Source organism: Musca vetustissima, unplaced genomic scaffold, assembly GCF_032173495.1.
Source record: "Musca vetustissima isolate MV318-11 ecotype Yass unplaced genomic scaffold, APGP_CSIRO_Mvet_v1 utg480, whole genome shotgun sequence".
Taxonomy (NCBI): Eukaryota; Metazoa; Arthropoda; class Insecta; order Diptera; family Muscidae; genus Musca; species Musca vetustissima.
Window position 1 is genome coordinate 1 of NW_026884122.1, and position 110,228 is coordinate 110,228.

At 34.6% G+C, this 110,228-nt stretch overlaps 2 protein-coding genes across 2 annotated transcripts; both read left to right on the forward strand.

Annotated features, from left to right (window-relative positions):
- The first annotated feature begins 3,241 nt into the window (after positions 1 to 3,241).
- LOC133331144 (uncharacterized) lies at positions 3,242 to 5,660 on the forward strand. The gene is made up of 3 exons (XM_061539539.1): positions 3,242 to 3,404; positions 4,471 to 5,328; positions 5,473 to 5,660. The coding sequence occupies exons 1-3, from the start codon at positions 3,242 to 3,244 to the stop codon at positions 5,658 to 5,660; spliced, it is 1,209 nt and encodes a 402-aa protein (XP_061395523.1).
- A 4,434-nt stretch (positions 5,661 to 10,094) lies between these two features.
- On the forward strand, positions 10,095 to 93,153 carry LOC133331145 (heterogeneous nuclear ribonucleoprotein K-like; the record flags this gene model as incomplete). The annotated part of the gene is made up of 6 exons (XM_061539540.1): positions 10,095 to 10,118; positions 75,296 to 75,396; positions 81,405 to 81,461; positions 83,037 to 83,080; positions 90,291 to 90,363; positions 93,041 to 93,153. Coding segments are annotated over exons 2-6 (383 nt in total), but the record flags the coding sequence as incomplete, so codon positions are not given.
- Positions 93,154 to 110,228: the final 17,075 nt, after the last annotated feature.

Genomic DNA, 110,228 nt, shown 5'->3' on the forward strand with positions numbered 1-110,228 from the left:
TCAAAACAGAATGTTTTAAAAATGCTAGTTCTTATACCCCACACAACCATGTTGTCAGGATATTATAGCTTTGTGTGGCCCCAAGAACTTTGGTAAATCATTATGCAGTTATGGACGACATTTTTGCCTGTAAATTCGGTTCTAAAGCAACTTATTGAGGAAGAATGTAACATGTGCGTGACGGATACAAATTTGTTCGATGGAGATAGAAGACAAACTTTGTTTTATTTGAATTTGTCATCTCAAGATCCACACATAACAGCATTATCAAAAAAAAAATTCTCATATTAGAGTCTGTATAGAAACATATGCTAATTTTGTCACGCACACGTTACATATTTTCTTACACTATTTAACTGCACTTACCACGGGATTCTCTTGGTACATGTATAGGTTTATATATATGTAATTCTTAGTAAGATATTACTTTATTTGAATTTAATATTTATTATTGATATTGTTTTAGCTAACAGCGTTCACACTTACGACAAATGACACTCATATTGTCCGGATTGCAAAGAATATTTCCTATATAATTTCATATCTCTCTTAACGAATTGATTTTTCACCTGTGTGGTTGACCTTTTTGTGGAATTCGTGATATATGTCAAATATATCATCATAAAGGAGGCTAATAGTACGTTTACAGTTAACCGGATATATATGTCAAATAAATCCTCACAAAATATGTCAACCCGGTAAAAAGTTCTAATGTATATGCCGTTTAAAAAGACATGTACATTCGAACTTTTTGCCACATTATAGGGACTTATTTGACAGATATGCAATGGAATTGATAATTTAAAGCCAAAAGTTTAATGAAATCCTGTACAATATAAACGTAGTATATCCCAGCAATATTTACCGATTTCCTTCAAACTTTGCACATCGTAAAATTTCTTCCAAACTTAAATCAAGATACCCCACAAAATGGTCAACATTTTGATGAAAATTAATTTTATAATATAATGAGAACCGACTATCCGATTTCAACTAAACTCTGCAGAACCTAATATTTTTTTCGAAACCTGTATAATGTTGGAAGATGGGACTCATTAGTCCACTCCTTCTAGTATCTTCCCTACAAAGGGTCAATATTTCGAAAACTTGTAAATCTCAAATGATGCGAACGCAATAGCCAATTTCATCCAAACTTTGCACAACGCAATATTTTTACCAATCCTATCGGTCCTCTTCTTCTGGTACCTCTCACACAAAGTGTCAACACATTGAATATTCATAAATCTAATATAAAGCGAATGGAATGCCCGATTTGGTCCAAGCTGTGCACATCGTAATATTTCTTTCAAATTTAAATCATGTTCGAATATGGGGAATATCGGTTCACTCCTTCATATGCTCATATCCATCAAGAACCTACACGGTTCCCCAATCTATTTTGGATAAAATTATTCACGCGGATTTGAACACGGTTGGTCTCAGTAGATTCAGCACGTAAAAAACTAAAATCACGCGCTGTTAAACCCAATAAATAGGTTTTTTTATAAAAATGTTCTTGAGAAATATATCAATCGATCTCAATAAATTATAAATTGTGTTGTGTTTTGGTTGTGCTTTTTATTTAAAGGCGAAATAATTAGTTTTCGCCTCGGCAAAAAAATGACGTTAAACTTAAGTTTTTTCTATGAATTCGCTTACTGGCCGACCTTATATAGGTCTTGGATGGCAATACTTCAAAATCAACATAACAGCCAATCAGGAGTAGGCATTCCTGTTTACCATTTTTACTCGGCCAAATTTCTCGGGTAAAAAGTTTACAAAGAGAACGCCATTTTGTTTTGTGCTCTCTTAAATTTGATACAATGTTTTACCAGTTTTGTGGGTTCAGGAACGATTTTCGAGTAAAATTAGTATATTCTTTTAGGTTCTGGAACGGAACTACTGTCTGCAGCCTGTTCTTCCATTTGTCCATAATATTTACGCCACTTTTCAAGAGGCCAGCCTTAATGAGATGTTGCAAAACTCAACTTAGCGTTAGCATGCCTTCTTGGCATATACATTATTTTCGATCAATCTCTGGCGTACAGTCACATCACTGATTTGTAGAGTTGAATATTTAAAATCAGCCCTCAACTTGTCTTTAACCACCCACATAGTTCCTGAAGCCCGGAAAATAGACAGGGTGGTCCCGCTAATGATGCCAGGCAAGGATGCCGCAGGCGTAAATCGTACAGGCCGATTTCACTCCTGTCACCGGTAGCGAAGACACTTGAGGCGCTACTCCTCCCATCGTTGAGAAGCAGATTTCCAGTTGCCCAACACCAACATGGATTCCGTAAGATGCATAGCACAACAACAGCATTACACCCCATTTCCACACATATTAGCAGAGGACTCAACCAGAACAGGCCGTGCAACCGAACAGTTATGGTGGCATTTGACCTATCGAAGGCCTTCGATACCGTTAACCATGTCAAGCTGTTCGAGGATATAGAGAGGAAAAATCTCCGACTGTGTTTGAAACGTTGGATAATCAACTATATGTGTGGACGCCAGTCGTATGTGGAATTCAGAAACAGGAAATCTAAATCCTGTAGAGTGAAACAGGGAGTTCCCCAAGGAGGGGTGATATCTCCGGAACTGTTTAACCTCTACCTTTCTGATATTCCACAACCACCGGACGGCATAGAGATCGTAATGTATGCGGATGATTGCACGATCATGGCGTCGGGTCCCTTTATTGATGATGTATGTGAGATGCTAAACGTCTACGCAGCCGATATTGTTAACTTCTTCCATCTGAGGAATATGAAAATATCCGCCACCAAATCAACAGCCACACTGTTCACCACATGGACGGCTGAAATGAAGCTCCCACTGAACATAATGGTCGATGGAGAATTGATTCCGACCACCAACTAACTAACCCAAGATATTGGGAGTAACGTTCGACAGTCTTTTCAAGTAGTCCGCGCATGCCACTGCTTTATGCGATAAGCTGAGAAGTAGGAACAAGGTTCTCAAGTCGCTAGGCGCTGACAAAGAAACCTTGTTGATCTCTTATAAAGCAATAGGCGGGTCAGTGATAAGCTATGCGGCGCCATTGTGGTTCGCGAATGATAGTGATACGCAGTGGAAGAATATCCACACCTGCCAGAACGCTGCCCTGAGAACTGCAACAGGGTGTTTCCTCATGACTCCAGTGGACCATCTTTATGAGGAGACGAAGATCTTTTGAATTCTATGTCAAATAAATAAAACCTGTCAACCCAATGAGATGATGGCTCAAATATTGGATCTATTTCATATTTTCCCCAAAGAAAATGAAGTTTATCATAAGATTTTACCACGCTTTAAACAACTGTATGCTGAAGTAGGAAAATCGATCGAAGGTCTAGATATGGATCATATGCATGCCGTGCTTAAGAAATGGCCGGTCAGTGGTAAGCTATGCGGCCGAATGTTATACGCAGTGGAAGAATATCCACACCTGCCAGAACGCTGCCCTGAGAACTGCAACAGGGTGTTTCCTCATGACTCCAGTGGACAATCTTTATGAGGAGACGAAGATCTTTTGAATTCTATGTCAAATAAATTCAAAATAAATTGAAATTAAAATTATGTTTTTAACGCGTCAGTGCTTTGTTATGGGTGAAACAAATATTTCATGGTATTCCCTACTGGATTTTATGAATAAATCATAACCTTTCATTCAGTTTTCGCGTTTTTAATTTTGTGTTGAAAAAATGTAAATAAAAAATGTATATTTATTGTATATTTGACAGAAGAAGCCACCACCTACATAGTTGATTTTTTGTTATTCAACGCAAGTTGTCCTACGTAATTGATATGTTCCCGTACTGCAAGAATCCACTACTTTTTACTTAGCTTTTTCATAGTGGGCAACTAACCCGACGCCTCAACCCATTTTTTATAGTTCTTATGGGTGAACTCGCGGCACATATTAGCTCACTATTTCATCGGATGATGAGAATAGCTCCCCAGGTGGCACCGCGGGGAGGTCAGTGTCCACAATTGAGATGAAAGCGGGACCAAGATAAGCCTGGACGTCGCCATGTTAAAGCCAATCAGAGCCGTTGCTTGGTGTCTATCATCCCCTACGCCACCCTACTACTTTTTACTACGATAACGAAATTTTCTTTATGTTATGGAAGAAAATAGTAAAATCTAGTAGATTCTTGCAGTACGAGAACAGACCAAATGCGAACAGGACAAAATACAATAAATTTGGAACAATTTAGATTTGGGTAACGAAGAAAGTTGGAAACCTAAAATTTGGAATGTTGGTCACATAAATATATTATTCATTTGTTTTGGATTCAGCATAGGAAGTAGCGGGCGCTTCTCTAGTATTATGTATTTTAAAATTTAATTATACCGTATTTTATATTTTGAAAAAAATAAAATAAAATCAGCGGGTCTTACTGGATGACCTTGCTAACATTTTATGTACTTCCCTAACTTGAATCGCTTTCTATATCGTTACAGATGGCAGCAACAAAAATATATCATTTTTCCTTAAAACCTGCCAACCCAATGAGATGATGGCTCAAATATTGGATCTATTTCATATTTTCCCCAAAGAAAATGAAGTTTATCATAAGATCTTGCCACGCTTTAAACAACTGTATGCTGAAGTTGGAAAATCGATTGAATTCAGTCCTAAAGCTTATAAATTTGACGGAAATGTAGATAAGGATTATGTTCTCCTCGAAGATTTGCACATTAAAAATTATAAAAATGCAAATCGCATCGAAGGTCTAGATATGGATCATATGCATGCCGTGCTTAAGAAAATGGCTGAATATCATGCCGTTTCAGCATGTTATGTGGAGAAATATGGTTCATATGGGGAAGATTTTAATGTGGCCGTTTTCTCTGAAAAGAATCGTGAACTTTTGACGAATTTCAATAAATCAACGGCATTTCTAACGCAATTGAAAAAGTGGCCAAATTGCAGGGGCTACTATGAGAAATTGGCAGACAGTGATGATTATTTGGTTAGTCGCTTGCTGGAGGATCAACGTGTCAATGCTGGAGAATTCAATGTTCTCAATCACGGCGATTGCTGGGCCAATAATATCATGTTCCAGTATGACGCGTTTGGAAAAATCAAAGATATACTTTTTGTGGATTTTGCTTTGGGCAAATACGGCTCACCGGCAAATGATTTATATTACTTTATATTGTCTTCATGTTCGGCTGATATCAAACTAGCGCAATTCGATTATTTCATTCGGTTTTATTATGGTCATTTAGTGGAAAATCTCAAGTTGTTGCAGTACGCCCGGCCGTTGCCCAAGCTAATAAACATTCATGGATCGTTGCTGAAAAATGGTTTAGCTGGTGAGTACAGAGAGAGGGGGGAGTGTACATATGTTGTTTAGATAAGATCATGGGGAAATCAAAGTATAAAATTTTATTATCAAATGACTCATTTAACGTTTTTATATAATTGTAATAAATTTCAATTTTTTTTTTTGTTTTCAGCTTATATGGTTGTATCCAAAGTCTTGCCAGCTGTAATCTTGGACAAATCAGAGGAATCCAATTTGGAAAACTATACCAATGAAAACTCAAAAATGGTTCAGTCTATGTTTAATAATCCCAAATATGTTAAACAAATGTTGAATATTTTACCATGGCTAGATAATCGTGGTCTGTTAGATTGGAAGTGATTATTTTTTTTGTGTAAATAAAAAAAATTATATAATATATTTTTGTGTATAAATAAAAATAATAAATTGTAAAAATATGTACATAATATATACATATACAAAATATGGTCTGTTCCAGAACCTGCAATAATGTACGATTTTTTACCATGATAAAAAATTTTCATTTATGATATCGGAAAAAATAGCACTGCAAGAATCTACTTGTTGTTGTTGTTGAGCAGACTTATCATCAGGTCCACCTTTCGTTTCCCCGATGATAGGTTTCTCCTTTACCTTCTTCGATGCCGCTGCATGTGAGACAGAGGGTTGCGTGGTCAGCAGCAGCGAGGGTTTCTTTGCAGCAGGTAGCTGTTCCTCTGTCGACCTCATCCTCCTCTCCACCTAGGGCTTTGTAGAGCAGTTATTTTCCTTCCGAACAACTACCGCTGTGGAAACCAAGTTTGCTACCGGTTCCACTGCAGCCTTACTGCCTGTATTTGCAGGAGCAGATGTTCCTTTACATCGATTGCCCGCTACCCTCACCTTTGTAGAGGTCTTGACAGGAGCAATCGATGTACGCGATGTAGGAATTCTATCGATTAAGAGCTCCCTATCGGCCTTGTGAGGTGTTTCTTAATCAATTTGAAGTCCTTATCGCTGATGGAACTAGGATCATGGTCGACATACTTCTGGCAGAAACAGACTGCCCTTCGTTATGACTTCCTGTCCATTGCTTCTTTGGACTTGGCACTTTTGGTTGTAGTAGTCATCAACGGGGTTTCCAAGCTTTCCTTGGATTGCCCACTCTTGACTTCTGTTCCCTCCGTTGCCAGTTGTCTTCGAAGCAGCGTTGGTCTATCGGCTGCCCCCGACGTTTGCATGACTGATTCCGTCATCGGGAGATTGGTATCGCTAGTAGCTTCGGTCGGCATCCTTTGTTGACTGGGGGGACTTGTAATGACCGTTGAATTAAAATCTTCCTCCTCGTCTGTCATGGGGGTGTCGTCCCACATGCCAAGTGGGATACTTTCCTGACTTAGACGGAAGCTGTCGTATTCCTCAATCAAGTTGCGGATAGATTCTGAGTGTTGTGTCAGTTCTTTGTTGATGTCAACACGGGTAGCGCTAAAGTTGTCCCCACCCGCATTTATTATTTTTGAGGAGCGTGTGCTCACACTATATCCGTGTCCGAATTCTTAGTAGAATGAGAGACTGAGGGTGCCAAGGCAGCCACACCAACTTCAGTCGTAGAAGTTTTTTTTTGTTTTTGGGGGTTTTCGAAAATTTACTAGGCTCCATAGTACTTGAGTAAGTGGAGGACAAGATGTCGACCATGGCATAGCCTCCTTACAATGGCAAGGACTCGGTAACTAAACCTAATGCTGGTTGAGGCGCCCAGGTATCAACCAGGCTCCGTTAGAATACTGTCGCACCCTGACTGCAAACCAGAAACACTGATGGGCACGATTCGCGTTACACCTCAGTGTTAGGGGATCATCCATTAGGGCAGGGGACCAGGAACCCATGTGTATTGGTTCATTTGGGCGCCAATGTTTCGCCTCGTCAGTCTAAGGATCATTGGCACTAGGTCATTTCCTTCCGAGACTCTCCCCTTAGACCCGCTGAATACTGTCCGCGGCTGCTTCTTTAATTCGCAGCTACCCTATAATATATGTATAGGGCATCTCTCTATCCGCAACCTGTGGACGCGTCCACCCAGATGCCTCCATAGCGAATACACTACTATAGATATAGTTATATGTATCCGCTACGGCGAAATATATAATATATACATATACATAATATGGTCAGTTTCAGAACCTGCAATAATGTACAATTTTTTACTATGATAACAATTTTTCCTTTATGATATCGGAAAAAATAGTACTGCATGAATCTACCTGCAGTACGGGAACAGACCAATAATGTGTCAAATAAATTATTTCCACAAACATGTAAGGTAAACACGTCAATGTAAACGTATAGTCTAAACGCGCTCATGTTATTGTACTATGCATGAATCCATGATAATATCATGTACACAAACCCGTTATCTGTTGTATGGAATTGTCGATGCATCAACCTTGCAAACCAGTCTTATGTGATTTGGCGGGATAAATTACAATTTGTGAATTCCAACAAAATTCCAATTGGGGATTCGTTATAAAGATTATTTAGTACAATTGGTGTATAGTAAATGCAACAATTTATGGGCAGTGACTATCTTTAATATTGGCGTCTGCACATGATTTGTGGCGACATCTGGCAGATAGGTAAATTTCGAAAAATGCATCAACCTTGCAAACCAGTCTTATGTGATTTGGCGGGATAAATTACAATTTGTGAATTCCAACAAAATTCCAATTGGGGATTCGTTATAAAGATTATTTAGTACAATTGGTGTATAGTAAATGCAACAATTTATGGGCAGTGACTATCTTTAATATTGGCGTCTGCACATGATTTGTGGCGACATCTGGCAGATAGGTAAATTTCGAAAAAATCTCAAACAAAATAATTCACTCTTAAACCTATTATTGGTCTAATAAAACGGGATGAAATTACTTGACGAAATTAACAAAAACTGTAGTTTAGTGTAATTTCTTATAATGTCACATTTATATATAAACATATTCAACAGGTTGTTCTGTTGATTTGACATGTTTTTTAAATCTTATTAAATATGGAAAATATTATTAAAAATTAACGGAATGGCAGGTATTTTCACAACATGGGCTTGCAAATATTATTATAATAATATTTCATCCCAAAACTTTGAAAGATTTTTCTCTAAAAAAAATCACAACAGAAAATTTGGGATTACAGTACTTTTCGTTCACAGTCCATTACTCTTAACACTAGAAAGACTGGAATTTTGTATATACCTATATTGCCTAAAATCGGTCAAAATGACCTCATTCTAAAAGAATTTTTATTGTGAAAAGAAATTTTTTTAAACTTATTTTTTAATATTTTTACATTACTTTCAATCATACAAAGCGTTGTTTATATTTGTTTTCGATGGGAGGGCTCTCGAGTTTCCCTTTTTGAAAAATAAGAGCGAGGACAAAATGTTCGAAAAAGAGTAAGTGTTTACTGTAAGAGTGAAATCGACTGGAAATATAAAATTATTTCTACCCGATTTGTGTGTTCGTTTGTGTTTCTAGAGTAGCAAACGGGTTTCGATGTTGTTCTACTGATCTGGTCATATAAGAAATTTACTTTATACAATAATAAAAGTAGTTTGACCGATTTTAGGCAATATAGGTAAAGCACATCTGAATACTGGGAATGAAAGAGGGGGAAAACAGCTACTATGATTAATAAACGTAGTTCTATGTGGTACAAAAAGTCACCAAATTTTAAAAAACTGTGTCATAATATACACAATTATTTTTGTACTTGAAATTGAAAAACGGTCAAAGTGACCGCCTTCGGCAATCTAGTGTTAAAGGCTAAAAACGGATGTAAGCGAAAACTGTATTATTTACTGACAATTTTTTTCCAAATTCATACAAATTATTTTTTCTATAGTCCACTTCGCCTATAGTCCATTTTCGTTTAAAGGCCACATTTTCTGTGCATGCAAAACTAACATTGCATAGAAAAAAATTCATATAGTCCACCCTGTTTTTTATATTACATATTTTAAACTGGCATGACATTTATAGTACGTTTACATTTAACCGGACTTCGTTAACCCAGTGGATTTCAATGTCAATTACTTTGCATATATGTCATCCCACCTCAATCGTAAACTTTCGGTTTAAATTGTGAATTGTGTTGGAAAACATTACCACATGTAGGAACAAAAAAGTACGAAAAGGTACCTAAAATTCTACTTCAAATGATAATAAATCATAATTATCGATAAATAATATATGTTATAATTTAAACCTAAATGTATTCACGAATAATAAAAAAAACTAATTTTTGTTTTGGTATGTTTATGTCAATTCGTACCTTTTGTGAACAAAAAGTACGCTTGTTACAAATTTAAAAATAGCGCAAACTCTAATTACTCTCTCAAGAGAGAGAAACTCTCAACACCGATCCCGATAAATATAAAACCACGCTTATCGGCCATTTTGTCTTCTCCTCCCATTCGTTAGCAGGTGGAACGTTTTTCAATTTTTTCAGTCGTCGTTTAACTTTTACTTGAAAACCGTTCCCGGACCCATAAACCCATCGTTCGCTCGCTCGCATAAACGCATAAATGTGTGAAGAATCCTTAATTTTTGCAAATAAGAATATAAACTGTGTTAAATTCAATTAAACAGAATAACATTTAACGAGAAAAGTATTACATTTTGTTATTTAAATAACAAATAAATGAACATTGTGTGTTAAAAAGTAACGAAAAGAATATTGACAGAAAATAAATTAAGGGAAGCAAGCCACCATCCAGCAGCATAGAAGCCAAATTCCTTTCGATTTTTTTGCTATATAGACGCGGAACTTTACAATAAAACAAGGTGAGTACAGCAGATGACATGGTGGATGACGGTGAAGAGGAGACATGGAGAATAACAAGCAATGAAAAGCCTCGAGTCATGCTAAATGACATGTTTCCTCCTATTACAACTATAGACCAAAACATCGATAATTAAATGTATGGCTGTTGAAAAATTGTATTGTTATAAAGCGGGAAGAGGAGGGCGTCAGAAATGTGCAAAAAATGAAATAGTTGTGGTTTTTGTGAAAAAAAAAGTTTTTTTTTATTTATTTGCAATTATATGTGTTAGTGTGTGTGTACATAATGCTAATTTCTTGACAGCATTTGAAGAGTTTTTTTATTGTTCTGTTGTTTCGCCCTTTTGATTGCTCTGCTATCCGTTCCCCCCGCTGCTGTTTAGTTAGTTTGCACAACGGTACTACAGGCAACCGTCTTGCGTTTATGTTTTGGATGGTTGAGTGATTTTTTGTTTTATTTTGTGGTTAATGTTTTGTGATTTTTTTTGGTTTCGTTTTATTTACACACATATAAAGGTGCGTCTTTATTTTAATATGTGTGCGCGAGTGTAAATTTGTTTGCGCCAATTATTATTGTTGTTTTTTTTTCTTTGGCACTTCTTTTACCATCAACATATTTTTGTTTTATCAAATTAGCTTCAAGTGGTTTTTTGTTGTTTTTGTTATAATACATTTTTTATATAGCATAATTTGTTTAGTATTTTTGCAAATATAAGAAAAATGTCATCATAGTGTGTTGTTTTTGTTGTTTTTCTTGTGTTTTGATGTGTACTGTTCTGTTGGTTTGTGTTGTTTGTTGCTGTTGTTTGCATTTGTACGCCTGCGCCAGCAGAATTAGGGACAAAACGATGATGACAGTGTTGCATTTTGCTGAAATCATCGTATGAACACAAGGAATAACAACACAACCACAAGAACAACGACTATGACTTTGGCATCTGTGCAACAACAAACAATGCAAAAAGATGGCCGCATTATTCTCTCCGTGTCATATTTTTTTACGCTTCTTATTTGAATGGTGCATTAACCTTTGTTAATGTGTGTTGTTGTTTGTTTCGTTTTTTTTTTCAAAATGGAAATTTGTTGTTGTTTCTTCAAAAAGAAAATTCCAATTGGATTCATGTTTATATTGTTTGTGTTTTAGAAGAATTCAATGATTTTGTTATACCACCTATAAATAAATAAACTGTATGCCTTATAAATACAAATGAAAAGAAGAAGAAGAGGGAAACAAATGCATGCAAACATGTTCATAACCAACAATACCGGTTAAAGAAGAAGAATATTTAGTTTAATATGCAATAAATGTTCTACTGTTTTAATTAGAATTGGAATTATTATCGGAGGCTGATTAATATTCTGACTAAATAATTTGGCTTAAATTAATTTTTTTTTAATTGACGTCACTGGTATATAGATGTACAAAATAGTAAATATTTAATAATGTGAGACCTCAAAAAACTATACCGAATTTTAACTTTCAGTCGGTCACATATGCTGGTTTATTCTGGTCTTTAGCGGTACCTCGTGAAATAGTAAGATGTATGATTGAGAGATAATTAGACCGATTTAGGTAGCGGTAGATGTTCGCAGGTCTCCCTTATTTACATTGACGATAATAGTAAAATCCCCACTATAGTCCAAACTGGGAATGAAATATACAATTCCGCTGTGAATTGTAATTATGCTTATTTTAGCCAGGTCAAATCTTAACAAAGCTTAGGATCTGCTTGAGCTCTATTCCGGAGAAGAATGCTAGATTATCAATTTCATCTTTGCCGAACTGTCTATGTCTTCTGCTTAGCGATGGGCACCTACAGTGTATATGTTCAATAGTTTCTAGCTCTTTCTCATCCTAACATAGACGGCACTAGCCCACTCCATTAATGTCCCATTTGGAAATGAGAGATCTAATCCTGCAGTGACCTGTTATGATCCCCACAGTTATTTTTATCTCCCAACTACGGCAAGAGAATTCTGGCCAGATGGTTTTTGAAACCCTGCATCCAGGTTCGGATGATGACTACCTCGCAGTAGCTCAAACGGATGTTGCCAATAAAGTAAGCAATGGGCGGTTGTAGAGATCCCTCAATTGGTACAATGGACAACTATGAATCTCCCTCCGGCAACCGTCGTATATCATGAAGAGCAACCTTGCAATCACGAACCGCCTTTGAATAAAAAGTGCGCGATTTAAAACCTTAAGGGTCGCCTGACTGTGGACATATATAACCACCGATCCTATATTATCGGCAGTAATTGTTTTGACTATGCCAGGATTTCTGCTTGAAAAACGCTGCAAAGATCGTCATGTTTATAGATTGCTAGTTCTTTGCAGTAAACGCCTGTACCAGTACTTTCCTCCAACTTCGACCCGTCTGTAAATATCGACAGACCGGTAAGAGGTAAGGACTAGTGGCTCCTTACAGGATTCCCTACTAGGAAACTCTACTCTGATGTCGTTAAAGTCCTTATGAGAAAGAGTATAATCACTGATGTGGGTACTCCACTCCAAAAATTCACAAACTGGCGTCGTTCTACGCATCTATTTCCCAGAGCCTCAAGGCAGATCTTGCCGCTTGGAATTTAACCAGAATGTTTAATGGTTGGAGATTCAAGAATGCATTCAACGTGACTTGTGGTGTGCTTTTTAGCGCTCCGGTTATCAGGATCTTCTTGTTGACCCATTGCCACCATACAAGGCAACCATATGAAAGAATGAAGAGTAGAACCGTGCGCGCTCGGTTATATCTGTTTGTTGACCCATTGCCACCATACAAGGCAACCATATGAAAGAATGAAGAGTAGAACCGTGCGTTCCTTAACATTCCTTTTCCACGTTAATTTGTGGACGAGGATTGCACCAAGGTATTTTGCTTCTAAGGAAAGGGCTAAGGTATCTCCAAACAATAATGACAATCGGATATTTGGGATCATGCGTTTCCTATAGCTATGTTCTCAATACGTATCGATAGCGCATTGTCCCGGGAATCCTATTAATTGTCCATCTGAGCCAATAAGTCAACTGACCATAACCTTGTGGCTAAAGCCAATAGAGGTGGCACAATTTCTTCGGCTACTCTACTCTTCAAATTCTAATTCCATTAACGCAAGTTAATGTATTTCAATCCAATTTGAATTCATTTTCCTCTACGATAATCTAGCCCAAAGGGCCAAGAGCAATTTAAAAAACAGCAATTTTTTACATTCCATTTTCTTTTGTTTCTTCCATCGATATTTTTAGGCAGGAACTTGCACCAAAAGCCAATCTGTTACAATAGCATATCGATTTGGGATTCTTATATAGGATTTTGCGAACTCTTTCAATTTCCCCATTTAAACGTCTCCAAGACTTCGTCTTAGGCTTCAACCAGACTGGGTTAGTTTTTACAGATCATTCACTACTTTTTCAACATCATAATCTTGAAAATATTTAATTGTACAGTGAGATTAAATTTTATTTTTTATTTTGCGAAATATCTACTTCTTTGAACTAATTTCTGCATTTTCGAACCATGTGATCGATAGCTGTCGATAATATCTTTCAAAAATACTAAACCTAAAAAAATACACAGAATTTGCTCTAATTTCCAAATTTAAATTTTTTTCTTTGGATGATAAATCGTTTGGTATTTTTTTTTCATCTTCTTCTAAATGTTCACACACCCCCGCACATTATTAAGCTGCTGTCATATGAAAATCATAAAAAATATATATATTTATTTATGTACAATGTATATAGGTGGCGGTGCGGCGGCACGTTTTTGTCACCACTATGGCTAATTTAAATTTATTGCTAAGCATTTCCAATTTTGGCTAATACAAATCACTTTAGTAGCAACGCTTTTTTGTGGTGTTTTTATTTTTATTGGAGATTTAATGACATGTTTTGTAGCGGATTTTTGTGTGTTTTCGGTCATTTAAATGAAGTTAACAAAAATACACACCAAATACGTAACTTTTCAGCCACATAGAAGAAATTGGGAATAAGAATCTACATAATAGGGGGAATTGAAATCATACTATGATACTTTTCCAGATTCCTTCCTCCAGAGAAAAACAGAAACTTTATCGAAAACCACGGAATACAAACTGAGATATGTTCAAAGCTAAAACCGCATCCACAATCCTTGGTCACATAGATCTCAGCAACTTAGTACAGAGAACAATTCAATAGGTACAAAAGTGAAATCAAGAAGGCTAAACGTGAATCTTGGTTTTGCTGTAGCGAGTCAATCGAAGGAGTAAACGAAGCGGAAAGATTTCGCAAAGTAATATCTCAAAATCGAAAAATCTATAGGTAGTATTAAGCAAAGCGATGAAACGTGAACAAACTCCGGCCGAGCGACTCTTTATCTTTTATCATCAACCCAGCGACTCTTTATCTTTTATCATCAACCCATAGAAAATCTATAGGTAGTATTAAGCAAAGCGATGAAACGTGAACAAACTCCGGCCGAGCGACTCTTTATCTTTTATCATCAACCCACTTCCCTGGTTGTATTGATCATAACAATGAAGTGATGGAGCCTTCAACAATGTGCGGATGGAAGCTATCATTTTGCTCTCGATAGTTCGATAGTTCAGGTATCCCATCCATCCTAATAGATTGGATTGACAGAATGCTGGAAAGCAGAATCATCAATTCATCATTTTGTACAGAGTTTCGTGAGGAAATCTGTCAACAGAGGTACACCTCAGGGAGGATGTAGTAATCTCCTCTACCAGAGATGGCCTGTAATAAACAGTGACGTAAATGACATACATTTCCGACGTATAATACATACGTCAGAAACGTCGGAAACCTACCCAAATCCATTAGGTTTTTGACAAAATAGCTATTTCCATTAATCTATTTGGAAATTACGCATGATTTACTCAAATTAATAAAAAAAATTTCAAAATTTTCTTCTCAAAAAAATTTAGAAATTTTTATCAGTAAGAAACAGTCAGATATATGTAAAAATAATATATATTCTTGAAAATAGCTGTATATGCTGATAATATTGAAATAAATGACTTTTACTACATTTATTACATTTTATACAGGTATACGATGTTTTCGACGTTTACAACTTTTTGACAGTCGAAAACCTAAAAATTCGTTACACGGGCCATCCCTGTCCTCTACTATGGCTTCTAGCGATAAAGCTGAAATTCGATAAAATAGTCTTGCTAGTCAGTGGGAAATTTCTGCCGACTATTTCTAAGATAATGCAGGGCGCATTATCGACTCTGCCCAACTGGGCACACGCCAATGGTCTTGGCGTTAAACCCCACGAAGACAGAAATGGTACTCTTCACTTGGAAACGAGAGAGATTCATAATTTATGATTGCCATCCTTGGGTGGATTAAATTAGCCCTTTCTTTAGAAGCAAAATACATTGGTACAGTCCTTGACTACTAACTAACGTGGAAAGGGAATGTTGAGGAACACACCATGAATTGTCTAATAGCACTCTACTCTTGTAAGAGATCTATAAGTAAGAGTTGGTGACTAAAACCATAGATCATGAACTGGCTGTATGTAACGGTTGTACTCCCCATCCTTACATATGATTGCCTTATATGGTGGCAATGGGTCAACAAGAAGATACTGCTGGCTAAAATGAGTACAGTACAGTGACGGGCTTCGATCCTGATAACCAGAGCGATAAGAATCACACCACAATCAGCCTTGAATATAATCTTGAATCTTTACTCTGAATGTCTCTAAGTGAACGGCTGTAAATGACAGTCGTACATTCTTCAACCTAACCTAGGTTGCATATTTGGGTTTGACACCGAAGTTCAAAAAATCGGTTTCAGTCGGAATATAACCAAAAATTGATCGACTCTGGAGTCCTGGTTATTACTTGGTTGTATTTAGGTCGGTTTTCATAGCCGATGGGGACAACAACACCTAGATGGTTTGAACAGCTGTTCAGTTGTTTGAACAACAGTTCAGAGGCCGAATATCTAAATACCGCAAGATCAAAATGGGAGTCCCACGTGGAGGGATTGCTATTTCATCTATATCTTGCGACGCTTCCTGCGTCACCTCACGATATTAAAATGGTATCTTACGCAGATGACAGTACCACGTAAGCAGGAAAATCAAAAACTACCCCGCCACCATTTCAGCATTCATGCAGGAAAGGAAATTAATTATCGGGCATGTTCTGGCATTTACTTCAACGGCAGAAGTGTATCGAACACACGTCGGGGTGTTCTGTAACACACTTTACACCCATGTATTCATTACACATACATTTTCATAGTGAGAGTCGGGTGTATTCATGTTTTTCTATATAAAAGAATATTATTTTTAAGACAGAGCTAGATATCATAGTCGATGACCGAGGATTCCGACAGTCCAACATCCCAAAATACTGGGAGTAGTTTTTGATAATCTGCTCAACTTCACCAAACACCCCGCCTATGTCAAAGGGAAATTCCTCTGCAAAAACAAAGTCCTGAAAGCTCTGACAGCTACCTCCCTGGGAAAGGATAAAGAGACGCTCATCATGACGTATAAAGCCATTAGTGGCTCTGTACTGAGCAATGCCACCCCCGTTTGGACTTCATTCCTAAGCGACACCCAATGGCGCAACCTTCAAACGATTCAAAACAGTGCTCTAAGGATTGCTACCAGATGTGTCAAGATGTCGATCGTGGATCATCTTCATGAGGAGACAAGGATACTGTCAGTATAGGAACATAATGTGTTGCTTGTCAGACAGTTCCTTATGGCCTGCCCGGAAGGACATCAGACACTTCCGTCCAGACATTCAAAACGCCATACCATCCGACCTCAACCGATCGTCAATAGCTGCAGGTCTGAAACAGCTGCACACTCGAGCAGTGAATCAAGCCGTCGACGGATATTGCCTAAACAAAGACCTTAACGAACATCCCCCAGCAATCAGTGACTCTGAAAGCGCCTCCCCAAATCCAATAGAACAACTCTAGCTCAACTTAGTTCTGGTTGAAGCACCTGCGATCAGTGCCCAAGCAGTCACATCACTCCTCATGACACAAATCACATATTTTCTTGCCCAGTCAGGCGAATAGATTTGCGCCCAGTGGATCTCTGGGTTAGACCAGTCGAAGTGGCCCAATTTTTGCAGCTTTCAAGTAGCCCAATTTTTGCAGCGTCCAAATTTCGCTTAGAACAAGTTATTAACTGTTACAACAACACCTGGAACTTAAAATTTAAAAAAAAAATTTTGGTGAATTTCAAACTTTATACTATATAACCCAAACATGACCTGCCACGAATTTTATCCATAAAGGATGAATGTGTGTGTGTCATCAATCGTTAAAAAATACTGAAAATCTCATAAATTTGTTTTTTTTTTGTTCATGGTGTCTAAATTTGTATTTTGTTTTCATGATTTTTCTTTATTATTTTTGTTGTTGCTGTTTTTTTGTTTATTATTATTTATGGTTGTAGTATGTCATTTTTTTCTTCTTTTTCTGATGGCATGTGCTGGGTACTGTTTCTCTGTAGCTGCAGCGTTTTGGGGTGTTGTGGGGTGATACCAAAATAAGCAAACACTTGCTTTGTTGTTGACATTGAACCAAATTCTTTTCTCCATAATTTTTTTTCTGCTGTGTGGCATGACTTGCCTAGTTTTATGTTTTTGGCTTTGTTTGTTTTGTTTTTTATCACTCCAATACTACATTATGGTGTTGGGTTACAATGCATCATGGATGCGGCAGCATCACCAACAACCAGCCTGGCTTATTGTTTTCTACTGTTGTGCTGTGTGAGATTAATGCAGCAAACAATGAGCCAACCATTGTTTGCCATGGCATCCTATGATACAGACAGCCTGCCTGTCCGACTGATGGAGATTTGTAGAATATATTTTCCAAGCTATAGCAGCTATATGTATATTGTTCATAGCCCAGAAGCACACACACACCAGTAGCAGTAGTTGGGCTGCTTGGTTGAGTAGTTTATTTTTTGTTCATGACTTTTAAAAGATTTGTTACATTAAGCCAGCCAAGTGTGTTTGTATTACCAAAACTACTACTACCAGCTACCAGAAAGCTAGCTACTGCTACCATTATCATTATTATTGTGCTCGTTTTGTTCTACATCATATACATCGTCATACCATTACGACGTGTTGTACTACCTTGTTTGGTCTTCAAAAATACATCATTAAAGCAAAAAAAACAAAAGATAAACAAAGCCAACAACAGCATTCCATATTTGGCAGATTTTTCCCACACTACATAACTACCTAACAACAACAACTCCACATAACATCGTTCGCGCGTCCGCCTATCTATCTGCTAGTCAGTCAGTCAGTTAAGCGGTCAACTCTCACATACCTACATATAGAAATACACTTACAATTGGAGTCTGTGTTCTGTCAGTCGGTCACATTGTTCCTTTTTGTTGTTGTTGTCGACGTTTTTTCAATTGCTAAGTAAAGCATGAGACATCGGCAACCTACCCACCTACCGATCGACCGACCGACGGCAAGCTATGAATGAATGAATTTCATTAAAAAGCAATTCGTTGCTGTTGTTGTTGGGTGTAAATCGAAAGCGAAATTATTACGTAAAATCGACGTAATGTAATCCGAAACACACACGTAAACTCGAAAAAAAATCAAAACAAAACAAAAGTGTGAGAATTATAGACTCTCAAGACCATGGTGTTGTTCATTTTGTTTTCATTAGAATTGAATAAATTATTTGTTTCGTTGTTGTTGAGTTACAAATTCTGGTTCAAGTTCTATGGCAGAAGCACAATTGAGGTTATTTGCACCTTGTTTCTTTGCTGTTGTTTTAATCTTCCACCAGCAAGTGGATTTTTATTTTCTTCCGTTAGCAGGTTACAGGAAATATGTACTACATTTTTGAGATTCCATAATTGAAGGATTGACATTCAACTCCCTTAGGTTAGGTTAGCTTATGGGATGTACGTTCACTCAGAGATATTTATCCATTGTGATCATACTTGGTACCTGAAAAGAGAGGAGAAGAGAGAATGGAAGAGAGGAAAGATTGTCAAAATCTTAACAAAGCTTAGGGTCCGCTTGAAGTCTATTCCGGAGAAGAATGCTAGATTATCAATTTCATATTTGCCCAAATGTGTGTGTCTTCCGCCACTCAGCGATATGTTCCATTGTTCAATATTGAGGATATGTTCAAACATAGACAGCATAATAAACCAGTTCGTTGATGTCCCATTTTGAGGTGAGAGATCTAATCTTGCAGTGACCTGTTATGATCCCCACTCTCTCTTGTTATGGGACAACAGCGAAGAAGTTCTATGGCTAGAAAATTCTGGCCAAACGGTTTTCGAAAATCCTGCATCCAGGTTCGAATGACCATCTGTTGCCGACTACCTCGCAATAGTTCAAACGGATTCTGCCAATTAGGTAGTCAATAGGCGGTTATACAAATATCTCAATCGGAAGATTGGACGACTGTGAACCGCCTAACCCACCATAATTAAACTATCTGTCGTATGTCAAGTAGAGCATCCTTGCACGAACCACATTTGATTTAATAGTACACGAATTAAGTGCCTTAAGGGCCGCCTGACTATCGACATATATAGTCACCGGTCCTATGTTACCGACACTAAGTGCTTGGCTATCTCAGTCGCTTTCGTGATTGCTAGATTTCTGCCTGAAAAAAGTTACAAAGATCATAAAGTTGATATGAGTTTCAGATGGCTAGTTCCTTGCAGTAAACACCATCCTTCATATTCGACCTGTCTGTAAATATCGCCAGAGGTAAGAAGCCACTTGTCCAGGATTCCCTACTAGGAAACCCTACTCTAATGTCGTTAAAGTCGTTATGAGAGGGAGTGTAGTCAATGATATGAACATATCTCTCTAGGAGGTCACAAACTGACGCTGTGTTTAGGATAGTAGCATGACCAAAGTTCAGCGACTTCCAAGCACCCGTTTCCCTCAGGGTACATCTTGCAGCCTGGAATTTAACCAAAATATCCATACAAGCCAACCATATGTAAGAATGGGGAGTACAACCCCAACTCTTACAACCTATAGAGTTCTTGTGGGAGCAGAGTGCTATTAGACCTTTCTTAGTGCGTTCCTCAACATTCCTTTTTCACGTTAGCTTGTGGCAAAGGACTTTACGGAAATTAGGGTATTTCGTTTCCTAGTGAATAGTACCATTTCTGTTTTCGTGGGGTTTACCGTAATACCATTGGCCCATTTCGACAGAGTTGAAAGGGTATCCTGCATGATATCAGAAACAGTCGGCAAAAATTTCCCACCTACTAGCAAACCTACACTATAAGCATAGGCTACAACATATATTTAAAGGAGGGTCGAACTTCATCTATATCTCATTTATCACCAGAAGTCATAGAAGAGCAGATAATACTCCTCCTTCTGGTGTGCCTCTGTTGACAGATTTCCTCACGGAACTCTCTCCCATGGACGAATTGATAATTAAGCTTTGTATCAAATCAATCCGTTAAGATGGAGGGGATACCTGAACAATCGAGAGTAGAATGGATAGCCTCCAGCTTCACATTGTTAAAGGCCCCTTCAATGTCGAGGAACGCAGCCAATGTGTAAGCGGAGGTCTCTATATTATTCTCGATACGTCTAACCACCTCATGTAAAGCAGTATCCACTGATTTGCCTTTGATGCAGTCATGATGGGATTTGCTAATTTTATTGGGGTTGATAGCATTCCTAATTTCAGAGTCTAGTAACTTTTCTTAAGTCTTACGTCGAAACGAAGAGAGGCTAATTGGCCTATAGTTCTTAGGTAGTTTATGACTCGGCTTCGGGATGAAGGTCACCGTTAGATTTTTTCCATAGACAAATCAGACAAGCTCTAAAAATACCCAACAGAATGACTAATACTCGTTCATCGGCATGTTGCAGCATGGCCGGTATTATGCCATCTGGGCCTGGGAATTTATAGAGTTGAAAGCTATTTATTGCCCATACCAGTTTTGGGTGGCTTATTTTTAGATATTACTCTGCGAAATCTGGCCGCTTCGTTGAATCCTTCGATGAACCCCCAAGACTCACGTTTAGCCTTCTTAATTTCACTCTTGTACCTATTGAATTGTTCTCCCAATACGTCTCAATTTGTACAAAGTTTCGTCTTCAACTTGTAAAATTATCAAGGTAGTTCCCCGTGAATTTCCGAATACATTTTTGGATTTCTTTTGATTTGATGGGGTTCTCTCTCAATGAACCGACCGCCGAAGTTAATTGCTCTCCAGTAATTATTTTTGTCGGCTTATACCATACCATTGAAAAAGTTATTAAAACCGAAGTGGGCTGTTGTCAGTAATGATTGTCAATACTGGAACAACCGAATCTCAAAATTCTCAATTAGAAAGAGTCTGATATGAACTACAATTTTTTTTTTTCGATCGAAAATTAGCAAAATTACGAACCTGAAAATGTGAAAATTATCTATTTTCGATCAAAAACCAAGCTGCAAAATAGGGAAGATATTCACTGATTGGATTTATCCTAAAGATCCTAAAAAACGTGTTAAAATTTGGAACGGATTGGATTCGGATTCTGTAAAAACACCGTTTTGAGAAAAACTCGTTTGAAGTTTAGGAATCAATTGGATGCTCACACAATAATATATTTTTCATTTGAAATTTTAAGGAGAAGCTGCCTTGGTGACACATCACATCTTCATCAAGATTGACGTCCTCTCGCACCACTTTTGATGATTCACTTTGATTTGGTGGAGTTGTCTGAATCTACGTTGTATTGACCACAGAGGAGGTATTCATGGCGTCATTCTCATCCGTCAAAGGGCCAATCATCCCAGAGGAGTGTCGATATATTCTTTCTTGTGTGACGGAAACAATCGATTTCTGTCTGTCTATCAAGGCTCGCGTTAATGTATATTTAATGGGATTGGAAGGATCAAAAGAAGAGTCGGTTGTTAAAGCTGTGCAAGTTTAGTTCAGGGTACCAAGTTAGTTAGTTAGTTTAGGGTACCAAGACAACAATCTGTCGATATTTTACATATACTTAAGGCAAAGTAGATGGTATATAATTAATTTTTACCTCAAATACAAGGGAAGCCTAGGCGTTAACTCTACAATGTCGTTTTGGAAAGATCGAACTTAATTCCGATTTTTTAGACTGCACCATCCTTAGCAGTTTTAAGACTACTGTTGTCTGTCTATGCATCTGCTTCTCCCCTGCTGTTATAGATGGAATGGCAGTGGTGATGATCGACAATATTTGATTGACACCTTGTTGCAGTTCTCAGGGATGTATCTGGACAGGTCTTAATATTCCTCCAATGTGTATCATTTACATTTCGATTATAAGAGGCCAGCAAGGTCATCTTCTCCTTATTGCAGTTCTCAGGAAGACATTCTGGCAGGTCTGAATATTCTTCCAATGTTCTTCACTTACATTTCGATTATAAGAGGCCAACAAGGTCTTTTTGACGGCACCCGAAGTTTGATTTTATTTCCGATATTTGGATTCCGACATTTGGATAAACTGTACCAAGTATTTAGAAACTCTTCTTCAAATTTTATGTTCTGAAGTGTTTTTTTCACGACTTGAACATTTGTGTTTACATTTCTAAATACAAATATTTTTTTCCAAATTTTTGCCATCATTTTCCCCCATTTAAAATTAACAATTTTTAAAAATTATTTCTAACAATTAAATATTCTCTTTATTTTTTTCTATTCTCATTACAGGTAAGCCGAATGAATGTATTATTTCTCAGAAAACATTTTGGGGTAAATATTTACACTACACATACATACATATATAGGGGAGAGGGGGGCACCATTGAACACTTTTTGCTTTCAAGCCTTATAAAATTTTTTATTTTATCATTTTTGGTTTCTTATAAATTTTAACTAATAGGTACATATGTAACCTTTAAAATGAATACACATATGACATACTATAAGCTTGATAAATATATTTTATTACTGTTTTAATGGACGAACTCAAAGTGTTCAAAACTGCCCCCCCAGGGGGCACCTTTGAACAGGGCTTGGCATTTTTGAACGACATGGTTTTTTGCAGTGTTTATGTTCACATATGTATGTATTTTATTCATACATATCAGAAATGCATTAATTCATTAAAAAATATATAAAAAATGTTCAAAATGTAAAAAATTTAGATCAAAAGTTATTAAAACATAAAATGACTTAAAAATACAAATTAATATGGTGAAAAATACAGTTAATTTCGAAATCTTATTAGCCCATTTGAAATTTTGAGAAATCGAAGCCAAAAGTTAAAAACTCCGTTTTTTTACTCGAGTTTAATGGGCATGTTCAAAGGTGCCCCACCCATGGCATTTTACGGAAATTTAAAATAACTTTTTTTTGTAATAAATATATATGAAAGAAATTGCATTAGTTATGTTTGAAATGATTGTTGGAATGCAAAACATTTGTTTGACGAAAGAAAACTATCACAGAATTCTTCCTGCGCCCTTACAACCAAATGAATAAAAGTTTACAATGACACTGAGAAAACATGGTCACCCATGCACAATTTTTCGACAACTGAAAAAGCAAGCCAAAGTGGTTTACGCATATAGAGAACAAGATTGTCATATACAAAAATGTGGTTGCGGGTCGGAAAAATATTAAACCAAGATTTTATGAGCGCTGTTCAAAGGTGCCCCACGTTCAAAGGTGCCCCCCTCTCCCCTATGTATCTATATATTATACATATACTATGTAAACAGTGCAAAGTTTGTCCAACATGCCGCTTCTTCTTTTCTTCTGCCCCGATCCAATCTTCTTTTTTTCTATTTATACAAATGAATGTAAATGAAATGCGCGAAGAACCAAAGCGAACCAAAGAAATAGCGCTCGAAACAAATTAACATAGAAATGTTTGTTTTTAAGCATTGCGGCGGGCCGCATCTAACTCTCTGCTGCGACACTGACATACAACGAGCGAGGAGGCATACATAGGTGACAATATAATGACATGGACCAACACCGAAATCACCACCAACGAGTCGTCGTGTTAGTGCTAAATGGTATCATAAAAACCAACAACAACAAGAAATCTGTATTTAAATACGCATAACAACAACAAGAATGCCGATGTCAGCCATGTCATAACCATTTAAACATAACTTTTATGGTCTGTCATTGGCAGCTTTAAAATTTTAACTTATAGCTTTTTGTTGTTGTTGTTGACTTGAATGAATTGTTTGTTGACCGGCTGAGTGACTGACTGTCAAACCAGTCCATTGCAATTAATCATTTGGGATTATATCTTCAAAAATATTGAAATTTTATTCATTTTTTTGTTATCATAGTTCGGATGTGCAATAATTTTTAAGTTTTTGTTAACCATTTGCGAATATTTGCAATATTTGTATGTTGACAGATTCGCATTACGGGGGGAACTCCCTTTTCGGTTCCAAAAAATCAAGATGAAGATATAGCCGATTTTATATAACTCATATAAATTTAACGATCTTTGCAGCGTTTTTCAGTCAGAAATCCTAGCAATCACGAAAGTGGCTGAGATAGTTATCACACCTTCTTCCGATAATATAGGACCGATGAAAATATATTTCGATAATCAGGTGGCCCCTAGGTCTTGTACTATTAACTCAAAATCGGTACGTGACTGCAAAGATGCTCTTCACGGAATACGAAGGATAGTTAAATTAAGTTCCAGGGTTTCAGGATATAGTAACATAGAAGGGAATGAGATAGCCGATGAGCTTGCTCGAGGGGTTCGCAGTCGTCCAATCTACTGATTGAGTGATTTGTACAACCTCCCTCTTATTGGCAAAATCCATATGAGCTATTGCAAGGTAATCGGTAACAGATAGTCAACAGAACCAGGAAACAGGATTTCAAAAACCATCTGGCCAGAATTCTCAGGTCGTAGAACTACTTCGCTGCTGTCGCTTAGTAAGAAGGAGATAATCAGAGAAATCATTGTGGGCATCATAACAGGTCACTGCTGGTTTAGATCTCTCACTTCCAAATGGGACATTAATGGAGTGGATTATTGCCGTCTATGTGAGGATGAGGAGGAGCTGGAAACTATTTATCATATACTCTGAAGGTGTCCATCGCTCAATGGCAGAAGACAAAGACAGTTTGTCAAATATGAAATTGATAATCTAGCATTCTTCTCCGAAAAAGACCCCAAGAAGATCCTTAGTTTTGTACGTCCTTTAATCTAACCTAACCTATAGCCAATTTATTGTGTCAGCTTTTACGATTGGGACGGGCACGATAACTCCAATCCAATCCAACTCCAATCGGTTCCAAAATTTATCACGTTATTCTGGACCTACATAGTTTTTGTATGAACTAGGATACATCCATTCGGCAAATATCTTCCCTATTTTCCAGCGTGATTTTTGTTCCAAAATAAGCGATTTTCCATTACACAGAATTTACACAGCTTTTGCTGAGAAAACTTCGGAAACAAAGAATAAGAAGCTAATGAAATTGAACAGAAAAAGATATTACGTGCTAAATTTGCACTTTCTTAACCACTTTAGGTTTCTAATGACGTTGTAGATTAAAGCAGGTTCCATAGATGCAAAGAAGCTTAGAGACGGTGGAAAGTGAGCACCAACTAGTCGTGATATTGCAATGACCAGTAATGACTCCTGTCATTACTCTAACTTCAGCTTTGCTCAAGTTCAACAATGAGTTTGTTCTCTTGGTTGACAGATTCGGCCAGATAGATCTTGGCACATTGCACCTAGGTTCGTTGTGCCACAGTTCATAGGCTCGATCGTCGATGAAAGCTCCAAAGTTCCGAAAAAGATGACAGATTGTCGGTTTGATTGAGCAATCGATTGCTAGATCTGTAGATTGAGATCCTCGTCTAGTTAATTCGTCTGCTTTTTCATTAACCATGATGTCACGGTGTCCTGATACACAACACAGCCGATAGCTTTAAGTGAGTTCTACCAAAACTGCTCTACCCTCGAGGAGGACTTCACATTTGATATAACAAGATTTGTTGGCTTTAAGAGCCGCCTCACTATCCACAAAGATAGTCACCGGTTCAACGATCTCTGCATCCAGACTTTTTATCAATTCCGCTGACTTCCAAATGGCGAAGATTTCAGCTTGAAAAACACTTCAGTTCAGCTTGTAGGTAAGCTCAAGGCCCAGCCATTCACAGTAGACGTCAACCCTTGCACCTTCTTCCATCTTGGATCCGTATAAAAAGCCGTCCAGAGGAGGGTTGCTACGGTTCCAGTCCGGTCTCTACTAGGGATAACGACATCTATATGGCCAAATCTCAGGGCTGGTGATAGTCGCTTAGTTTTACGCTTTGGTCCTACGTCATACCTAGTTCGTTCAGGATACATCCAGGTCCGTAGGTACAATTTCGCCATAGATTTTGTTCATGCAGCCTTAGGGCACTACGCGCTGCTTGACACTTAATGCTGAGACACAGAGGCCTTATGTTCAGCATTGCGTTCGGAGCTGATTGTGGGGAGCTTCTCGAGGCTCCAGTTTTTAGAATCGAGGCGGTTCTTTGTATGTTGTCTAGTTTGCTGGATGTCGACTTTTGGCGCAAGCAGTGCCACCAAAAAAGAGAACCATAGGAAAGGATGGGACTTACCACCGTGTTATACAACCAGTGTTTCCACGACAGAGGGGTCCACAATCCGAAACGACCGAGTATTTCTCGGCCAACGCCTGTCACCTCAGCCCAATAACAACCAGAGTATAGTCGATGGCTTTAGCCCCCAGCTTTTCCCAATGGATTTCTTGCATGCATAGAGTGCAATCTGCCCTCGCCCGTTCCTCGGCTTTCCTATTTCATCGTAATTGACAGTCCAGGAGTGTGCCAAGGTATTTTGCTTCGGGTGACAGATGAAGCTGCACTCCATCCAGTGTTGGTGGAGCAAAGACGCCGAGCTTACGTGTCCTAGTGAACATTACCAGTTCTGTCTTTGCTGGATTTACTTCAAGGCTGTCACGTCGCCGATAAGATTCTTTGCATAAGCTCCGAGATTGTTGACGGAAAATTTCCGGAAATCAATATCACCACGTCGCTCGCATAAGCTACGACTTGGATTTCTTTCCCGTCAGTTCCATCAGTATAATGTTGATTACCAATGGACATAGCAACAGTGACAGCACCCCGCCATGAAGAGTACCTCTTGTTATTGTTTTCCTGATTTTCTTATCCCTTACATTTGAATTTATAATTCTGCTATTTAGGATTTTCTTTATCCAACAAGTAAGGGTTTCATAACTTACCACCTAATGCTGTGCAGATTCCACAGACTTGCCTTTTATATATGCATGCTGCGAATTGCTAAGAGAGGTGGTGTCTACACGACTCCTAATCTCCAGGTCGATCAATCTTTCGAAAGTTTTGAGGACCAAGGATGATAAGGTTAAGGTCATGAGGTTAGTTTTCATGATCTTCCGGACAAGAAGAATTAAAACCAGTAAGGAAAGTCGTAAAGTCGGACTATATGATACCCTTCACCACTTTGGGTATATTCAACATATGTATCCTAACTGACGTCGCCTTTTTGAAGGAACATTGATATGAAATTGAACGAACTTAAATATGTGATCTTTATTTATATCTAAACCGACTAACATCCATCCCTACACATGTCATTCTGAAACCTATGCTAAATTTTGTAAATCGATTTAAAGCAAACTTCAGTAGGCTATACCAAAATTCGTGCAAATCGAAAGATATATAGGGACTTTAGTGCACCATTTACAAAAAAACGGGCGAAACTATATATGGGAGCTATATCTAAATCTGAACTGATTTTCACGAAACTTAGCGCACGTCATTCTAGATTTAAGTTAAGTATTAAGTATGCGAAATTTCGTGCAAATCGAATGATTTCTCGGACGTCGGTGCATCATTTACCTAAAATCGGGTGAAACTATATATGGGAGCTATATCTATATCTTAATCGATTTTCACGAAACATAGCACACATCATCCTAGACTTAATTCAGTGGGATATACCAAAATTCGTGCAAATAGAAAGATATATAGGGACTTTAGTGCACTTTTAACTAAAATCGGGCGAAACTATATATGGGAGCTATATCTAAATCTGAACCGATTTTCCCGAAACTTAGCATACGTCATTGTAGACTTAATTCAGTAGGATATACCAAAATTCGTGCAAATCGAAAGATATATAGGGACTTTAATGCATTTACCTAAAATCGGGCGAAACTATATATGGATGCTATATCTAAATCTGAACCGATTTTCACGAAACTTAGCACACGCCATTCTAGACTTAATTAAGTTCGCTATGTCAAATTTCGAGCAAATCGAAATGTGTATAGTACCTTTGGTGCACCATTTACCATAAATCGGACGAATATATATATGGGAGCTATATCTAATTCTGAACCGATTTTTCCCAAATTCAATAGAGTTCGTCCGTGGGTCAAATGAATGAGCTGTGCCAAATTTCATCCGATTCGGATTATAAATTCGACCTGTACTTTGTTTACAATTTAACATCAACAGACGGACAGACGGATGGATGGACGGACATGCATAAATCGACTGTGATTCTATGCATATTCTCAAAAGGAATCTATCTATCTTTTGCCTGTTACTAACATATGCACAAAGACATAATACCCAGTACCACAGTGTGGTGAAGGGTATAAAAATTAAAGATGATTTTTGGAAATGTCAGCGTTTCTAAGTCAATTTACACATGTCCGTCCATGTATTTTTGTTAAAAAGTACAGGCCGCATTTATGATCCGATTTGGATGAAATTTGGCACAGTTCACTTATTTGGCCCATGGACGAGCCCTATTGAAATTGGAGAAAATCGGTTCAGACTTAGATATAGCTCCCATATATATTTTTGTCCAAACTCCCAGTCCCAGGCCCAGTCCGACTTTACTACTTTTCTTAGTGGTTTTTATTTCGTTTCGTTTAGTCAGTTTTTATACCCTACTACCCTACAGGGTATTATAGCTTTGTGCAGCCCCAAGAGTTTGTAACGCCGCGAAATATTGGTCCTAGATCCACCTTCAAGTATACCGATTGTCATATCTCGACTAGCTGAGTCGATCTAGACATGTGTGTCCGTCCGTCTGTCCATTATAATTTGTAAACACGATACAGGCCACAGTTATGGACCAATCTTCACGAAATTTTGCATGTAGGGTGGGTTCGGCCCAATGAAGACCCCTATTGTTTTTGGTAAAGATCGGTTAATATTTAGGGGATGAAATGAACCAAATACTTAATTTTAGTCGGTTTTTCTGGTCGCTCTAGAGGCTGCAGTTATGGTCCGAACATCGTGAAATTTTACATGGAGAAGGGGATCGGGACAAAGAATAAACGTGCCTGTTTTGATAAAGATCGGTCAATATTTAGCGGGTCAAATGGACACTGACTTTTGCGTGAAAACTTACAACATTTTTATTCTGGGGCGTATATACCTGCTCCTGAAGGACATATACGCGAGAGTTGATAGTATATCCAAGAGGAGTTGTTAACCTTCATATTGATACCAATTATATGGCTGTATGTACTCTGATGTGGGAGTTATACGCAATAAGGTAAAGGTGACTATGTGCATTGTATTACTATTACTCTATTAGTGGACGGAAATGTCACGCTGATCGCTTTGAAATTGTACATGAAGTTCCGATCATGGTCAAGGACGATGCCTATAGTTTTCTGTGAAGTCGAGATTTCATTCAGGGGATGCAATGAACAGAAAACTTTAATTTTGTCAGGCAATTATTATATGCAGAACATCACATATTTTACAAGGTGAAGGGGATCTGACCAAATGATGATCGGTCAATATTCCTAAGGGTCAAATCAACCTAAACCTAAAGTGACCAATTTTTTATTATTGGCGTAAAAATTCACTTCAAGAAAAAAATGTTTGGAAAATAAAAGTAGAGTTGTTGATCGGTAAAAAGGATGCAAGTATCACGAAATATTGCCCAGGCTCAGAATATACACTGCGTATCATAACTATAGACGCACCCTTAATTCAATTGGTATGTTAGTTGACAAATAAAATGGACCCATTAAGTTATTGTTCACAATAAAACGATCAAAAACACATATTATTCAACAAAAATAATAAATTTATTCTTTATGGTTTCGCCGAATTCTGCCCTTTCAAAATTGCTGGTGTTGCATAACTATAGACGCACTTTTACAAAATTAGAAAAAAATATTTTTTAAAACTTAAATAAAATAAAATAACTTTTATAAATAATGGGTAGGGCCTCCCTTATTTTGAATAAGTTAAAAAAATTTATCCATCACACTGTTGATCAAAATTATTCGCAAGTCTTCATCGATTGACCGCCATTCATCGATAATCACTTCTTGGAAATAAAATAATGTTTGGTATTGGCTGTTTTCTGCATAGACACGACGAGTCAAGATTCCACACATGTTCTCGATCGGATTCTGGTCAGAAATTTTAATATTTTTCGATTTTAACCATACTTGAGTATGGCCACTTTTATGAACTGGTGCGTTGTCCTGCTAAAAAACGAGTCCTTGATTGTTGCTGCTTTCCCAAAATGGCAATAATTTGTCTTCCAAGACTTGAACGTACTCCATTGAATTCATCCGACAACATGGAAATGTCAAATACGCAGTGTAGAACCGCAGAAAGTTTGCTTTTCGTGGTAGTTGTGTAGGGTATCATATGGTCGGCCCGTCCGACTATACTGCTCCGCTCACTGGTTTTTTCTACCACTGCTTGCAGGCTGGGTCGGTGTTGTCGATTACACATTTTCTAATTAAACTGCTAAACATAAATAATTTAGATTGACATGTAAGATATAAACTTAAAATTTTTAATAATATAATATGTGTGTGTGTATTTTTTGTGGTTAAATTATTTTGAATAGCTTTGTGGATTATTTAATAATTTTTGTTGATTTTATTTTTTTTGTTCAACAATAAGATAAGGAAATTCCAAGAAAAAACTTTTGTTGAATATTGCACATGGAATCAGTTATGTTTTGATGTTCACGCCTTTCAGCTATGAAATTTAATTTTTTTTGAAACTCTTTTAAACATGCACACACATAAAACATAAAATAGATAAATTATTAAACTAATATTTCAGGGTTAACCACCAAAACTATTATTAATAAGCATATGGTTAATTTTAATAAACGACAAGAAACATAATTTTGCGCTTCAATGCAGAATCTTCATACGACGGACGACGTACCAGCGTCGATAACTTCGAAACTGGTTTAACAAAACAAACTGGATACAATTAGTATTTATTTCTTTGTATCTTGATGTTACCTGGCGGAGATGATTCAAACGCAGCAAAAACAACAACAATACAACTACATATTTCTCTTTAATCAAATAAAGAATGGGTATCAATCAAATGTTTGCTGATGCTGGTGGTTGGTTGTTCGTAGATGAAGGGTAAACTTAAAAAAATACAAAGAAGACAAAAAAGTAGCAAATAATCCGCAAAATTTGTTTTTTATTTTGTTACGTCATATAACGGTTATAAAAAAAAAAAAAAAAAACAAAACAAGATTTCGATATAAAAAAAAAAAAAAATTATTGCTCCCCAACTGCTGCCGACTGCCTTCATGGGATAATTTTTACTATAAATGCCATTTATTTTTTCCCATAACATCGAAAAAAGAGAACTTGATTTTTAGTTAGCTCTCCTCTACCCTGTCAAAATCTATTTGTTGTTATGGCATTTTATTTAACACTTTTTTCAACGTCCCAAAAAATATTAGCAATTCCCAAGATGTTTGAAAGTGTGTGCGTGCGGTGACATTAGGCCAAGCATGTCATTCGCTTGTCCATCATCATTTTTTTTTCATCGCTCTATTTAACAAGACGACGACATTGCGTCGTGTGTCTGGCGATAAAGGTGAACTATATTCCTCCTCCATCCTCCTACTATCATTTAAGATAACGACGTCTCTTTTGAATAGGTCGTTATCTTTTTTATGCGACATCACTTGACATTCTTCTGTCGTGTTGTTATGTTTAAAATCATAAAATTTTTTAACGATGCGAATACTCACCGTGCCGGTGTCAGTTTGCTAAATTTTCATAAATAAATATTTACGATTGCCTACCCAAAAATAGAGAGACTTTTAAATAGGAAATCCGCCGCTAAGCTTGCAAATAAAAATCAATCACAAACATATTGTTGATTCCTTCAAAATTAAATTTTGTAAATAGAAGTTCCGACGGAAATTTAGCCGCCGGAAAATTAAAAAAAAAATATCCATGTGATAGCTTGGAAATTTAATGCAAAATTCGGAAGGGAAAATATTTTTGGCCCCACCGTCGGAAAATTCATCCTCCATGAAGAAACATCAGACAGCGACAAGAGGTTGATTGACTTCGCGGCAGCAACAAAACTTGGTAGTTAGCAGCACCAGATTCAAGAATCTCAATATACACAAGGCCAACTGGATTTCTCCCGGTCAAACAACAAAAAATCAAATCGACCATGTTGTGATCCGAGGAGCGAATATCGATTCGGACCATTACCTTGTAACAGCCAAGGTTCGCACTAGTCTTAATGTAGCAGCAAAGGTGCGCCTAACACGACTCGACGTCAAAAAGCTGCAGACACAACAGATAGCAGAAGCCTGCTCCGCTCAACTTACCCTCCTGCTTGACGAAAGCACTCCCTGTCCCGCTATGAATATAGAAGCACAATGGCAAAGAATTGTCCACTCTCTACAAAAAAAAAAAACAAAAACAAGCAAAAGCAATACAAAGATACCAAAGCCCACCATCAAGAAGCTCATGGTGCGATCAGGAGTGTCGTAATGCATACTTACTTAGCTGGCCTAAAGAAGATTTCCACGCGCGTCGGTATTGTGCGCAAGTCCACCAATTTGGAAGACCACGTTCCAAGATGTTGTTTTCTACTTGGTCTTTCCATCTAATTCGTGGCCTTCCCCTTCTACGGGAACCATCAGTAGGTTCGTTTTTATATGCCTTTTGAGCATTTTCATCCGCACAACATGGCCTAGCCACCGTAGTCGATGCAGGTCAATACGACTGACTATGTCGATGTCCGCGTAGATCTGTAGTAGATCTGTTGGCCATCACAATCCTTCTACGAATTTCAAAACTGATGTCATTCGTTTTATTTATGGCGGTACCAAGGTATTTAAAGTCTTTAACTACCTCGAAGCTGTAGTTCTCAAGTTCCACAGTAGATCCGAGTCTACTGGACGTCTTCCGCTTGGTCTTCTCGCCATTTACTGCCAGTCCCACTTTGGCAGACTCCTTTTCAATTTGTCCAAAGGTGGCTGTTACCGCTCGCAATGTTCGACCCATTATATCGATGTCATCGGCGTAGGCGAGTAACATGTGTTGTTTGGTGTACAGGAGCGAATATCGATTCGGACCATTACCTTGTAACAGCCAAGGTTCGCACTAGTCTTAATGTAGCAGCAAAGGTGCGCCTAACACGACTCGACGTCAAAAAGCTGCAGACACAACAGATAGCAGAAGCCTGCTCCGCTCAACTTACCCTCCTGCTTGACGAAAGCACTCCCTGTCCCGCTATGAATATAGAAGCACAATGGCAAAGAATTGTCCACTCTCTACAAAAAAAAAAAACAAAAACAAGCAAAAGCAATACAAAGATACCAAAGCCCACCATCAAGAAGCTCATGGTGCGATCAGGAGTGTCGTAATGCATACTTACTTAGCTGGCCTAAAGAAGATTTCCACGCGCGTCGGTATTGTGCGCAAGTCCACCAATTTGGAAGACCACGTTCCAAGATGTTGTTTTCTACTTGGTCTTTCCATCTAATTCGTGGCCTTCCCCTTCTACGGGAACCATCAGTAGGTTCGTTTTTATATGCCTTTTGAGCATTTTCATCCGCACAACATGGCCTAGCCACCGTAGTCGATGCAGGTCAATACGACTGACTATGTCGATGTCCGCGTAGATCTGTAGTAGATCTGTTGGCCATCACAATCCTTCTACGAATTTCAAAACTGATGTCATTCGTTTTATTTATGGCGGTACCAAGGTATTTAAAGTCTTTAACTACCTCGAAGCTGTAGTTCTCAAGTTCCACAGTAGATCCGAGTCTACTGGACGTCTTCCGCTTGGTCTTCTCGCCATTTACTGCCAGTCCCACTTTGGCAGACTCCTTTTCAATTTGTCCAAAGGTGGCTGTTACCGCTCGCAATGTTCGACCCATTATATCGATGTCATCGGCGTAGGCGAGTAACATGTGTTGTTTGGTGTACAGAGTGCCATTTCTGTTCACCTTTGCGTCTCGTATGACCTTTTCCAGCAGGATGTTAAAAAGATCACACGACAAACTGTCACCTTGTCTGAATCCCCGTTCGGTATTGAAGGGCTCCGATAGGTCCTTTCCTACTTTAACTGCTGACCTTGTGCCACTTAAAGCATAGCCGTATTAATTTTGCAGGAATGCCGAACGCAGACATGGCTTTAAACACCTCTGAACGGATAGGGCTGTCGAATGCGGCTTTATAGTCGACAAATAGGTGGTATGTGTCGATGCGTTTTTCGTGGGTCTTTTCTAGGATCATTGACCATTGGCTTCAATCGTTCACACAGCACACTTTATAGCACTTTATATGCGATAGGAAGGAGACTTATCCCTCTATAGTTGGCACATATCGTCTTGTCTCCTTTTTTGTGCACGGGACACATGATGCTGAGGTTCCAATCATTGGGTATGCATTCATTTAGCCAAATTGTGCTAATCAGCTGGTGCATGCTCCTGACCAGCATCTGGCCACAAGTCTTGAATAGTTCGGCTGGTAACCCATCGGCTCCTGCTGCTTTGTTGTTCTTGAGCCGATTAATTGCTTTTATGACCTCATCTTGGCTAGGTGGTATACACTCTATACCATCATCTCTTATTGTTTCTGGGGTATCTTCTTCATCGCCACTATTTGATACTAGAAGCTTTTCGAAATGCTCCTTCCAGATCCTCAACACGCTGCCTGTATCTGTCACCAGGTTTCCTTCTTCATCTCTACAAGGATGTGCCTGCACCAAAGCCTTTGGTTTGGTGTTTTACTCGTTGGTAAAATTTCCGGACTTCATTCTGACTCCTGTACATCTCGATTTGTTCACGCTCACGTTTTTCTTGTTCTTTCTGAATTTTCCGACGGTGGGGCCAAAGATATTTTCCTTTCCGATTTTTGCATTAAAATCTCCTAGAAGAATTTTAATGTCATGGCCAGGGCAACGGTCATATGCTGTTTCTAGTCGCTCATAAAATATGTCTTTGGTCTGTTCATCTTTATCTTCGGTCGGAGCATGGGCGCAAATGAGACTGATGTAAAAGAACTTCGCTTTTATACGGATTATAGCAATTCGCTCATCTATTGGAGCGAATCTGGAGACAAGGTCTTTTATACTCCTGTTAAATCTAAATCCGCAGCCAAATTCATGTCTCGTTTCATGGCAGCTATAATACAGGCCGTAATCGTCTGATTTACTTACGCCTGTCGAGTATGTAGGATAACTTTATCTGACTCAAGATAAGCAGTTTAACTCGGAGAGGTCCTCTCGGAGCCATTCAATACCGAACGAGGATTCAAACAAGGTGACAGTCTCTCGTGTGACCCTCTTTACATCCAGCTGGAAAAGGTCATACGAAAGGTGAACAGACATCGACATAATGGGACGAAATTTGCGAGGGGTAACAGCCACCTATGAACGAATTGAGAAGGAGTCTGTCAAAGTGGGACTGGCATTAAATGGCGAGAAGCCCAAGATCTATTTCTGTGAGATGCAATGGATGTGCGGGTAATGGGTGTATTTTCGAGGTAATACCGGATTTAATAGAATACAGAAGTACTGCGATAGGAGGAGTTATGGTGCGGCATGCTATCCAATGTCTATGAGTAAACGTAGCCGGAATACCGGCTTGTACTAGAAGATTTCAATACCCATCCTGATTTTTTGCATTCCCTTCTAGGTAATGGTCAGAGGGGTACATCGCTGGCCGAGCAAATTGAAATAGCCTAATCGCAACACTTTTGGTCCAGGCCGTGATAGAGAGAAAGCTCAGACGTTGGTTCTGCATTGTTTGTCAGAATCGCATCCACCACAGATCTACATCTGAAATGCGTATTTTCCTGAGACTGGGAAGGTTTCAGAGAGTTTTCCAATCACTGTCTCAGACAGCTGCCCATTCCTTCAGTTACTTGGGTGGCTGATAGGAATTTGCGGAAAGTCGCCAATACTGTTGCGGGTCACTATATGCACCAGCGGGATTAAAACGCTAAGTAAGAACAAATTTCCATACCAAGACGATGGTACGACCGTACAACCTCTAATGAACCTTGGACGATAGAGGCTACGAGTCAAGCTTAATGGTTGAAGTTTTGCAATGAAAAGGAAAGCCAGTAAAAAAACCTACGCACCCACCAATATGCGACGCGTTTCAACTGGATGAACCTGGAGTGGAATACTTAATATCTCTCTCAATTTGTCGTTAGCCAACCACATGGTTCCTAAAGCCTGGAAAGTTGACACGGTGGTCTTTATACTGAAGCCTGACCAAGATGCCAGCAGAGGTTAATCGTACTTCTGTCACCTGTAGCAAAGACACTTGAGGCGCTACTCCTCACATTGGGCTGTTGAGAAACAGTTTCCTAGCAGCCCAACATCAACATGGATTCCGTAAAATGCACAATACTATAACTGTGTTCTGGCACACCGAAAACCCGAACAGTTATGATGGCTCTTAGAAACCGAAAATTCCCCAAGGAGGAGTGATATCTCCGAAACTGTCCAAGATATGCCTTTCTCTTATTCCATAAGCAGCGAATGGAATATATATTGTCTTGGCATCGGGTCCTATAATTGATAACATTTTGTAAAAGGATAAACGTCTTCATAGCTGATCTTGTAAATATCTTCCATCTGAGAAATATGAAAATATTCGTCACCAAATTCACAGCCACAATGTTCACCACTTGGGCTGCTGAAATGAAGCTTTCTCTGAACATAATATTTGATGAAGAACATATTCCGCCGATCACCGATTGAGTCAAGATATTAGGAGAGACTGCTACTTATGATAATATAAGACTTATGAACTACGTCCTGAAGGCGCTGACCTGCAGCACTTGAAGTGCTGACAATGTGAGACCTGTTTGATCTATTGTAAAACAATAGGTCGGTCAGTAGGAAAGCTGCGGCGCCAGACCTGCCAGAATCCCAACCTGAGAACTTTAATACGGTGTCTCCACATGACTCCAGTGGATCATCTTCAGGAAGAGACGTGTTTCGACATAACCAAATGTTGTCGTTGCAGCACTGATTGGGTCTTAAAGGCATCCGGCTCCCACACACGTCAGGAGAGGTTCTCATGATTTAGAGAGAGAGAGAGTTCCCTAGTTACAAGCATCAGCCTTTAGTTCAACAGGCTAGGTAAAAGTATAGATATTTTCCAATAGCATATTTTCCAACATATTTCTGGCAAACGAACCTTGCAGAGAGCATTACCAAATTTCAGATGAATTTTCGAATATTATTGACACACATACCTAGACATCGTAGACAAATGGAGGAAATTTCCCGGACATAACTAATTACTTTTTTTGGTATATTTCTTTGTGGCGTCTGTCGATTTCCAAAACACCTCTCTCCCTTCCTCTGCTGTCCGGTTTTTTACCTTGACAACAAACATTGACAAATATTGACACCATAATTAAATGACTGTCATGTTGTGCGGCGGTGGTGAAGGTTGTGGTGTGGTAAATCGACGACGACGATGAGGATGGTTTTGTTTAAAACTCCTTTTCCTCCAATCGGCCAATCGGCCAGCCAACCAACCGACTACCAGTCTGTCCATCCAGCCCTCTTTACTAAATTTACACAGGTACTTAGGCTACACATTTTATTTAATGGTCAGTCGGTGGTCGTTCGGTCAAAGGTGGTGTGGGAAAAAAGAACGAGGACGGAGGAGGAATATTATGTTGTTGGTGATAATCGAGTGCAGGTTTCCCCCTTTTTTACGAAGTGTGACATGTGCCATATTTCTTCTTCTTCCGGATTATTTCTGCTTTTATGTGAACATTTCCTTTTTTTGGTGTTGTTTTTTCTTCTTTTTCTGTTTGCTAAAGTGTCAAAGCATTAGTCCCGTGTTTTCTTTTTTCGTGGGGGAGAGATGATTCTAAAGTGTTTTTATTGGAAATTCAATTTTATTTGAGTATATTTTTTGTATTAAAATTAGGGTAGGGGGTTGGAGGGGAGGTTATGAAAGGTGTTTGGATGGGTAATGAAAAATGTGTCTAAGGATGGTGATGATTACAAAAAAAAAAGAATGATAATTATCATCATCCTCTTTGACGTGATCGAAACTACAATCATTACTATTATAATTATTTTTGTTGTTGTAGCCGGCCTACTGCTTTTACATAATGGGCTGAGGTGCGACAGACGTTGTCCGATTAAGACTCGGGTCGTTTCGGATTGTAGGCCCCTTTCTGTAGGGAAAATTTTTTGTTGTATTTGTGGCCAGCCAGGTGGATGGTGCACAGTATCCGAAATTTCCTTCAGAAAAAAGACAAAATTGTTGTTTTTGTAGCAACAGAAACACATGAAGGGGATTGTTGTGAGTTGTTTGGGGTTCGAGCTCCTCTGTATTCAAATTCTGGAAGGTTGCAACCAGCATTGGACTGCGTCCATAGAGAATGCGGAGACAGGCTCAGCTTGACAGTTGAAGAATAGATGCAACGTGTCGTGTGCTCCTAGTCCACATGCTAGGCATGTATTTAGGTATCGAGCCATAAATTCGTGTGCATTATAAATTGAAGCAATTTGCCCCATCCTGACTTTAGTTGTGCTAAATCTACCCATCTTCAATTGTCTGCAAACCAATTGTATTTTCCGCTGGGTCCAAAAGGGTTAATTGTGAAAACGAAATGAATGGATTTTATGCAATTTGAAAGATACATCTGAACAATATATAATATTTTAGATAAAAAATAAAGCCCTAGGGTAGGTAGTACATACTGGTATCTCGGAAAAGATCGAAAAAATTTTGTATTCAGAAATTCATTTCGAAAATTATGGGTATATATTCATTTGAGCTAGGTCTGAATAGCACCTCCATCTTTGTTTCCCGACTATAACGCCAGGTATGATCTTCGTCTCCTGAGAAGGTTGCCCACGGATGTCATGAGGATGCACGCTGTTGCAGTTCTCACTTACAATCACAAACCATACTGGCACCGCATAGGAAGGCATTCCATTGATAATACTTCAAGTGCTGCCGGGCAGTGTTACCGTTGGGAATTTAAAAAAAAACTTGCACAAAAAGCCGTTCCCTTGAAAAAAAAGTCGCACAGAAAGGTAAAATCGTCAATAAAACTGTTCCTAGAATATGTCAGATTGCCTTGGATCTCAAAAACGAAGTAGACGAATCAAAATAAGATTGAATTTACACATAAAAAGGAAAACAGGAAACGGGAAAGAAAAGTCGCCCAAAGCTTATAAAGTTGCAAACAGAGTTACAGAGCATCAAAAAGGTTGCAAATTGCGACTTTAGTCGCACAACGGTAACCCTGCTGCCGGGCAATGACTTCAGGGCCAAATTTCTCTCTCATCTTATCGCAAATAGAATAAACGACATAATGGGGCTGCCGAACGTTACATCCAATATCTTGAGGTAGTTGGTGTTGGAAATCTGTTCTCCATCGATTTTTATGTTCAGCGTAAGCTTCATTTCAAGCGACCAAGTGGTAAACAGAGTGGCTGTGAATTAGGTGGCTGGTATTTCCATATTTCTCAGAAGGAAGAAATTCACAAGATCAGCTATGTAGACGTTTATCCCCTGACAAATGTCCTCAACATTGGAACCGCCCGATGCCATAATCGTACAGTCATCTGCATACATTACGATCCCTATGCTGCCGTTCGGTGGTTTGAAACATCAAAAGGGTCGTGATTAAACAGTTCCCAAGAAATCACCACACATTGTAGAACACCCAGTTTCCAAGAGCCACCATGACTGTTTGGTTGCACGGTCTTATCTGGTGTTGGTCTAAAGAGAAAACTGCTTCTCAAGCAGGTGTAGTGCCTCAATGTTAATTGCTACTGGCTACTCTAAGTGAAAACGGCATGTACGATTGATTCACTTTTATAGGCATCTTTTTACAGGCTATAGTAGCGGAACACCTCTTGCCTATTTTTCAAGCTACTGAAAAAACTGTTTCTCAACGATGGGAGAAGTAGTGCCTCAAGGTTCTTTGGAACTGACGACAGAAGTAAAATCGGCCTGTACGCATCACCTCGGCATGCATCCTTGGCAGGCTTTAGTAGTGGGACTACCCTGCGTACTTTCAGCGCTACTGAAGTATTGCATCTCAACTATGGGAGAAGTAGCGCCTCAAGGTTATTTCCTACAGGCGATTCGAAGTGAAAACGGCGTGTACGATTGATTCAATTTAACAGACATCTTTGTCAGGCTTCAGTAGCGGAACACCTCTTGCCTATTTTTCAGGCTGAAAAAAATAATAATAAATACTGAAAAAATGTTTCTCAGCGTTGGGAGAAGTAGCGCCTCAAGGTTCTTTGCTATTGGTGACCGAAGTGAAATCGGCCTCTACGATTCATCTTTGCTGGCATCCTTGTCAGGTTTCTGTAGGGGAACCCTCCTGCCTATTTTTCAGGCTATTAAAAACTGTTTCTCATTGATAGGAGAAGAAGTACCTAAAGGTTATTTGCTACTGGCGACAGAAGTGACCACCTCTTGCTATTTTTCAGGCTACTGAATAAAATGTTTCTCAGCGTTGGGGAAGTAGCGCCTCAAGGTTCTTTGCTATTGGTGACAGAAGTGAAATCGTGAAACCTTGTCAGTGAAACCTTGTCAGGTTTCTGTAGCGGAACCCTCCTGCCTATTTTTCTGTCTACTAAAAACTGTTTCTCATTGATGGGAGAAGAAGTATCTAAAGGTTATTTACAACTGGCGACAGATGTGAAAGCGGCCTGTACTATTTCCCTTTCTTGCCATTCTGTCAGGCTTCAGTAGGGGAACCCTCCAGCCTACTTTTCTGTCTCACAGTGATATTTTTTTAAATCCACGCTTTGTGTTGGACCTTGAAAATATTCTTTTAAAAATTCACGCCTTGTGTTGGTCCTTAAAAACATTCTTTTAAAAATTCACGCCTTGTGTTGGTCCTTGAAAATATTCTTTTAAAAATCCACGCCTTGTTTTGGTCCTTAAAAAATATTCTTTTAAAAAGTGGGTCCTTAAAAATGGTCCTTAAAAAATATTCTTTTAAATTTTATTTTTTTTTTTTAAGATATCGCATGCAATATGCCTTAAATAAAATTTCTCTCATGCAATAATTTTTAAATAAAATTGTTCGCATGCGATTTTTTTTTGAAAATCCATTTTTTTTACTTTTTGTAACCACTGTACTTGTTTATTCACCTTTGCTCCAAATCACCCATCCACGATCCATTCTCTGCCTAATAACCCACGTCAAGGATATACCGATGATGATGATGACGATGACGACGATATTGTTGATCGTAATGCCTTTTGTCATTAAGAGTAGAAAGCAAGTGGGTAAACAAATATGACCAATGTTGTTGTTGTTGTTATCATTGCTGTTGTTGTTTTATTTACTGTGCAAGTATTTACAATAAAACCTATGGACGGACGGGCCATAATCATATTGCCATTCTGCTGTTCGTTGGTTGGTTTGGTCGGTAACCAACCTACCTCCATTAAGTCAACCCAGTGAAGCGAAAAACACTGACAACAACAATAACGGCAACGAAATTATCCTGCGATTTATAACTGTAGCGTTGAATGCGAAAGGTGCACATGTTAACTTTTATTCTTTATACAATTCGTTTTGGTTACTCGCCTGACTGAATGACTGACGGTCTGGCTGGCTGTGTGCTATGGTTCGCACCGCACAGGACTTGTTCGTTGAGCATGTGTGTAGGTTTCGTTTTGTTCTGTTCTGTTCCGAAGCGTTTCGTCCTTTGGCTTCCTTATATGGCTCGATGATGATAATTATGATGGTTGTTGTCGTTGTTATTGTGTCGTGTTGTGGTTTGTGGCGGCGGCCACAGCCGCTGCACACTCACAGGGGAAATATATATTCTTCCACCTATATGTAGTTGCTGTTGTTGTTTTTTTTTGTACCACTATTAGTAATTGTCATAGGATATAACTTCCATTTAATATTTTCCGCTAAATTATAGAGTGTTTGTCCCAAGGACTATGTTTTTTATTTTATTTATTTTTTGTTTCTCTATTGTGGTTACTGTTGTTGCTTTAGCTGTGGTCCCAGGTAATATTTACTCCTTCTCCACATTAAAATGCTGTTGCTGGGACAGCCTTCCTTCCGTTGCTGTTTCCGTTTTTTTTATTTTTTTCTGTTGTCGTTTCTTGTTTGTCCACAACTCCTGTCGAAGTTGATTTGAAACAGAGCAGAGAAGGGATTAGGGTGAGGAGAGCTGTGGCGGTGTTCGTCCTTTGCTTGCCTGCTTGCGTGTTGAACATTAAACACGTTTATTCACGACGACCATTCGTTTGTTTCGCCTTCATTCCTTCAATTTTAGTCATCCATCTGTTTTGGATTTCCTTTTACCCACTCCACACCACACTTGTTTCCCAACAATTGTTTGTGGCCTTTGGTCACTCGGTCTGCAGTTTTTTTTTTTGAGTCTAGAAGCTTTTTTTTGTGGTTATCAATTTTTGTTTTCTATAATTTTGTCTTTCTTGAATTTCCCGTGGAGTTTTATTATCATCCCGGCAATTGTTCCAACCAAGTGCGCTTCAATTTATGTTGTGTCCACACGACTTTCCTTTCGTGACATCATGACGTGATGAAGATACTTTTTTTGACCGTCTGTCTCTCTCTCTCTCTCTGTCTATTAGTACAAGTTTTACGTATTTTTAGCAGCTCAGATGCAAAAAATTATCAAATGGATGATGATGACAGGGAGATGACCTAAACTTAATGACTAAAAAAATAAAGACACATAAATGTTGCAATGACCAATTTTCAACATAAATTGTTGAAAATGTATCAACAACAAATTATTCCATGTGTGGTGCATACTTTTAGGCGCCCCACATTCAAACCTCATAAGAAAAATACGACGTTTTTAGGACTATTATAGATACAATCAATTTTTAAGGACCAGCTCAGGGCGTGGATTTTTAAAAGAATATTTTTAATGACCGGCTCAGGGCGTGGATTATTAAAATAATATTTTGCCGGTTGCGCAAAAACATGTGTATGCCATGGAAGCAATTGTAGGTGTGTGGATTAATTATCCATCGCTACAACAAAAATCTGCTTTGAAAAGGACTGTTCCTAGAATGAAGACAAATGTCGAACTTTGACAAATTTAAATTTAATTCGCATATACAAGTTTCGCATCAGCGCGGAATAAATACAAGTTATCAACGTACGACCTTTGTAAAGCCACATTTCCCAATATGCCTGATGAGCCGCTTAACCAACGGCGAAACGCGTCGCATAATGATAGGTACGTAGGTTCTTCTGGCCTTCCTTTTCATTGCAAAACTTAGATCATCAAGCTCGACTCGAAAGAGTATAAATAATCACTTTAAAATGCATACTTTTAGGCGCCCCACATTCAATCCTCATAAGAAAAATACGACGTTTTTAGGACTATTATAGATACAATTAATTTTTAAGGACCAGCTCAGGGCGTGGATTTTTAAAAGAATATTTTTAAGGACCAGCTCAGGGCGTGGATTTTTAAAAGAATATTTTTAATGACCGGCTCAGGGCGTGGATTATTAAAATAATATTTTTCAAGGACCATGTCAAGGCGTGGATTATTAAAATAATATTTTTCAAGGACCATCTCAAGGCGTGGATTATTAAAAAAATATTTTTCAAGGACCATGTCAAGGCGTGGTTTATTAAAATAATATTTTTCAAGGACCATGTCAAGGCGTGGATTATTAAAATAATATTTTTCAAGGACCATCTCAAGGCGTGGATTATTAAAAAAATATTTTTCAAGGACCATGTCAAGGCGTGGTTTATTAAAATAATATTTTTCAAGGACCATGTCAAGGCGTGGATTATTAAAATAATATTTTTCAAGGACCATCTCAAGGCGTGGATTATTAAAAAAATATTTTTCAAGGACCATGTCAAGGCGTGGTTTATTAAAATAATATTTTTCAAGGACAATGTCAAGGCGTGGATTATTTAAATAATATTTTTCAAGGACCATCTCAAGGCGTGGATTATTTAAATAATATTTTTCAAGGACCATCTCAAGGCGTGGATTATTTAAATAATATTTTTCAAGGACCATCTCAAGGCGTGGATTATTTAAATAATATTTTTCAAGGACCATCTCAAGGCGTGGATTATTTAAATAATATTTTTCAAGGACCATCTCAAGGCGTGGATTATTTAAATAATATTTTTCAAGGACCATCTCAAGGCGTGGATTATTTAAATAATATTTTTCAAGGACCATCTCAAGGCGTGGATTATTTAAATAATATTTTTCAAGGACCATCTCAAGGCGTGGATTATTTAAATAATATTTTTCAAGGACCATCTCAAGGCGTGGATTATTTAAATAATATTTTTCAAGGACCATCTCAAGGCGTGGATTATTTAAATAATATTTTTCAAGGACCATCTCAAGGCGTGGATTATTTAAATAATATTTTTCAAGGACCATCTCAAGGCGTGGATTATTTAAATAATATTTTTCAAGGACCATCTCAAGGCGTGGATTATTTAAATAATATTTTTCAAGGACCATCTCAAGGCGTGGATTATTTAAATAATATTTTTCAAGGACCATCTCAAGGCGTGGATTATTTAAATAATATTTTTCAAGGACCATCTCAAGGCGTGGATTATTTAAATAATATTTTTCAAGGACTAACTCAAGGCGTGGAGTATATTTTTATGGACTAACTCAAGGCGTGGAGTATATTTTTAAGGACCAGCTGAGGTCTTGGATTTTTAAAAGAATATTTTTAAGGACCAGCTCAGGGCGTGGATTTTTAAAAGAATATTTTTAAGGACCAGCTCAGGGCCTGGATTTTTAAAAGAATATTTTTAAGGACCAGCTCAGGGCGTGGATTTTTTAAAAGAATATGTTTCAAGGACCATCTCAAGGCGTGGATTATTAAAAGAATATTTTTCAAGGACCATCTCAAGGCGTGGATTATTAAAAGAATATTTTTCAAGGACCATCTCAAGGCGTGGATTATTAAAAGAATATTTTTCAAGGACCATCTCAAGGCGTGGATTATTAAAAGAATATTTTTCAAGGACCATCTCAAGGCGTGGATTATTAAAAGAATATTTTTCAAGGACCATCTCAAGGCGTGGATTATTAAAATAATATTTTTATGGACTAACTCAAGGCGTGGAGTATATTTTTAAGGAACAGCTGAGGGCTTGGATTTTTAAAAGAATATTTTTAATTACCAACTCAGGGCGTGGATTTTTAAAAGAATATTTTTAAGGGCCAGCTCAGGGCGTGGACTTTTAAAGGAATATTTTTAAGGACCAGCTCAGGACGTGGATTTTTAAAAGAATATTTTTAATATTCAAAGATCTCAAATTTTTATTTGTTTAAGCAGAACTAGTCGTAAATATTTAAAGACCACGGGTTTTTTAAAAATATGTTTAAGCCCCAACGGAGTCCCAAAAGATGTGAATTAAAAAAAATCGAGGCCCAAATTGATTTGAAAAAATTAAAGCCCGTAGAACCTGCATCACAAAAATAAAGGCCCCATGACTCTGATTTTATATGTATAAGATTCAAAGACCTCTGATATTGCGCCTGATAAACATAATTTTTAGGTCCCATAACCTCGTTTTTTCTTAGCCATATCTAAAAAGCTAGCATTTTTAAATAAAGTTTTTTTCAATGCACAAAGATCGGCATTATTTACAAGTGTGAAGAGGTGGAGTTTGTAAAGAATATTTTTCAAGGACTAGAAGAGTCCCGATTTTGTAAAGGCCGCAATTTTAATCCTTTAAACTGTTTTTCTTAAGGAATATCTTTTAAGGCTTTAAGAGCGTGAATAATATGACAGGCATTTTCAAGGTGCGAAAATTTTAAGAATATTATATATGGACGAAAAGAATGTGTATTGTTTTGAAGAGCCTTTATTTTTAAAACAAAAATACCAAGAGATAATTTGAGAAACATTTTCGAGGCTCATAAATGTGGACTTAATAAAAATAACTTTCCAAGGACCAAAAGACTAAGAATTAATCAAAGAATTCATCCCTAAGTTTTCATAAATTTGTTTCATAAATATGCCTAAAAATTCCTTAAAATTAATGACCAAAAATTAAAACAAATCACGTGTTGGCATTTAAACACAATCAAATACACACAGTGAACATTCATTTTTGGGAGGGCTAATTAACTTTCAACAAACCATTTACAGTTAGCTTGATGGCTACTTCCCTTCTCCTTAACCTAAAATACAAATCTCGAAAAGAAGAACAAGAGAAAACAACGAAACAAAAAATCAAAATGAAATTCCAAAATAGAGAAATGAAACGAAAAAAAAAAACAAAATTAGTATGTCATTATTTTTTTTTGTTGTTGGCAAGGTTCTGGCGATAGATGAAATACTCTGCTGGCTATGAAAAATGTCCCTTGTAAAGGTGGCGGAATGGGGGAGGCACAGTAATAGTAAAGGGACACTCCGACGACGAGGACGACAACTACTCTAAAGACTGAACACATTATATTAATGGTAAAATTATTTAATTGAGGTAATTTCTGTGATTTTTATACGTCTATTTGGTATGTGTGTGTGTGTGTGAAGGAATATTTCCCCTAGCCGAAAAAATTTCTGGTTGGGTGGCAAACAAAAACCTTATACCCTCCTCCAGAAATGTGTGTTACTTTGCTTTTTTACAAGTCATTGATGTAAAAGCACAAAAAATAAAAACATTTTAGGTAATTTATTTTTTTTATAATATTAAACCATTGTGGTGCCCTGTTATTGTTGTTCTTGTAATAGAAGTGACGACGAAACAGACCCAGGAACATTTGAATATTACAGTTTTTGATAAAACATAAAATGTCATGTTTTTTGGGGGGTTACATTAAATCTCCAAGGGAAATATTTAGCTCATTCGTTTTAATCACCTCTTACAACTATTTCCATTATTATTAATATCCCTGGGCCATATACACACATATGTATCTGCTAACAAGTCGAAAACTCCCATGAGGATTTATGAAATAAAATATTCCACAACTATTAACAAATTAGCACGAAAAAATTTCATAATTTTCTAAGGAATTATGAGTTCCATAGAAAAAATTCAATCAGATTTGTTTTTTTTATAGATAAAAATAAGGGAGTAAGTTTTCCGTTAACACATCTCTAGTTCCGATAGCTAGTCGTTTATTTATAAATACCACGATTTTTTAAAAATATTTGTAAGCCCCAAAGGACCTGAATCAAGGCCCAAAGACTACGGAGTTTTTAATAATATAAACCTTTAATTTTTTTAAATAATACTTTCCAAGTCCCATAACTCCGTATATATCCGCTTCTCCGAACCAAATGAAAATATATTCTAATTTTTTTTTTCTATAAAAAAATAATTTTCAAGAACCCGAAAAATTATACTTAGAAAAGTCCAATCGGTGGAGTAGCTGCAGGTGATCTTCTTCATATAGGAGAGCTGCAAGTATTCTTCCTGTGGAAAAACTGCAGTTATTTTCTTCCTATAGGAGAGCTGCAGTCGTTTTCTACCTGTGGAAGAACTGGAGGCATTATTCTTTCTGTAGAAGAGCTGCAGGCATTCTCCTTCCTATAAGAGAGCTGTAAGTATTTGTCTTCCTACGAAAGAGACGCAAGCATTTTTCTGCCTGTGGAAGAGCTGGATGCATTCTTCTTCCTATAGGAGAGCTGCAAGTTTTTTATTTCCTGTGGAAAATTTCATTGAATGTGAAACACCTTAAAGTATGCATCATACATGCAGGAGAGCTGTAAGTATTTGTCTTTTTGCGAAAGAAACGCAAGCATTTTTCTGCCTGTGGAAGAGCTGCAGGCATTCTCCTTCGTATAGGAGAGCTGCAAGTATTTTACTTCCTGTGGAAAATTTCATTGAGTGTGGAACAACTTAAATGTGAATCATACATGAAAATAGTTTTAATTTTCAGGCTTCAATTCCTATCCACAATGAAACATCTGCCATTGACGATCCATAAAAAATATTAAAAATAAATGTGGACGACGTCTTCCACGCTGAGACAGAACTTGGAAAATATTAAAAAAATCTATTTTTATTTTAAAAATATTTTTTTGAAAATCCACTTAATTTTTTTCATAATTCACACCTTAATTAGCACATCCATAATCATTGGGTCCTAAAAAATATTCTGAAAAAAATGTACGCCTTAAGTTGATCCTTGAAAAAATCAACGCCTTGCGTTCAACCTTGAAAAACCTTGCGTTCACGCCTTGTTTTGGTCTTTGAAAAAATTATCCTTATCAAATACATGATTTTTGGACCCTGACAAAATATTCTTTAAAACACCTCACGTGTGGTGTTGGCATTTAGGCGATTTTTGGTCCTTGAAAATAATATTTAAAAAATCGAGTCCTCTTTCAGTCATTAGAAAAAATGTTCTTTAAGAATGCTCCTAAAACAATAAAAGCCTTCTGTTGATCCTAAAAAAGTATTCATTAAAAAAGGTATACTTGTATTAATCTTTAAGAAAAATAGTCTTTAAAGAATCCACGTCTTGTGCTTATTATAAAAAATATATTTTTATACCCTACACAACTATGTTGTCAGGGTATTATAGCTTTGTGCAGCCCCAAGAGTTTGTAACGCCACGAAATATTGGTCCTAGACTCACCTTTCATATCTCGACTAGCTGAGTCGATCTAGACATGTGTGTCCGTGCGTCCATTATAATTTGTAAACACGATACAGGCCACAGTTATGGGCCAATCTTCACGAAGTTTTGCATGTAGGATGGGTTCTGGCCAATGAAGACCCCTATTGTTTTTGGTAAAGATCGGATACTATTTTGGGGATGAAAAGGACCAAATACTTAATTTTTGTCGGGTTTTCTGGTCGCTTCAGAGGCCCAAATTATGGCTCAAACTTCGCGAATTTCTACATGGTGAAGGGGATTGTGCCAAATAATAGCATGCCTGTTTTGATAAAAATCGGTCAATATTTAGCGGGTCAAATGGTCCCTTACTTTTGTGTGAAAAATTAAAAAAATGTTATTCTATAGTGTATATATTTACTCCTGAATGGCATAGAGCCGAGAAGTTCATAGTATACCAATTATATTGTCGTATGTACTCGGATGTGGGAGTTACAATTAAATATTTACAGGTGCTTACGTACTCAGATATTATTTAGTAACACATTACCACACTAGAGGCGGAAATACAGAGCGGATCGCTTTGAAATTTTCCATGAGGATCCATGTGTGGTCAAGGATAACGCCTATAATTTTCGGTGATGATCAGATAATAATATTGGGATGAGGTGGACCGAAAACTTATTTTTTTTTTGAGTTTTTTTCGAGTCAATATATAGGTCATAATTGAAAGCCGAACATCGTAACACAACCTAAGGTGAAGGGAATCTGGACAAGTAATCAGAAGGGATTTACCGAATATTAGTAATATTTGTTGACCTCTAGTCGGTCAAGAGCATTACCATGCTCATCAAAATATTTTCCATGCTCAGAATATATAACCACAGAAAGTTAGATTTTCGTGGAAGTTGTGTAGGTTATCATATGGTCGGCCCCGCCCGAATATACTGTCCCGCTCACTGGTTAAAAATTTATTCGTCCTATAAAAAATAATCTTTGATAAAAAATCACGCTATACTGGTCCTCGAAAAACTATTTTTAAAAATATCTTTGGGCCATGAAACATGTATCATGTTTGGGGTTGCCTAAAAGTATGCATCACACTTAGTTCTATTTTCAATGTGATTAAATTTTTTTTAATGTCCCATTTAAAGGACTTCTAGAGTCATAATATTTACAGATGAAGATTCTATGCAGGTCCAAAACACGTATAAGCGGAACATTTAAAAAATTTAAATATTTTTCGAAGAAGTTTTTTTTTAACAAATTTACGATCTTTGAGCCATGATATACGTTTCATGTAAAATATCCATGCCAAATAACTTTTCAAACATACTCGCTTTTATAATTTTTTGAAAAAAACTGAAAAATGCGGTCTTTTGAACCATGTTTTTTTGTTTTTGTTAAAAACCTTTTGTCCTTAAAAATTTTTGTTTTGCATCTTTGGCTGTCATCCAAACCTCGTATTTATGATATGGACATTGTGGGGCACATAAAAGTATACATTTACCTCAGGCGTGGTGGTGTTTGATTTTATACGATTTTTGCATCTTGATTTTTTATTCATTAGAAACATATTCTTTAAAAATCCAACCTAAAAAATCTACGTCTTCTGTTGATCCTTAGAAAGTATTCATTAAAAATTGTATACCTGTATTAGTCCTTAAATATATTTAAAAAAGAAAATCCATATTTTGTGCTTATTATTAAAAAAATTATTTTTTAAAATGTGTAGGTCCTTGAAAAAAATATTTTGTGTTTATTATTAAAAAATTGTATTTTTAAAATGTGAAGGTCTGGCCCTCGAAAAACTTTTTTTTACAAATCTTTGGGCCATGAAACATGTATCATGTTTTGGGTCGCCTAAAAGTATGCATCACACATAGCTCTATTTTCAATATGATCAGAGTTTTTAAAAATTCCCTATTTAGAAGACTTCGAGAGTCATAATATTTGCAAATGAAGATTCTATGTAGGGCCATCACAGTTGTAAAAGGGAAATTTAGAATATTAAAATATGTTTGGAAGAAGTTTTCTTTTTAAACTAATTTACGATCTTTGGGCAATAAAACGTGGATCATGTGCAAAATCCATGCTTTGTATTAGACCCTAAAAAACTTTCAAACATACTCGCTATAAACTTTAATCATTTTTTTTAATCAGCCCTTTGATCCTCTAACAATTTGTATGTGTGGTATGGACATTGAGTATGGGGCGCCTAAAAGTATACACCACACATGTAACAATTTTTAATTCGTGGGGTCCTTTGAAGTACAGTTTCTTCTACCCTATCATTTGAGAATAATTTCCGTTTTTTAAATAACTGTCAATAATCAAACGTCATTCAATTTTAAAGTAAAAACTAAAAAGAGAAAACTTAATAATACATTTTTTTCGATTTAATTCACATTTAATAACATTTAATGGATGGTATTGGCCAACCATCAAATGAATGGATATTTGCTTAACTAAAGTTTTTGTTTTTTTTTTGTTGTTCGTTTTCAATATTTGCTTTGTAAAATATACACAATTTGTTGACTTTCTCAGGCATTTGTTTAACTATTTAGATGGGTGTTTTTTTTCTAAAAAAAAATGTTCTAAACTAAGCGGTTACTGTTGTCGGTAGTTCGGTCGGTTTGGTCATCAGATACTTTACAATGTTTTTTAGACTATATCACATTTGGTTTTGTATATTATTTACCCACCCATTTATTGTTGTATCATCCTTAAGTTGCCACCAACAACCATCCTTGAGGTTTCCCCTCTGTACAGTACAATTATAAATATTAAATGAGAAGTAGAACAAAAAAAAAAAAAAAGCAGAAAATAGAAAACAAGGAGGTACTACAAAAGTATCCTTTAATAGTCCTTTGTGTCATAGTTAGAAGTAATAGCAGAGTGGTCGTTTCATTGTTGTTGTTGCCCTGTTATTCCCTCCTAATGGCTAGCAACTAGGCTAGGGTCCTCTCTTAGAAACAGCGAGGAGGGATCTAAGTACCTTGTATGTGTGTTCGTTGTTCCCTACATGGATGATAGATAGGTTTGGTAGGTAAGAAGAAGAGACATCTATAAATTATGTAAAATGCGAAAAGAATCAGCTGATATTGACACAACTAAGTTATAAGTGGGTACAGAAGCGAGGTTTGGGCGTTTGAGGAGACTATGGTAAGGACATGATTTTATTTTCTAGTCTCCCTCCTCCCCCTACTTTTCCACTTCTCCGCAACATTTACTGCTGTTGACTCTTCTCTCTGTTTTTTTTCTGTGTTGTTGTTGTTGTTATTCACTACTCGACTGCTGCTATTATCATCATTTTGTGTCTATTTATTATGTACATAAATGATCATATGTAAATGATTGTGTAGGGGAGGTGTGTGTATATATATGTTTCTCTTTTTGTGTGTTGTATTTCAATTTACTTATGAATATAAAAATTGGTTTTATTTTTCCATATATACATCGTTTGAAAGGCTAAATGTGGGCCCCGATATTTGGGGTCGCCTAAAAGTATGCATCACACATAGTTCTATTTTCCAATATGATTAGGGTTTTTAAAATGTACCATTTACAGGACTTGTAGTTATATAATATTAGCAATTACAAATTTTTTATCGCAGCTATAAGCGGGGATTTTTTCTTTTACATTTTATATTTCAAACCAAAATCGCCTAAAAGTATGCACCAAACATTGATCAATTTTCTATATGATGCCATATTTGACTTTTTTAAATTTCATGCACATTTTTTAAAACAGTTTTTTTTACATTTTAATACCCTTCACCACACTGTGGTACAGGGTATTATGTCTTTGTGCATATGTCTGTAACAGGCAAAAATAATCGAAATAGACCCATGATTCCTTTTGAGAATATGCATAGAATTACTTTCTGAGTCGATTTATGCATGTCCGTCCGTCCATGTATTTTTGTTAACAAAGTACAGGTCGCATTTATGATCCGAATTGGATGAAATTTGGCACAGCTCATTTGTTTGGCCCAAGGACGAACCCTATTTAAATTCGGAAAAATCGGTTCAGATTTAGATATAGCTCCCATATATATTTTCGTCCGATTTAAGGTAAATGGTGTACCAAAGTCCCTATATATCTTTCGATTTGCTCGAAATTTGGCATAGTGTACTGAATTAAGTATATAATGATGTGTGAAAAGTTTCGTGAAAAATCGGTTCAGATTTAGATATAGCTCCCATATATATTTTCGTCCGATTTAAGGTAAATGGTGTACCAAAGTCCCTATATATCTTTCGATTTGCTCGAAATTTGGCATAGTGTACTGAATTAAGTATATAATGATGTGTGAAAAGTTTCGTGAAAATCGGTTCAGATTTAGATAAAGCTCCCATATACATATATTTTCGTCCGATTTTAGTTAAATGGTGCACCAAAGTCTCTTGAAATCTTTTCATTTGCACGAATTTTGGCATAGCGTACTGAATTAAGTCTAGAATGATGTGTTCAAAGTTTCGTGAAAATCGGTTCAGATTTAGATATAGCTCCCATATTTTCGTCCGATTTTATGTAATTGGTGCACCAAAGTCCCTATATATCTTTCGATTTGCATGAATTTTGGTATAGGGTACTGAATTATTGTTGCTAAGCTTCGTGAAAAGATCCATAGCTAGGCCGATTGACACAACGTACTGAAGTATTATAAATTAATCTCTGGCAAGTTTCCCTGAAATTGTTTCAGATATAGATATATAACAAACACGCTACGTCTGTTAGGATACATATGTAAAATATACCCAAAGTGGTGAGGGGTATCATATAGTCGGCCCAGTCCGACTTTACTACTTTCCTTACTGTTTTTTTTTTTAAATATTTTTTAGAAGTCGTAGCAACGAAGAATTTTTTAAATATTTTTTTAACGATCCCAGCAAGGCGTGGATTTAAAATAAATTTTTTTATTTTTATTCATATTCCTAATAAAATTGTTGCTTGCAATTTTGATGACAATGATGATGATTGTGTTGCTGTATTTCAGGTCATTTTTTTTTGTCCCTGATGATGATGATGGTGGTGGCGATGGCAATGGCGAGGTGGACATTTTCACAACAAACAGCAACAAAATAGAATGAGAAAAATTCCATATAAATGCAACCACACGTGAACCAAGTATCTCTTATCTGGGGAATTGGTAGGTTGGTTAGTTTGGTTCGTTTGTTGGATGATTGTTTGTTCGGAATCTCGGTGCAATTGTCCTTCTGTCTGTTGTTGTCTGTCGTTCCAACTATAATTTATTTTCCACAAGGTCCTTTCACATTCTCTCTCTCCTGCTCCGATTCCTAATTATTGCAATTTCAATGTAATTAGCATAAAAGCATTCTATGTATACCGGTATGTGGGCCCCGATAACAGTAAAACAAATGACACAGAAACATATTTAGACAAATTACTTTGGCCGTGTCCGGTTGCGCCGCTGCTTCATCAACATCATCATCAGAGGAAGAAGGATGTTTTGTGGGAGAGTAGTAGTAGTAGGTGGTTGTGAGGTGAGGCGGAGAGTAATTAGATCATTTAAGTAGATCTATTCGATTTTTTCTAAAGGACTATCGATTTTTAAGTCTTCTTGGGTAATCCATGCAATCGATGATCATTCAAAACAGCCAAGACTTTTCTTGGTCCTTAAAAAAATATTTTGAAAAATCCACTCCTTTTTGGAGTTTGAAAAAAAGAGAAAAAAACTAAAAATGCAGGGGTTGTATAAGTGTTTAAAAAATATCTAAAAATCCACGCCTTGTAGTTTCTTGAAAAACCTACAAGCACCTTATCGGTGCTTTAAAAATATTTTTTAAAATTCCAGGCCTTGTATTGGTCCTTAAAACAATATTAAAAAATCTACTCCTTGTTGGCCCATGAAAAATATTTTTTTTTTTTAAATTCCAGGCCTTGTATAGGTCCTTATTTTTTTTTAACAAAATCCAAGCCTTTTTGAAGCTTGAACATAATTTTTAAAAATTACAGGTCTTGTATTGGTTTTTATAAAATATTTTAAGAAAATCCACGCCTTGTTCGTCAAGATACAAGTGACATTTGGGTATGAAAGGTTTTTTGAATAGAAGCAATAGCTTCTGGGAAGAGTATGCAAAAAAAAAAGGAAACTGATGAGGATCAATGGCGTGATCCGAAACTATAGTCTTCCCTGCCTTACCCCTCCGCAAACAATGCCATACATTCCCAACATAGAATAGCAATATGCTTTCGTTGCGTACCTGCTCGGGTGTTTCAGGGAGGATCATCCCAACCATCATATGGTGGATAGGACTCCCCCACCCAGGCGTGTCAGGAAGGATCTGCATGATCTAGAGAGAGAGGTCCAACGATACAAAAGGGAGCCTCTAGATCATGTTGCCTATCGAGCAGGTCTGAATGGTATTCATACAGATGCAGTAGCCGCATCGCTGAACGGTTACAAAGTGAATGCCGTCCTCGGAGCTCACCCCCCACCCATAGCAGCTGAAGAACGTCAGTTGCCCAGACAAACCTGATTAGTTTTGGCCCAGTTACGTTCTGGATGGTGCAGTCGGCTCAATTCGTATTGGGGACGGATTGATGACCAGGACTTGTATAGGTCCAAAAATTCGCGCCATGTTGGTCCTTGAAAAATACCAGGCCTTGTATAGGTCCTCCAAAAAAGTATTTAAAAAAAATCCACGCTCGATAATAATTATTTTATAGCCAGAAGACTGGCCATTAGAACCAATGCAACCCCCTTCGACTTTATTCCATCATATGTTCATATTCTCATCATAAAATGTCCATTTGCCGTTTATTGGTATGATTCCAGAGGGCGAACGACCCGACCTTTTTTCTGCCTACTACAAATCATTTTGTCGTAATTTAATTTATTTCAAATTAAAATAGTCGGCAATTTATATAAACGTTTTCCATTAATAATTGAAACTCAATTTTTTAATTGCAGTCAATGTCCCTCCTCCCCTCCAAATACGCTCTAATAGAAATATATAGAGGAAAAATGTGTATTGAAAACATATTGCATATTTCTCATAACCCAATTACAGTTATATGCTTGATTACAAATAGAAAAAAATATGTATGAAAATTAGCCTGTCGATAGGACGAATGTGTTCATTTACTATTATTAGAGAATTGTAGGGGATGTGATTATATAGGCATTGTATCCACGCCTTGTTTTGGTGTCCTTAAAAAAGTTATTTCAAAAATCCACGTCTGTATGGGTCCTTAAAAATTATTTAAAAAATCCTCGCCTTGTATTAGTGTCCTTAAAAAAGTTATTTCAAAAATCCACGTCTGTATGGGTCCTTAAAAATTATTTAAAAAATCCTCGCCTTGTATTAGTGTCCTTAAAAAAGTTATTTAATAAATCCACGCCTTGTATGGGTCCTTAAAAATTATTTAAAAAATACTCGCCATGTATTGTTGCTTAAAAAAATCTTTCAAAAATCCACGCCTTGTATTGGTGTCCTTAAAAAATTTATTTCAAAAATCTATGCCTTGTATTGGTGTCCTTAAAAAATTATTTAAAAAATCCACGCCTTGTATTGGTGTCCTTAAAAAAGTTATTTAAAAAATCCTCGCCTTGTATAGGTCCTTAAAAAAGTTATTAAAAAAACCCACGCCTTGTATTGGTGTCCTTAAAAAAGTTATTTAAAAAATCCACGCCTTGTATGGGTCCTTAAAAAAATTATTTAAAAAATCCACGCCTTGTATGGGTCCTTAAAAAATTATTTAAAAAATCCACGCCTTGTATGGGTCCTTAAAAAATTATTTAAAAAATCCACGCCTTGTATTGGTGTCCTTAAAAAATTTATTTAAAGAATCCACGCCTTGTATTGGTGTCTTTAAAAAATTTATTTAAAAAATCCACGCCTTGTATTGGTGTCCTTAAAAAAATTATTTAAAAAATCCTCGCCTTGTATGGGTCCCTAAAATGGGTCCTTAAAAAAGTTATTTCAAAAATCCACTCCTTGTATGGGTCCCTAAAATGGGTCCTAAAAAAATCATTTCAAAAATCCACGCCTTGTATGGGTCCCTAAAATGGGTCCTTAAAAAAGTTATTTAAAAAATCCACGCCTTGTATTGGTGTCCTTAAAAAAGTTATTTAAAAAATCCACGCCTTGTATTGGTGTCCTTAAAAAAGTTATTTAAAAAATCCACGCCTTGTATTGGTGTCCTTAAAAAAGTTATTTAAAAAATCCACGCCTTGTATTGGTGTCCTTAAAAAAGTTATTTAAAAAATCCACGCCTTGTATTGGTGTCCTTAAAAAATTTATTTAAAAAATCCTTGTATTGGTTTCCTTAAAAAATTTATTTAAAAAATCCACGCCTTGTATTGGTGTCCTTAAAAAATTTATTTAAACAATCCTAGCCTTGTATGGGTCCCTAAAATGGGTCCTTAAAAAAGTTATTTCAAAAATCCACTCCTTGTATGGGTCCCTAAAATGGGTCCTTAAAAAAGTCATTTCAAAAATCCACGCCTTGTATGGGTCCCTAAAATGGGTCCTTAAAAAAGTTATTTCAAAAATCCACGCCTTGTATGGGTCCCTAAAATGGGTCCTTAAAAAAGTTATTTAAAAAATCCACGCCTTGTATTGGTGTCCTTAAAAAAGTTATTTCAAAAATCCACGCCTTGTATGGGTCCCTAAAATGGGTCCTTAAAAAAGTTATTTAAAAAATCCACGCCTTGTATTGGTGTCCTTAAAAAAGTTATTTAAAAAATCCACGCCTTGTATTGGTGTCCTTAAAAAAGTTATTTAAAAAATCCACGCCTTGTATTGGTGTCCTTAAAAAGTTATTTAAAAAATCCACGCCTTGTATTGGTGTCCTTAAAAAAGTTATTTAAAAAATCCACGCCTTGTATTGGTGTCCTTAAAAAAGTTATTTAAAAAATCCACGCCTTGTATTGGTGTCCTTAAAAAAGTTATTTAAAAAATCCACGCCTTGTATTGGTGTCCTTAAAAAAGTTATTTAAAAAATCCACGCCTTGTATTGGTGTCCTTAAAAAAGTTATTTAAAAAATCCACGCCTTGTATTGGTGTCCTTAAAAAAATTATTTAAAAAATCCTCGCCTTGTATGGGTCCCTAAAATGGGTCCTTAAAAAAGTTATTTCAAAAATCCACTCCTTGTATGGGTCCTTAAAATGGGTCCTTAAAAAAGTTATTTCAAAAATCCACGCCTTGTATGGGTCCCTAAAATGGGTCCTTAAAAAAGTTATTTCAAAAATCCACTCCTTGTATGGGTCCTTAAAAAAGTTATTTAAAAAATCCACGCCTTGTATTGGTGTCCTTAAAAAAGTTATTTAAAAAATCCACGCCTTGTATTGGTGTCCTTAAAAAAGTTATTTAAAAAATCCACGCCTTGTATTGGTGTCCTTAAAAAAGTTATTTAAAAAATCCACGCCTTGTATTGGTGTCCTTAAAAAATTTATTTAAAAAATCCTCGCCTTCTATTGGTGTCCTTAAAAAATTTATTTAAAGAATCCACGCCTTGTATTGGTGTCTTTAAAAAATTTATTTAAAAAATCCACGCCTTGTATTGGTGTCCTTAAAAAGTTATTTAAAAAATCCACGCCTTGTATTGGTGTCCTTAAAAAAGTTATTTAAAAAATCCACGCCTTGTATGGGTCCTTAAAAAAATTATTTAAAAAATCCACGCCTTGTATGGGTCCTTAAAAAATTATTTAAAAAATCCACGCCTTGTCCTTAAAAAAGTTATTTCAAAAATAAAAAAGTTATTTATGTTATTTCAAAAATCCACTCCTTGTATTTTAAAAAAAATGGGTCCTTAAAAAAATTATTTAAAAAATCCACGCCTTGTATTGGTGTCCTTAAAAAAGTTATTTAAAAAATCCACGCCTTGTATTGGTGTCCTTAAAAAAGTTATTTAAAAAATCCACGCCTTGTATTGGTGTCCTTAAAAAATTTATTTAAAAAATCCTCGCCTTGTATGGGTCCCTAAAATGGGTCCTTAAAAAAGTTATTTCAAAAATCCACTCCTTGTATGGGTCCTTAAAATGGGTCCTTAAAAAAGTTATTTCAAAAATCCACGCCTTGTATGGGTCCCTAAAATGGGTCCTTAAAAAAGTTATTTCAAAAATCCACTCCTTGTATGGGTCCCTAAAATGGGTCCTTAAAAAAGTTATTTAAAAAATCCACGCCTTGTATTGGTGTCCTTAAAAAAGTTATTTAAAAAATCCACGCCTTGTATTGGTGTCCTTAAAAAAGTTATTTAAAAAATCCACGCCTTGTATTGGTGTCCTTAAAAAAGTTATTTAAAAAATCCAGCCTTGTATTAGTGTCCTTAAAAAAGTTATTTAAAAAATCCACGCCTTGTATTGGTGTCCTTAAAAAAGTTATTTAAAAAATCCACGCCTTGTATTGGTGTCCTTAAAAAAGTTATTTAAAAAATCCTTGTATTGGTGTCTTTAAAAAAATTATTTAAAAAATCCACGCCTTGTATTGGTGTCCTTAAAAAGTTATTTAAAAAATCCACGCCTTGTATTGGTGTCCTTAAAAAAGTTATTTAAAAAATCCACGCCTTGTATGGCCTTAAAAAAGTTATTTAAAAAATCCACGCCTTGTATGGGTCCTTAAAAAAATTATTTAAAAAATCCACGCCTTGTATTGGTGTCCTTAAAAAAGTTATTTAAAAAATCCACGCCTTGTATTGGTGTTCTTAAAAAAGTTATTGGTGTCCTTAAAAAAGTTATTTAAAAAATCCACGCCTTGTATTGGTGTCCTTAAAAAAGTTATTTAAAAAAAGCCTTGTATTGTCCTTAAAAAAATTATTTAAAAAATCCACGCCTTGTATGGGTCCTTAAAAAGTTATTTAAAATGGGTCCTTAAAAAAGTTATTTCAAAAATCCACGCCTTGTATGGGTCCTTAAAATGGGTCCTTAAAAAAGTTATTTCAAAAATCCACGCCTTGTATGGGTCCCTAAAATGGGTCCTTAAAAAAGTTATTTCAAAAATCCACTCCTTGTATGGGTCCCTAAAATGGGTCCTTAAAAAAGTTATTTCAAAAATCCACGCCTTGTATGGGTCCTTAAAAAAGTTATTTAAAAAAAATGTCCTTAAAAAACTCCTTGTAATCCTTAAAAAAGTTATTTAAAAAATCCACGCCTTGTATTGGTGTCCTTAAATAAGTTATTTAAAAAATCCACGCCTTGTATTGGTGTCCTTAAAAAATTTATTTAAAAAATCCTCGCCTTGTATGGGTCCCTAAAATCGGTCCTTAAAAAAGTTATTTCAAAAATCCACTCCTTGTATGGGTCCTTAAAATGGGTCCTTAAAAAAGTTATTTCAAAAATCCACGCCTTGTATGGGTCCCTAAAATGGGTCCTTAAAAAAGTTATTTCAAAAATCCACTCCTTGTATGGGTCCCTAAAATGGGTCCTTAAAAAGTTATTTAAAAAATCCACGCCTTGTATTGGTGTCCTTAAAAAAGTTATTTAAAAAATCCTTAAAAAAATTATTTAAAAAATCCTAGCCTTGTATGGGTCCTTAAAAATGATTTATAAAATCCACGCCTTGTACTGGTGTACTTAAAAAAGTTATTTAAAAAATCCACGCCTTGTATTGATGCTTAAAAAAATTATTTAAAAAATCCACGCCTTGTATTGATGCTTAAAAAAATTATTTAAAAAATCCACGCCTTGTATTGATGCTTAAAAAAATTATTTAAAAAATCCACGCCTTGTATTGATGCTTAAAAAAATTATTTAAAAAATCCACGCCATTTGTTGGCCCTTACCAAAAATATTTAAAAAAAATCTACGCGATGGTCCTGCCTAAACCTTTGTTGCCCGAGGGTAATTAATAAGCAATTTTATAGTCCTTTTTTTTTCTTCTTGATCCGTTCAAGTAATTTTCTTTTTGGAAGAACAGAAAAAAATATATTGGGAATATACAAATTTTCTTGTCAATATTAAAAGTACATACACGATTTTTTTTTCATATGAGTTTCCATACCCATTCCGCCCACCCTGCCACATAAGTGTACACCACATATAAAAAATTATATTTAAAAAGGCCTCAGCCGAACACAATCGTTCTACAAAGTAAGGCCTATTTTTTCGCTGATGTGTACTTTGTCGAGGAGTAATTTAGTTTTTTTTCGTGGACGCGGAGAACTGTACAGTCCTCGGACTATAATTATAGCCTTTTGGTTACCATGGTTTAGCCACCAAGTGTCCTCGCTTATGTGTCCATTTTTTTATTTCCCCTAATTTGATATTATTTACCATCCATCGTTGTCCTCGCCGTCGTCCGAAAAAAAGGACAATGTAATTGTTCTGTATTTCTATCTATTTCAATATTTTGTTGTTGTAGGTTTTTGGGGTCGTGGTTGTTGCATGGCGTGTTCCTTGCGTCGTCGTCGTCGCTGTCGTTTCGCCTTTTATTTCGAATATAGAATATTTAATGATCAATTTATGTGTTGGATTGCTATTGGCGTTTGGTGATGTCTGCTGATGTCCAGTAGTACCTCATTCCAAATTGTGGTGTGAGTCTAACCTGAAATTCTGCCACGCGATTTATTAATTCTCAGGTGCATAGTTTGTTGTTCGAATGGGGAGTTGGAGAGGACCCCCTCCCCTCCCACTCGAATTGTAATTGTCTTATCTGTCCAAGGGCTAAAAGGGCTATTTCCGATCTAAAAACTAATGGTATTTGTAGTTACTCCCACTACCCTGCAACACCTCCAAGTTTTTTTTTATATGGGTGGGGTCATAAAAAATGGATATTGGAGACTAGTCCCCCAGTGTTAGGACATTAGTTGGGGAGTTACTATGGTCACAGAAGTTCTCACAATTTTGTTTTATTGAAATATATCCTGTGATTGGTCAATCATTTCCGTTTGGTCAAACCCCGTTTTTTCGAAAATCCTTTGCATGTGTGGGATTTGGGGGACGACACATCTAGCTATCTCATTTTTCGAAACTGTTGGAGCCTTGGCTCCCCTCTGCAATTTTATTATACATTTAGAAGTTCTATTCCTATTTTCCTGCCATAAATAACCGAGTTCCATTTCTTAAACTATTAGTCCTTTACAAAGCTTCTTGGAGTTGAGATCGACCACAAAAAAATTCTCTCCAAAAATTTTTTTTATATTTATTTGAAAATCTGTGATAAAAAAATTTAAATAAATATTTTTATTTTTGAAAAAAAAAACTATACAATAAAAAATAATAACTAAATGTGATAATTAGTGCAACTAAATAGAAACAAAAATCTATAAAATAAATATATTTCTACTCAGTGTGTTAATTTGTTTTGAACAAATCAAATACCGAAACTATAACCATTAACTGTGAACGTTAATATAATTAAAAAACGAAACATCAAAAGAAATATTTACATAAAGAAAATTAATTTAATTTTTATTAATTAACACCAGACGATACAAACTCACCGATAAAAAGGTAATTAAATTTTATAAACAACTACAAAATATTTCACATTTAAACGTATATCACATTCCGAAGATGTATAATTTTATGGATAATTATTTTTGCTATGGGAATGTTTGAAAAAAAAATCGTTATTTTGAAATGATGTCATCTTTACTACTACTGAAAAATAATTTTGATATGAACTGTACACATATGATAAATTTTGAAAGGATATTACGCATGCTTTACTCAAATTAATATAAAATTTCAAAATTTTCTTCCCAAAAAATTTAAAAATTTACATCAGTTCTAGTAAGGAATAGTAAGATATATGTAAAAATAATAAATATTCATGAAAATAACTGTATATGCTGATAATATTGAAAAAAATGACGTTTACTACATTTATTACATTTTATACAGGTATATGACGTTTTCCACGTTTACACCTTTTTGACAGTCGAAAACCTAAAAATTCGCCACACGGACCATCCCTGATTTTGAGACATTCTGCAATAAATATAAAAATAAAATTAGATTATTTAATTTCATATCCAGAATTACAGATTTCATATTTTATAAAACATCAACGACATGCTGGAAAAAACTAATGGTTTCTCAAAAAATTTTAAAACAGTGTTTTTTTTAATAGGAAAATATTTGAAAATATTTGTAATGTGTGGTGTATACTTTTAGGCGATTACATTTCAAAAGGCTCAATTTTTTCAAATCCATTAAAAACAATTTTGATACATTATGCAATAAATATAAAAATAATAATAATAATAGATTATTAAATTTCTCATACAGAATTAAAGATTTCATATTTTATAAAAATTCTACGCTATGCTGGAATTTAAAAAATTTAAAAATCTACTGATAAAGTTTTTCTAATAGGTAAATGTGGATAACATCCATATGATGAAATATTTGTAATGTGTGGTGTATACTTTTAGGCAGTTTCGTTTTAAAAGGTTCCATTTTTTATTAATTCACGATCTTGAAGAAAATGTTGACAATGATATGTACTTTGAAAATAATTTTTAATATTGAAACTTTTGTTCCTTACAAAAAAATTTGTCATAAATTTAAGCCCTCTGCAAAACCTCTTCAAAAAATATTTTTGTTTTTTATGTTCCATGCCTATTCCCATGATGGACCTGTAGAAAATCTTCATCTACAAATATTATGATTCTAGAAGTCCTGTAAATGTAAATATAGGTATGTGTGATGCATACTTTTAGGCGATATTTTATTCATGATAGGACTAAATAAATAGGAAAAAACCTTCAAATTTCCTTTGCCCACAATGTCATATTGTATTGATCATAACTTCTAAACAGATTCAGGGGCATCCACTGGATAAAACTATTAGAAAGTCAACAATGACTACAGTTTACGGGATAGGAAAGGCTATATTTTCGTGAAAAAAATTAGAAACAAAATAAATTTACAAAAAATATTGAATTGACTCACAATCGTAGACATTGTTCTCTGGTATACGAAAATGATTTTTGAATCTCCATTATTAAATAATAATTACTATTATTATTTTGGTTTATTTTAATAAGAATCCATGGTAATGATATTTATAACCTCATAACTAATACTTTATCCGTGTTTTCAATTTTTTTTATATTCCAAATCCATTTTTTCTATCAGAACATTATGTTCCCTACCCTGAAAATGTTTGCACAAATTCCAATCTCCAAATTTATGATTCTAAAATTGCAAAATAACAACACCCACGACACACTCGCTTCATTTCCAATCCACTCAGCTGCAACTCTTCTAAATAGAGACCATGAAGTAGGGAGCATCGGATCGCTCCGACATAAAGAATATTTCACATAAAAATAAAAAAATAAACTATTGTGTGTAGGAAATAATGAATTAAATAACAAAATTCTCTTCGCGCAGCAACATAGAATGTGTCGTTTATTGTTGTGGGGTGCATACATTATTCAATTTAATTTAATTAATTTTTAAAAAATGTGCATATTTAAATGAAGAAAAAATACATGATAATTGTTGAATTGTTCGTGTGGGGTTATTACTATGACTTTTTGCACAATTCTCGGTTGTGATAGTTTTTTGTTGTTGGCGAACCTAGCATCCTCCTCTTCCATAAATGAATGGTGATTGCAATGTTATTTCCTTCTATTCTTTTAAAATGACATGGGGTAGGATGTTATAGACCCCAATAGAATGTTTCATACCCTTTATAAAGATAGGGATTTAGCAATGAAATAAAGGAGGATTTCCGTTTTTTTTTAATTTAGAATGAAAGGTAACTAAAGTCAATATTAGCAGTGGCTTATAGCGGCGAGAGATGAGAAATTATTTTACTTCTTCAAGCCTTCTTCATAATTGCAAATATATCAAAAGATCAAGCTATCAATGTTACCAATTGTCTTCATACGGCATCCTTCAACCTCCATCCCTCCATCATGGCAATTATAATTTTAAAAATTTCAAGTCTTTGAGAATTGTCTCCTTTGTGAATATAATTAATGGTCTTTTAAACGATATGAATTTAAAATCTGCATATTAATAAATGTAATTAGTGTTCAAAATTGATTTATGAATTTCAAGATGCTTTTTTAAAGATTCAGTGGCATTTATTTAAAAAAAAATATTGGACACAACAATTTGCCAAAAATTAAGACAAATCGATAGCCGGGAATAACTAAAAAAAACCTGATTTTATTCAAATCAACCACCAAAAGAAGCTCTTAATTATAAAGAAATGGAAGTTCCGGTTCTAATTAAATTTTTAGGTTATTCAAAAAATAATTAAAAATTTAGGAATCTACTTCATGGTGAAGATACCTTGGGGCTGAAAGACGGAGATTTCTTATTATTTTTTTTATTTAATTTTAAGTTCTAGAAAACTTGAGTTTCTACCTTTAAGAGGATTTTCATAAGACAAGAAACATATTTCGAAAAGTAAACCCATTGACATTTCCGATCAATGCCAGTAGAACCATTTGTTTTCCATATTTCTACATTTTTTTAAATTAAAATATGTTTTCTCTAAATTTCACTCCAACATTTTATATTTAGAAATGTACAAGCAATTCCATAATCTATTCAAATAAAACTATTTAAATATGTCATATTATTTTTTAATATGACAGATAATAAGTGGGTTTTGATGGATTTGCTGTCTTTCTGCCTGCCTCACTACTGTCCAAGTACAATAGATAAATTCCAACATTTGTTTGATTTTCAAACAAACTTAAAGTGCATTTCATTAGCGAACGCAAATCAAAATATTATTAGAGCACACCGCATACACCCGAGGAAATGAGTCTTTCGGCCCACACAAATGGTAACATAGACAATACGATAATGAGAAAATCCCCTTCCCTTTCGTTTTGTCATATTTTGATATTAGAAAAATAATCTAATATTTTTTTGATGAAATCAATTTATAATGACCTTTATCTTTAAAATATATATAAACTATTATTTATAATGCCAATCTTAACCTGACATCTTGATTTCCTTTCTTTCCTCCCTAAATGTATTCAATTAAAATCTACCATGAGAAATTGTTAACCTTTTTTTCTCTCTCGAAGATCGATACATACATTGATAAAACCTATTTATGTTGTTATGACCTTGTTAATATACAAGTAATTTGGCGAGTCAATTGAAAAATGTATTTGATTTGAATCATAAAAAAATCATAAAAATATATAAAATTAAAAAATATATAAAATTAAAAAATATAAAAAAATGTATAAAAATAAAATAAGTAAATAAAAATAAAATGCATAAATAAAAATAAAATACGTAAATAAAAATAAAATAAATAAAAAAAAATAAAAAATATATAAACATAAAAAATATAGAAATTAATGCAAAATAATTACACCTACGTCACATCGCGTCTGATTGAATTGGATATGATGTGAATCCAACTCAATCAGATGCGACTCTTTTAAATAGGAAGTAGGGGGCCGATCCGACAAAAATATTTTTATAGAAAACTAAACTATTATGTGTAGGAAATTATGAATTAAAAAAAAGTAATAAAATTCTTTTCCCGCAGCGAAGAATGTGTTGTGTTTTCGCTATTGTTGTGGGGGTGCATACTTTTTTCAATTTAATTTAAAAAAGTGCATATTTTTTGCACAATAGTTTCTTTGTTGTCGAACTCAGCATGTCGGACACGGATGAAGGTTGGTTGTGGCGTTTTTTTCGCTCTTTTCTCTTAAATGAAAAAATAAAAAATTAGAAAAAGAAAAAATATAGAAATAAAAAAATATGCAAATAAAAAATATACAAATAAAAAAATATACAAATAAAAAATAGTGAAATAAAAAAATATATATTGAAATAAAAAAATATATATTGAAATAAAAAAATATATATTGAAAAAAAAAAAAAAAATTTAAAATAAATTTAAAATAAATATTGAAATAAAAAATTAGAAAAAGAAAAAATATAGAAATAAAAAATATGCAAATAAAAAATATACAAATAAAAAAATATACAAATAAAAAATAGTGAAATAAATAAAAAATATTGAAATAAAAAAATAAATACAAAATTTTGAAATAAAAATTCCAAATAAACCGCCTTCACTACTGTAGTTAACCCTTTGTGGCCCAATGTTGCCCAAGGCAACAAAATGTTTTAGAGCGTATATTTAATATGCAGCTATTAGATATATATTATTTGGATTTCATATGTCGAGATCTGATTATGGACGACACATATCAAAAGAAAAATCAAAAAAATTAAAAATTTTGGTAAAGTTATGAGCTTTTCAATATAGAGAAGAGGGTAAATTTGTGTACAGTACTAATTTGTGTATACAGTCCAAATTATTTAAATCGCTTCGTATTCAAATTGTATGAATTCTGCCATCAGAATTATTTTTGATTCTTGTAAAAATTAACATAGAGAATAATTTAAAATGATTTTGTGCATATATAGGATAACTCCATTAAATCTGTGAACAGAAATTTGTTCTAAAATTGCGGAAAAAATTCGGGGCTCAAAGGGTTAAACTGTTTGGTTTGTTGCTGTATACTAGCAACACCAACAAAGCAATAAATAGCTTCTGGGGAGAATATCCCAACACAAAACTAAGGGAACTGATGAGGATCAATGTGTGATCCGAAACTATAGTCTTCCCTGCCTTACCTCTCGGCAGGGATGGAAAATAAAAAAATGTGAAAAGGTACTAAAAGAGTACTTTTTTAATAAAAGAGTACTTTTTTCAAGAAAATACAAAAAAAAAAAAAAACAGTGAGCGGAGCAGTATAGTCGGACGGGGCCGACCATACGATACCCTACACAACTACCACGGAACTCAAATTTTATGCCGATGTTTATTTCGAGCCTGGGCAATATTTCGTGATATTTTCACCCTCTTGCCCGATTAGAGGTAAACAGCACCTCTTCCTCACACTGACATATTTTCCGAATATTACGAGTATTCAGTACAGCTATTGTCCAGATTCCCATCACCATGGGTTGTGTTATGTTCGGCTTTCATTTGTGGTCTATAGATCGACTCGAAAATAACACAAACAAATTAAGTTTACGGTCCACTTAATTCCAAAATTATTATCTGGTCTTCACCGAAAATTATAGGCGTTGTCCTTGACCATAACTGGAACCTCATGGAACATTTCAAAGCGATCAGCGTTATAGTTCCGCGCTCTAGAGTGATAATGGGTTACTAAATAATATACGAATACGGAGATACCTGTAAATATTTAGGTATAACTCCCACATCCGAGTACATACGACAATATAATTGGTGTCAATTTAAAGGTCAACCACTCCTCTTGGATATAATATCAACTTCTCGGGTCCAGGTCCTTCAGGGGTAAATATATATGCTATAGAATACAAATTTTGTAATTTTTCACACAAATGTCAAGGTCCATTTGACCCGCTAAATATTGGCCGATCTTTATCAAAACAGGCATGCTTATTCTTTGGCCCGATCCCCTTCTCCATGCAAAATTTCACGATGTTCGGGCCATTATTGCGGCCTCTGGAGCGACCAGAAAAACCGACAAAAATTTAGTATTTGGTCCATTTGATCCCCTAAATATTAACCGATCTTTCCCAAAAACAATAGGGGTCTTCATTGGCCAGAACCCAACCTACATGCAAAATTTCGTGAAGATTGGTCCATAACTGTGTCGTGTGTATCGTGTTTACAAATTATAATGGACAGACGGACGGACGGACACACATGTCTAGATCGACTCAGCTAGTCGAGATATGACGATCGGTATACTTAAAGGTGGGTCTAGGACCAATATTTCGCGGCGTTACAAACTTTTGGGGCTACACAAAGCTATAATACCCTGACAACATAGTTGTGTAGGGTATAAAAACATTGACTAATTTTAATTTCACTAATTCTTTCACGAAAGCCAATATACCCCAAAACTAACATGAATCTCAGTTCCAAAGTGCTCTTGAAATTTTGGAAGTAATCACGACGACTTAGAATGTCATCAATTTGCCTACCCCAGGAGATAGCACAGAGAAATATTGCAATCACATCAATATCTTTATCTGCATACTTTTGTCGGTCAAATCCATAACAAATTCTAATCCAAAGAAAAATATATATTTCATGGTTTAATGAAGGATTGGAGTGGTACTGAAATGGTCACGGGGGTACTACGGTACTTTTTTGGGTAAAAAGGTACTGAAAAAAGTACTATTGTACTGAATTTTCCATCCCTGCCCCTCGGCGAACAATGCCATACATTCCCCACTAATAAATATTTGTTTTTTATAAAAACAACAAAGTGGTATTCAGCCTGATTATTATGCAAAAACAAAATAGAACAATTTTAAAAATATGATTTATATAAGTAGTCAGGCGTAATCCCATGTTTTGTTTTATAAGAAAAATATTTTTATTTTAATATATTTTCTTAAATATATTTGTTTTTGTAAAATATTTTTATATTTCCTGAAATTTTTAATAATATGTTTATATATATATAAACATAAAAACATTATGATTTTTTTAAAAATATAGTATTTTTTTAATAATAATTTAAAAAAAATTATAATATTTTTTTATAATATTTTTTTTTATAATATTTATTTTTAAATATTTTTTTTATAATATTTGTTTTTAAATATTTTTTTATAATATTTTTTTATATATTTTTTTATAACATTTTTATTTGAGTTTTTGTCCGTAACGGCGATGATCAATGCATGCTTTTTAAATATATTGTTTTATTTTTTATAATATTTTTATAATATTTTTTATAATATTTTTTATAATATTTTTTATAATATTTTTTATAATATTTTTTATAATATTTTTTATAATATTTTTTATAATATTTTTTATAATATTTTTTATATTTTTTATGATATTTTTATAATATTTTTTATAATATTTTTTATAATATTTTTTATAAGGGTTTTTATAATAGTTTTTATAATATTTTTTAGAATATTTTTTAGTATATTTTTTAGAATATTTTTTATAATAGTTTTTATAATATTTGATTTGATTTGATTTGTATTTATTGAGACTTCATTCATTTCATTAAAGACATGGTATTAACAATAAATATCAGGGACACTTAAAACTATCATGTATTATTCTAATATCATTACATAGAATGGGGATGCTACATGCTTAAAGATTCTTTAGATATGTAATTGTAATTAACCAATAATCAGTAAATGAGATAAATAGTGTTTGCTCCCGACACTTGCTGTAGCGAATAGAGTTTTATCTATATTTTGATGTGTACTTATAACTAGGACTTACAACTACAAAAAAAACCAAAACAAAACAATTAAACTAAAATTATATATACTTAAACTACATAAAAAAACTACCCCCTATGTGTTCCAGGTGTAGAGTAAGAATAAAAGTTTTGGTCAGATGAATTTGACCCTCCTTGAATTATTCCTAAGGCGGAAAGATAATAATAATAATAATATTTTTATAACATTTTTTTAAATAGTTTCTATGCAAAAATTCGGCTCATTTCTTATATCCCGAATAGTTTAAACCAGCTTTTATAATACTATTGATTTTTTTGTGTATATAATTGTATATAATTTTTTATTGTATATAATTTTTTATTGTATATAATTTTTTATTGTATATAATTTTTTATTGTATATAATTTTTTATTGTATATAATTTTATATTTTTTATAATATTCTTTATGTATTTTTTTTATAATTTTCTTGTATAATATATTTCTAATATATTTTTATATAATTTATATATTTTATATTTTGTTACTTTTTTATACCAAATTCGTTAAACCAGCATTGAATGTATCTAAAAATAAGAATATACAAATTTTCTAAAAAATATAATAAATTATTAAAATAACAATAAATTAAAATAATATATTAATATATTTTTCGATTAAAAACAATATTTTGGAGCCCCCTGTAAAATATTTTTTTATTCTAGCCTTTATGGTATTAGTTACATTTTAAACCAAAACCAATTCAAACGCCAAAACTATTTCTGACGAATGTCACAATGGCGGCGACGATTGCAATTGACGTTCAAATAACAATTAAATCTCAGCAACAACAACAAAAACGAATATTCCAAATATGTATAATATTTGTTTCAATGTTGATATAATTTGTTGTTGCAATAACAAATAAATCTTTGCTAAATATAACGAGTTTTTAAAATAAATATATTTTTTTCAACATTTTTGCAAATATATTTGTTCGATTTCTATGTTCTTTTGTTTATGGCCAAATGCAATTGATGATATTCATTGTTTTTTTATAAATTACTTGTTCTCATATATCAAACAATTAGCCATATATACAGTCATTGCATAGAGTGTATTGATGTGTGTATGTGTCAGTTATTTGAAACCTTGAATGTATTAAACCATCATCATCATCGTCAATAGTTATTGTTGTTGCAGTTGTCGGTTGTGTTAAGTTGTGGTTATGAGATCGTTGGTGCTCTTTGTGGCATTTGTAATCGTATTAAAATTGAAAATACCAGATGAGGAAAAAATGAAACTTTTTTTTTTTGGTTTTACAAAACAAAAATTTACATCTATGCTTGAATATTGAAATCTATTTCTTTTTTATTATTTGTTATTATTCCATTTCATTCATTTATTCATTGATCTGACAGATACAGACCAAAGAATACCACTCAAATCACCACTTGAATACTCATTCATTGTTATTCAGGTGGATAGTTTCAATTTGTTTATTACTTTTATTGCTGTTTTTTTCAACACCACAACTGCCCTCGTCTCCACTACCACCCCCATCCATCAACATTGCTATTACCCTACATATCTTCCGCCTTTGAGGTTGGGTTTGCTTGCTTTGGCTGGTTGGCTATGTTTGTTTCTTTACCATCATCATCATCCTCAACAACTACAACAGTCAGCACCTGTTGTTGTTTTAATAGTTATGTTTGAACAACAGCACATCGCCAATATTTGCAAAGTAATAAAAATTATAAAAAAAAACAACGGCGACCACAAATTGAATTATCCACAATACTTTGAGGTATTATTCATTGATTGATACGAGAGCAGATTGATATTTTGAAAAGACTATACTGAGCCAATATAAGGCGTCTATCTGAGCCAAAAAGGCATAGATTTAAAAAAAAAAGAGTCCAGAAGTCACAGATTTTGAAGAAAATATATAAAAATAAAAAAAAATGTATAAAAATAAAAACATAAAATCAGACCTCATCAAATGAAAAATGTTTCCTTTAGAAAAAAAATGTATCCTCAGTAAATAAATCTACGGCCTCAGGTTCATCTGAGTCATATATTTACTATAGATAAAAATCTATGACTTTCAGGTTCACCTCAGACATTTTTTATAGAACCAAATGTGAGACCTTATTACCTTCCGAGACATTTTTATAAAAAAAAAATCTGAGACCTCAGTTCCCAATGAGATATTTTAAACAGAAAAAAATCTGTGACTGTGTATTTTTTCTATTAAAATCAGACCACAATTTCTGAGAATTATTTTTAGAAAAAAATCTGATACAGCAGGTTCGCCTAAGGCATTTTTTTCTATTAAAAAAATTAAGACTTTGTGCTCATCTAAGGCATTTTTTTCTATAGAAAAAAATCAGAGACCTCCGGTTTACCTGAGGCAATTCTATCTATAGAAAAACTGTGAGACCACAGTTTCACCTGAGGCTATTTATTCTATAGAAAAAAATCAAACCTCAATCAATGAGATTTTTTCCAATAAAAAAAACTCTCCTCAATAACTAAATCTCAGACCTCAAGTTAAACTGAGGCTTTTTTTATACAAAAAATCTGAGACCTCGTGTTCTCCTGTGCCGTGTTTACTACAGGAAAAATCTTAGACCTCAATTTTTTATTTCAAAAATCCTACTTCGGATTCAAAGCCTTTTTATGTATATATTAAAAATATACGACTTGGGTTTCTGAGGATTTTTCCGGCAGATTCTGCCAAGGCATTTTTTCTAAAAAAATACAAAAAAAAACCTCCGACTGTCGGGAACGCTTTTTTATTATAGAAAACCAACCCCGGTTTCCGAGGATTTTTTATATAAAAATTTCTCCGTATGCGTCTAAGCCTTTTTGCTATATGAAAAATCCGACATAAGTTCTTCAGGATTTTTATATCCTTCACCACACTGTGGTACAGAGTATTATGTCTTTGTGCATATGTTTGTAACAGGCTAAAATAATGGTTCCTTTTGAGAATATGCATATAATCTCTTCCTGAGTCGATTTATGCATGTCCGTCTGTCCGTCCGTCCGTTCGTCTGTCCGTCCGCCCGTCCATGTATTTTTGTTAACAAAGTACAGGTCGCATTTATGATCCGATCTGGATGAAATTTGGCACAGGTCACTTAATTGGCCCAAGGACGAAACCTTTTGAAATTGGAGAAAATCGGTCCACGTTTAGGCATAGCTTCCATATAAGGGTACCCAATTTTCGGTATTTTGAGGTTCTTTAGACCGTTTTTAACTGAAGTCGCTGAAATTTGGGTAGAAAATTTTCTCCACTAAAAATTATAAATATGGGTCCATATTTTCGGACAGCTCCCATATAAGGGTACCTCCAATTTTGCGGTATTTTGGATGTTTTGATCGCATTTTTCGACCGAATTTGCTGAAATTTGATACTTTAAGTTCTTATTGGCAAAAATAATCGAGATAGACCCATAGTTCCTCTTGTGAATATGGGCATAGAATCACTTTCTGAGTCGATTTATGCATGTCCGTCTGTCCGTACATGTATTTTTGTTAACAAAGTACAGGTCGCATTTATGATCCGATTTGGATGAAATTTGGCACAGGTCACTTAATTGGCCCAAGAACGAACCCTATTGGAGAAAATCGGTTCAGATTTAGATATAGCTCCCATATATATTTTCGTCCCATTTTAACTTATTGATGCATCAAATTCCCAATTGTGGTCCGATTGAGACAAAATTTTGCACAGAGTATTGAATTAGTTCTAGTTAGTTATATGCCAAGGTTTGTTGAAATCGGTTCAGATTTAAATATAGCTCTGATGTATAGTTTCGTCCGATTTAATGTAAATAGTGCACCAAACTCCCAATAGTGGTCCGACTAAAGCAACATTTTGCACAGAGTACTGAATTTGGTCATGATTAATGAATGCGAAGTTTTGTTGGAATCGGTTCAGATTTATATCTAAACATGCTATATATAGTTTCGTCCGTTTCATCCGATTGAGACAAAATTTTGCACAGCGTACTAAATTAGGTCATGATTAATGAATGCGAAGTTTTGTTGAAATCGGTTCAGATTCAGATATAGCTCCCATATATAGTTTCGTCCGATTTAAAGTAAATTGTGCACCAAACTCCCAATATTGGTCCGATTGAAGCAACATTTTGCCCAGAGTACTGAATTAGGTCCCGACTGAAGTATGCGAAATTTCTATATCTGCAGGATAATTACAGATATTAACATGTCTTGCTGCATGTACCCATAGTGGTGAAGGGCCCCGTCCGAACTTTCCTTACTGTTTTTTCTATAGGAACCTAAGTTTCTGAGGAATATTTTTCTTTAGGAAAAAATCAAAAAATGAGATATCATCCATAACTGAATTCTGATTTTTTTAGAGAAAATATCTTTAAAATTGATTGACTTTTTCTCCGATTTTTTCTTCTAAGCTCTCAGTTTATTAATTGTTTAGGAGATTAGAAAAATCAGCATTCGTTATGCTGAACAGTGTAGGAAAAGATCAACAAAATATAAAATCGCTTCTCAAAATTCCTCCACTCAAAAGGCTAATCTCGCCAACTTGTAATTTCAGTCAAAACACATTGTAACTTCTCTGTTTAACAATCTAACGATTGTTGCCACTCTCGGTGTGTTTGGGTTGGTGGCCAGACAGTCCAACCAACCTAGCAATATTGTTGATTGTTGGCTGGTTGGCGACGACGACGCCTGAATGTTTCAAAATCAACATCGACAACAACCAACGACCATATTTATTATTTTTTTGCTTCTAGGTTTTCGTGTTTTTGTTTTCTTTCGTTAAATTCATTTATTATGAACAGAAGGCAACAACAACAACAAAATGCTCACATTTAATGTGCATTTTTTGAGATTTGTTGTTTTTTTGTGCTTTTCAGCAATTCAAAGAAATTCCAAAGTTTTAGTTGTCTTTAAACACTTCAACACACAACTGGCAGATTTATTGTTGGCTGTGTTGCGCTCGGCATTTCAAAACAAAATTTTGAATTTTCAATTATTCGCGTTTTTGTTTTGTTTATAAACAAATCAATAACTGACCATAACAACAACAACAACAGCATCGAATCACAAAGAAAAAGGCGGGAAAGCGTTCTTCTTATTAGCGAAATATTTTTATGAAAAGTATTTATCATGTTTTTTTTTGGTTCTTTTGGAATTTAATTGTTTATTAATTCATGACTAATTTTGTTTATTTTTCCGTATTTTTTTCTTCTTTTGCAGAAAACATGAAAATCAAACGTGAAAATCACGAAGATGGCCCACACTCAGAGAAACGCAGCCGACACGGCGATGATCAAGTTCGCATTTTAATACCCAGCAATGTAAGTATTTGAAGTTTAAGAAAGTGAAAATTTCAAATCGGGGGGAAACGGACGTTTAACATAGAATATGTCATGGCTGCTCACACCCAAGCCCTCCTCTATACAATGACTGTCAACCTGTAATGTAAAGGGAATTGAGTTTTGGAAATATTTAACAGAAAAATCTATTTGGTATTTACGAAATATTGATATATCCTTCCCGATGTTTTTTTTTTAAGTGGTTATTTATACTCTTTCGAGTCGAGCTTGATGATCTAAGTTTTGCAATGAAAAGGAAAGCCAGGAGAAGAACCTACGTACCCACCATTATGCGACGCGTTTCGCCGTTGGTTAAGCGGCTCATCAGGCATATTGGGCTATGTGGCTTTACAAATGTCGTACGTTGATAACTTGTATTCATTCCGCCCTGATGCGAAACTTGCATATGCGAATTAAATTCAAATTTGTCTTTAACTTTCAAATATGCCTTCCCTCCTATGTCAAAATAATTTTGTCACCCAATATCCCTCTAAACTAAGATGTATTTTTTGAGAGAAGTCTTCAATAAGAACATCATTTACATTATTCAACCAATGAAGGTGTAATATAAATTACAAGACGATCGAAATCTGGTCACCAACTATTTCGGAATTACTCAATCTCTGCTTAGGAATTGAGGACTTTCAGTCTTTCAGTGTCCAATCGACTAATAGCGAAATTCGGGCTAATAATTTGTACCTTCTCCATCTCAATTGTGAACTTGATATTCACGCATATAGCAGACATGCTTTTGGCTGTGGATAGGTATTTAGAGAGAATAGACGTAACATCCACTTAAGGACCTTAACATACTATGGATATTGGGAGTGGGTCTTGCGTTCTTGTTACACCACACTGTCAAGTACAAACCTTTCTCGCTTAAGCTAGACTCTAGTGACCCATACATTGAATGTTTAAGGTAAAAGTCAAATGTGGAACTGTCGAGGTAGAGCTGTTAAATGTTTATATACCGGTGATAAATAGCTGTATACCGCATTATTTATCGGATATCATTCCGCTTTTAGAAGGTAATAATCGCCTAGTACAATGGGATTTCAATGCCCACCATGAGTTGTGGTATTCTATGTAATGACCAGATGGGTACAGCGCTGGCCGAGCAAATTGATAGCTCAACATTTTGCACAGTTAATGAGGATGCCCCCACGAGGATAAGAAGAGTTCGCCAGACATCACCATTGCGGCACCGAGTCTGATAAATGACGTAAGCTGGCAACCCGTATTTCACTCGACTCAGTCCAACTTCCTATCATCGTCTCTGTTAACAGGCCATTCGACTTTATAACCTCGACTAATGCCGTAATTTCCTGAATCAAAGGAAAGCTGATTGGCCTAATTTCACAGAGTTTACCAATCACCGCCTCAGAGAGCTGCAAATTACTTCAGATCCTGGGGTAGCTGAGACGTCTGTCACATTTAATGACGTAACTGTGAAAGACCCGAAGAGTTGCGCGTGTTATTTTAACCGACAATTCATTGAACGAGTGTACTACGTCACATAAGGCACTCCGAGCCGATGAGGTACCACCGCTATTTACGAAGGAAGACGTTGCAGATGTCATAAAAAACGCTAAATCATTCAAAATGTTGGGCCCTGACATGATAATGCTTAATCAGCTGTATAAATCTGGTGTTGAGTATTTAAAATCAGCCCTCAACTTGCCGTTAACACCTCACATATTTTCTGAAGCCTGAAAATAGGCGGGACGGTCCCGCTACGGAAGTCTGACAAATCGTACAGGCCGGGGTGAAAGTGCAAATACACTTGAAGCGCTACTTCTCTTTTCAAAGGCCTTCGATAACATCATGATACAATCATGTCAAGTTGTTCGGGGACATAGAGAAGACAAATCTCCGACCGAGTTTGAAACGTTGAATAATCAACTATATATGAGAACGTCAGTCTTATGTGGAATTCAGAAATATGAAGTCCATACCCCGTAGAGTGAAACAGAGAGATCCCAAGGAGAGTGGTCATATCTCTGGAATTGTTTAACCTTTACCTTTATGAAATGTTTCTCAACCACCGGACGGCATAGAGATCGTAATGTATGTGGATGATTGTACGATCATGGCATTGAGTCCCATTATTGATGACATTTGTGAGACGTTAAATTTCTACATAGCTGATCTTGTAAATTTCTTCCATCCGAGAAATATGAAAATATTCGCCACAAAATCACACTGTTCACCACATGGACGGCTGAAAAAAGCTCCCGCAGAGGATAACGGTCGATGGGGAACTGAACTTGCTTGGGTGTTATCGTCGGAAACACACCTGTCATAGCCTTTGATCAGGAGAGATCTTCTGATCTAGAGAGAGAGGTACAAAAATATAATCCTAAACCTCTAGATCAGCAAGCCTATCAAACATGACATTCACACAGACGCAGTCGCTCAGCCAGTAGAGCAATATCGCTGTGAAAGATTTAGATTCGGTAACTGCGCGGGCCCTTCCATAATATCTATATTGCTGTACTGAAACAACTGTTTTGTTTGCTAATTGACTGGTTTGCGATGGATCATTGACCTGTTGATATATCGATTTGATATGCATTTCATATTCAGCATAATGAACCATTATATGATACATCATTGAGCGGCATCCATTGTATCTAAAAACAAATTTCTAGGTCCAACTTCGCAGTACGATAAAAACGCTCAAAGCGTCATATGTGATTCACTTTCTTCAATAGTTTTGGGGATCAGATTTTTTGTTTTGTGGACGCCTTATATATATTCCGGATCCAGTTTCACCATAAAAAATTATTTTGGAATGATCCGATCACAGCATGTTCCTCCGAGCGAGTTTTTGAACCGAATTGGTTGAAATTAGTTTCTCCACTAAACATTATAAATATAGGTCAACTTTTTCTGATAGCCCCCATATAACAGTACTCCCCAATTTTCAATATTTTGGGGGGTTTGGTCGTATTTTTCGACCAAATCGGCTGTAATTCAGTACTTCGATTTCTTATTGGTTTGCAAAGCTCTCCACTAAAAATTATAAATAAGGCAAAAAATCTCCCCCCAAAAAATTATTAATATTCACCCCTTTAGGGAATTACCATATAACCCCATTTTTTTCTATTAACTCTTTGTGGCCCGAATTTTTCTCCGCAACTATCCTAAATAGGATATGAACGAAATTTGACATCGCTACATCCTTGCATTCGGGAGATACAGTACAAACTTTCCAAAAAATAAAAGTCCAATATCAAGAAAACCAAATGTAAAATCAACGAAAAAATTGCTTTAAATTATTTTCTTTATTTATTTTTACAAGAATCATAAACAATTCTGATGACGGAATTCGTTCAATTCGAATACCAAGCGATTTAAATAATTTGGACTGTATGTACTGTACTGTACAAAATGTTGCCCTCTTTTATATATTGAAAAGCTCATAACTTTACAACAAATTTGAATTTTTTAAACTTTTCTTTTGAAATGTGTCGTCCATAATTAGGTCTTGACGTATGAAATCCAAAGAATATACACCTACTGGCTACATATTAAATATAAGCTCTAAAACTAATGGGTTAAAATACTTAGCTGATTTGTTCCGTATGTTGGGGTTATCTCCATATATGCGTATTCTACAATAGTATGGGGGATATTTGTTACTGGAAAATGTCAGTTTTCACCCTACAAAGTATGCAATTTTATGACGATTTAGCCATCTGTTATAATCATTCCGCATTTTAAAGATATCGTGATAAAAAACTCGAATCTGACGATAATGAGTATATCGGCCAGCATTTAGGAATGATACCTCCTGAATGAAAGTATTGAGAAAAAACTAAAATATTGGGTTCAAAATTGGCATATATCGGCCATTAATAAGGCGAAGCCCTTCAGCCCAAATATTCGCTAATTCCTATAGAATATAGTCAATATTAGGCATAGCCTCATTTCGTAGGTTTTGATGGCATTCCTATTAAATTTTTTAAGAGTGTTTTTTTGTTCACTTTTTGCATTTTGTTAATTGTATTTTTATGACGTTATCCTTCCCGCAAGCTTGGAAGGTGGCTGTTCCGAAGAAAGGGTCGTCATACAGTCAGTCTAACTTGCGCCCAATAAGTGTTTTGCCGGTCATGTCAAAAATAGTAGAGCATATTATTAAAGATGCTATTTTGGAGTTTCTTGATGATCATAAATGCCTGAGTAGTTCTCAGTATGGTTTTCGGCGTGGCTGCAGTACAACGGTGCACTTATTATCCCTTACTGATGTTATTCGCGATGGTTCTGATGTTGGTTCTGATTTGTCTAAGGCATTTGATTCTATTGACCACGCGCTGCTTATTCGCAAGCTTAGAGTCAAATTTGGGTTTTCCGTTTCGGCCTGTAGACTAATTTCATCGTATCTGAAGTGTAGATCCCAGTTAATTGTGCACAAGGGTGTCCAATCTGATTTTGGTCTAATCCGGTGTGGAGTCCCGCAGTGTTCTGTGCTGGGCCTATTACTTCTTAATATGTTCATTAATGAAATCAAGGATTCTGTTACTGCTGTAGTCTCTTCTTGTATGCGGATGACATACATGTTTTCTTTAGGAGTGTTGATCTCGCCAGGTTGGAAAATCTGGCTAACACAACGTTGCAATTTTTCCCTATGTGGATCTCCTCCAATGATCTTGATATAAATTGGAATAAGACTGAGGCTGTTTTGTTCAATTGTTGCTATGGCGGTTCTATGCCTAATATTTGCGTTAGTTCCTTTACTATTAATATTGTTGATGAAATGAAGTGCTTGGGTGTAATTATTGATGCCAAACTTAGTTTTTCGACTCACATTGATCTTCTGTTGTCCCGTGTGCTATTCCAGCTTAGGAGGCTTTATAGTGTCCAAGCATATTTGCCTCTTGGCGTTAGGATGAAGGTGGCTAGGTCGTTGTTGATGTTTCAGGTAAACTATTGTTTGGAGGTAATTTCGGGCTCTAACTCTGGTCATTTTCATCGGCTTCAAAAGGTTTGGGTCGTAGTCATCATGTTTCAAAATTTGTTGTTAAATTTCTTGGCCTATCCTTTGATAAGTATGCTGAATATCGTATCCTTTTGTGTTATACACTTGTTGTATCCGAGGTTTTCGTCTGTAATTTGTGAAAGATCATTTGTAGTTAGAGTCGTAAGATTGTTCAATCAGCTCCCTTTGAGCCCTTTGAGGGAACTGTTTGTGCATTTGTCTCGTATTTGATTAAGTTGGCTTTGATGAAATCGCTGATTACAGGTTGCATAGTGTTACTTCGTTTTATTTTTAATTCTTGGCTGGGGAGCCATCTTTATTTAAGTTCGTTAGCATTTATATTATAGATTTATACATATGCGCTGGTACATATGAAATTTAGTGTCTGTGGTGCTAGTGTTGATCTTGGGCTCGAGAGGGATATATAGTTTATTTTTATGTATGGTTCCTTATGCTTCCTTTCCCCTCCACTTTTCTTAGCGAAAGTTAAGTAAAGTGCAGTGGATTGGGGTTCTTTTTTTTGGAATTTGTTATTTTAGTTGTTTGCATTAAATTTCATTTTGTAGGGGTTTTTTTTACAGTTATGTATTTTTAATTTATTTAGTTTATTCTCTGTTTGGATTTTTTTATATAAGTTAATATAAGTTATTGGTCATGCTGGCTTTTTTATATTACATTGTATCAAATAAATGAAATGAACTTTGCAATCTAAATTGCAGTAGTTTAAAGATTTTATACATGACCATGCGTTGTGTTAGGAAAAATCCCATTAGCAATTGCTGCAATTTGTATTTAGTCGTTAACATAATGGTTAACATGAATCAGTTTGTAGAATTATCGGTCTAGGAGGTCCACTTTTTGATATATTCCCTATATTTTCATTGCAAGTATATGTCAGTATACCTATGGTGGGGGTATCCAAAGTTCGGTCCGGCCGAGCTTAACACTGTATCCTCCAGGTCTGTTTTTTCTATCAAATTAATTCATATATTTTTCTCTCTTTTTCCAGATTGCCGGTGCTATTATAGGCAAAGGTGGCCAACACATACAGAAAATGCGTACACAGGTATTGTTATCATCTCATGCAATCACTTCCTAATACATACTATAAGTATTTCTAGATAAATGTGTTTTCCTTTTTTAGTTTTCAATAAAAACCATTAAAACTATTTACATACTTTGTTTGTTGTTTTACCAGTCAAGATTGTTATCTTTGTGAAAATTTTCCAAAAATCTGTCAAAAACCACAACAAATACTACATATATATTTAATGAAATAAATCTGAACTCAAGGAGGAGGGGGTACTTTGTTTCTAAATAATACAAACATTTCCTCGTTACACAATTTGCTTTGTGGTTTATCTGTCTCTTGTTTCCATCCCTCCCACCCTCTCACATTTGTCATTCCATTTTGCTCTCTTATTTAAGTGTGGTTTAATTGGTTTTAACAAAAAGAGAAAAATACAAATTAAGGGGATTTTATTTGTTACGCTATCCTTAACTTTCTTTGCCACTACTGCTGCTGATGCTACCTACGCCTCTGCTGTATAACTTCTTTTCCATAACTTTTTTTTTTCTAAATTTCTAATCCTTTTTTCCTTTACATCATCTCACATAACTTGGTTTAAGATCTAGTTCTACTTCAAATACTTCTTATTTTGTTGTTGTTTTTTATAACCTTTACTGCTGCTGTGCTACTCCTATTTCTTCTTCTTCTGTTTTACTTCAGCGGGGTGTGGAGTGTTGTATTAAGACCACTACTACTCCTCCGAATCTTCTTGACATTTTTGTTTATTGCATATCTGTACAGTAGTAGTATCTTGGAATTATTTCAATATTTTGAGTAGTTAAAACTTTTAGTTGTTAGTCCATCTTAGTATCCAACTTTGAAATGAGATCATTAAAACGAAAAAAAAAACAAAAATAGAAAAAACCCCAAAATAAAAGAATCAGTAAATCAATAAATCTATTACCATTTTGAAATTAACCATTAATTAAATGATAAATTTTTCTCTTTCTCTTTTTCTCGCCCCCAAAAAAAATCTCTCATTAAAAAACAAAAACAAATCCAAAACGTTGGCCTCTTAAATAAATCTCAATTTATTGACCAAATCGAACAAACAAAAATTAATAAAAATGGTCCCTGTCTGCCTGTATCTGTACCTGTTGTGGCCCGACCAAATCACCAACCAATCAACCGACCGACCAACCAACCAACCATGATGGAACCTTTCTGTTGTTAAATATTGATCTTCAACACCAATTTGTTATTAATAACAAATTAAAAAAAAAAATAAATGTACGACCCGGCCGAATCTCTCTCTCTCCAAACCAAACACAACTGGTCCCCACGGCTCACAAACAAATGAATGACCATGCCCGACTACCCGAAATCCAAAAATACTTGCCATTGATAACCTGAACTGAACTCTGCGTACCACCATCAAAACCAACCAATCACCAACCAAAAAAACGCCTTCTGTTGTCTTTCTTGTGGATCTGTTTCAAAATCTGTGCCTCTCTGACTCTACGACCCAATCAACCGAACCGACCAATGTCTGTAACTACACACCAACACCAACCAATCAATCAATGAAATAAAAAAATATATACAACCACCCCCAATAACTCTCTGTTGCAGTATAAAGCCACTGTGTCTGTCGACGATTCCCAAGGCCCCGAACGGTAAAGATCTTACTATATAAACTCACACACATATACATTTACATTTTTTTTAAACTTCTCTTCCTATATAAATATAAGTATTTCATCATAACTTTATTGAAAACCATAAAACCAAACCCACCACAATAATAACCAATTTCTTTATTAGGTCTAAGTTTTATTATATTAAGAAAGAAAGGAAGCCAGGGTATAGCTTTAAGAAGTATTGCCTTTGCCAACAATAGGTTAATTAGTTTGTAATTTGTATTATTTGTAGACTAACATTGCTAATTATCACTGCATGTTGGAATCTTACATTTACCATATTTAACACGAGGACTTGAGTCCAAGTCTGCTCCCATATTAAAAAAGTGTGGCAAAAATAGTACCCGCCCTAGTTGTTTAATATGAAAACATTATTGGAACAGTAACTGCTGAAGACCTAACATTTAACAACCTTAAAATAAATAACTTACAGTTACTTAGAAAAGCTCTAAAGCCTTGAATATTCCTTGAAAATTACACCACAAAAGTGTTTTGAGAGTCTGGTATTTCAGTAACCAATTTGTAGCAGGATTATATTTCAACCAATGAGACAATATGTCTGGAAAAAGTAGGGAATTTATGAACATTCGATTAAAATCGTATCATCTTAGTTCAAATTTTGTGTCTTCGCTTCAAACACGAACATCGCCATCTAGCGGAAAGTATACAACTTAATTTGATAGGATTTGAATCGAATGCCATAAATGCCCTACAGTTAAACCATTGTATAATTATGGAAGATAGTCTCAAATTATAAACAAAGATTCACTTTCCGACCGAAGACGGTACCCATTGGTCCACTCCTTCTGGTACCTCCCCCACAAAGGGTCAACCTTTTCAATTGTTATAAATCCAATATCAAGCGAATGGAAAGTCCGAAGGTGGGAGCAGTCTGCCCCTCTCCTCTGGTACCTCCCCCAAAAAGGGTCAATATTATATATAAACTTGTAACTTTGAAGTAAATTGAATAGCCGATTTGATCAACATTAAATCCGAAACCTCTTTGATAAAAACATATACCATATACTAGCATATGACCGCTACTTCGTTAGCGGCTCTTTCCAAAACCACAAAAAAATTTATAGTTAAAATAAATAAACTTTAATTTAGCTACAAATTATAACTTAATATGGATATATGTACTACAGTGGAATTCGGTTAAACGAAAACGCATAATTTCAGAAAATTTGTTTCTTTTAGGCAGGATTTTCAATTAAGGGGACCCCCCCTAATTCTCGGGGTCAAATTTTTTTTTTGATTTAATTCAAATCTACACTAATTCAAGAATGTCCCTACAAAATTTCAAGAGAAAATCTCAAGAACTCTTGAAGATATAGCCGATTTATTGTGTCAGCATCAAGTGACGGCTAAAGGGCTTCTCAAACTTAAACGTGTTTTTCTCTTTTGTGAATGGCGGGCACGATAACTCAAAAACTAATGACCCAATCGATTCCAAATTTTTACCCGTTTCTCTGTGAGTGTATAGTTATCGTATGAACTAGGATAAAGTCAATCGGTGAAGATCTTCTTTATTTTCTAACTTGATTTTTAGAAAAAAAACGGCGATTTTCCAAAAATATTTTTTCAAAGATCCGCCATTTTGTTAATGTTAGAGCGAAGTCAATAATCCTAGTTCATACGAGAGACAAACATGTGCTCTTTCTAACATAGTTGACATTTTCGGATTCCGATGTTCCAGTGGGGAGTTATCATGCCCGCCATCAAAAATAAGGACTTTTCTTTAATTACAAAAAACAACAACAAAACAATTACGAAATTTTTTTCTTCTCTTTTAAATCTTCAAATATATATGTGCAAAGTTACAAACATTAACATGCATTGGTATTGATTTACTTTTTTCGCAGACATTTGCTTAAGTGGTTGGAAAAATGTGCAACATAATTTTAGGGTTGCACATACAAATTTTTATGAATTTCGTCGACCTTACAAAAATGATATTTTTCTCTTAAACGGTGCTCGTTTCATATATATTTGTGTTTTTGCAATTAAAAAGTCTTTCTCTTATACTGATTTTCGATTAAATTCATCCAAAATATTAGTTTAAAGTTTTTAGTTTTAATTAATCGATTTTTTTCGATAAACCGGTGTTCGCTTATCCGAATTCGACTGTATATACGAATAATGATTGGTCCTACATCTTCAATTAGTCAGCTTAGTCGGCATTTCTTTCGAACATAGTTTTAAGAAGTGTTGATGTCCAAACAAAATTGTGCTAAAAATTAATTTTATAATATTTGTAGCGAATTGAATAACCGATTTCAACAACATTATATCCCAAACCTCATTGATAAAAATATATACCTTATATAAAGCGAATAATAAAACCGATGTGTAACTCCAAGGTCTTCGCAAACCAAATGCTGAGGCTATATATCTGTCGGCAACACCGACTGACATTTTTTACTTGTTAGTATACTATATGTACTTTCTGCTCTACACGAAAAACATTGCTCTTCATAGAAAAATATTTGTACCAAATTTAATACTTTTTAGAACACATTTCTGGAAAATATTTATGTAGTAATTAAGTATGTAGTTAATAGCAGGATTCCTACTCTTATCCGTGATACCGTACAGAATATTTATCAATTGTTAGTAACTTTAAGAACAATTTAGTACAATTTAATACGAATTTCCAACACTAACATACATGCAAAATATTTAGATGCATCTGGGCGTTGATCTGGGCGTATTATAGCTTTGTGCAGCCCCAAAATTGGTCCTATACCCACGCGAAATATTGGTCCTAGACCCACCTTTAAGTATACCGATCGTCATATCTCGACTAGCTGAGTCGATCTAGACATGTGTGTCCGTCCGTCCGTCTGTCCATTATAATTTGTAAAAACGATACTGGCCACAGTTATGGACCAATCATCACGAAATTTTGCATGTAGGATGGGTTCGGGTTCCCAATGAAGACCCCAATCGGTTAATATTTAGATCGGTTAATATTTAGGAGATGAATGAAATGGACCAAATACTGATTTTTTGTCGGTTTTTCTGGTCGCTCCAGAGGCCGCAATTATTGGCCAAACGTCTCGAATTTTTACATGGAGAAGGGGATTGGGTCAAAGAATAAGCATGACTGTTTTGATAAAGATCGGTCAATATTTAGAGGGTCAAATGGATCCTGACCTTTGTGTGAAAAATGAAAAAAATTGTATTGTATGGCGTATATATTTACTCCTGAAGGTCAAAAAACAGAGAAGTTGATACTATATCCAATATACCAATTGATACCAATTATATTGTCGTATGTACTCGGATGTGGGAGTTACACGTAAATATTTACAGGTGCTTACATATTCAGATATTATTTAGTAAACCATTACCACACTAGAGGGCGGAAATAAAGCGCTCATCGCTTTGAAATGTTCCATGAGGTTCCAGTTATGGCCAAGGACAACACCTATAATTTTCGGTGGCGATCAGATAATAATTTTGGGATGAAGTGGTCCGAAAACTAAACTTTTTGGATTTTTTCGAACATTACAATACAACCCAGGTTGAAGAAAATATAGAAAATTAATTAGAATGACTGTATTGAATATTAGTAATATTCGGAAAATATGTCAGTGTATATGTTATAGTTACGTGGTAGTAGTGTAGGGTATCGTATGGTCGGCCCCGTCCGACTATACTGCTCCGCTCACTGGTTTACATATAGATTAGACAATGTCAATTTCTGTGTTATTATTAGACGATAATGGCGCTGGGAAAATTATATTTTTATTTTAGAAGCCACATACACGAATTCCAAACTCTATCACTTCAATCGCTCAATGCCCATGTACAATATTTAAAGGTTTCCATGATTTTTAGAACTCAATTAATAAAAACGTAATCAACACACTATTTTGTTTGCGTACAAAAATTGTTTCTTACCATTCGCTGTGGTACAATATTTGATACTAATTTCAAAAATATTAATGCATATCATTATATTTTAAATAGTTAAGCTACATACTATGTTTCAGATTTCAATCTATACCATTTCCATTATAATTTAATAATTAGGACCATTTTAGCAGAGCTTGGTATTTGTAATTGTTAAATTTACATATCACCTTTCATATTTATATTTCTATCGGTTCCATTGCAATTTTAGCTAGAACTTTTTATCAACACTTTGGTACTATTTGTAATAGTTCTATTTGTAATAGCTAAAGCTTTATAAGAAGATTCAAATTTCTATGTCTATCGGTTCAATTGTAATATATTTATACATTTTGGTACGAATTTCCAAAAAAAAAAAAAAAAACATTTTTGCCCTTCGTTATTGTCAATACTTTAAGGGTCGTACCTAATTGATTGCGCTCTGTACAAAAATACTCACCTTCTCACCTTTATAGGGTTTGTAAGAAGTCCGTATTACCCAAATACGCAATGACTCTATTTACACCTGTGCCAATTGAAAACGGCAAAAATTTATGAAAACATTTTTTTAATTGATCAAAAAATGTTTACGTTTATAGAAAAACTAATTTTTCAATGACTGGAATTCTATTTAAAAAAAAAACAAAAATTTCAAATACGCATTGTCAATGTTGAAATATTTCAACATTATATTTTTATACGCAATGCGTATTTGGGTAACATTCATTGAAATACATGTATTTAACATTTGAGGTGAATAAATTCGTACGCATACGGATGAATTTAGGTACGACCCTAACACAAAATTAGTGAACATTCACGACAGGGTTGCCAAAAGAATGTAATATAATATTTATAATTTCACATATACGAAGCTGCATACAAATGTTCAGAGTCCTACTTCCAACCGTTCCGACGTAATGCACTTTTTTGTACTTTTCAGTTCCATTTCTCTGGAAATATGTTTTTTAATCCTCCAAGGACCAGTAATGTCAAATTACAGCCGAATATGTCACGGAAATGTGACTAAAATTTTAAAACATAGATCTATATCGAAACTTTTCTGGTAATATATAGTTTTCCATATGAACCCCGAATATGAAATTATAGCCACTTCTGTAGGAAAATTCGACGACGACCATCAAAATGCATAAAACAGAACATTCATTTCAATTTCGAATATTTCTGCAAAGATATTTCTTTATTTCAAAACCCCGGAATATTAAATAACACTTTGGTAGAAATCATAACCCTTCAAAATGCCAAAAATTTGCGAAATCTCTATTTTAGGGACTATTTCAAAACATAATATCCAATATTTTCTGTACAAATGACGTTTCCGACTTCGAAAAATCCGCAATGGTAAATTACAGCATTTTTTGGTGTGAAATACGTCGTTAAAATACTTCGTGGTATTGAAACTCCTTTTACAATTCTTGTTCTCGGCGTATGACAACCAAATTTGTTGACAATTTTCGATATAAGTCCATATTTTGACAAATGCTCTTGGACTATTTAATCCGATATATCCCCTGCGGAATTGATGACACACACGACATTTAAACTGGAGTCACTTTTGAAGGATAAGATTACGAATAATTTATAAACCAGCACGTTATTTTTTTAAACTAGCTTCGTTTAAAAATGGTCACAATCCATTAAGCTAGGTCTGAAAGATTTATATATTTATTTCAGGTTTAGCATAATATTAGATTGTACACTCACGACTCAATTCAATATTCTTATTATCCCATTTGTGAGTTTTATATCTTATAGTCTACAGTCGAAATCGTTTATAACGACACGGTTATAACAAGACTGTATACAAAATGCAGGAGAAAAGTTCTGCCCTTTATTTAATATCGTTTATAAAGACGCAACGCTTACAGCGAACAATTTCGCCAGTCTCTTTACATTTATTTTGTAATAAAGCCGAGATCGCGATAAAAAAAAATCTTAGGCTAAATTTAAAATAAGCCTTCCTCTTCAATATAGAGAAATGTTTCTAATTCACAAGACCGTCACGAAATCTATGACAGACACGAAATCTATCCTTTCGAAGTAACAATCTAAATAACTAGCATAAATGTATGTTAGCTTGGGATAATTATTTAGCCTTAAAAAATACCCTATGTATATTATTCTAATATTGAACTTCTTCCTTTTCGAAACATATCCGAACCATATTAATATGTTCTATTTAAACCTTTTTAAATAACGTACCAATATACATATTCTTAAATTATTTCTATATTCCTTAACCCAGTCTTCTCATTAACTAATCAATTCATATGTTCTCATTTAAAAGCAGTTGTTGTCATGTCGAAAGCTAACTCGTCAAATCCATATGGAATTTACATTTACATTTCCTTTCCTTCTTTGTATTTTGCTTTTGTGGTTAACCATTAGCCAAAGTAATAACATCTATGGGAGCGGTCAGACAATATTTAGTTCAATTAATACGGAGGTACTACGTACATTGAACCAAGTGTATATGTCGTTATTTCCTTCATCCCTTGCATTCATTCATATCTCTTAACCATCATTACCACCACTTCCACTTCCTTTGCCTTGCTTGTGTGTGTGTGTGTTTTGTGTAGAGATAAGCTATTATGTCACACTAACACAACTAATTTGATGATGAGATACTACTTCTCAACATTGGTTGTGAGTGTGTATGTTTAACCAGAACTTTTGAGGTGATGATGATTACCTTGAAGAGGATATTGACCAACCAACCTGTCGTAACTAACATTAATGATGATAACGACCCCTTCGGGTCACTTGCCCTTTTTATGTTTGTTTAAATGTTTGTGTGTAATACAATGTCCTTTTTTTTATTATATAGCATAGTAATATATATATACTTATTATGTTACCACTTGGAATTTAAACAAAAAAACCCGGAAAGAAAAAAACTTTATTTTGTTTTTGTTGTAAATACACATTTCTATCTTCTCAGATTTCTTTCTCTTACTTTCCCTCTCTATCTCTCTCTGTCTTGTATTTTTCTTCATTGACCAAATTAAATAATAAAAACCATTTTATTTTTTTGCTAGACCTTGAAATAATCTCTCCTTTACAAAACCAAAAAAATAATTATATATTTACCTCTTAATGTAATTGATTTGTATGTATGTTTGTGTGGGATAGCATTAAACAAAACACAGAAATGTCCTTTTTTGTTTTCCTTATTTGTTTTATTTATATTTTATAGCTTTTTGTAATGTTTTAATAATCAATTCTCTTTTCTTATTCTTCTTTTTTTTCGATTCTCCAAATTCAGAACAATTTTGATATCAGCCGAATTGGATGATACCATATCAATTATCACGGATATGATGAAATACTATGAAGAGGTAAGTTATGTTAATATACATTATTATTATTTTTTTTTTTTTGACAAGCAAAATTTATACCTTCTTTTAATTTAGAAGAAAATTGTAAATTAATTAACAATGCTCCTAAAAGTATGCTATGCCTTTGAATGATATTAACTTCGTTAGTGTTTAAATTCGGTTGTTTAACCCTTTCAGTGTTTTTGTCGAATATATTCGATATTTAAAATTAATATCTTTCATTGCGATTTTTCGGTTATCCTATGTTCCGTTACAATTGATGTTTTTTTTGCTGAAAGACAGACAACACTATCCGAGTGTTAAAATAAAAATTGTTTTTTTTTCTAAACTCTGTGCCTTTATATATGATTTTAAATACAAAATTTTAGATTTTTATTCCGACAAAAAATTTTTTGACACTGAAAGTGTTTAAATTATGATTTACGACATATATTTATGAGTACTTTTTTTTGATATTTAATGTCGGTTTCTATCAAATTTTTGTTCCTTGAGAAATCTTCAAGAACGAGGAATTTGTTGAGACTTTTAAGAGCTACATGACAACAATGACTGATTAACAGAAAACAATATTATTCAGAGGTCCATTGGAATTGAAAGTTAGATACAAAAATCCACAAAAATCGTATCAAAAATAAATTGGCAAAAAATGAATGTTTTTTTATTAATTTCTCTTTCGAGATGAGCTACATGATCGGAGTTGCAATGAAAACGAAAGCTAGAGAGATACTACATTCTCAAATTAATAAAACATTTAAATGAATGAATGAAATTCAGCTTGAGCCCGGCTGGGATTTGAACCCTGGTTGTCATGGCATCTGTTGATGTCCGGCACCTTAGCGTTCAAAGCCACCTCCTTATCTTCCTAAGTTTCCACAATATGCAGTTGCATACCATTGAAGAAAAATATTGTAGTCTGAAAAGAAAAATTTGCTCTGAAAAGGAATGTTCTGGTGTGATGCCAAATGTCCGAACCTTGACACAATTGAATTTAATTCGTAGATGCAATTTCGCAACAATAGTCGACATAAATACAACTTATCAGGTAAAGACATTTGTAAGCCACATTGCCCAATATGCCTGATGAGCCGCTTAATCAAGAAAATAAAAAAAAAAAAAAATTCTCTTAATCTCAAAACTTGAAAAACCTTTATGTTGGCTTGAATTTCAATCCATTAAAAGATAAATGGAAAAAGGTTGTGCAATGTTTGATTCAAATCGGATAGTCCGTTCGCCTGAAATTGTATTCATATATGTTGAAAATGTTGACCCTTTGTGGGGGACGTACCACAAGGAGTGGTCCAAAGGGTTCCATCTTTGGACTTGATCTAGGCTTGGTAAAGATAACAAATTTTGCAAACTTTGGTTCAAATCGGATAGTACATTCGCATGATGTTATAAAATTACTTTTTAGCACAATTTTGTGGGGAGGGTACCAGAAGGAGTGGACCGATATTCCCCATCTTCGAACTTGATTCAAGTTTGGAAGAAATGATAAGATGTGCACAGTTCGGATCAAATCGGACATTCCATTTGCCTAATAGTGTATTTAAAAATAGTGACATTATTTACCCTTTTTGGGGGAGGTACCAGTAGGAGTGGACCCATGGGTCCCGTCTTCGGACTAGATCTATACTTGGTTAAGATAAATAGGTTGTGCAAAATTTTTCATCAAAATGTTGACCATTTTGTAGAGAAGGTATCAGAAGGAGTGGACCGAAATTCCGCATCTTCGAACTTGATTCAAGTTTGGAAGAAATATTACGATGTGCAAAGTTTGAAAGAAATCGGTTACTGCCTTTGAGGATTATCGTGCGCACCAGCCTGACAGACACAGAGACGATTCCAAATGATCTGTAACGAATTTGGACCAAAGAAACATGTGATCTAAAACCAATATTTCGATGAGGTTAATTTTCACCGTAGTCTAAATTTAGTACGCATTTTCCAAACTAGAAACATACCTCAATTTTGCAATGTACTAGTAATCTTATTTCCAAATTTCAGTGTTCCAGCTGTATCGGTTCATCCAAAATAAAAATTTTACGGAATATAGTACAATTTATTATTTTTCGTGCACATAGGTATCCCAAAACCGACACTTCGACGGTAATGTTAGTTTCAAAATTCCGGTTTCCAGCCCCATCCATTTCTCCTAATTAAAAGTGTACCAAATTTAGTACTTTTCGTATACATGAGAACACGATTTTAAAACCACCTTCTTATACCGACCCTACCACTCAACCTTAATTTGCATTCTAAACTCCAAGTTTTTAGCTCTATCCATTCTCAAGCTACGAAATTTTAACTAATTTAATACATTTTAGTACTTTTCGGATTGAATATCCAAAAAAGAAAAAAAACTCTTTGATACATCTATTCAACACTCCATCAGTGACAATCATTTCAAATTTAAAAGTTCTTGCTCAACCGGTTCGCCAAATACTAATGGGAGCCCATTTAGTACTTTTCGTGCCCTTCCAAAAACCCAGCCTTATCTGACACCTGGACTAAGATTTATTTTTAATTGAGAACGAACCTCTCTATATGGGATAATTTATAGCTTGTATTACTTTTAGAAAAATATTTTTGACAACAAACCTCCATATATATATTTTAATTGACAATCTTTATTCGATGTATACTTAATTAAAATTTCCATTTTTCCCATTTCTTACAGCGTGATAATGAATACGATGTTCGTCTACTCATTCATCAGAGTTTGGCCGGTTGCATCATCGGCAAAGGCGGTCAAAAAATCAAAGAAGTTCGTGATGTAAGTACCGTATTTTTGTTGTTGTTCCATTACATGAAATTATTTGAAAGAAATATAAAAGTAATTGAAGGGATTTAAGAAGTTTTCCAAAAAAAATGTTTTTTACATATTTATCTATGGCATTTTTACAAACTAAACTCTTCTTATAGTGTCCATTATTTCATAGTTTTCAAATGTTCCAAAAAATCCCCTTTTTGAAAATATCTGTTTATTGATAAACACAACAAATATCCAATAGTAGAGTTTAATGGATTACTCAATTTATATGCAACAAATTTTTTTTGCATATTTTTAGGCATTTTGCTATAATGTATGTATTTACAGTGTTGCCCTTTTACATTCATTTTTCTAATCCAATGTTGAAGTTGAAAAAACGACCAAATGGAATAAAAATTATGACTCTCAAAATTATCCTCTTATACAAAAATTTACAAAATGATTCCTAAGATATTAAAACGAATAAATGCATTTTTTTCTTTTTAACAACAGAAATTTAATTACATACTTTGATTAAGAACTTCCCAACTGTGTTTTTTGGCAACAAAAACTTAATTATACACATCGAATTAGCACACTCACTTTTAAAATTTTTTTATTGAGTTGGGATATCTAATTAAGGTTATTAGTACCAATAAATTTTTTTCGAACATTTTCTTTCCTAGAAATTCTATACTTATCGTTTATAACTATGTTTATTTGCTTTTGAATATTCCTGTGAATATTATTTCATGATAAAATGGCCATGGGCTCTATTAGGACAACAAGTAGTTATTAAATGTGGTTTTTTATGAGTACAATGTTAGGTCTGTTCTGTGACCTCGTCTTAGTCACAAATATTTCTTCTCTATATTTGTATGTTAAATGCAAAATTTCTGGTTGACTATTTCCAATTAAGAGCTTCTTTAGGATTTAAGAGAAACGATGAAATGAAAGTTATAACAAAATTGTCATTAAGGTTAGTAGACTTTCCAAAATAAAATGCGAACATTTTTAAACGACATATAGGATGTTGTTACGTATTTATTGATGTGTGTTCTTTGAAGGAAGTTCCAATGTGAATTTATTGATATAAAATAACAAAAACAAATTATGTTTATTTGTATGACTTTGTATTTTTGCAAAAATAGGATTTTAATTATTTTCATTTACCTTATGTTTGTGCCTTCAAAATAACATTCTATCTTCCTTGGTGGTCCTTTTCGGTTGTTTGTATTTCAAATCTATTCAAAACCCCCATTCAGGCCTGAAATGTTGTAATTTCAATGGACATTGTTGTTGTGGTAATTTCAATAGTTTTGAAGTGTCTTCTATAGATTCGATCCCAGGTATATTAAATGCAGTAGGAGGTAGTTTTTTTTAATCTAAAATTATAAAATATAAATAATAATAATTAAATATAAATAATAATAAAATATAAATAATAATAATAAAATATAAATAATAATAAAATATAAAAAATAATAAAATATAAATAATAATAAAATATAAATAATAATAAAATATAAATAATAATAAAAAATATAGAAATAATAAAAAATAAAAAAATAAACAATTAAACATTTTAAAATTAGAAAAATAAAAATAATAAAAATAATAAAAAAATAAAAAAAAATGAAAAAAATATAAAATAAAAAAAAAAATAAAAAATAATAAAAAAATAAAAAATAATAAAAAAATAAAAAATAATAAAAAAACTAAAAAATAATTAAAAAAAAAACTAAAAAATAATAAAAAATAATAAAAAAAAAACTAAAAAAAACTAAAAAATAATAAAAAAATAATAAAAAATTAAAAAAAAAAAAATTAAAAAATTAAAAATTAAAAATAAATAATAATAAAAAATTAAAAATAAATAATAATAAAAAATTAAAAAAAAAATAATAAAAAAAAAATTAAAAAAAATAATAAAAAATTAAAAAAAATAATAAAAAATTTAAAAAAAATAATAAAAATAAAAAATTTTAAAGATTATAACCAATAAAAATTTGAAAAAATAATAAAAATACAAAATTAAAAAAAATAAAGATAAAAATGTAAAAATAAAAAAAAACAAATTAAACAAATAATAAAAATAAAACTTGTAGAAAATACAAAAAAAAAAATGTGGAAAATAATAAAAATAAAAATTGTAGAAAATAATAAAAATTTTAGAAAATAATAATAATAAAAAATAAATGCTAGAAATAAGAATTAATAAATAAATGAAAAAAAATGAATGAATGAAAAGAATAAATGAAAAAAATAAAATAAAAAATAAAATAAAAAAGTAAATAAACGAAAAAAATAAATGAAAAAGAAAAATAAAAATGAAGAAAATAAATTAATTATATAAAGTAATAAATGAAACAAATAATAAAAAAATAAATAATAAAAAAATAAATAAAAGAAAATAAATAAATAAATAAAAAAAAATAAATAAATAAAAAAAAAATAAATAAAAAAAAAATAAATAAAAAAAATAAATAAAAAAAATAAATAAATAAAAAGATAAATAAATAAAAAAAAAAATAAATAAAAAATTAAAATAAAAAAATTAAAAAATGTAAAAAAATAAATGAAAATGAACTTAGAAATATACCCACAGACCTTCAAAATTGGAAATTTCTGAAATGCAAGCAGATAGTTTAATTTTTTTGGGTTTTAATTAGGTGCGGATAAACCCTTTTCGATTTAGCACTTGGAGAGAGTCATTGAATATTGATACTTTTGAGAGACATTTTCTTCGAAGAAGTAAAAACCCCAAAACATTTTACAAACTCCACCATGAGGCGGACTTTCAAAAAAGAAAATGTCTCTCAAAAGTCTCAATTATCAATATTCAATGACTCTCTCCAAGACCTAAATCGAAAAGCGTTTATCCGCATAAACTATTTTTTTTATTGTGTGATATCATTACAAAAACATTATGGTGGCCAACCGACCGGCCCACCGAATTGAACATGACATTTAATAGAAATTTGATTATCCATTAAAGGAATTAATATAAATCCGCCTAATTTTAAATAATCGATGTTTATATAATTTCCAATAAATTTACCTAATTGCAAGTTCCTACTGGAATCAGCGTCCATACGAAAAAAAATTCGAGTTATTGCTTTGCCAAATTTGTTGGCATACCAGAACAAATAATAAACAAATTAGTTTGGCAAAAAAAAACTGGATTTCTAAATGAAAAAAACTTTTCAAAGGAAGACAAGATCAGCAATGATTTTCAGCTGCCCAATTTTCATTAAAAATAATTTCAGAATTTCTAAAGAAAACAATCTAAAACCTGATGAGAAGGATCTGCTTTAAATCGAAATCAAGAACAAAATCCAAAATAATACAAAAACAACATGCAGGATAATGTCTAAGCAACAGCAGCAGCTGTTTCCTCCTTTTTTCCACCATGGTCTTTGTGTAGCCAAGGATGCTGATTGTCGTCTGAGAAGGAAATCATGAATGACTTTCTTTTGTTGTTGTTATTGTTGGTGATGATGCTGGCGCAAAGGACGAATGTCGGTTGGTCGGTTCAATCGTTTGTGCATATGCTTCGTTTTTCAAATGAACGAAGCTACGCATTTTCAGGTAGTTCTACACTCTCTACACACAACACCATTTGCTCCGAAGAAGATGTACACTTTTGGAGTTTAAAACTTCCATCTGTTTTTGTTTTGTTGAATTTAAATCTTTTCGTATTTTTATCTTAGTTTTCGATTTAAAGAACCAGGGCACCAGGCAACGACCATTGATTTTAAAACTAAAAACAAATGTTGTGTGGAAGCAAAAAAGAAGAAATTGTGGATTTAGTCGAAGCTATAGTTTTTATTTCTTTGGAGAAAACACCATTGCACAGTGGCGAACTACTTAAACAAAAATAATTTATAGATTAAAAAAATTAAATATTATTTAATAGAATTCTTTAGAAAAAATGTAAAAATGAACTTAATATTTTTTTTATTTTCTACTGTTATCAATTTTTTAATATAACACCACTGTATATTAGTCACCTACTGTCGACAAGTTTTCCTTCATTGCCTTTGTTTTTGGTTCTTTTTTCTAGCTATAGTTTTTTTCCACCTTTTTTCTTTAAGCTTTGTTTTAGGTAGCAATGACCTTTGGCGACATTTGTAGCATGTGTTTGGTTACGGGCGGTGTCGACAGTTAGCCGTATTTGCTTTTCTTATTAGTTCTGCATTTGAAAGGCTTTTATATATTTTGCTCTTGCCTTTCAGTTTTGTTTTTCATATGGAAAAGTGTGTTTTTCATAGCTAATGTTGCAGGGAGATTGTTTTATTTGAAATTTTGTATTGATTTATAAATTGATTCGAATATTTTATATGTTGCTTCAAAATAAATTTCAAGTAAAATGGATATTTTCTCGTGTATTTTTTTTTTGATTGAAATTAAGATCCTAAAAGTATGCACCAAACATTTACCTCTAACAAAAGACAAATCAGCTGATCAAACTACAGTTAACTCTACACGACGGATAGTTAATGCTGGGTTTTACGACATGACAACAGAGAGGGTTCACAGACGTCCAACCTTCCAATTGAGAGATCTGTGCAACCGCCCATTGGCTATTCCATTGCCAAAATCGGCTTGATCTACGGCGAGGTAATCGGAAAGAGTGCAACAGCCCATTGGATATTTAATTGCCAAAATCCGCTTGATCAACGGCGAGGTAGTCGGCAGCAGATGGTCAAGAGAACCTGGTTGCAGAATCTCGACAACTGTCTGGCCTGAATTCTCTCGCCAAAGAACTTCTTCGCTATTGTCACATAATAAGAGAGAGATTAAAATCATTGTGGGGATCATAACATGTCACTGCAAGATTAGATCCCTCACTTCGAAATGGGACACCAACGGAGAGGATTACTGTCGTCTATGTGAGGACGAAGAGGAACTAGAAAGAATTCAACATATCCTTTGTAGATGTCCATCGCTGAGTGGCAGAAAACACAGACAGTTTGGAAGATATGAAATTGATAATCTAGCTTTCTTCTCCAAAATAGACCCCAATCAGATCCTAGGCTTTGTCAAAAATTTCGCATGACTAAAATAACTAACCTCTAGGCTCTCCATCTCCAACTATTTTCATCATTGAACCAGAAGTTTTAGATAAACGATTGCATCATAAGGAACTAGGTGAAGAAGATCGGAAATGAACGACTGTAGCAAAAGGAACGAAAGAACCAGATGCAGCAGTTTCTTTTTGTGGAATAGTTTTAACTAGCATACATTTATGGCATTAGCAACTGCAGTGTGAATACTATTCCGACCAGATATAGGAGATGATACAAATGTGGTATACTCATTTGTTTTTAGATTGCCAAATTTTCATTTTTTATCCGATTAAATTGAAATTTTACACTTAACATGCTACATGTGTTGTCTTTCCATGTATCAATTTGAAAATAATATTATTCTAACAATTTAAGAGATATTTGAGAAAATATTTGAAATCCCATAAAAAGTGATTTTAAAAAAGTGCAGGTAATGTGGTATACTACATGATGTTAATGTGGTATAGTATAATTTTCAATTTCAATTTATATATTATATAATTTATTGTTTTTAATGAATGCGAATTAGCTCGAGATTTATGTCTGTTAAGATTTTTAACGGATACGTTGAGTGCAAATTTAATTTTTATTATATAATAATGTCTACACATGGCAATATTTAATTTTTGTATGAAAAAGTTGTTAAAACTCATAGCCTTTGTGTTTCATCCTTGTGATTCAAGGTAGACTCTCCTAGAATACGAATGTTTCACATAGTAATGAGATTTTGTCTAGTGCTGGCCTTTTTTCATGCAGAATCAAGGTATACCACATTACCTACACTTCTGTTTACTGAAGAAATGTCTAGTTTTTTTTCCTAAATTGGTGATTATGTGGTGCAATCGCGCATATTATTTGATTTTTAGTTCATGCTAATTATTTTAATGCTTTAGTAATAATGATTAAATTACATCCGTAAAACAAAAAATTATTTTTAAACTCCAAACGAAAAAAAGTCAAATTCATGAAAAATGTTGTTTTTGGTACTGATTCTCAACGTGATGTAAATAAATTAAACAGGTCATTGTTATCTTATTTTGTTGAGAACAGCAAACTATAGAACATGCTTCAGTTATTCTAAAATTTTCAGTTTACAAAAAAAGTGACTATACCACATTACCAACCTATACCACATTTGCATCACTTCCTCTAGCAATAGTAGGGTTCGACAATCTCGTTCTTAAAGCGTTTCGATCATTTTCGATTTGCTCATTCGTTCATTTAGTTCTATAGCTCCTTTTAGTTCAATCGTTCAGTGTGGTATATGCTAGTTAATTTGGTTACCGATTGGATCAGTAGGAACTATATGAAGAAAAAAATAGAAAAGGAATACAAAAGGAACGATCGTTGCTTTTCTGGGATAGTTCAATTGAACTAGTATTCATTTAGCAACTACAGTGTGAATATATAGTGGAGTTCGACAATCTTAATCCAAAAGGGATTCGACCGTTTGCGGTTTGAACTAGGTAATTTATTTAGACCCATAGTTCCTTTTATTCCAATCGTTCATTGGTAAATTCCTGTTAACTCGGTCAATGAACGAACGTCAATGGATCAGAAAGAAAGCAAAAATAACTCATCGACGCAAAAGGAAATGGAAGATCAAAGGAACCGAAACTAGTTCCGATCGTTGCTTTGGTAGAATAGCTCATTTGTACTTGCATTCATTTATGACAATCGCATCTGCAGTTGACAATAATAGTAGAGTGCCTACCATCTCGATCTAAAAACGGTTCGATAATTTTCGGTTTGCCCCGCAAAATAAACTAGGTCATTCATTTAGTTCCATAGTTCTCTTTTTATTTCAATCTTGCATTGGTATATGCCCGTTAATTCGCTTAATGAACAGGAAGATCTAGACGGACAATTACATCAAAAAGAACTAGATGCATCAAAAGAAACTAAGAGTGCAACTATAAACGGCGGGAACAAAAGGAACTAGATGAACAAAGGAAAGGGAACTAGTTCCGATCATTTAATGGAATAGTTCCTTTCCTGTTTATATTTCGTTTTATTTCAATCTTGCGTTGCCAACGATTGTATCAGAATGATCTAGGTGAACTAGACCGAAAATAGACGACGGTAACATAACGAAAGATCCTGATTTAGTTCCGATCGTTACTTGGTTGGAATATTTAAATTGATCTAGTTCGCTCTGGAACGATCCATCGCTTAATCAATGAACATGACGATCTGGAGAGTTTTATTCATCATATGATGATTAGAATGACTCTATCTGAAGCACACAACTTAAACTTTGTCTCCTCGAGTAGATGTTTCGCCGGTGACCTGAAGAAGATCCACCATATTAATGTTATTTCTATTGCGTAGCACTAGTATTGGCTGGCCATACTGTTCGGCATAGATCACCACAGACCGACCTTTCGATATTGTCAAATCTAAAACATACTTTTAGGATGACAACAGATTTAAGAATATTTTTAATGGACAAAATAGGGAAATCATACTTCCAAAATAATAACGTCTATGAAAAAGTATCTTTCATATTAAATGTGACGCAAAATACTAGAACTAGTGCCGATCGTTGCTTTGTTCATTTGATCTAGTATACATTAATGACGATAACATCTGCAGTATGAATACTATTCCGACCAGATCAATCAATAGCAGAGTTTGTCTGTGGAAAATTATCTTACATATAAAATGTGATGCGCAATACTATGCCTAATTTGACTAGTATCTGATTTATTCATAAAACTGGAACTTTTTCCTCAACAGAGGTCTGAATAAAATCTCTGTATTTATGATAAAATGCCTCCAGACGAAATAGGACGTGAAGGATACAATGCTAAGTCGCAAAAAAATATATCAAATTGAATTGCTATAAGCCTAATTCTTGTGCGAATTTCTGAACAGCTGTTATATTGAATATTGTCAAATCTGAAGCATACTTTTAGGATGGCAACCATTAACTTCAATCGGTGTTGTATGCAAAAAATGATTGCGGAAAATGTTTCGTTGGGTAATTTTTTTCCTGATTTTAACCCTTTGAGCCCCGAATTTTTTCCACAATCTTATAACAAATTTCTGTTCACATTTAATTCAACTATCCTAAATAAGATATGCACAAAATTTTACATTGCTAAATCTTTGCATTCGGGAGATACAGTACGTTCTTTCGGAAAAATAAAAGTCCAATATCAAGAAAACCAAATTGTATTCTGGAAAATCTAAAACATACTCTTAGGATGACAACAGCCGTAAGGATATTTTTTGGATGCGCACCTTAACTTAACCGCACCTATACCTTCCATATCATAAGACATGGAAGGGAAAATCTTTTTATTCTTAAAAATGAATGTCCTGAGTGATAACTGAGGTCTTTGTACAGAAAAATATCTCTTGGAATCAAATAATTCTTTTCCATAGAAAAAATCTACGATTGTCATTAGGGGAAAAAGGGACATAGTGCAATTATACCCTATGTTGCCAGGGTATTATAGCTTTGGGCAGCCCCAAAAGTTTGTAACGCCACGAAATATTGGTCCTAGACCCACCTTTAAGTATACCGATCGTCATATCTCGACTAGCTGAATTGATCTAGACATGTGTGTCCGTCCGTCTGTCCATTATAATTATAATTTTGCATGTAGGATGGGTTCTGACCAATGAAGACCCCTATTGTTTTTGGTAAAGATCGGTTAATATTTAGGGCATGAAAATTAAATTTTGTCGGTTTTTCTGGTCGCTCCAGAGGCTGTAATTATGGCCCAAACATCGCGAATTTTCACATGGAGAAGGTGATCGGGCCAAAGAATGAGCATGCCTGTTTTGATAAAGATCGGTCAATATTTAGCGGGTCAAATGGACCCTGACTTTTGTTTGAAAAATGACAAAATTTGTATTCTATAGTGTATTTATTCACCCCTGAAGGACATAGCCCCGAGAAGTTGACAGTATATCCAAGAGGTGTGGTTGACCTTTAATTTGATACCAATTATGCTGTTGTATTTACTCGTATGTGGGAGTTACATCTAAATATTTAAAGGTGCTTTACGTGAGGGCGAAATATAGCGCTGATGGGTTTGAAATGTCCCATGAGGTTCCAGTTATGGTCAAGGACAACGCCTATAATTTTCGAAGTGGACCGAAAACATAATTTTTTTGTGTTGATCTATAGGCGGCTACAATTGATCTATAGGCTACAATTGAAAGCCGAACGTCACAACACAACGGTGAAGGGTATCTGGACAAATAATTAGAAGGGCTGTACTGAATATTAGTAATATTTCAAGAGGGTGCAAATATCGCGAAATATTGCCCAAGCTCAGAACTACACCGCAGAAAGTTAGATTTTCGTGGAAGTTGTGTAGGGTATCATATAGTCGGCCCCGTCCTACTATACTGCTCCGCTCACTGGTTGAGGATTGTCGTCAGTAGAAAAGAATCCGTTATACTTTCATTTTCTATATTAAGAATTCAAGGTGTTCTGAGGGATGTTTTTAAGTTTTATTTAAGAAAGGTGGTGGTGGTTACTGCAACTATTTTTAAACTTTCACTTAATCGAAGAACATCTTATCTTCCTGCTGGTTCCCCCTCTTATCACTACTCATCGTTACAGCGATACCGTTTGTCGTTTGTCTTCCCTTAGGAAATTTTACGGAAATCTAATTTTTTCCTGAAACTAAATTTAAAACACATGTTGTCACTTAATCATCGATGATGCTGAAATCTTCTAGTATCTTGTGGTCTTGTCATTTAAATCCCCACTTAAAAGTCATTGTCCATAAAATTTTGTAACACAAAAATGTGTGTTTTCCTTTTTGGGGGCAAAAGGTGGAATTATGGAAAATATAAAGAAAGATTTATACTAAAACAACAAAAATAGAAATCTTAGAAATAGTCAGTCGCTGGCCAGAAGAAATCTTCCTCTCTTAATTTTAAACAGCTGTCCTTTTTTCGAGGGGGAAAGGATGCTTCGTAAAACCATGATGAGTAATGAGGACAATTGTGTGTGTGTGTTTTTTTACAAGACAATCTTGTCATTTTTTTTTTGGAAAATTACAATGTATTTTCTAAACAGGTGTTGGAAAAAAGGATACACGATTTCCTTGTATATGTTTTTTTATTGTTTTCACATTGATAGTCGTTGTCCACGCATGAAGGATAATCATGTGTAGAGAGTGTAAAAACTACAAAAACAACAAAATCAGCTTTTGTTGCTTTGTTGCTTTTGTCAGCTTTTTGGCTTTATACCATAGTTGGGTACACCTCCACCTTCTGCTCTCTTCATGAAGTTATCTTTTGGTTTGCCTAGACCAACTAACCAACCATTTGTAGTAGTTATCCTCAACCCGCATGCTATGTGCCCAAGTATATTACTTGATTAGAGGAGTTTTTTTACCAAAACAGCTGTGAGTTGGTAACAATTTTTTCTCTAAACCATTTGTGGTAATTTATGCTTGTATAAGGAGGGAGTTGGCTTAAAAGGTAAGGTAGGTATGCGTGTATATATATGGTTTAGTGAGAGATATTTAATTAGAAAATTGTGTGCCCACATCAATTGTGGTCAATTACATTAGGGTAGTATGGTTCCCAATTAAAAATTCTCACAATTTACCTATTTAAAATTATCATTACAGCTGGTTAACATCCTAAAAGTATGTTTCAGATTTTTTTCTCATTAAAACGAAGAAATATTTTCCGGCATTAACTTTTAAATATTGTCTTTATTGGTCGGCATCCTAAAAGTATACTTCAGGTTTTACAATATATTTCAAAATCCAATTCAAATTTAATGAAATATATTTTTGTTATATCCATCACGTCCTATTTGACCTACAAAAACTAGCGGCTATTCATCTAAATACTGAGATTTCATTCAGAACCTCAGTTGAGAAAAAATCTGAGATTTATGAAAAAATCAAAAATTGTTTATGCCTAGAATTCTCCACAGACATTAACATTTGGGTAGTATGGTTCCTTATACAAGGTTCACAAGTTAGCTGTTAAAAATATCCTTATAACTGTTGTTGATTTGGGACTCAATGATTTTTATTCTCGCACGTTGTTGTCTCAATAGAAGCGGAAAAAGTGATTCTGTATGTTCTCTGTTGACATCACGATAGAGATCGCATTATTTAAGATAGAGCACAGGCATTGCTAATACACCTAGGATGTTTGATTTGGCAAAAGGGATATCGGTCCACGTTTTGGTGTAGCTCCCATATAACGGTGACCCCCAATATTCGATATTTTGGGGATTTTGAACACGATTTCCAAGCTAATTTCGTATTTTGTATTCTCATTCGGTGTCAGATCTCTCTACCATAAAATTATTAATATTTACCCAAGTGTCAGGGTAGCACCTATATGAGGGTACCTCCCCAATATTCGGTATTTTGGGGATTTCAGGCACGTTTCTAAATCGATTTGGCTGTAATTTGGTATTTTGGGTTCTCATTGTATAAGACATATCCGTACCAAAATTATTAATATTGACCCAAATTTCAGGGTAGCACCCATATTATGGAACCTTTAATATTCGGTATTTTAGGGAATTTTTGAAACGTTTTTAACCAAATTGGATGTAATTTGGTATTTTGGGTTCTCATTGCATAGCACATCATTGTATTTTCAGCGTAGCCCCCATATAACCGTACCCCCAATATTCCAATTTTTTTTTGGACACGTGTTTTAACCGAAATGGCTGTAATTTGGTATTTTGAATTTTTCACAACTTCGTACCAAAAATTATTAAAATTGACCTATGTTTGGGGGTAGCCCCATATAACGTTACCCCTTAATTTTCGATATTTTAGAGAATTTTGGACACTTTTTTTCAACCGAATTGGTTGTAATTTGGTATTTTTGTATTCTCTCATTGTCTGTCAAATCTCACTACCAAAAATTTACATGGAGAAGGGGATTGGGCCAAAGAATAAGCATGCCTGTTTTGATAAAGATCGGCCAATATTTAGCGGGTCAAATGGACCCTGACTTTTGTGTGAAATATAACAAAAATGTTTATTCTATGGCGTATATATTTACTCTTGAAGGACATAGGGCCTAGAAGTTGATAGTATATTCAAGAGGAGTGATTGGCCTTTAAATCGATACCAATTATATTTTCGTATGTACTCGGATGTGGGAGTTACACGTAAATATTTACAGGTGCTTACGTATTTAGATATTATTTAGTAACCCATAACCACACTGGAGGGCGGAAATATAGTGCTGATCGCTTTGAAATATTCCCTGAGGTTCAAGTTATGATCAAGTACCACGGCTATAATGTTCGGTGATGATCAGATAATAATTTTGGGATGAATTAGACCGAAAACTTATTTTGTGGTCTTTTTTCGAGTCGATCTATAGGCCACAATTGAAAGCCGAACATCACAACACAGCCCACGGTGAAGGGAATCTGTACAGAATATTAATAATATTTGTTGACCTCTAGTCGGCCAAGAGGGTGAAATATCGCGAAATATTGCCCAAGCTCAGAATATAGAACCACAGAATGTTAGATTTTCGTGGAAGTTGTGTAGGGTATCATATGGTCGGCCCACTATACTGCTCCGCTCACTAGTTTATATTTGGTATTTTTTATGCCCTACACAACTATGTTGTCAGGGTATTACAGTATCTGTAACGCCGCGAAATATTGGTCCTAGACCCACCTTTAAATATACCGATCGTCATATCTCGTCTAGCTGAGTCGATCTAGACATGTGTGTCCGTCCGTCTGTCCATTATAATTTGTAAACACAATACAGGCCACAGTTATGGACCAATCTTCACGAAATTTAACATGTAGGATGGGTTCTGCCAAATGAAGACCCCTATTGTTTTTGGAAAAGATCAGTTAATATTTAGGTGATGAAATGGACCAAAAACTTTATTTTTGTCTGATTTTCTGGTCGCTCCACAGGCCGCAATTATGGTCCAAACATCCGGTATTTTTGCATGGAGAAGGGGATCGGGACAAAGAATAAGCAAGCCTGTTTTGATAAAGATCGGTCACTATTTAGTGGGTCAAATGGACCCATACTTCTGTGTGAAAAATGACAAAATTTGTATTCTATGGCATTTAGATATTATTTAGTAACCCATTACCACACTGTAGTGCGGAAATATAGCGCTGATCGCTTTTAAAATTTCCATGAGGTTCCGGCCGGTTATGGTCAAGGGTTGAAGTGGACTGAAACTTATTTTTGTTGTGTTTTTTTTTTAAGTCGATCTATATGCCACAATTATAAGCAGAATATTACACTGGAGAATGAATCTGGCCAACTAATTTGATAGGCTTTTTTAATGATCTGTCACTATTCAGCGGGTCAAGTTAACCAAGACCTTTTTGTGTAAAATGAAAAAATTGGATGTTATGAAATAAAACATAATTCGAAATATATGTCATGGCAAGAAATAGGAGATATTGACCTCTAATCGGTTAAGAGGGTGCAAATATCGCGAAATATTGCCCATTCTTGGAATAAAGATCTGCAGAAAGTTAGAGTTCCGTGGTAGTTGTGTAGGGTATCATATGGTCGGCCCCGTCCGACTATACTGCTCCGCTCACTGGTTTTTTACTAATTTTGGTTAGTTTGGTTCGAATGTTAGTTTAGAAAAAATCTAACTTAATTTACTGTGAAATAAATTCAATGACTTCAATAAACATAAAGGATATGTAGGAAAAGAAAAAGATGGCCGGAGCCAAGAATGCAATGGAATGTAATAAAATGTAGCATTAAGAACGACAATTGCTTTGTCACACGCACATTGCAAAAGCAACTAAATTAGTGTTGAATACAAAAAAATGGAAATGGAAGAAATGGCAAATGTATTGGCAAGGGGGGTCCCCTAGCTGCTGTTGGCGTCAAACAAAGAACCAACACATAGGATTACAGCAACAGCAAAAAATAAATAAAAATCGTATCCTGTAGAGTTGAACAACTAATCCTTTTAGTTGGTTACCAAGTGCATTTTTTTGGCCACAGTGAGAAATGCAACAGCAACAAAAAGCATGAACATGTGACCAACAAAGGTTACCCATCGCCCAACATTTTTACAGATAAAAAATCTGTCCATAATTTATAGAAAAAAAAGAAAACACGATGTGAAAAAATACACACACATTCTTGATAACAAAAAATCGAAATTTAAAGGAATTTCCAAAATAGAAAGGAGACCACACAACACCCAACCAAGGCAATCCGCCACGCACACATGTAGTGCCCATCATATATATTGGGTTCAAAAATTGAGGTTATTTTGCTTTGAAATGTTTGCTGCTGCCGCCCAAGCAAATTTGTGTTGTTGTTGTTGTTTGACTTCCATTTGCCATTTACGCCAAAATTGTATTTTTTCCCACACTCACTCACTCTCTCATGAGTTGTGTGGCCCCGACAGACAGCCACCTTACCTTCGTTCTTTCTTTCTTTCTTCATTTTATTTCCAAAGAATCAACTACAAATTCTTGGAAATACGAAATTCTTTTTCTTTTGTGAACGAACAAAATTTTTAGCAATTTGTTACGATTCGGGTTTTTTTTTTCTATTTCAAGGATCTTTCAAAAAAAGGAGTAACCTTTGTTGAATACATTTCACTGTGTAATTTTGGTGTGTGTGTGTGTTCGTGTGGTGGTCCTTGTAGTTGTATTTGTAGCATCATTCATTGCTAAATTTGTTGTCCTCCAAAAATTTGCTCGCCCCTTGTCAGAAGAAAAAAAAAAACACACACACAATAACAACAACTAACAACCAAAAACTGGGTCAAAGTAATTTTATACGAAATCAAAAAGGATAATAACGCATCGCAACGATAACAGCAACAACAACAGCATCTTTTCGTGGATGCTGTTATTTTGACATTGCGAGTGAACAAATAACCGAACCAAATAAGCTGAAACGAAAATCGACAATGTCAATAGCAAATAAATTTTATGTAGGAAAAATATTTAGTTTTGTGCTGGTGTTACTAATTTGGTCAAGGCAGGGAAATGAAAAATACTTCGCACTTAACATCGGTTTATCGGGTTGTATATTTGAAAAGAAAATCATTTTTTAGTGATCTGAAGTATGTACATTTTTTTCCTAGTGAAAAATTTTTTTCTATAGAAAAAATCAGACCTATTCTACGTCGATCCGTCTGTTGATATTACGATGGATACCGCAATATTTAAAATATAGCTTTGGCATTTTGCACAGCCATTGCTAGTACTTGTAAGATGTTTGGTATTGCAAATGGGATATATCGGTCCACGTTTTGGTGTAGCCTCCACACAACGGTACCCCCAATATTCAGTTTATTGGGGATTTTTAACAAATTTTCCAACCGAATTGGATGTAATTTGATATTTCGTATTCTCATGAATGTGCCAAAAATTATTAGTACTTGACCCAACTTTTAGGGTAGCCCCCATATAACGGTACACCCCAATATTCGGTATTTTGGGAACTTTGAATACATTTTTTAATCAAATTGGCTGTAATTTGATATTTCGGGTTCTCATTGTATAGCACATGTCCATACTAAAAATTATTAATATTGAACCAAGTTTCGGGGTAGTCCCCATATAAGGGTACCCCTAATATTCCACATTTTTATAATTTTGGACACGTTTTTCAACCGAATTAGCTGTAATTTAGTATTTCTCATTACCAAAAATTATTAATATTGACCCATGTTTCAGGGTAGTCCCCATATAATGTTTCCCCCCAATATTCGTTATTTTGGGTATTTTGTACACGTCAACCAAATTTGCTGTAATTTAGTATTTTGGGTTCTCATGGTATAACACATCTCCGAATCAAAAATTATTAATATTGGCCAAGGTTTAAGGGTAGCCCCCATATAATGGTACCTCCAATATTCGGAATTTTTGGGATTCTGGACACGTCTTACGCCTTGTGCAAAGCCTTGAACAAATATTCTTTAAAAAACCACGCCTCTTCTGCTAAGCCTTGAAAAAATATTCTATAAAAATCCTTGAAAAAATATTTAAAAATGTACGCCTTGAAGAAATATTCTTTAAAAAAACCACGCCTCTTCTGCTAAGCCTTGAAAAAATATTCTATAAAAATCCTTGAAAAAATATTTAAAAATTTACGCCTTGAAAAAATATTCTTTAAAAATCCACGCCTCTTCTGCTAAGCCTTGAAAAAATATTCTTTAAAAATCCACGCCTCTTCTGCTAAGCCTTGAAAAAATATTCTTTAAAAATCCACGCCTCTTCTGCTAAGCCTTGAAAAAATATTCTTTAAAAATCCACGCCTCTTCTGCTAAGCCTTGAAAAAATATTCTTTAAAAATCCACGCCTCTTCTGCTAAGCCTTGAAAAAATATTCTTTAAAAATCCACGCCTCTTCTGCTAAGCCTTGAAAAAATATTCTTTAAAAATCCACGCCTCTTCTGCTAAGCCTTGAAAAAATATTCTTTAAAAATCCACGCCTCTTCTGCTAAGCCTTGAAAAAATATTCTTTAAAAATCCACGCCTCTTCTGCTAAGCCTTGAAAAAATATTCTTTAAAAATCCACGCCTCTTCTGCTAAGCCTTGAAAAAATATTCTTTAAAAATCCACGCCTCTTCTGCTAAGCCTTGAAAAAATATTCTTTAAAAATCCACGCCTCTTCTGCTAAGCCTTGAAAAAATATTCTTTAAAAATCCACGCCTCTTCTGCTAAGCCTTGAAAAAATATTCTTTAAAAATCCACGCCTCTTCTGCTAAGCCTTGAAAAAATATTCTTTAAAAATCCACGCCTCTTCTGCTAAGCCTTGAAAAAATATTCTTTAAAAATCCACGCCTCTTCTGCTAAGCCTTGAAAAAATATTCTTTAAAAATCCACGCCTCTTCTGCTAAGCCTTGAAAAAATATTCTTTAAAAATCCACGCCTCTTCTTCTAAGCCTTGAAAAAATATTCTTTAAAAATCCACGCCTCTTCTGCTAAGCCTTGAAAAAATATTCTTTAAAAATCCACGCCTCTTCTGCTAAGCCTTGAAAAAATATTCTTTAAAAATCCACGCCTCTTCTGCTAAGCCTTGAAAAAATATTCTTTAAAAATCCACGCCTCTTCTGCTAAGCCTT

Bases quoted from the DNA above. Each gene is read 5' to 3' on its own strand.
- LOC133331144 (XM_061539539.1), top strand. From the start codon at position 3,242: ATGGCTCAAATATTGGATCTATTTCATATTTTCCCCAAAGAAAATGAA. The intron at 3,405-4,470 runs GTAAGCTATGCG...ATATCGTTACAG, and splicing joins TAAGAAATGGCCGGTCAGTG to ATGGCAGCAACAAAAATATA. The intron at 5,329-5,472 runs GTGAGTACAGAG...TTTTGTTTTCAG, and splicing joins GCTGAAAAATGGTTTAGCTG to CTTATATGGTTGTATCCAAA.